Below are 144,179 nucleotides of genomic sequence, written 5' to 3' on the forward strand. Positions count from 1 at the left end.
AACTGAAACTCCGTTAAAATGCTAAAAGGAATTAAAAAGGGGATAAGTTCATAAGGGCAAAGATGATGGAAGAAAAGGACAACATTTTGGAAGCTAGAAGAGAGATAGATGGATGATAACCGAATTAATGAAACCTAAGCCTACAGCAGAGAAAGCCCTTAGTCAGTGGACTCTGCAGGGTCCCAGAAAGGCCAGGAATTGGAAGCACTGGACACTTATGAAATGAGGGATGTATGTGAGGTAAGAACAGGATGATTTCGGAGTGTCTGCTCCTCACCTAGCTCAGCCTAACAAAAGGTCAACTTCGGAAGGCTGGAGCCAAGAAGACAGGGCCTATATAGGCATAAAGTTTCTACATCTCACTAGAATTAAGTTAGTAAAGATCTGAAGTAGATTATGATAAGTTAAAATGTATATTGTAAGCTCTAAATCAACCACTAAGAAAATAAATTTAAAATATAAAAGAGAAATAAAGTGTTACATTAGAAAAATTCACTTAATACAAAATATGACAGTGAAGGAGAACCAGAGACCAAAAAGGACACGACAGAGACAAAAAGCGAAATGACAGAGGTAATACCAATAATAACATGAGATGTAAATGGATTAAATAATCCATTAAAATGCAGAAAGTGTCAGACTGGGTAAAAAAGAATGATCCAACTATGTGCTGTCTATAGGAGATGCACTTTAGGTTCAAAGATACAAATGGGTTGAAAGCAAAAGATGGAAAAGATATACTATGCAAACAACAACCAAAACACAGCTGGAGTGGCTATATCAGACAAAACAGACTTTAAAACAAAATGTTACTAGAGATAAAGAAGGACATTTTAGAAAGAGAAACTGGCCAATCCATCAGGAAGATCAAACAGATAAAAACATATAGGTGCACCTCATAACAGAGCACCAAATATATGAAACAAAAACTGACAGAAAAAAAGGTAGAAAGATATAATTCAACAATAATAATCGGAGACTATTAAAATCATATAACAATGTATATTCTTTGATCACAATGGAATTAAGTTAGAAATTAATAACAGGAGGTAATCTGGAAAATTCAGCAAATATGTGGAAATTAAATAATACTTTTTTTTTTTTTTTTGTCTGCACCACACAGCTTTCAGGATCTTAGTTCCCCAACCAGGGACCAAACAGTGAAAGTGCCAAGTCCTGACCACTGGACCACCAGGGAATTCCCAAATAATACATTCTTAACCAGTGGGTCAAAGAGGAATTCACAATGGAAATTAGAAACTTTTTTGAAATAAAAGAAAACAATAACACAATTTATGTGATGCAGCTAAGGCAGTGCCCAGAGGGGAATTTACATCAGTAAAAATATATACAAAAGAAAAAGAGAAAGATCTGAAACCAATAATCTAATCTTCTATTTTAGAAACGGGGAAAAGGAGAACAAACTAAACCCAAAACAAGTAGAAGGAAGGAAATAATAAGGACTAAAGTGGAATTAATGAAGTAAAGAATAAAAAAATAAGGGAAAATAGATGAAACCAAAAGTTGACTCTTTGAAAAAAAACGACAAAATTGGCAAACATTTAACTAGACTGACCAGGAAAAAAAGACAGAATAATGAAATTACTAAAATGAGGGTTGAATGAGGGGAATGATTACTACTAATTTTACAGAAATAAAAATAATTATAAGGGAATATTTTGAACACCTGTATGCCAAGAATTAGATAAATGACAACTTCCTATAAAAAAATGACAACTTCCTATAAAGACATACAGATCAATAAGAAGTAAAAAGATTGTTAGTAATAAAAATTTTTCTTTATATCTCCAACAAAGGAAAAACTAGGATCACTGGTTTATTCTACCAGAGAGTTAAAGAATTAACATCAATCCTTCATAAGTTCTTCCAAAAAATAGAAGAGGAGGGAACCCTTATCAATTATTTTCTGATATCAGTATTACTCTAATACCAACATCAGACAACAAACTACAAGAAAACTGAAGTCCAATATTGCTTATAAATATAGATGTCAAAATCTTCAACAAAATACTAGCAAACTGAATCCAGAAACATTAAAAAGAGGATTAGACCCTACGACCAAGTGGGACTTATCCCAGGAATGCCAGATTAATTTAACATCAAAAATCAATTAAAATGGATTTTTTTTGCAGATACATGTGTCTTGCTTTTTTACTTTTTAATTTAGTATTCCAATCTCTGCCTTTTAAATGTGTATTTTGATAATTTACATTTAATGTATTTATCAAAATGGTTGGATTTAAATCTACCATTCTACTATTTGTTTCTGTTTGTCCTATCTTTTATTTACTTTCTCCTCTTTTCCTACCTTGTTTTGTATTAATTGAACATGTTTATTATTCAATTTTATCTCTTTTCTTGGCTTGTTATCTATGTCTTTTTTGTTGTACTATTCTAGTAGTTGCTGTAGGTTTATAGTATACATCTTTAACTTATAGCAGTCTGTCTTCATGATTTCACACATAGTATAAGGACATTACAACAGTATATTTTCATTTTTCCTCTCATGACCTTTGTGCTATGGTTGTCATATAATTTACATTCACATATGTTACAACCCCCATAATACATTTTTTTTACTTTTGCTTCAAAAAGGTGACTATCTTCTAAAGAGATTTTTAATATAAGAAAAAAACTTTTATATTTACCCACATATTTACCGTTTACCAAACTCTTAATTTCTTTGTCTAGATCCAGATTTTTAACTGGTATTATTTCCCTTCTTCTTGAATAGCTTTCTTTAATATTTATTGTAGCACACATTTGTTGATGATGACAGCTTCCCTGCTTTTATGTGTCTGCAGATACATTTATTTCACCTTTGCTTGTGAAACATATTTTTTAACATCTTTATTGGAGTATAATTGCTTTACAATGGTGTGTTAGTGTCTGCTTTATAACAAATTGAATCAGTTATACATATACATATGTTCGCATAGCTCTTCCCTCTTGCGTCTCCCTCCCTCCCACCCTCCCTATCCCCCCCCTGCAGGCAGTCACAAAGCACCGAGCTGATCTCTCTGTGCTATGCAGCTGCTTCCCACTAGCTATCTACCTTACGTTTGGTAGTGTATATATGTCCATGCCTCTCTCTCACTTTATCACAGCTTACCCTTCCCCCTCCCCATATCCTCAAGTCCATTCTCTAGTAGGTCTGTGTCTTTATTTCTGTCTTACCCCTAGGTTCTTCATGACATTTTTTCCCTTAAATTCCATATATATGTGTTAGCATACAGTATTTGTCTCTCTCTTTCTGACTTACTTCACTCTGTATGACAGACTCTAGGTCTATCCACCTCATTACAAATAGCTCAATTTCATTTCTTTTTATGGCTGAGTAATATTCCATTGTATATATGCGCCACATCTTCTTTATCCATTCATCCGATGATGGACACTTAGTTGTTACCATCTTCGGGCTATTGTAAATAGAGCTACAATGAACATTTTGGTACATGACTCTTTTTGAATTATGGTTTTCTCAAGGTATATGATGAGTAGTAGGATTGCTAGGTCATATGGTAGTTCTATTTGTAGTTTTTTAAGGAACCTCTATACTGTTCTCCATAGTGGCTGTACCAATTCACATTGCCACCAGCAGTGTAAGAGTGTTCCCTTTTCTCCACACCCTCTCTAGCATTTATTGTTTCTAGGTTTTTTGATGATGGCCATTCTGACTGGTGTGAGATGATATCTCATTGTAGTTTTGATTTGCATTTCTCTAATGATTAATGATGTTGAGCATTCTTTCATGTGTTTGTTGGCAGTCTGCATATCTTCTTTAGAGAAATGTCTATTTAGATCTTCTGCCCATTTTTGGATTGGGGTGTTTGTTTTTTTGTTATTGAGCTGCATGAGCTGCTTGTAAATTTTGGAGATTGATTCTTTGTCAGTTGTTTCATTTGCAAATATTTTCTCCCATTCTGAGGGTTGTCTTTTGGTCTTCTTTATGGTTTCCTTTGCTGTGCAAAAGCTTTGAAGTTTCATTAGGTCCCATTTGTTTATTTTTGTTTTTATTTCCCTTTCTCTAGGGGGTGGGTCAAAAAGGATCTTCCTGTGATTTATGTCATAGAGTGTTCTGCCTATGTTTTCCTCTAAGAGTTTGATAGTTTCTGGCCTTACATTTAGGTCTTTAATCCATTTTGAGCTTATTTTTGTGTGTGCTGTTAGGGAGTGATCTAATCTGATACTTTTACATGTACCTGTCCAGTTTTCCCAGCACCACTTATTGAAGAGGCTGTCCTTTCTGCACTGTACATTCCTGCCTCCTTTATCAAAGATAAGGTGACCATATGTGCGTGGGTTTACCTCTGGTCTTTCTATCCTGTTCCATTGATCTATCTTTCTGTTTTTGTGCCAGTACCATACTGGCTTGATTACTGTAGCTTTGTAGTATAGTCTGAAGTCAGGGAGCCTGATTCCTCCAGCTCTGTTTTTCGTTCTCAAGATTGCTTTGGCTATTCGGGGTCTTTTGTGTTTCCATACAGATTGTGAAATTTTTTGCTCTAGTTCTGTGAAAAATGCCAGTGGTAGTTTGATAGGGATTGCGTTGAATCTATAGATTACTTTGGGTAGTAGAGTCATTTTCACAATGTTGATTCTTCCAATCCAAGGACATGGTATATCTCTCCATCTATTTGTAACATCTTTAATTTCTTTCATCAGTGTCTTAAAATTTTCTGCATACAGGTCTTTTGTCTCCTTAGGTAGGCTTATTCCTAGATACTTTATTCTTTTTGTTGCAATTGTAAATGGGAGTGTTTTCTTGATTTCACTTTCAGATTTTTCATCATCAGTGTATAGGAATGCCAGAGATTTCTGTGCATTAATTTTGTATCCTGCTACTTTACCAAATTCATTGATTAGCTCTAGTAGTTTTCTGGTAGCATCTTTAGGATTCTCTATGTATAGTATCATGACATCTGCAAACAGTGACAGCTTTACTTCTTCTTTTCCGATTTGGATTCCGTTTATTTCCTTTTCTTCTCTGATTGCTGTGGCTAAAACTGCCAAAACTATGTTGAATACGAGTGGTGAGAGTGGGCAACCTTGTCTTGTTCCTGATCTTAGTGGAAATGCTTTCAGTTTTTCACCATTGAGGACAATGTTGGCTGTGGGTTTGTCATATACGGCCTTTATTATGTTGAGGAAAGTTCCCTCTATGCCTACTTTCTGCAGGGTTTTTATCATAAATGGGTGAAGAATTGTGTCGAAAGCTTTCTCTACATCTGTTGAAATGACCATATGGTTTTTCTCCTTCAATTTGTTAATATGGTGTATCACATTGATTGATTTGCGTATATTGAAGAATCCTTGCATTCCTGGAATAAACCCCACTTGATCATGGTGTATGATCCTTTTCATGTGCTGTTGGATTCTGTTTGCTAGTATTTTGTTGAGGATTTTTTGTTTGTTTGTTTGCAGTATGCGGGCCTCTCACTGTTGTGGCCTCTCCCGTTGCAGAGCCCAGGCTCCAGATGCGCAGGCTCAGCGGCCATGGCTCACGGGTGCAACCACTCCACGGCATGTGGGGTCTTCCCAGACCGGGGCACGAACCCGTGTCCCCTGCATCGGCAGGTGGACTCTCAACCACTGCGCCACCAGGGAAGCCTTTGTTGAGGATTTTTGCATCTATGTTCATCAGTGATACTGGCCTGTAGTTTTCTTTCTTTGTGACATCCTTGTCTCGTTTTGGTATCAGGGTGATGGTGGCCTCGTAGAATGAGTTTGGGAGTGTTCCTCCCTCTGCTATATTTTGGAAGAGTTTGAGAAGGATAGGTGTTAGCTCTTTTCTAAATGTTTGATAGAATTCGCCTGTGAAGTCATCTGGTCCTGGGTTTTTGTTTGTTGGAAGATTTTTAATCACAGTTTCAATTTCAGTGCCTGTGATTGGTCTGTTCATATTTTCTATTTCTTCCTGATTCAGTCTTGGCAGATTGTGCATTTCTAAGAATTTGTCCATTTCTTCCTGGTTGTCCATTTTATTGGCATAGAGTTGCTTGTAGTAATCTCTCATGATCTTTTGTATTTCTGCAGTGTCAGTTGTTACTTCTCCTTTTTCATTTCTAATTCTATTGTATTGAGTCTTCTCCCTTTTTTTCTTGATGAGTCTGGCTAATGGTTTATCAATTTTGTTTATCTTCTCAGAGAACCAGCTTTTAGTTTTATTGATCTTTGCTATCATTTCCTTCATTTCTTTTTCGTTTATTTCTGATCTGATCTTTATGATTTCTATCCTTCTGCTAACTTTGGGTTTTTTTTGTTCTTCATTCTCTAATTGCTTTAGGTGCAAGGTTAGGTTGTTTATTCGAGATGTTTTCTGTTTCTTAAGTAGGATTGTATTGCTATAAACTTCCCTCTTAGAACTGCTTTTGCTGCATCCCATAGCTTTTGGGTCATCATGTCTCCATTGTCATTTGTTTGTAGGTATTTTTTGATTTCCTCTTTGATTTCTTCAGTGATCACTTCATTATTAAGTAGTGTATTGTTTAGCCTCCATGTGTTTGTATTTTTTACAGATCTTTTCCTGTAATTGATATCTAGTGTCATAGTGTTGTGGTCAGAAAAGACACTTGATACAATTTCAATTTTCTTAAATTTACCAAGGCTTGATTTGTGACCCGAGATATGATCTATCCTGGAGAATGTTCCATGAGCACTTCAGATAAATGTGTATTGTGTTGTTTTTGGATGGAATGTCCTATAAATATCAATTAAGTCCATCTTTTTTAATGTATCAATTGAAGCTTGTGTTTCCTTATTTATTTTCATTTTGGATGATTTGTCCATTGTTGAAAGTGGGGTGTTAAAGTCCCCTACTATGAATGTGTTACTGTTGATTTCCCCTTTTATGGCTGTTAGCATTTGCCTTATGTATTGAGGTGCTCCTATGTTGGGTGCATAAATATTTACAATTGTTATATCTTCTTGGATCAATCCCTTGATCATTATGTAGTGTCCTTCTTTGTCTCTTCTAATAGTCTTTATTTTAAAGTCTATTTTGTCTGATATGAGCATTGCTACTCCAGCTTTCTTTTGGTTTCCATTTGCATGGAATATCTTTTTCCATCCCCTTACTTTCAGTCTGTATGTGTCTCTAGGTCTGATGCGGGTCTCTTGTAGACAACATATATAAGGGTCTTGTTTTTGTATCCATTCAGCCAATCTGTGTCTTGTGGTGGGAGAATTTAATCCATTTACATTTAAGGTAATTATCTGTATGTATGTTCCTATTCCCATTTTCTTAATTGTTTTGGGTTTGTTATTGTAGGTCTTTTCCTTCTCTTGTGTTTCTTGCCTATAGAAAATCCTTTAGCATTTGTTGTAAAGCTGGTTTGGTGGTGCTGAACTCTCTCAGCTTTTGCTTGCTGTAAAGGTTTTAATTTCTCTATCAAATCTGAATGAGATCCTTGCTGGGTAGAGTAATCTTGGTTGTAGGTTTTTCTCTTTCATCACTTTAAATATGTCCTGCCAGTCCCTTCTGGCTTGCAGAGTTTCTGCTGAAAGATCAGCTGTTAACCTTATGGGGATTCCCTTGTGTGTTATTTTTTGTTTTTCCCTTGCTGCTTTTAATATGCTTTCGTTGTATTTAATTTTTGACAGTTTGATTAATATGTGTCTTGGCGTGTTTCTCCTTGGATTTATCCTGTATGGGACTCTCTGTGCTTCCTGGACTTGATTAACTATTTCCTTTCCCATATTAGGGAAGTTTTCAACTATAATCTCTTCCAATATTTTCTCAGTCCCGTTCTGTTTCTCTTCTTCTTCTGGAACCCCTATAATTCGAATGTTGGTGCATTTAATGTTGTCCCAGAGGTCTCTGAGACTGTCCTCAGTTCCTTTCATTCTTTTTTCTTTATTCTGCTCTGCAGTAGTTATTTCCACTATTTTATCTTCCAGGTCACTTATCCGTTCTTCTGCCTCAGTTATTCTGCTATTGATCCCATCTAGAGTATTTTTAATTTCATTTATTGTGTTTTTCCTCATTGCTTGTTTCATCTTTAGTTCTTCTAGGTCCTTGTTAAATGTTTCTTGCATTTTCTCTATTCTATTTCCAAGATTTTGGATCATCTTTACTATCATTATTCTGAATTGTTTTTCAGGTAGACTGCCTATTTCCTCTTCATTTGTTAGGTCTGGTGGGTTTTTATCTTGCTCCTTCATCTGCTGTGTGTTTTTCTGTCTTCTCATTTTGCTTATCTTACTTTGTTTGGGGTCTCCCTTTTGCAGGCTGCAGGTTTGTAGTTCTCGTTGTTTTTGATGTCTGTCTCCAGTGGCTAAGGTTGGTTCAGTGGGTTGTGTAGGCTTCCTGGTGGAGGGGACTAGTGCCTGTGTTCTGGTGGATGAGGCTGATCTTGTCTTTCTGGTGGGCAGGTCCACGTCTGGTGGTGTGTTTTGTGGTGTCTGTGGACTTATTATGATTTTAGGCAGCCTCTCTGCTAACGGGTGGGGTTGTGTTCCTGTATTACTAGTTGTTTGGCATAGGGTGTCCAGCACTGTAGCTTGCTGGTCGTTGAGTGAAGCTGGGTGCTGGTGTTGAGATAGAGATCTCTGGGAGATTTTCGCCATTTGATATTATGTGGAGCTGGGAGGTCTCTTGTGGACCAGTGTCCTGAAGTTGGCTCTCCCACCTCAGAGGCACAGCACTGACTCCTGGCTGGAGCACCAAGAGCCTTTCATCCACATGGCTCAGAATAAAAGGGAGAAAAAGTAGAAAGAAAGAAAGAAAGAAAGAAAAGAAAGAAAGAAAGAAAGAGAGAAAGAAAGAAAGAAAGAAAGAAAGAAAGAAAGAAAGAAAGAGGATAAAATAAAATAAAGTTATTAAAATAAAAATAATTATTAAGAAAAAAAATTTTTTAAAAAGAAAAAAAAACACGAAAACGGATGGATAGAATCCTAGGACAAATGGTGAAAGCAAAGCTCTACAGACAAAATCTCACACAGAAGCATACACATACACACTCACAAAAAGAGGAAAAGGGGGAAAAATAATAAATCTTGCTCTCAAAGTCCACCTCCTCAATTTGGGATGATTTGTTGTCTATTCATGTATTCCACAGATGCAGGGTACATCAAGTTGATTGTGGAGCTTTAATCCACTGCTTCTGAGGCTGCTGGGAGAGCTTTCCCTTTCTCTTCTTTGTTCTCTCAGCTCCCAGGGGTTCAGCTTGGGATTTGGCCCCGCCTCTGCGTGTAGGTCGCTGGAGGGCCTCTGTTCTTTGCTCAGACAGGACAGGGTTAAAGGAGCAGCTGCTTCGGGGGCTCTGGCTCACTCAGGCCAGGGGGAGGGAGGGGTGCGGATGTGGGGCGAGCCTGCGGCGGCAGAGACCAGTGTGACATTGCACCAGCCTGAGGCGTGCCGTGCATTCTCCCGGGGAAGTTGTCCCTGGATCCCGGGACCCTGGCAGTGGCGGGCTGCACAGGCTCCCCGGAAGGGAGGTGTGGAGAGTGACCTGTGCTCGCACACAGGCTTCTTGGTGGCGGCAGCAGCAGCCTTAGCGTCTCATGCCCGTCTCTGGGGTCCGCGCTGTTAGCCGCGGCTCGCGCGTCTCTGGAGCTCCTTTAAGCAGCGCGCTTAATCCCCTCTCCTCGCGCACCAGGAAACAAAGAGGGAAGAAAAAATCTCTTGCCTCTTTGGCAGGTCCAGACTTTTCCCCGGACTCCCTCCTGGCTAGCCGTGGCGCACTAACCCCCTGCAGGCTGTGTTCACGCCGCCAACCCCAGTCCTCTCCCTGCGCTCCGACCGAAGCCCGAGCCTCAACTCCCAGCCCCACCCGCCCCGGCGGGTGAGCAGACAAGCCTCTCGGGCTGGTGAGTGCAGGTCGGCACCGATCCTCTGTGCGGGAATCTCTCCGTTTTGCCTTCCGCACCCCTGTTGCTGCGCTCTCCTCCGCGGCTCCAAAGCTTTCCCCCTCCGCCACCCGCAGTCTCCGCCCGCGAAGGGGCTTCTAGTGTGTGGTAACCTTTCCTCCTTCACGGCTCCCTCCCACTGGTGCAGGTGCCGTCCCTATTCTTTTGTCTCTGTTTTTTCTTTTTTTTTTTCTTTTGCCCTACCCAGGTACGTGGGGAGTTTCTTGCCTTTTGGGAGGTCTGAGGTCTTCTGCCAGCGTTCAGTAGGTGTTCTGTAGGGGTTGTTCCACGTGTAGATGTATTTCTGGTGTATCTGTGGGGAGGAAGGTAATCTCCGCGTCTTGCTCTTCCGCCATCTTCCCCTAGATCCCAACTTTTCCATGATTTAATAAAAGTCTCAAGAGAGTGTCTGAATTAAATGATAAAATTCAGGGTGTAAGGTGGCCACTCTAAGACAGAAAAAAGGTGGAGCCGGATCAAGGATACACCATGGTGGTTAATTAATTTCACTCTGTGTGTGTGTGTGTGTTTACTTGTAGCTTTTCTGTGTAGCTGGGTTTTACCAGCTGATAGAATATGTGCTCTTGTGATTTTTGGAACATGCTTGGATGGCTTCCTCTCTTGGATCACCCTGCTCGGCCGGGGTGGGGGCCTTGGGAATACTTATGCGCAACTGTAATACACTCTTCATATTGCTCACTTGGTGTGTTTACATTTAGGAAGGTCTAATTCTAAACGTGACATATGGCAGCTCTCTTGCACGACTAACTCACATAACTAATTCTTTGTGCATCTCCAGTATCATTCCCTCTCCAGGTAAAGTTTAGAGAAGGGGAGTGGAATTTAGGTAATAATGCTCTGATACCTTCTTTTTTTTTTTTTTTTTTTTTTTTCTCAGTAGTTGTGGCTCGCGGGCTCTAGAGCACAGGCTCAGTAGTTGTAGCACACAGGCTCAACTGCCCCGCAGCACGTGGGATCTTCCTGGACCAGGGCTCGAACCCATGTCCCCTGCATTGGCAGGCAGACCTCCCAACCACTGCGCCACCAGGGAAGCCCCCTTGTTATATTTTTTAAATGACAACACTAGCGCATTAGGCTACCACCGTGTATCTGCTCTTGTCACTGTATTGAGTACAGCTGAGAGAGCTGGATAAGGCCTTGCATCCATCCAGTCGCGTCACCCCATCTTAAGGACGAAATGGCAGCCTGGACAGGTAAGGTGACTCCATTAGGGTCTCCCTGTGAAGGGGGCCGGTGGTGGTGTCAGTAGATCTCTCGACCCCGCCATGGTGGCCTCCAGCACGCTGCCTTGACGTCTCCTTTTAGGCCAGAGTCCACTTCCTTTCCCACAGGTTTGATCTCCTCTATGAGTTAATCTATGAGCTGGCATCTCTGCGTCTGGACATGGGGCTTCCCAGGCATCATCTCTTTTCGATTCAAGGAAGAGGGAGGTGCTCTGACGTGAGAGCTCCAGGAAAGAGCGTGGTGGGGTTTGCAGATGGAGGCTGTGCCTGGCCGGTGGCACGGCTGACACCCTTGTTGGAAGGTTTATGAAAGTCTGGGTGAGGCCTCGGGCACGAGCAGCCGTGCTCTATCACGTTGCTGGGGTCATTGGTGGAGGGGGGGTTCTTTCCGGCGCCCCCTGCCCGGACTCCTTCTGGCCCCATCCCTCATCCCCCTCCCCCGACCTCAGACCCATGACGGCCCTGGCTTTGGGAAGACAGCCGTGCTCAGCAAAGAATCGAGAAGGCCTGGGGTGGCCAAGCTCCCCCCGGGGCCCCTGACAGCAGCCTGACAGGCTTGCAGAGTGCAGCTCTCTGCACGGCTGGTGCAGATAAGGACCTGAGATTAACAGGATCTCAGCTATGCTCCAGCTGGTGAAACCCGAGCCCTAAGAGTTCTGTTCATTATTAGCTTTACCTCCTCCCAACCCTAAAAAATAAAAGGTGGAGATAACATTTAAGACCTGCAAAAAAGGGAAGTTGGGGGAATTCTCTTGGAATTGATGTTCTATTTTGAGTTTTTATGGATGGAGAATCTTCTGTACAGTATATATTCTTTGATACTTGTTGAGACTTTGTTGGTTCCTAAGAAGAGTTTAGCTTTTGTAAATGTGCCATGAGTACTTGAAAAAAATGTGTATTTTCTACAAGTATATTTCAGTATCTATCACAGTGCCCAGAACATAGCAGGACTTAGCCAATACCCAGGTTGAATTAGCCTTTTTTACACACAACACGGTGCCCATATGGCAACTTCAGACTATCTCTAACATTTTTATCTTGTGACATGCAAATTTGCTGGGACGTGTGTGACCCAGAAACGTCTGACCCTGTAACATCAGAACTACGCGGGTGGGCTGTGGGGGATCTGCCGGCAGCCCTCCAGAGGACAGGCTGCCTTGGGATCAGCTGGGGGGTTTTTTAAAGATGCGGCTTCTGGGTCCCACCCCAGGCCTGTGAATCGGAATTTCTGAGGACGGCGCTGGAATCCGACCTTTTAAGGATGCCTCCTACTCTCGATTCTGCTGCACACTGACAGTTGAGAGCTGCTCACCAGAAAACGTCATCTAAGTGACTTTTCAGGTTTTCTTCTTTGAAAGAACAAGATCTGTATCATTTTAGGTAAAAGCAGTCTGACTTTCTGGGCCTCCCCACTGGTCCCCAAGGTTTGCTGTACACGTGGAAATGTTGCTCTCTGGAAGAAGAAAATCAGTGTGCGTTGTCCCTATGGTACATCAGTAGCTGCTATTATCTACCTTTTCCGATTAGATCCTCACCACAATCCTGTGGGATGCTGTAGTGGGGTGAATGGTGGCCCCCAAAAAGATATGTCTGTCTCCTAACCCCTGGTACATGTCAATGCGACCATCTTTGAAAAAGAGTCTTTGCAAGATGTGATCAAGTTACAGCTCTCGGGATGAGTTTACCTGGATTACCCAGTAGGATCTAAATTGAATGAACGGCTTCCTTACAAGAGGCAAAGAGGAGAAGGCACAGGCAGAGAGCAGAAGGCCGCGTGAAGACAGAGGCAGAGGCTGGAGTGATGTTGCCACAAGCCAAGGAACACCTGGAGCCCCCAGAAGCTGGAAGAGGCAAGGGAGGATCCTCCCCTAAAGCCTTCAGAGGGAGCATGGCCCTGCCCACACCTCATAGTTCCAGAGGACTGCTGGCCTCTGGAACTATGAGGTTGTATTAAGCCACCAAGTTTGGGGTAATTTCTTAGAGCAGTCATAGGAAACTAATAGCGATTGGTACTGTTGTTCCCATTTATAGTTATAGAGCTGGGTCTACTCTAGTGGAGTACATTTTATAACTGCTGGGTCCTGGGACAACGGTAACCTTGAATTGACTCTTCCTTTGAGGAGATTTATGATTTAAACACATTTCTTTCTGCCTTGTTGGGCCCAGAGATAATTGCTGCTCATTTACTGCAGTGAAAAGGCTGGGGAAGTTACAAAATCCCCAAAGTCCTGTGTAGGAATCACCCTGGCTGGGAAAGTGTGGTACTTAGTGATGTGCACGGCACAGCTGGCAACAGCACCCCCAGACATGGATGTGGCTGTGATCCCATTCTCCCGGAGCAGGGAGCTTGCCTGATGTCAGCCTGAGCCCTAAGCAGGGCAATCTCCTGGGCTTTCACTTGTCTCTGGTACTGTGTCCATCATTTCAACTCCCTGTACAAATTAGCCATGGCCCCCTCAGCTCACGTGAGAGATGCACCGTGAATGATAATGAAGTTAGTGCTAACTGTGGCCCTTTTCAGTAACAACCTTCTAAAAATATATTGAACTTATAAAGTATTCATGGATCTAAAAAGCACTTGAGTATAGCTTTAAGGTGAAAGCATTGCCTTTAGAATCAGACAGACCTAGATTGGAATCCTAACTCAGCCATGCAGCCACTCTGATGGGCCTGTAAGCAAGTTACTTAACCAGCCTGAGGACCAATGTCCTCACTTCCAAAACTGGGTCTCACCTCTTAGGGATGCTGTGAGGATTAAAAGAGAGATGGTACAGGGCTTAGCCTGGTGATTGGCCAAGAAGTGCTGAGTGAGCACTGTCACTCTTATTCAACGTCTGAACGTTTCAGTGAGCTTGACCCCAGCCCAGGTCCTAAGGCTTTCTCTTTTTCTTAAAATGTACGTGGACAAAAGGTTGTACAGTTCATTTGAGCCTCTCTTATGAGCTATTTATTAAATGTTTCTTTGGGGATGTAAGGTGGCTTTTTATCCATAATGATAAAGTGTTGTCCTACGCCTTCTCTCTTTGTGGTCTAAAATGATCATTGAATTTGAATACTCCCCTTCTGCTATTTTATTTTTCTAGGGTGGGAAATGTCAATTGGGGTGGATTTGAAATACTACTGACTAGGGATATTAAACATGTGAGTGTTTAATGACAGTGGGTTTTTTAAATATAAAAAGACAAAGCCAAGCAGATGGGATCATTAAATTATTGATAATGTTTTGCTGCAATGATTTATAAATAATACATGTTTAAAGGGTTGTTTCCTTTACATTTCTTTAGGGACAACTAAAGAGTCTTCTTGTTTGGAGTTTAAAGAGAACAGACAGGTGGAAAAAGGTCAGTGAAATGTTCATTCGTGCAGTTTCTATGCCCCAAGCCCCTCAAACTTCCAATAAAAACATAACAAATTTTATGCAACCATATCAAATAGTCTCCTTTATTTTTAGAGTAGAATGAAGCAATGGCTTTAATTTAGTATCTAGGGAGGAAAAGCTTAAAATATATTAATACAAAGTTTCATATTAAACAGTATCACTTTTTTTTCCTCAGAAAACCTCCAAATTGAAGTTCGCTTCTATGAATAAAAACCAAAAAGGAGCCCAACAATTAGTCTCTGAAGGCTATCAATTTCCAGACACATTAGCTCTTTAGAATATGTTATTTTAAAAAGGGAAAATGTGGAGTGACTAGGGACAGATCCTGGGAAACGATGAAGCCAGCTATGGCTACTGTCTGCCCAGCTGCCCTCCACGGGTCTGGGGCCCGCGGGTATCATATGGTGCATGGTGTTTGATGCACAAAGGTGGGCAGGGGGGAGCAGAGGATCCATAGTTTTTATCAGATGTTTATGGTCTTGAAGAAAGTTAAGATCCATGGCTTCTTCCTTTTTCCTTTTGGAACTGGCTGAGAGGAATAAGGGGGTGAGAGGGTGCAGGTTATGCGAGGAAGGAAGAACGCCCGGCCAGCTCGTCCCGTGTCAATTAACCTCTCACCTCCCGGCAGCCTTTCCACCTCCATAAACCGTGATCAGCACTCAAAACTGGTTCAACAAGGCTAAACAAGACAGGAATAAAGACACAGACCTACTAGAGAACGGACTTGAGGACATGGGGAGGGGGAAGGGTAAGCTGTGACAAAGTGAGAGAGAGGCATGGACATGTATACACTACCAAACGTAAGGTAGATAGCTAGTGGGAAGCAGCCGCATGGCACAGGGATATTGGCTCGGTGCTTTGTGACCGCCTGGAGGGGTGGGATAGGGAGGGTGGGAGGGAGCGAGACGCAAGAGGGAAGAGATATGGGAACATATGTATGTGTATAACTGATTCACTTTGTTATAAAGCAAAAACTAACACACCATTGTAAAGCAATTATACTCCAATAAAGATGTAAAAAACAAAACTGCTTATAGAACGTGAATGTGAAATGGTATCCAGCAACCGCAGGGAGAGAAAAATTGTCTTTAAATCTTTTGTTACTTGAATTAAAAAAAATTCTTTTCTTTGGAAGTGTGCTTATTTTTTTTTCCTGTATATTTGGTTTTAACCTCTTTCTCTGCAATTTTCAAAAGCGGTTTGAAGCAGGCTATAAACCCATAATTCAGTGACAAAACTCAAGCATTTTTCTGATGATGAGGGGATAGTTTAAATGTTTTCTTTGAATGGGAGAATGTATTTTCTTTACAAGCTGTTAAAATATATTCTTTCTGAATATATTTTTTAAATATTTTAAGATATATATTTAAAGTATATTCAGGCCTAAAAGTGACTTAGTTGTATTACCTATTTGTACTGGTAAGAGAGGGAGTGAAAATTCCATGAAAAATTGGGTAGGGAGAGATTAAACGATTTATGTTACCAAATTTAATCACATTTCTCTGATGAGGACAGGGCTGAGGGAGCTTCAGTAACTTGCTCGGCATCCGCCAAGTGAGCATCAGGGCCAGGGTCCAAATCCGGGTCTGACTCCAAAGTCCACATTCTTTCCTCTGCCTCCTTCCCCTCTGGTGAGGTTCCTCTGTGACACTCCTCCCCTCTGGTGAGGTTCCTCTGTGACACTCCTCCCCTCTGGTGAGGTTCCTCTGTGACACCCCTTGTTGTCCTTGGCAACAAGGACAGATGCCTGCAGGTTCCTGGAGGAAAGGGGGACCATCCCAGAGAATCCTTCCTCTACAGGGGTTCTTTATGCTGACAGGTGATGGCCACAGAGAAGGATGGTTGGATAAAACAAAAGACCTGAGACCACAGTTTTCCTGAAAGACTGTATCCATTAGAAAGTGTGAAGAACAAACCAATCAAAGTCTGGGCAATAGAAAGTGTTGGAGCTTTGAAAACAGCCAGCCTGATTTGGGTTTTACCCTAAAAACTAGGGAGGCACTGCCCCATTTGGGGATGTAAGGTGGCTTTTTATCCATAATGATAAAGTGTTGTCCTGACGCCTTCTCTCTGCAAACTCCACGGGACACTTCAGCAAAGGACAAAAAGCCCATCTGCTAAGAGGAGAATTTGAGTAACATCTTAAAGTGACATATCTGAGGCACCCAGCCCAATGCCCAGTCTAAGTTTGGTGCTAAATAAATGATCGTTCCTTTTTCGTTCCCACAAGAGATATGAGGCCAATAGAATTTTGAGGGAAACCGTTAGTCTGAAGTCTGCACAATTGCCAAGTGTACAGTTTCTGTGATGATGTCATGGAATGTTTTGATAGGAGGTCCCTGAGAGACCATCTTAGGCTCTGCCTCCTTTCCCCCAGCTTTATTGAAGTATAGTTGATGAATAAAAAGTGTGTATGTTTAAGGCGTACAATGTGATGATTTAACATATGTTACATTGCGAAATGCTCACCACAATCAGCCCAACACATCGTCACTCAGTTACCGCGTGTGTGTGTGTGTGGTGGAGAGGTGGTAAGAACACTTGAGGTCTATTTTCGTAGCAAATGTCAAGAATACGATAACTGTAGTCACCACCGTACTGTACATTAGATCACCAGAACTTGTTCATCTGGTGACTGTAAGTTTGTACCCTTCAACCGACATCTTCCCGTTACCCGCACCCCAGCTCCTAGCAACTACCATCCTGCGCTCTGCTTCTATGAGTTTGACCTTTTTAGATTCCACACAAAAGTGAGATCATACAGTATTTGTCTTTCTCTGGCTTATTTCACTCAGCATAATGTCTTCCAGGTTCATCCATGTTGTCGCAGATGGCAAGATTTCCTTCTTTCTCACGGCTGAATAATATTCCATCACATATATGTATATGTATATTACAACTTCTTTATTCATTCATCCATCGATGGACACCAGGTTGTTTCCATATCATGTGAATAATGCTGCAATGAACGTAGGAATTCAGATATCTCTCTGAGAAATTGATTTCATTTCCTTTGGATATATTCCCAGAAGCGAGATTGTTAGATCATATGGTCGTTCTATTTTTTAATTTTTTGAGGAACATTTATACTGTTCTCCATAGTGGCTGCGGCAATTTACATTCCAAACAATGCAAAGGGTTCCCTTTTTTCGCGTCCTCACCAACACTTATTACCTCTTGTCTTCTTATAATACCACCTTAATAGGTGTGAGGTGATAGCTCATTGTGGTTTGATCTGCATTTCCCTGATGATTAGCGGTGCTGAGCCCCTTTGCATATACCCATTGGCCGTCTGTGTCTTTGGAAAAATGTCTGTGCAGGTCCTATTTTTCAACTGGGATGTATTTATTTGCTCTTGAGTTTTATGAGTTTCTTACATATTTTGGATATAAACCCCTTTCCAGATACATGGTTTGCAAATATTTCCCCCCATTCTGTAGGTTGCCTTTTCATTTTGTTGCTAACTCCCCTTTAACCAACAACAAAATCTGACCAGAAGGTCTAACTCATCAGAATGTTACTGACACTAAACTTATAGAGGAAAGAAGCAAATGATAAGAAAACCAGTTGGTGACAAGGATGTATAAATAAACATAGAACCGTCTAAACAGCATCCTGTGTTCAGTATTTGTTCTTCTCATTCTCAGACAGCTAATCTCTAGTCCTGGAGGGTGATTCCTAAACGCAGAAGGACGAGGCATTAGCAGTCAGACAGAACCAAATTAATCCTGTTCTCTGTGAGGCGCACTTTACCAGGACTCCTATTCTACAATGTTTTCTGGTAACAAGGTTAAGCCCTGATGAGCTAGAGATCTCAGTGAATCAGAATACACTGGTCGGGACCTGGCAGGTGCTTTACCTACAGCTGGAACTCAGGAGACGTGTGTTTGTTCCCCTCAGGACCGGGGCTGGGAAAAGATGCACTACAAAGATACACTAAGCACATCACAGTTTTCTGTCCCCTCCCGGTGCTGTCTGCCCAACACCCCCATCCTGCTTCTCTCGTTCCTGCACGAGAAGAGATGTAGGGTGTCAGGAAATGGGCTGACTCATCTGACATCAGATTGAGTCCTTTTTATCTGCCCTTTTGGTTGACCTTAGTCTCTGATATTGGGAACGACCATGTTATGTTTATGAAGGTTTTCATTTCACAGAAGACACTTGGACTGCAGGCGACTCTGGTGATTTAAAGGTCCGGTGTGAGTGGCTGCCTGATAGCTCTTTGTTTTCCACAATCCTTTGACTAGAAAAAGAAATCAGAGTGTGTTTTAAACATGCTGCCCCGCGAGGGACAGGGATTCCTTCACTTTGGGCTGTGTCTCTGGTGGTATGTATTCACACTTTGCTTCAGAGGTAGGTTTTATTTCTGCTTGTTCTCATATTCCCTTTTTAGCTACATGTATTTCCTAGTTTTATTTTCCTCCTTTTCTAGTTGTGCTTGACTGAGCAGAGATGAGATATGCTATGGATAAATATGTAGAGTGTCTGCACAGGAATTACTCCTCTTATAACTGCTAATTAATCTATTCATTTTTAGTTGGCTGGCTTAACATGTAAAATGAGATTTCGGGGGGATGGGATGGGGAGGACAAGGAAACATTGTAAACCATGTTTTGTTTTATTTTCCCAGTGAAAAATAGGCAAAAATAACAATGGTACAGTTTTCTCTCCATCTCCACTATGGATGTATTCAACTTCTTTATCTGTATTTAATATTTTTTCAAAACTGTGGTTTATTAGCTGATACTATTCCTCAGTCTGTGAACCCTTCCATTTTGTAGGTAATCATCTTCATTTTGGGAAATGTGTCCTAAGAGTAAGATCATTCATTTTCAAAGTTAAGGCTTAGAAACGGACAGCTGCTGCTCTGTCCATGTCCACAAAGCCACATTTCCACGTGCTGTCGGCTTTGCAGGGACTTGCTTGTCAAGACTCAAGGAGGGTTTATCTGAAATGTCTCAAAGGAAAAGAAAAACCTCAAAGGAGGAAAATGGGTAACAGGAGGATTTTTTAATTATCTGTTTTATGTAGAAATATTTCTATCTTTATTAATTAGGATGGCAGACAATGATGTTTTACATCTAAAATTGCCCTTTCCTGCTGAAATCTCAGTGTTTCCAAATGCATCTGTCAAACAACACTTTTTATTTAGTAATATAACAGCTATCTTTTCCTTTGTTTTTGCCTAATGAGTTGTTCAGCCCCTTAAATTTTTTTTCTTTCAGGGTATAAATCCCTTTGGGAAATTTATAGAATAGTATTTCAGGTATCAAATTTGAATTCTATAAGGAAAACTATAGAGGGGGCCTTAATGAGATGAATTATGTCAAATGAAAGCAAGTAACCTACATTTAGTGCATTCTTGGGAAAATACAAAGAGACATGCGTTACATTATTGTCTAAATTTAATGACTGAAAGTGCTATTTTTTAAGAGCTTTGGGGATTCTATAAAAAATATTTTAAGTAAATTTTCCTTAAAAACTTTGCACTCTCACACATCTCCAAGAATTGAAATTCAAAGTTGATTTTAAAAAGGAGGAGGGCTTAAGACCTTAATGAAATTACTAGTTATTTAAGTTTGATTGAAGAAGGTTCCCCAGCTACACACCCTGCTGGTTGTAGAAACAGAGACCAGTCAGATCAGTATTTTGACAAGAAAGGGCAGGACTTCTCTTTAATTACTGGATCAGTAAGACGGTGAGTTCTGTTCAGTGACATAACTGAACATCTCAAGCCTGTGTCTATCTATCCCTTTACACTGTGCTGCCATAGACTTTAAAAGTGCTCTTACCAACATCATTTTGTTTGCTAGTGCACTAGTCCTGAGATGCCAGTATTACTCTTTTCATCTCGGTGGTGAAGGGGAGTAGCATGGCCAGGAGGGGCAGGTGCAGTGGTGCTGGGGGAAGCTGGTGTCCTGCATCCGCCTTCCCGGATGGAAGCCCCTGGAACCTCCCCACCAGCCAGCATCCTTTCTGCTTCTCTAACCCCTCTCTCTGTATGGTGCCGCAGGATGTGCAGGCTGTGCGTCCGAGGAGAGGCTCTTTCACAAACTGTTTGCTCATTATAACCAGTTCATCAGGCCCGTGGAAAACGTTTCTGACCCAGTCACTGTGCATTTTGAAGTGGCCATCACACAGCTGGCCGACGTGGTAAGTGCAGGGTGGGCACCACGAGGCCTCGGAGGCCCCAACTCTGAAGGGCCCAAGCAATTCCCACTCACTGCACTGGGTAAATAAAGGGATTTTTGAACACAAACAGACAAAAATCTACAGAGTGCTGCCCTTCAAAGCCAGCCCATTGGGAGGGATCCACTCTTCCCAGGGTTGCTGTCATTATTCTCCTTAAGGCGATGTTTTTCTGGAAATGCTCTCAGAACCAGTTTATGAAACAAAGAAGCGAAGGGGCATTTGAAGGGGGAATACAAAGGGAGCTAACTTCATTGTGCACCTATTACACACCACTGTCCACACTTAGTGGCTGTCATCTGCATTTTACAGCTGGGGAGAGGAAATCTCAGATAAGAAACTTTCCCAACGTCATACAGTTACAGATGGTGGCACTGGGGTTCAATCAGCACTGTTCAACCCCAAAGCTCATGCTCTTTTGACTCTGTATAAGAAGAATTGCTTTAAGTCTCCTTTGTTATAGAAGAAAGAGAAAATTCACCTTGTTTCACATAGGGTTCCATCCAGCCCTGAAAATCTGCTAGGAATTTGGAGATCTTAGTTTAATTTATTGCTACCCTGTTTAAGGGGCAAAGAGGACTAGAGTTCTTTCTTTTGAATAATCTTCACACCCTAGTTGCTGAGAGAGGAGGTGTGGGACCTGATACCCTAACAGAAGACAGGGTTCTGGGCTTCAAGGCATGGCAGGGCGCAGGCTGGCCTGAGGCACTGGACTCGGACCAAATTCCAGGAATAGGCAGGCTCAGGACGTAAGGGGTAAGGGACGTCCCGAGCATCTCTGAGACAATGGTGCACAGACCGAGGGAGCAGCCCAGACCCTGGACGGCGGCAGGGAGTGCCTCCTTCCTCTCAGCTTTGCCTGGAGAAACAGTGGTGGCTCCAGGTGCACCTGGGGGAAGACCTCAGTTATGGATATGAAGTCCGGGCTCACCATGTTTCTCCGGTTCGTGCTTCCCAGTGGACTGGGCTGACCCTGACCTGATCCTCTAGCTTCTGGCCCAAGCTGGAAGTGTGGATATGCTGATAAATACTGGTTTAAAAAAAAGTAAGCCAGATGTTTTATCTCACTTAGATGGGCCCACTAATTCCTTTAATAAACATTTATTTAGTACCTATTCTAATCCCGCCTCCCCTCTCCCCTCAAATAGCTTAGCACTGGTTACTGGTCTCCTACCAGGCTGGAAGCCACACTTGGTATGAATCGGGCTATTATGAATGGAGAACTGGACTGAGTGACCCCTAAAGTTTGTGATACAGCATCACTTCAAATCCATGATCTATACACCCTTTCAGGACATTGTTCTGAAGATGGTGGGTGGAGGATTGCTAAATACAGATTTTGGTATTTGCATTTGGCTGCTATCAGAGATTGAAAAACACACACATGCTCTCTCAGCTTATATAAAACAAGTTTATTTCTTTCTTATGTTATAGAAATCTAAAGGTTAACAGCCCAGGTTAATACCAGGTGGCTTCGTGGTAGTGGTTGCATCACGGTGTTTGGTTGCCCAGGTTGTGCACTGCACAACTCCTGAGGATGTTAATCACATGAGCTATGATGCTAAAAGCATAAACTGTGACAGAGACCAAGGTTCCTTCTATCTTTCTATGTCACCATCCTTAGCATGTGATTTGTTCCCTCAGTGTTGCCTTGTGGTCCAGGATAACTGCTGATTTTCACTCATCATATTCACATTCTTGGCAAGAAGCAGGAGCAAGAGAGAAAGGGGCACATACCAGACATCTGTGACTTCCTTAAGGAGTTTTATTAGAAGTCCTACTGACAGCTTCTGCTTCCTAGCTCATTGACCACCCCTAGCTGCAAGAGAGTCTTGAGAAATGTAGTTTTTTAACTGAAATTTTATTTATTGAAATAATCATAGATTCACTTGCAGTAAGAAATAATAGAGCCCTTGTATACTTTCTTTGACCAATGGCAACAACTACTGTATCTTTCATTTCTAAAATTTTGTCGTTTCAGGAAAGCTATACATAAATGGAATCACACAGTATGTAACCTTGTGGACTGGCTTTTCCACTCAGCATAATTCTTTAGACATTCATCCAAGTTGTTGCTTGTATCAATAGTTCATTTCTTCTTTTTTCTTCCAGTTTTATTGAGATATATTTGACATACAACACTGTATAAGTAAGGTGTGCAGAATAGTGGTTTGACTTACATACATCATGCAGTGGTTGCCACAATAAGTTTGGTGAGTCATTTCTTCTTACTGTGAGTAGTATTCCATGGTATTGATGGAGCACACTTTGATTGACCTTTCATTGGTTGAAGAACATTTGGGCTGATTCCAGTTTGGGTCTTTTACAAATAAAGCTGCTATGAACATTTGTGTACAGGTTTTTGGGTGAACATTAATCGTTATTTCTCTGGGATAAATGCCCAGGGGTGCAATTCCTGGGTCTTGTGGTAGTTGTGTGTTAGTTTTAAAAGGAACTGCCAAAATGCTTTCCAGAATGGCTGTACCCTTTTACATTCCCACCAGCAATATGTGAGGGATCCAGTTTATCTACAGCTTTGCCAGTATTTGGTATTGTCACTGTTTTTTATTTGAGTTATATTAGGTATGAAACGATATCTCATTGTGGTTTTAATTTGCATTTCCCTAATGATTAATGATATAAAACTTCTTTTCATGTGCTTATCTGCAATCTGCATATCCTCTAAGGTGAAATGTTTGCTCATGTCCTTAAGCCCATTTTCCAGTTGGATTGTTTGTTTTTACTATTTAGTGTTGAGAGTTCTGGCTATATTCTAGATGCAAGTGCTTTGCCAGTTTTGTGGTTTGCAAATATTTTAGCCCAGTTTGTAGCTTATCTTTTCTTCCTCTTCACATGGGCTTTCACATGAAGTTTTTAATTTTGATGCGGTCCAATTTATCAATTTTTCCTTTTATATGTCATGCTTTTGGCATCAAGCCTAGTAATTCTTTGCCTTATCCCAGATCCTATAGGTTTTCTCCTATGTTTTTCTAAAAGTTTTATTTATGTCTTATGTTTAAGACTATGATCCATTTTGAGTTAATTTTTATATAAGATATGAGACCTAGATTTTTTTTTTTAGATCTGTGGGTGTCCAATTGCTCCAGCACTATTTGTTGAAAAGGCAATCCTTTCCCCACTGAATTGGTTTTGCACCTTTGTGAAAAATCAGTTGAACATATTTGTGTGGGTCTATTTCTAGGTCTTCTCTTCTGTTTCATTGATCAGTGTGACTATCCCTCCACCAACACTGCACTCTCTTGATGACTGTAGCTGTAGAGTAAGACTTAATATTGGCTAGATTGATTCCTGCCACTTTGTTCTTCTTTGTCAAGATTGTCTTAGCTATTCTGTGGCCTATGTCTAGAATAAGCTGCCTATGTCCACAAAAAGCATTGCCCTGGTTTTGATAGGAACTGCATTAAACCTGCAGATCAGTTTGCGGAGAAGTGACATCTTTACTATGTTGAGTCTTCCAGTCCATGAATGTGGGATGTTTCTCCATTTATTTAGCTCTTCTTCCTTCAGGATTTTGTAATTTTCAGTACACAGATCCCATACATGTATTGTTACATGTATACGTAAGTATTTTGTTTTATCTGGGAGTGACTGAAAATAGTATTATGCTTTTTTTTTAAACCCCACATTTGTTTATTTATTTATTTTTGGCTGTGTTGGGTCTTCGTTTCTGTGCGAGGGTTTTCTCTAGTTGTGGCAAGCGGGGGCCACTCTTCATCGTGGTGCACAGGCCTCTCACTATCGCGGCCTCTCTTGTCGCGGAGCACAGGCTCCAGACGCGCAGGCTCAGTAGTTGTGGCTCACGGGCCTAGCTGCTCCGCGGCATGTGGGATCTTCTCAGACCAGGGCTCGAACCCGTATCCCCTGCATTAGCAGGCAGATTCTCAACCACTGCGCCACCAGGGAAGCCCTATTATGCTTTTAATTTTGGTTTCTCCATGCTCATTGTTAGTATATAGAATTTTAAGACTTTTGTATATTGATCTTGTATCCTAAGATCTTGCTGAACTCACTTAGTTTCAGCATTTTTATAGATTCCATGGGATTTTCTTTGTAGGCAACTTTATATTCTGCAAATAGAGATAGTTTTATTTCTTCCTTTCCAGTCTATGCCTTTCCCCCCTTTTTTTTTTGCTTCATTTCAGTGGCTAGAACTTCCAGTACTATGCTGAATAAGAGTGGTGACAACAGACATCCTTGTCCTGTTCCCAGTCTTAAGGAAAAAGCATTCAGTCTTTCACCATTTGGTATAAAGTTAGGTGTAGCTGTTTTGTAGATGCTCTTATCAAGTTGAGGAAATTTCCCTTTATTCCTAGTTTCACAGAGTTTTTAATCATGAATTGATGTTGAGTTTTGTCAAAAACTTTTACTCGGGCTTCCCTGGTGGCGCAGTGGTTGAGAGTCCACCTGCCGATGCAGGGGACACAGGTTCGTGCCCTGGTCCGGGAGGATCCCATATGCCGCGGAGCGGCTGGGCCCGTGAGACATGGCCGCTGGGCCTGCGCGTCCGGAGCGTGTGCTCCACAAGGGGAGAGGCCACAACCGTGAGAGGCCCGCGTACCGCCAAATAAAAAAAATAAAAAAAATAAAAACTTTTTCTCCATCAATTGATATGATCACATGGTTTTTCTTCTTTAGTTTGTTGATATGGTAAATTACATTGATTAAGTTTTGAATGTTGAACCAGCCTTGTATCCTACTTAGTCATGGTGTATAACTTTTTATACATTGTTGGATTCAGTTTGCTAATATTTTGTTAATGATTTTTGCATCTAAGTTCATGAAAGATATTGATCTTTCATTTTCTTTTTTTGTAATGTCTTTGTTTGGGTTTGTGTCAGGATAATATTAGCTTCACATAAAGGATTTGGAGTTGTTTCCTCCTCTTCTATTTTCTGGAAGAGATTGTGGAAAGTTGGTATTGATTTTTCTTTACATATTTGGTAGAATTCTTCAGGGAAACCTACTGGGCCTGGAGATTTCTTTTCCAGGAGCTTTTTAATTATAAACTCAATTCTTAAATGGCTATAGGGTATTCAGACTATTTATATCACTTTTCAGATTCTTTTCCCTTATTGTTTATTACAAAATATTAAGTATATTTCCCTGTGCTATACAGTAGGTCCTTGTTAGTTAGTTTGTGGTTTTTGAGGAATGGGCCCATTTCTTTTAAATTGACAAATTTATGATAAAATTAAAGTTGCTCATGGTATTATCTAACTTTTTAATGGCTATAGGATCTGTAATGATAGCTCCTGTTTCATTCCTGATATTGGTGGTTTGTGTCTTCTCTCTTTTTATTTTTGTCAGTCTTGCTAAAGGTTTATCAATTTTGTTGTTTTTCCCCCAAAGAATCAGCTCTTTGTTTCATTGATATTCTTTATTGTTTTTCTTTTCAACTTTATTGATTTCTGTTTTATCTTTATTTTTCCTTCCTTGTACTTGCTTTGGGTTTATTTTGTGCTTGTTTTTCTAATTTCTTGAGGTAGAAACTTGTGTTATTGACTTGAGAGTTTTTCTCATTTCTAATGTAAGCATTTAGCTATAAATTTTCTTCTTAGCACTTTTATTAGCTATGTCCCTCATATTTGATATATTGTATTTTTGTTCCCATTCAGCTCTATGCGTTTTAAAGAATTTCCTTTGAGACATTCTCTTTGACCCATGGATTATTTAGAAGTTCAGTTTCCATGGGTTTAGAGATTTTCCTGTTGTCTTTTGGTTATTGATTTCTAGTTTGATTCCATTATGGTCAGAAACACACTATGATTCCAATTCTTTTAAATTTGTTGAAGTTTGTTTTATAGCCTATGATAAGGATATGCTCTGCGTTGGTTAATATTATATGCATGCTTGAAAAAATGTGTATTCTGGTGTGTTTGAGTGGAGTATCTATATATGTCAATTAAATTCTGCTGGTTGATTATGTTGTTCAGATTTTCCCTATTTTTGCTGATTCTGTTGAGTTTACTGAGCTCTATTGGTCGCTGAGAGAGGGATATTGAAGTCTCTGACTGTAATTGGGGATTTGTCTGTTTTTTCTTTCAGCTCTATCAGTTTTTGTTCCATATAATTTGAGACTCTGCTGTTTGGTGCATATATGGTCAGGATCATTGTGTCTTCCTGGTGGATTGATCCTTCTTTCATTATGTAATGTCCCTCTTTGTCTTTAGTAATTTTTTTCCTCTGCATCTGCTTTGTCCAGTATTAATATAGCAATTCTTATTGGTGTATTAGAGTCTACTTGTCCTCATGTGGGGCACCAGCAGTCCCTATGGGCCATATTCATTGTTGTCACTGAGCCATGGTGAGGTCTGGGAGTGACTGTGATGCAGTACAGCCCAGATGCACAATTACCAACTCCCTTCTAGAAGACTGTAGGCCGTCTGCTCCTGTTTGGGCCTCAGGCTTGGCCTTAGAGCACCAGAGAGCTCTACATGGAAGGGTGTTTGCTGCTGCATAGAATGAACTTGGCCACAAAGTCTAATGAGTGGATGATCTTCAGAGTAAGTGTATTTCCACTGTCGCCCTCATGGGGCCAGGACAAAGGCCCTGCCCAGTGTTTTCGATGGCCTGGCATATCTGACATGACAAGCATGAAGGCTTTCAAAATGTAGCCCACCTGGCCTTTCTGATCTCAGTCTCTGAGTCTGTTGCTGCTGCTCCATGATCTAGTCCATTTGAAATTGTAACTCCAATCCTTTAATTGAACCAGGTATCAACTACTTTATTTTCCCAAGAAGGGGATGCAGGGTGATGGTCCCAGGAACGTGGGGTTGTACTGTGGGTCTCTGGTCTCCTTCAGCTGGGCTGTCCGATAGCAGTTTCCATGACCATAGGTGCAGTCTGGCATTGGATGGAGAATGCGACTTTCCAGACCCGGTCCTGACCCATAAACTTGGCTGACACCTCTGAGGGTGTCCATCCACCATGAAGTAGGTCCACACCACATGGAGGTTCACCAGGCTGTGGAAGTATAGATGGGGAGGCAGGAATACTGTCGGGATGATATTGCCAAATGATTTTAATTCTCAGAATACAACGTTCTAGTTCATAGTGTGCACTAGTTCTCTAAACAGTGTATTAGTGGACAGAGAGGAAGCAGTTGTTGGAAGATGCTTATGACTGTTACCTCCAAGACATTTCTGGACTGCTAGAGCTAGTCCATTCCTGACTGACAGCCAGTGGATTTATTGACATGGCCCCTGCTTGAATCTGCTGGTCACAAGGTATGAGCAGAAGACACTGTCCTTAGACTTGGGTAATTGTAAAGTCATGGATAAGTAATAGTCCATTTCTTTGCTTGCCCTGACCAATAGAAAACCATGAATGTAACTCCATTTGTTGACCTTTAAAACCCTGGGGCTTATCATGACTTGACACAAATCCCTTTGAAGGACTGGTGAGGTCTCCAGGTAGCGTTTTCTGGGGGGCATGGAGAACTGCAGAGCAGCAAACCAGAGTGGGCTGTTGTCCAGCCCTGGCCACAGCTTCCTCAGCCAGTGTGAGGTGTTTACTCTCGAAGGTGCTCATGTGTCTGGGGAAACAAGGTTGGTAAGTTTTGGGAACCCACTGCCGGCCACTGTGTGACCATCAATAGCCTCCAAGTGTTGCGCTCTGAGACTGCTGAAGGTTCTGGATGTGTCTTCAGTAGCTGCTCCACTGAGAGGGGGTAGCTGATTAGGAACACATTATATTTGGCATGTCATCCTGGAACGCTTCTATTCAAGAGACCCAGGACTCTTTGCAAGTCATTTAGGTACCTGCTTAAACCACCTCCTCAGACAAACCTTCCTGGATCATCCTGTCTAAAAGAGACGTGTGTGCGTGTGTGTGCAGACACACACACCACTCAATCCCTCTTTATTTTTTTGCATGGGACTTATCACTATCTTACATTATACCATGTTTGTATTATTGATTTTCTGTCTCCCCAGCTAATAGCTTAGGCACATGTAGGTAGGGATATTTTCCATCCTGATTACTTCTGTAGCCCCAGCATTTATAGAGCGCACAGTAGGTACTCAATAAATACTTGTTAATGAATGATTGAAGCAATCGGCAGTGGTGTGCGTGGGAGCAGTGCTCTGGGGAGTGGCAGGTTCCAGCTGGAGAACTCCATGGTGAGCTGAGGCTGACACCTTGAGGGGCAGTGGGGCTCAGGACTCAGGACCTAGAGGGTGCTGGGGCACAGCTGAGGAAGAAGATAGCAAAAGCAATGATACCCATCGCCATCTGCAGGACTTCCCTTCCCTCCCTCCCACTCTCTCTTCTCTCCCTTCTTTCCTTTTATGGGATCAGAAATGTTTATGGGCTGCAGTGGTCAGAAAGGCTTCACAGAAGTGAGACTTCAATCAGATTTGAAAGACAGTCATAAAGCCACATTTCAAAATCAACAGGGTTGGGACCAGTGTGGAAATATTGTATTTTGGGGCTTTTATAAATTGCCTTTTCAGTCTGCTTTTTTTCCCTCCGTTAGCATGAATAACTCAGATTGGCTATTTTTAGTTGTAATTTTTGCTCTAAGATTCACTTCTATTAGCAAGTACATTTGAGGCTAAAAAATATTGTTTCTTCTTCCCAGGATGAAGTAAACCAGATCATGGAAACCAATCTGTGGCTACGTCACGTACGTGTCTATGTCACACGTTCTTCTCTTGGAATAGTGTCACGCTTGTGTGTCAGTTTAACAATGTCAAATGGATAAAATCCACTAGCACTCCCTCTTTGCATCTCCAGCTTATGATAGAGCATAAAATATTAACTAGCTCCAAAGCCCAAAGTTCAATCTGGTAACGGCTGGCTGGGTGCAAGCTTCATGCTGCAGAACTTAGTGACAGAGTTCTCTCTGACTCTGCTTCGGTGGTTTCTGCTCTCAAGTCTCCTATTTTTGTCTGAATCTCGAGCTCCAGAGCCAGATTCTTGACCACTCTTTGATCCTGCTCTGGGTTAGATTCCCACCGTCTGGTTTTATCAGTCATACCATCTTGTTCTTCCTTCCTGTCTCAATCTTTTATGCAGATTTTGTAACAAACCCATCATCATACACTTGAATTATCTTTTTAATACTAGAAATGGATTGCTACTGGAGATGGAACATAGTCCATGGAATATGGAAGCTGAGCCTGTAAACTTGGCTAGCTAATTAATAATCAATAGATACTTATCTAATACCTATATTTACCCCAAATCAGCTCAGCTACCTTGTTCCCCATGGATTTAATCTTCCAACTTTTGGTAGGAAACCAACTCTTTAAATAAGAAATTTTTCAAAAAGTTGTTGAACCAACATAGAATTAACATTGAAAGAAAGTCAAGAATTTTTAAAAACTGACTTCTATTCCCTTTAGATGTGGAATGATTATAAATTGCGCTGGGACCCAGTGGAATACGATGGCATTGAGACTCTTCGCGTTCCTGCGGAGAAGATCTGGAAGCCTGACATTGTTCTCTACAACAAGTATGGGCATCTGACAGCCAGTGTCTTTCCAAAGTTGCCTTTGGTACAGGCTGACCCAAAGCACAGAGGGTGTTACTAATGGTGTCTGGTTTACTTTGCAGTGCTGTCGGCAACTTCCAAGTCAAAGGCAAGACAAAAGCTCTTCTTAAATATGATGGCATGATAACCTGGACTCCACCAGCAATTTTTAAGAGCTCCTGTCCTATGGATATCACTTTTTTCCCTTTCGATCATCAAAATTGTTCCCTGAAATTTGGTTCCTGGACCTATGACAAAGCTGAAATTGATCTTCTAATCATTGGCTCTAAAGTGGACATGGATGAATTTTGGGAAAACAGTGAATGGGAAATTGTCGATGCTTCTGGCTACAAGCATGACATAAAATACAACTGCTGTGAAGAGATATACACAGACATAACCTATTCTTTTTACATTAGAAGATTGCCGATGTTTTACACCATTAATCTGATCATCCCCTGTCTCTTTGTTTCATTTCTAACTGTGTTGGTTTTCTACCTTCCTTCTGACTGTGGTGAAAAAGTGACGCTTTGCATTTCAGTTCTGCTTTCCCTGACAGTGTTTTTGCTGGTGATCACAGAAACCATCCCATCTACGTCTCTCGTGATCCCCTTGGTGGGCAAGTACCTGCTGTTCACCATGATCTTCATCACCTTGTCCATCGTGGTGACGGTGTTTGTGTTGAACACCCACTATCGCACCCCGACCACACATACCATGCCCACGTGGGTGAAGGCAGTCTTCCTCCGGCTCTTACCCCAGATCCTGATGATGAGGAGGCCTCTGGACAAGAGGAAGGGGACAAGACATGACAAAAACCCTGAAGGCTTCTCTGGTAGGCCAGCCAAAGTCAAGTTCGATCGTCGCAGAGAGCCCAAACTTCTTAAAGAATGCTGCCACTGCCGTAAGTCCAGTGAGATGGCCACAAGCAAGAGATGGTTAAGTCATCAGTCTCTACAATGGACGACTGAAAATTTGGACCCCTCACCTGAAGTCGAAGATGTAATTGATAGTGTTCAATTCATAGCAGAAAACATGAAGAACCAAAATGAAACAAAGGAGGTAAATGTATGGGTCTTCTAGCCTGTTCACCCGCAGCAGGCCTGGGGGCCCTGCATAGACATGTCAGAGCTTCAATGTGAGTTCTGTTTGCAAGACGGTCAGGGAGTGGTGCCCTAAAAGCCAGCCCTGTGATGATGCAGTTATGGGTGAACCGCCCTGCAGAGGGGGTGGGGTAAGGTGTAGCCTCAGAGCAAATCTCTGCCTCCAGAAATGTCAACTCAAGTAAAATCTGGTTAAAATCAACACTCAGGGCAACCTTTTAAACCTATTAAACTGAGAGCCCCTGCGTAAGGAAGGGTGGGAGAGGGAAAAGCCGGCTGAGGGGCAGGAGGAAAGCCTGCAGGGCTGGTCACAGTCTGGGAGCCTGGGAGGAAGGTGGCGTGAGCTTCCGGCAGCTCCAATCCCACTTACTCCTCTTGACGGGGATCCACGTGCTGATTGAATGAACCTCAGGGTTATTTTTAGCATCAACACAGTCTGCTTCTGCGGCCCAGAGTCTAACTATAGCAGCTCGGACCTCCTCATCCTCCAGAGAGAGACAGCTCAAGAACTTTATGCCAATTTTCCATACCATCAGGATGACTAGCTGGGGGCCTCTGACAACTCCTGCCGCCAGGGGTCTGGGTCTGACCTGATGGCAGTAGCCATCATCCTTATCTCCTAATGAAAGGACATTGCAGGCCTGAAGTCCACCCATTGGTGCTGAGGCGGACATGGGCTGCATGTCACACAGGTCGGGGAGGGGGTACATCAGGGCCAGGTGAGCCTAGGACTCCCCTCTGTGGTGACACCTTCGTCAAACTAGGGGACAGTTGCTGCTGACTTGATCACCACCAGGTAGGGCTCTTGGAGGTCGGGAACAGGAAGGACATGAGAGATGTAACGAGCTCTCCCTGACCAGCGTGATCCTGAGTTCTAGAGGGTCACCTATTCCTGATGGGGGGGGGGCATCACATCGCATATCCTACACCCCCCGCCTCAAACCCATTTCCCAGACTTGCCAAGGAGTCAGACTGTCCCGTGGTGTCCATGACAAGAGTGGATGAGAAATGTCACCTGTCCTATTAATAAACGAAGGACGTTGCACCCGTCAAGCCATCAACCACTGCAGTCACCCCCAACTGTGCACCCTGAGGGGATTCAGGGTGGAGGAAAGAAGGATGCTGGCCCTAGAGAGCTAAGTTGCATATCAATGGAATGATTTCCGTGAACCCAGACTCTTGCCTCTTCCCATACATAGAAAAGCGCTAAATTCCTTAACTTGAGATGTCTGGTTTTCTTTAATTAACAGTAATCTTTTTTAAAACGTTTTTAAAATTGAAGTATAGTTGATTTACAATGTTGTACTAATTTCTGCTGCCTAGCAAAGTGACTCAGTTATACACATATATACATTTTTTGGGTGTTCTTTTCCATTATGGTTTACCTCAAGAGATTGGATGGGGGGAACCAGGATATGTAGGAGGTTTTGCAACAAAATCCAGGTGGTCAGAACATCAGAGGATTACTGTTGCAGTCAAATGCAACAAAATGCTCTACAACTAATCTTTTGATGTTCCGGCTACCTGGTCTTTGTTGCAAAACCTCCTCTATGCCCTGACTTTTTCTTCCCTTACCTCTTCAGGGCAGTCCCTCAGAGCGATCTGAGAGGCTGCCTCCCGGGCTTGAATTCCTCAGAAAATCCACTGAATAAAACATAATTCTCAACTGTTAGGTTATGCATTTTTTTCCAGTCAACGCAGAAGTGGAGCTCTCCGAGCAGCTCTTTCTGGGGTGCTGCCTGCAGTCAGGAGAGGTCCTGTGTGCCCACATAAGCCTGCTCACTCTGCAGCCCGCTGTCCCAGGACTGCTGGAGCGCACGTACCCACCCTCTGCAGACAAATGGACGTTCTCTGTGTGCTACAGAGGAGACACGGGTTAACCAGGATCACGGGGATATTTCCTTTAAAATTGCCAGGAAATCTTCGGTGAAAAGGAAGCAGCTTATTTATGAGACAAAGCTTATCTCCCATGGTTTTGATTTTTTTTTACAGCTGCTTGACTTTTGTCTTTCAGGTAGAGGACGACTGGAAATACGTGGCCATGGTAGTGGACAGGGTGTTCCTGTGGGTGTTTATAATCATCTGCGTGTTTGGAACTGCAGGGCTGTTTCTCCAGCCACTCCTGGGGAACACAGGACATTCGTAAGATGGATTTTCCCTTTATCTTCAGAAACTTACAAGACACTGTGTTTGTTCCATGTTCCCCCCACCACAAGGAAAGGGATAGAAAGCTTCGCACCAAGTCCCCATCTAGATGGAAAAAGAGGACTTTATTGCCAACCAGGAGCCTGGATGCCCTCCCTTGGGGCACAGAGGAGTACTTTATGATCCCAGTGTCTGGGATCTGACACTGGAGCCCAGAGCTGGCAGCACCTGCAGGCTTCTCTTGTCTGTACACGTTTGGCTTCCAGGGACGTGACCGACCCACAGAACAGCAAACCGTGGAATCAAAGTCAAGCCATGCTAAGAGGTTCTTTTGCTTCTCCAGTTTATGGGCTTCTCAGTATAATGACACCTGCCAGACGTGAAACTCTGGACCTTAGACGTGCTGACCTCTGCAGCACCTGTGAACTCGTGTATGCTTGCTTTCTCCTGCACATCTCTGTGATGTAGAGCACACACTGCAGCATTATTTGATACATTATTTAGTAAAAAAGTAACAGCAGGTAGTCAGTCTAACCAACAGGCTGTATTTACTCCCCTTCTAAAAAATCTTATTGAAGTAGAGTTGATTTACAATGTTGTGTTAATTTCTGCTGTACAGACAAGTGACTCAGTTATGCATATATATGCATTCTTCTTCATATTCTTTCCATTTTGGTTTATCACAGGATACTGAATATAGTTCCCTGTGCCACACAGTAGGACCTTGTTGTTTATCCATCCTATATATACTAGTTTGCCTCTGCTAACCCCAAACTCCCAGTCTTTCCCTCCCCCACCCCCCATATTTAATTATCATTCATCTGGCAAGAGACTTGAGTGGTGACATTGCCACAGTCACAGAAATAGGTTCTGTCCATGCACTTGGAGCTTTGTAGGAAAAGTCATAAACACAGAGATCTCCAGGACCAGGTATCATGTGGGAAATGTAACCAGAGCAACGAAAATAAAGCATGACGTGGTCTGGCCGGACAGACCTGAAGCAACTTTTGCCGTGGGTCCAAAAGGTGTCTCTTCTCATCAGCAGTTTCCATTTGCTCTTTGTAACTGAGACTGAAAATAAAAGTGTTCCTGCTGTAGGAAATAGTGATCTTGTACCTTTTAGAGCAATTCATTTTCTGAGAGGGAGAACCTTGGTTATTCTGTTTTATTCAACCCTCGTTTATTATCTTCTTATTTTTTGTATACACTTATTGTATAACAGTTTTAAAGATGCATTTTAAAGTAGAAAAAAATCTACCCTAACACAGGAACTAATTTCACTTTGCCTTTTCCCTTCTAGTCCTTGTCTAAATGCACACATAATTTGACACCTCAGTTTTACCTTTCGGTTCTGTATTTTGCTCTTTTCTCAATATCATGTCAGCAGCATTTCTCCGAGATGTTACGCAGTCTTGAAGTATAATTTTTGTGGTTGCATAACCTCCATTGTGTTGATACCCTACAACTTCTATTACTGATACTAACCAGGGTTCTTGACCTTCCCTTAATCAATAGAAATTGATAAGAGGCCAGACAAGAAACTCAGGCAAGGCTTTATTGGGGCTCCCGAGGCGGCAGGAGCAAAAGGAACGAAAACAAGTAACAGCTTCCCTTGCTCACTCACCGAGGGGGGCGAGCTAGTTCCTTATATGGGGCGAGGGTAGGGGTGTGTCCAGGGGTTGGGCAGGAAGGGGGGCGTAGGTGGTCTGCCCACCCCTTAGGTGGTGTTGAGAGCAGGGGGCGTGCACAGTACCCTGCTTTTGCTCCTGACACCCTGCTTTTGCTCCCAACTCATCGGAAGTGGCAGTTGGGTTTTTTTGGGTCTTTTTGTATCTTGTTGTCCATAATTTGCCCCAACTGCACATATACGCAGTTATTTTTACTCCCTTATAGTTTCTTTGTATTTTTTTGCTCAAGGAGACGTTTGTCCAGGTGAAAGCCCTGCAACAAAGGGTCCCAGGTCCCAGATCCCAACCTGTCTCATTACCATGTGCTAATTCTTCCTTATCTACCTCATCCTGGAGCTTAAGGCCGGTTGTAGTACCCCAGGCACAAGTTACTCTGTTTTAAAGTATTTTTACTCTCTTCATGTCATGTGATTGTAGCACCTCTATTTTATCTGTCTTTACAGAGGGTTGCTTGTTTCTTGATACTTTTTTTTCTATTAAGCCAGATCACTATTTCAAGTCATTGTTTAAAAGTTTTCATGGTGGTAAATACACATAACAAAATGTACCATCGTAACCCTTTTTAAGTGTACGCTTCAGTGGTATTAAGTATATTCGCATTGTTCACAGTCATCAGCACCACCCATCCCCAGAACTCTTTTCATCTTGCAAAACTGAAACTCTGAACCCATTAAGCAATAACTTTTTAATTTTTTTGAGGAACTGTCACACTGTTTCCCACCGCAGCTGCACCATTTTTCTTCTCACTAACAGTGAGCAGGGGCTTCATCTTCTCTACACCCTCATCAACACGTTAGTTTTTTGATGGTAGCCATCCTAATGGGTGTAAGATAATATCTTGTGGTTTTGATTTGCTTTTCCCTAACGATGAGTGACGGTGAGCATCTTTTCATGTACTTATTGGCCACTTGTATATCTTCTTTGGAGAAATGTGTATTCAAGTCCTTTGCCCTTTTTAAGACTCGGTTATTTGTTTTCTTGTTGTTGAATTGTAGATGTTCTATATATACTGGATATTAACCCCTTATCAGATATAAAAATAAGACTTTTAAGAACTGCAGAACAGGAAGATGAGAGGAAAGTGCTCCCAGCCTGGGGCAGGAAGCCAGGATCCTGACTTCTTAGCATATTCTTTTGTGCATGAACGGACATCAGCCTTCCCAGCCCAGCTTTCCAGAAGTTGCTTGGTGATCTTCAGGGGCAGTGACAAACTAACAACATATATTTTAAAGAAATAAGCATTTGAATAAAAGGGGCATCACAGCATGGAGATGTCTTTGTGTATCAGGTCTGTAGAATCAATGACTTTGAGAGATGGAACGGAACTCATAGATTATGTGGCGCAACTCTTTTTTTAATCTCAAGAGGTAGAGTGGCTTGCCCATGACCACGTAGCTAACAAATTCAACTCTGAAGCCCACGTCTCCTGACTCTTAAACCATTTCTCTGCCCCTGGATGATTTAGTCTCTCTCATGAGATGGGAATCGAAAACGACAGAAAATCAACTGATTTGGCCCATCTCCTCCCTTCCCATCCGCATGTCCTCCCAAAGGCCAGGGAAAGCAACTTTCACTGTCAGTAATCAGAAGGAAAAAGTTTCTAAATGTAAACAGGTTAGAGAGATGAAGCAGCAAATGCTCTCTTAGTTTAGGAAGGTCAGGACTCTTAGTGCCAAAGTTTATTTTAGCCGGTGTAGGGGATACAAATAACTTTTGTGGGCTATATGTGAGCTTTCAGAACGAGATCAGTCATTGCTGAGTTGAACTGCAGACATTCTTGGGAATGTAAGTCCCAGGTCAGGTGGAAGCGTTTTTCTCCCTCACTGCCCCATCTGTTCCTGCTTCCCTTGCCTGAGGTAGCAGAGCGGGGGCAGAGGAGAAAAGCCGGACGTTAGCAGCTGCTGAAGCATAAAGAGACTGACCAACGAGGGGCCCATCATGCAGGGTCTGCTCGCTGCAGAGGCTGATTTACCCCCCACTGGGCCCCGGGCCCTTGCCATCATGCTGAATGTGGGCTTGGGTGATTGATCTTCTGATTTTTCAAGATACACTGAAAATCCAGCTTTTTATGTAGAATCTCCAAGTTTTAAAATGTGGCAACTAAATTAAGAAGCGAAAATAAAGTCTTGGTGTCAGCTAAACAAAAACTCCTGCCTGCAGGGCCGTGAGGTGGCAGCCTTTGGCTAAACAAACCAGGGCTTGATCCCTTCCGTCCGGCAAGGTCAGGCAGGAGGGGCAGAGTCAGGGGCAGGGAAGTGCTGGGGTCGGGGGGGAGGAGGTGGACCCCGGGACCACGGAGCTCCATCTGAGGGCCTAGAGAGGTCTACATGGGCTGTCCCGCTGGCCCCAACCTGCCCCGAGGCCTAGGGTGTGCCTCTTGGGTGTGGTGAGGGCACAGTGAGATAAGAACAGGGGCATCTCCCCTTGCCCATCCCCACTTTTGACTTGGGAACTCTCATCTGAACTCTTTAGCAGCAGCATCAGTTTTCAGCCAGAGCTGCTATTGTACCCCTTACACACGCACACACACACACACACACACAGACAATTTCCAGCTGGTGTTTGGAAACGTCTAAAAGGGTATTTTGGGTTTTCACAATGACTGGGGCGCTACTGTCACTTAGGGTCTGGGGCTAGGGATGTAAGCCTCCTGCAGTGTGAGGGGCAGGTCAGCGTAGAATTGTCCCAAACAAGAGACCCATAACTCCCAAAGGAAAGTCTGACCCTCTCAGGGTGGTCAGTTTGGAGCACAGGCCCGTGAAGACCCACACTCTGTGGGCCTGTTGAGGGCAGCCACGCACCACACCCAGCACACACCACACCTAGCACACACCACACTCACCACGCACTCCACACCCTCTACACACACCATACACCACACACATTACACACACACCAAGCCCACCACCCACGCCACACGTATCACACCCACCACACACCTCACACATTGCACCCTCACTGGGTCCTTGGTGCAGAAGCACCCATCCTCTGGAGAAACAGGAAGGCTCCTTCCCCACTGTATTTTCCCCTGAGGATAGAGTTTTGCAGGTGGAGGGGACTCCATCTGTAAACATGGATGTTGATAGTGCTTTCCACACAGGGCTGTTTGGAAGATTGCCTGAGTCAACCTTCACAACGTGTACTCTTCCTTTCGACCTCCCTGTGGATACTGCGCTCTTCTGGCCTGGCGGAGATCCCCCCTGAGTGTTCAGGGGCACGTCTGATCCTGCAGCAGGCCAGGCTGCTATGCCCTACCGCCGCTATTCTGCCTGCCCGGAGGGGTGTGGCAACACACACCACTGGAAATACTGCTGCTCTCGGCTAGTTTGCCTAAAACTAAGATTGTCTATGAACCAAAGAAATAACGTTACTTTTATTTTCACTACTATTTTATTGACATACTGAACAGAAAGTCTTAATACAAAGAAGGAGTATATGTCAGGTTAAACATAAATGGTAGTCACCATGGCTATTAAGTAAACAAATTCACATTAATACATAAGAGTTGGTGCTTCCAAGAAAGAATTATGACACAACCAAAAAAATCCAACCCAGCCTAAAGATATTACTCTTTGGAAACTGCAGTGTTCTAATGTAGCTAGTTAGAGACCATTTTTAAAAGGACCAAGGTCACAGGTAAGAGTCTCTGTAACTTTGCTGTGTGTTATGGCCACAGGCTACACTTCTAAAATTACCAGTGGATTAAGGTGGACAGATCACCTTAATCCAGGGATTAGTCTTAACACTAATGGTGAGATAGCCCCATAGCATGTCCCTTTGTACGGTAAATAGAAACTACACATCACCATCTACGATGTATTCTGCCAACAATATTGAACTAGATTATAGTTGTAACTTCCAATTTACAGGAAATACAGGACACAGGGGGACAAGCTAAATGACACCAGAAGCAAGTAACAAGACAACCTGAAAATGAGACATTCTTGGAGAAAACTGATCTCCTCCTTTCAACAAGTTAGTGACAAGAAAGAAATTAAAATAGATTTAAGAGGCATAGCACTATGGATTGAATCCTACTTTAGACAAGCTATCTCTTAATTTAGGCTATTCTTGAGATAGTTGGGGAAACTTGAATATGGAGTTATTGATTCTTCTAAGTGTGATCATAGTATTTTAGAATTCTTTTAATGTAAGAAAATGGTTCTTTAAGGGGCATACTGAAAATTACACGTGCACACACACAGAGCTGGAAATATTGGGTGGAACTGAGCAAGAATACAAATTTGTCCTCATTTTAGACAAATAACCCAATCCAAACTTTGTGATACTGGTTTAATCAACGAACAAATATGATTTAAGCCTTGACCACGTACTCAACTCTCTTAGATGCTGTTGGGGATGTAATGGTGGCTATGCTACAGTACAGCTGAGGAAATAAAATTCACAGAACAAACAATAGAGAACAATTATGTTCTAAACTACATATATATCAGAGACTGAAAACACCACAGGCTCTCAGAGACGGGGGCTCTGAAGGGGCTGCGTGTTCCGTGAGGACTTCATGAGGAGGGGGTGTGAGCAGGGAGCTGAAGGGTGAGAACAATTGAGGGCAGCTCTCTGTGTGCCCTCAGCTGTGTGTGCCCACATGTGTGTGTTCCACACCTGTGTGTGTGCCCGCATGTGCGTCCTGTGTGCTCACACGTGGGATGCAAAGTTGTATGCATCTTCCAACATCCACTGGTTGGAGTTAGCTGGAACATTTTGCCCACAGATTTGTCTTGCTAAACACTTGAATGTAAAATTGCTTTGCTTTAAAGTTAGGTTTTGCAGTTACTCCTTGGGGTGATCCTGCTATATAAACGTTTATCCTTCCCCACACTTGAGACCGTTATCCCTCCCAGTCTAGCTGGGACGAGACTTAAGCTTTGTGCACACATAGAAATGCTTGACCTTTGCTGTATTTGTGTCTGGTCAGAAAGAGGCTTGACGTGGAAAGTGTTTCACGTGGCATTTTTCATAATTTAACAATGAATTCAACTCGAAATACATCTTTCCAAGATTAGTACTGCCATTTACCCAGCAAACTAATGAGCTAAACAAAGTTAAGTAATGAGTTAAGTCAACAGTGTTCTCAATAAAAGGAAGAACACTGATTTGCCCTTTGAGTCCATAATCCCGTCAGGGATTTAAGGCAGGGAATCCTTGATTTTCATCACAGTGTAGTCCAGCAAATCCTGTCCTAAAGCAGCAATAAAGCAGATTATGTTTTCCCAAAGGAACAAAGTTACAGTTACAAGTTGTGTGGTTTAAAATTGTGAAAGTTCCAGTATTTAATCTCTAAAGTATAGAATTTGGGGGCAGGAGAGGTCTTCAAAAGCATAACCTCTGGAGTCATAACCTCTTGCTATTGACAAGGAAACTAAAGCCCAGAGAGGACCAGTGACTCACCGAAGACCCCACAGTTCACACAGCTAGGTAATGGCTGGTCTAGAACCCAAGAGTCTTAGTGCCCTGGCTTCTGCTTTGCCATGTTGCCTCCCTTTAAAAATTCAGCAAAATATGCAGAAAAGTAATGACTATGTGGACCATACGAGGAGCCCCATTGTTCCATAATGTGAGCACATAAAAATACAATTCTATAGAACAAAATTTGGTATCTATTGAAAACAAATGCATTGACCACATTAAATATGATTTAAACACCTATAATGTATGAATATGATTTCCTTTCTTTTCTTTTTTTTTTGAATTTAGAATTTCTTTTGAGGGTGATTTGAATGGGATAAATTTTAAAAACAGTCCAGGCTATTTGAAAAAATTCTATCATTTCTGTTCACTATGGTTCTGTGCTTTGTTCTAAGAATAGAGCAGATCTGGGTACTTTGTAGGAAAGGAAGCTGCACAAGACAGGAGGGTAATTAAAGGAAGCATTTCCAGGAGGAGGAGTCAAGGGCACAGGGAAGGAGAGACAGGTATGAAGGAGAAGGGCTGGTTGGTGCGAACAGGATGGCGATCTGCCTGGAAGCAGGAAGGGCAGTTTGGAGACTTCAGCAAAGGTCCAGGAGACTGAAACAGCCAGGCGTGAAGAGCCCCACGAGAGTGGATGTGGTCCTCCTGCCATGTCTGACAACATACGTGGATCATTACTTTCAAGACACGCCTCGCTTTTTTTTGGCCAATAAATTTGCAATTCTATTCCCAGCAGAATCATCTTTCTAGTCCCCACCCATGTCCAGCACCTACCAGGCTGCAAAGTCAAGATCATTCAGTCCTTAAAATAGACCTCACTCTTCTCATGGTGTGATCCCACTCTGGGTGATTTTTCAGTGTCCATTTGCCATCGACAATTGAACATGTCTATAGGGGTTGGGATTTAGAAAAAAGGTTTAGTATAAGTGACTGGCTGATGTGTTTCCTTCTTCTTCTTCTTCTTCTTATTTTGTCCTCCAAATCCTACTGATATTTCAGAAGAAATGTGAAACGAAAATGAATCCGTAGGAGTACTGGAAAGTTGGCTGAGGTATCTTCATAGACTGGATCGGTGGGGATGGCTGAAATATGTAGGACAGATGAGATCAGATTTATGGAAAAACCTAACAGAGCAGTGGAATTTGTGGTCCCATGCAGGAGAGTTGGGACCACCAAAGAAATTATTTTTTTCTAGCAAACCCCACTATAACCCTAAGATTCTATATGGGGAGATGAGTGAAGGGCGGAGGACAAGCTGCTGTGGTTCTCCACCCTCACAGTGGCTTCTGCAGTCTGTCCCCACTGATGTGGTCATTCTGACACATGGAGAACTAAGTGGGCACCAGATCAGAGAATTAGGGCAGTGCCCGAGATCACTTACAGCTACCATGAAGGAAGGGGTGTCCCAAATGTAGAAGATGAACTACATGCACACCCTAGAGAAATGCTTGCTTAGACACTAGACAGTAAAGGAAAGTGACTGAAGCTAGGTTTCCTGTAATTAGAAATGTTTTTCACTGTCAGGAGAGTAAACAATATCAAAACTCACCAAACATTTGAATAAAATGACCACAAAAAGCATCAAAAATCAGCAGAAGAATTAACCACTACAGAAAAATTGTTATTGCAGATAGTAGAAGAAGTCTTTTTTTTTTAAGACTTTTTTTTTTTTGGCTGTGTTGGGTCTTCATTGCTGCATGCAGGCTTTCTCTAGTTGCGGTGATAGGGGCTACTCTTCGTTGCAGTGTGCGGTCTCCTCATTGCGCTGGCTTCTCTTGTTGCAGAGCATGGGCTTTAGGTGCACGGCTTCAGTAGTTGCAGCACTCGGGCTCAGTAGTTGTGGCTCATGGGCTCAGTAGTTGTGGCGCATGGGCTTAGTTGCTCTGCGGCATGTGGGATCTTCCTGGACCAGGGCTTGAACCTGTGTCAGCTGCATTGGCAGGTGGACTCTTAGCCACTGTGCCACCAGGGAAGTCCTTAGAAGAAGACTTTAAAGTAACTGCTCCCCTAATATATATTCCAGAGGGTATGACATCCAAAAAGAAGAATTAGAGTTGTTGGAAATCAAATACATGATTTATCCACAGACAAACCAATCCCCCACCTGGGTAGGTGGGCTGAATAGAAGACTAAACAATAACTGAAAAGCAAATTAGTCCGCTGTAACATCAAACTGACAATGGAAAGCGTTAAATACGAAGTATGAGAGAAAAGTTAATAAATATGGAAGACATCTAGGAATATTAAAACCCTTCTGTTAGGAATTTCAAAAAGAAAGGGGAGGGACTTCCCTGGTGGCGCAGTGGTTGAGAGTCTGCCTGACGATGCAGGGGACGCAGGTTCGTGCCCCGGTCCGGGAAGATCCCACATGCCGCTGAGCGGCTGGGCCCGAGAACCATGGCCGCTGAGCCTGCGCGCCCGGAGCCTGTGCTCCGCAACGGGAGAGGCCACAACAGTGAGAGGCCCGTGTACCGCAAAAAAAAAAAAAAAAGAAAAAAAAAGAAAGGGGAGGAAGAATGGAAGACAGGAAATAATGAAAGAGGACAAGAAAATTTGCATGAGTTGAAGAAAGACAGTCACCTCGTGCCAAGACAAGGAGAGAGAAAGTCTTACACTTAGACACATACAGCATACAGGTGACATTTCTAAAGTCCAAAGATGAAGAGAGAAGCTTAAGCTTAAGAAGTTTAAGGAAAAAACAGGAATCTGTAGCAATGAGAATAAGAATCATCCCTCACCATAGTTCTCTTCTATAATGGGGGCGATTGTAGAATAATGTCTTCAAAGTTCTGAGGGAAAATGATTTTGAACTCAGAATTCCAGGCCCAGCCAACCTATTCTGTGAGGGCAGAATGAACTACAATTGCAGAAATGCAGCGATTCAGAAAGTTTACCACACTCAAAACTTTCTAAAAGAATGGCTTAGAGATGGATTCCTCTGAAATAATGAAATGCATCAGCAAAAGAGAAAAACAGGATTAAAAATATTGGAAAATTTAGGAATAAAAAAAACTGGTAGGGCTTCCCTGGCGACGCAGTGGCTGAGAGTCCGCCTGCCAATGCAGGGGACACGGCTTCGTGCCCCGGTCTGGGAAGATCCCACATGCCGCGGAGCGGCTGGGCCCGTGAGCCATGGCCGCTGAGCCTGCGCGTCCGGAGCCTGTGCCCCGCAACGGGAGAGGACACAACAGTGAGAGGCCCACGTACCGCAAAAAAAAAAAAAAAAACCCGGTAAACCAAGAAATGAATAGAACGATTAATTGTTTAGAATATGGTTGTGGACAAAATGTATTGTCAAGACATTATTCAGAAGAAAGAGACACATAATATAAAAATTAATAATCTGGAGCTAAATTCTGGATGATTTAGAGAAAATATAAAAGGTGATAAAGAAAGAGGGGAAGTGAAGGTGATTTAGCATCCTGTTTTGTTTAGAGGATAGGGGACAGGTGTTAATTCTCAACACTGGTAAAAGAAGTTTGTATGTGTTTATTAATAAATTAGTAGAAAAGGGTGCATACCTTTCAAATCATTAGAGAAGAAGAAACAGACAAATTCAGTCAAGGCTGAAAAGGAGCAGAAAGAACAAGAAAACATTACACAGAAAACACAAACAAAATGGCATAAATAAGGCTAAACATATTGGTGGAAACAATTTATGTGAAAAGGTTAAATACTTAAATTGGGTTTTTAAAAGTCCCAGCTGCAAAGAGTTTATACGAAACATGTCTCGCACAAAATAATCCAGAGAAGGCTTGGATTTAGAACAGGGAAAGGAGAACAATTATTTCAAGCTAAAATCCAGGATTTGGCATCATCGAGAGAGAAGACTGTCAGCCTCTCCCCATGAGTCTCAGAGAGGGAGTCGGACTGGGTGGGGGAATGAGGTGCTCCCAGAGGGCAGGGAGACACATGCAGACAGAATGGGAAGAGTCTTGGTGATGGTTTCTTTGGATCTGACACCAAAAGCAAAGGCAGTAAAAGCACAATAAACAAGTGGGGCTACATCAAACTAAGAAACGACTGCACAGCAAAGGAACACATCAGCATGAAAAGGTAACCTATAGAATGGGAGAAAATATCTGCAAACCATATATTCGCTAAGAGGTTTCTCTTCAAAATATGCAAGGAACTCAGACAACTCAGTAGCAAAAAACCAAGTAACTCAATTAAAAATGGGCAAAGGATCTGAATAGATATGTTTCCAAGGAAGACAATCAGGTGGCCAGCAGGTAGATGAAAAGGTGCCCAACACCAGGGGATGCAAATCAAAACCACAATGAGGTAGCACCTCACGCTTATTAGGATGGTTGTCATAGAAAAGACAAGTGATAACAAGTGCTGATGAAGGTGTGGAGGAAGGGACCCCTTGTGCACGGCTGGTGGGAATGGAAATTGGTGCAGCTACTATGGAAATCAGTATGGAGAGTCCTCAAGAAATGAAAACTAGAACTACCATACGATCCAGCAATGCCACTTCTGGAAACGAAATAATTCTCTTGACGAGATATCTGTATCCCTATGTTCACTGCAGCATTATTTATAATACCCAAGACATGGAAACAACTTAAGCGTCTGTCGATAGATAAATGGATAAAGAAAATGTGATATATATGCAATGGAATATAATTCAGCCATAATGAATTCAGCTGAATATAATTCAACCATTTGTTGACAGGACAGCAAATGTCCTGTCATTTGCGACAACACAGATGAACCCAGAGGACATGATGCTTAGTGAAGTAAGCCAGATACAGAAAGACAAATACTGCATGATCTCACTTATAAGTGGAATCTAAAAAAAAAGAAAAGAAAAAGAAGTTGAACTCATAGAAACAGAGAGTAGAGAAGTGGTTGCCAGGAGCTATAGGGGGCGGGGAAATAGGGAGAGGTTGGTAAAAGGGTATACATTTTGGGGTATAACACGAATAAGGTCAGAGGATCTCATGTAAAACGTGACTACAGTTGATAACACTGCTTTGTACAATTGAAATTTGCTAAGAGAGTGAACTTAAATGTTCTCGGAAAAAGAAGAAGAATACGAATAAGGAGAAGGAGAAGGAGGAAAAGAAAAGAAACAGAATGGAAAGCCTGGAGAGTGCAGCTGAAATGGATTAGATTAGATGAAGGGACATAAAAAACCATTATCAGAGCATGTTCAGAATTTCAGTTTTCTAGGAAAACACCTGGGTCTGCCCACACGTCCTCCTGGAACTCTTTGTGGGCCACTGCCACAGTCCTAGTGTGTCTTGGCCACTGAAAGAGTCCTAGTGTATCTTGGCTGGTGACCTCAGGGCTGGACACACGATTCCTCCCTGAATGTCTGCAGAAGACAAGGCAGGGGTCTGAGGGGGGTCTGCCTGATCTAAACCCAACTCACTGTCACGGCAACCAAGGTTCAACCTCCCTGAGGATGACACAAGACGCCGTCTACACTCGGGGCCTCCTGGTAAGCACGTGCGCCTGGATGCTGTATACACATGGGGGCTGGATGTCAGTTCTAGGGTATAATTCTGTCTTTATGTGTGCGGTTTAGATTGCTCTGGAGACGTCTTCCTAATGGTAACTGTGTAGCCACATCTTCAAAGCAGGGGTGAAAATCAGCACTGAGCTGGTGACAGACACGATCAGAAAGAGCCAGAGGAAGATCCGGTCGAGAACTTGAGCTGTGAACTTCCAGTCTTGCACCACCTGCAAAAGAGAAAAAGACGCCTCCCATTCAGGATGCGGGGCAGCTGCTCTGAATTCATTTCAAGGGACTTCAGGAAGAGTCCTATTCAGATTTACAACCCTGCAGTTTTCCAAACGCACCTGACACATCCCCTGCAATATAGGCTTCCTGGGACCTCACTGACCGTGCCCAAGAAAACAGCCCATAATTCAAGTTCATGGGAAAACACTTTCATCACCGTTGAGGATGTAAAATTGAAAGAACAGAATCATTGATGCGTTTGTAAACGTTACTGATTGAAATGGGAAAAGCCTGATTTTTACCCAAATAAAAAGCCAGCATCTCTTACTGTGATGCTTCCTGATATGACATAGGAAATAAATCACAAATTTATAAATTAAGAATTTTTGTGGTCACTTGACTCAGGACCTCTTTTCCTTCACTCCCCAGGTGGGTGGGTCTACAATGGACACTCCTGGAGGAGATGACAGGAACTGGTGAGGGAGAGAGGAGACCAAGTCCCTCTGGAGGAAGGGAGGCTGGGGAGACTGGGCAGTGGCCATGAGGGAAAGTTCAGAGCAGGACAAGCTGCAGGGTCGGCGGGGGTCGGGGGGAGCCTCAGAGACGGGGCCAGCAATCTTTCAAGGGAAAATAAGTGTCCCATTTCCAGTACGTGGGGATTTGGTAAAGATGGAACCAAGCAGGACGCCTGCCGTTCTAGAAGGAACATAGAAGCTGATGCAGAACTTGAATGTATTTTGTGCACATAGAGGTTTAGAAATAAAACCTTGGGGAAAACCATGAAGAAGACAGATGAAAATGTTAAAAGTTTCAAACTTAAGTGGGGGATTATTAACAATGTGAATCATCTTAAATGTTTTGTATTTTCCAAATTCCCTATATTGATGATGTGTTACTTTTATCATTTTTAAAAAAGCTATTTAAATTTTTGTATTAGAATTTCTAAAAGGCACCAGGAACTATATTCAACATACTGTGATAAACCATAATGGAAAAGAATATGAAAAAGAATGTATATGTATGTATAACTGAGTCACTTTGCTGTACAGCAGAAATTAACACAACATTGTGAATCAACTATACTTCAATCAAAATAAAATTAAAAAAAGAATTTCTAAAAGATATAAAGAAAGAAACAAACAAAAAACCCTTAAGCATAGCTGTAATGTTTTTTTCTATAGCAGCATTTTTTCTAGTGCTGTTTAAAAATTTTTTCAGTGGATGAAAAAAATGACAAATTGTTAAGAGAGGAGAGATACTAGGCAGTGTCTACATGAAAGGTAGAGGATATTTCTAAAAAACCCTATTCTTTCATAAGTTTGTTTATGAGATCAGGATCTTGGCACTAATTTTTACTGATTTTAGAGTAAAATAATTGAACCCTATAAACTGGTGTAAGTATTAACTCATTTTAAGCAACAGACCTGTTTTTGTGCTGAGTATTTAAATGTCAAATAATATTTTCCTTCCACGGGGGAAGGACCATGTAGAGGAGGGAGGGAAGACGGAGAGAAGAAAGATGAGGATTAACATTTATTTTTTTGTTTGTTTGCTTGTTTTTTTTTTTTTGGCGGTACGCGGGCCTCTCACTGTTGTGGCCCCTCCCCTTGTGGAGCACAGGCTCTGGATGCGCAGGCTCAGCGGCCATGGCTCACGGGCCCAGCCGCTCCACGGCATGCGGGATCTTCCCGGCCCAGGGCACGAACCCGCGTCTCCTGCATTGGCAGGCGGACTCTCAACCACTGTGCCACCAGGGAAGCCCGAAGATCCACATTTATTGACTGCTTACATAATCATGAGACCACATGCGCTGGGCACACAGTGCATGTTTTATACTTGATGTCACTAATTCCTCACAATAACCCTTCAAGGGAGGTTTCAGAAAACTGAAGTTCAGGTTAAGTAGCTTTTCTCAAGTCATAATGAACATGGGTAGCATCTGCATGCAGGACCGTTTTGAGTCTGAAATCCACACCCTCGTCACATTTTAAAAAATAAATCTGTTTAAATCTGTGAACTAAATACTTGTTGTTACACCATGTTTTTGTATAAATTTAGAAATTGATTCTTTCTGTTTTCTTTTTTCCAAATATGCTGAATAGAGATATCCATCATCCCACTAAAAGTGAGAGATAAATGACCAGAGACCAGGACAACCAACTTAAAATGTGGAATTGAATTATTTTAGATAGAATTAAGTCTACTTATAAGAAATAGTGCTTAATCTATAGTTGCTCCTCTTTTGCTCATTCTGTTTTTGTGAACTTCTCCCTGAAAATCCACACTGAAGTCTCTATTTTGTGTCAGGGCTTGTTTTAAGTTTTACGTGTGTCAAGCAGAGAGCTAATAAGGTCACATGTTAAACAAGGACGCATTTGCTGTAAACAGACGTTAAAATCTCAGTCCTGGCTTGCGGCGGTCCCCTCACCTGACTGATGAAATGCTCTTTCTTCACGTGGCTGGAAATGTATCTGATGGAATCCACAGCCTTTTCCAGGAAAGCGACCAGAGCTTTTTCTCCATCGCTAATCTGCTTTGGTTTCCTTTTTTCAAGGACTTTACCTCCCACTGCTGGTTTACTCTCCTCTTTATCCGGGAAAGAGTAGCCATCCACGTGGTCCTTCATGCAAAGTAATTTAGGAAGTTTTTGCAGAAATAGCCGCTTAACCCAGGGGGCCATGGGGTGGTAAGTGGAGGGAGATCTGTGGTGGACGTTGATGACAAACACGGTGACGATGATGGACAGGGTGACAAAGACCATGATGAACAGGAGGTACTCGCCAATGAGCGGGATGACCTTGGAGGAGGACGGGATGATTTCTTCAATCACCAGGAGAAACACTGTCAGGGAAACCAAGACGGACGTGGATAAGGAGAGCTTCTCCCCCTCGTCAGAAGGCAAGTAGAAGACAAGCACTGTCAGAAAGGACAGCCCCAGGCAGGGGATGATGAGGAAGAGGGTGTAGAACAGGGGCAGGCGGCGCAGCACGAAGGAGTAGGTGATGAACGGGTACTGGTACGCGCCGTCTCTCCGGCTCCCTGCTGTGCCCTTGGCGTTGAGGATCTCCCACTCTCCGTTGTCGAAGAAGTCTTTTCTGTCCACGTTCTCGTCTATCAGGACGAGGTCAACCATGGTCCCGTCGTAAGTCCAGGATCCGAACTTCATGGAGCAGTTCTGCCTGTCGAATGGGAAGAAGGTGACGTCCATGGTGCAGGAGCTTTTGTAACTGGCGGGAGGCATCCACACCACGGTCCCGTTGGATTTCACGATGGCCTTGGTCATGAGCGAGCCTTCGAACCGTCCGTCAGCGCTGTCGAAAAACGGTTCACCTGATGGTTAGTTGAACACATATTAACTTTTTTTTTGTTTTTCCCACCGTCGTACTATTTGTACTTTATGACTTTCCTACCACAGGGTCAAACAATATTTCCAAAAGGAATAATTTTCTCGTTAAAGTTGTACCTTTCTCTTAATTATTTTGGCACAATCAGGTTTTTCTATTTCTTTTTTTTTTCTTTTTAATTAGTTAATTTATTTATTTTTGCTGTGTTGGGTCTTCGTTTCTGTGTGAGGGCTTTCTCTAGTTGTGGCAAGCGGCGGCCACTCTTCATCGCGGTGTGCGGGCCTCTCACTATCGCAGTCTCTCTTGTCGCGGAGCGCAGGCTCCAGACGCGCAGGCTCAGCAGTTGTGGCTCACGGGCCCAGTTGCTCCGCGGCATGTGGGATCCTCCCAGACCAGGGCTCGAACCCGTATCCCCTGCATTAGCAGGCAGATTCTCAACCACTGTGCCACCAGGGAAGCCCAGGCTTTTCTATTTCTACTCCTAATCCGACCAGTGCACTTTTCTACTGTGATACTTACTTTTCAAAGAGAACTATGTCAGGAAGCCAGAGAGATTCTGACGGAACTTTAATTGAATGAATTCCACCGTATTCATCTGGATTCCAGCGTAATTTGTGGTCTGTCCATTCCTGTGTGAAATTAATATACTGTTCTGAAAATTCAAGGTATTAGAGTTTGGAATCTTCTAGTTTATGTTAATTTACTAATCCAGTGTTTTATTTTAAAAGGGAAATTCATCCACTTTAGACCTTATGACCCTCTCCGTGACTCAGGGCAGGTCAAGATACAGTTTGAGCCAGCCTGGTCTTTGATGGTGCCCAGACTCTCACACTTGTCCAGTCTGGGATTTCCAAAATTGCCATATCTACCTCACAATCTAGAGGCTCAGCAGCAAACACCACTGATTCATGACCTATTTTCTCCTACGGAACAAAAGAAAAGCAAAGATAGCTCTAACTCAGTTTATTCTAGGAGAGTTGGTCCAGTGATATTGTAATCTCATGATAATTGTATTGAGAGAAATGATTTTGAATATCAATCAAGAGTCTTGGACAAAGATGCATGCAACATGCTAATATGAAACTTCCAGTATCTGCTGACTACTCTTGAGGACATTATAACTTTTATCCAATGATAAAATATTTCCCAAGAATCTCCTTTTAAGCTCTAATCTGAATTTATTTTGCAAGTACCAAATCCAGTTTTAAATTATATTCCTAATGTTGTTAGCCTCCAGATGCTTGCGTATTTTTCCTTGTAATAGAATGTGATCATTTAGCATGTTTTACAGGGGTTGGTGGATCCAGATTAACAAAACTGACCGTTAATTGATTGAATTATGAAGGATGATGTATGGATGACCCAGTTACAGCAGAAGTGGACTTAAAAAGATTTAGGATCTAGAATCTTATGAAATCTGACCTGAAAATTAATTATTCCACCCTCTGTCATGTGGACAGTTGAGGAATGATATAGGAGAATATTAAATGACATTTCAGGAGGTTGGGAGGGTATGCCCAGTGTGAGGCTTCCTGGAGCCCAGTGGTGCCAACTGTCATTAAAAAATCAGGAGTCAGCAGATAGATGGTTCACTAGATGGTAAAATATTGAAATATGCATGATGCCTGGAAAAGGACGGAACTCTACACACCAGATGAGACATCGTCTCTCTTAGGCAATATTTGTGAGGCTTAATCCTTGAAAAACAAATTTTAAAAGATATGGGTCTTTAAAAGTTTACGCTCTAAAGGATTAAAAAAAAATTGCATGACTACTTATGGAAAACCATGCATATGAAGACTGACAGTTTAAGAACCCAAACTAATAAAGCATTTATCATGCTTACTTGGTACTCACAAGCTTCTCTCTTCCTTCCTCTTCCTCTGCCCATTTTGAAAAGCAAATATAATTTCCTTCCTATGAATTATTTGTCTCCTGCTAAGGAGATTTCTACTACTGGCAGCAAGCCTGAATCCCAGAAATGCTGAAGGGAACTCAGAGCAACATTTATGGTTTGTTTTCACTTTTACATTTTAAAATTTTCCTTACAATAAAAGTCACTCTACAGTTCCACAGGCAAACAGTTGGATAATCACTAATGCCATAAAGATACCAGAATAGCTCTGCTGCCCCCAAATTTTCCTCGGGCTGCCCCTTTGTAATCAACCACTCCCATATCCCCAGTCCCGGGCAACCACTGCTCTATTTTCTGATCCTATAATTTTGCCTTTTCTAGAATGTCATATAATGGAATCATACAATAGGTAGCCATTCCATCCTGACTTCTTTTACTTATCAGAATACATTTTGGATTCTTCTAGGTTGTATTAGTAGTTTGTTCATTTTTATATTAGTGAGAAGTATTCCACTGTATGAATATACCACAATTCTTTTTATCCATTCACCAGGCAAAATATCTGGATTCTTTTCAGTTTTTAATGATTATAAATAAAGCCACTATAAACATTTTGTAATTTTTTGGGTGAAAACCATTCTTTTTTTTCTCTTGGGTAAATACCTAGGAGTGGGATGGCTGGGTCATAGAGTAAGTGTACGTTTAACTTAATATGATACACGCCGGAGAGACTGAATCATTTTGCATTCCCACTAGCAATGCATGAGCATTCCAGCTGTTTGGCATCATCTCTAGTACTGGGTTTTGTCACATTTAAATGTTTAACTATATTATAATAGTTGTAAAGTAGTATCTCATTATGGTTTTTACTATGCATTTTCCTAATGACTAAATGATGTTGAGCATTTCTTCATGTGCTTACTTGCCATCCATACATTTTATTTGGTGAAGTGGTCGCTAAATCTTTTGCACATTTTTTAAATGGGTTGTCTGTTTTCTTATTGCTGAGTTTTTAGTTCTTTATATATATGGAAAGTATATTTCTATATATAAAAATAGATTCCAAGCAGGGAGCGAGCTGCAGGCCCACAGGCAATGAGCCCCGGGGACAGACGTGCACTCGGGCAGACTGGCTGGAGCTGGGCTCTTACACTCTGGCTCCGTCTTTAAAAATCAGTGTTAAGCGAGCACAGTTAGGAGTCCAAACCCACAATTCCTCCGCTTGGAGCCTAAAGATCTGGAACTCAAATTGCCTGCTTCTGGAATTCAGTCTTCTCTCTTCTGCAGGCACTGCCCGTGTTTACCTAAGCTCGGCTGTACAGCCAAGGAGGAAGCGGGGAGCTACCATTCTGGGGGCACATCCCAGCAAACGCACACCGGCCACACAGACTGTGCTCAGGGAAGTGGGCCAAGCCCCAGAGGGAGAGACTGTTCAGTCAGAAAGATTTGTCTCGCTCACCGGACAGCAAGATCAACAGCTGTGGCCAGAGACAGCACAGAGACAGTGCTTTAGGACGCTCACAGTTTGGGGGGAATTAATTCATTCCACATATATGCGAGGCTTATACCAGCACTGAGCAGGGCCGCCTTGCCCTCCTGGCCTGGGGCTGTCTCAGACAAGGACGAGTAAACTAACTGGCAAACCATCACCACACCCTGTGGTTATTGCCATGAAGGGCGCGGTTTGGGTGTGAAGATGCAGGACAGTGAGTGGACAGGGAAGGAGGTTCGGATTTGACGACATCGCAGCTGAAGCAGAGGGTAGGAAGGGGCAGTGGGTGCTGTGGAGGGCAGGTCTGCTGTGGACGCTGTTGCAGGATGAACAGCAGACGTGAGTGGATGGATGAATGAGGGACACGTCTCAATCCTCGAGGAGGATATAAAGACAGCTCCCGTGGATTCAGGGTGTGCTCTTGACCAGTAAAGGAAAAGGGGCAGGTGGGACTCGTGGTCATTGCCGCTTACTTGGGGGTACCTGAGAGAGAGAGAGAAAGAGGGAGGCAGCACTGAATTAGAGTTCCACCCCTGCACTGTTCTTTTTTTTTTTTTTTTTTTTTTTTTTTTTTTTTTTTTGTGGTACGCGGGCCTCTCACTGTTGTGGCCTCTCCCATTGCGGAGCACAGGCTCCGGACGCGCAGGCTCAGCGGCCACGGCTCATGGGCCCAGCCGCTCCGCGGCATGTGGGATCTTCCCGGACCGGGGCACGAACCCGTGTCCCCAGCATCGGCAGGCGGACTCCCAACCACTGAGCCACCAGGGAAGCCACCTGCACTGTTCTTTACTAGCTGTGCTCCTCTGCGGGGTTAAGGGAGACATTCCTCACCATCTTGGGGTCCTTCTGATGCTAGACCTGGGAAGTCGGAGACGCTCTCCCCCTGGATGTGCCCATCAGAGCGGCTCACAGGATTCCCAGCAGGTTGTGGTCCACCATGATGCTGGCTGAGCCCCACAACCCAGGGCCACTGCTCGTCTTAGGGTCAGCTGGGTCAAGGTGAGGATTCAGAGCCCAAATCCCCGGTCCTGCTCTCTAAGGAGCTGTGAGGCTTTCTGGTCACTTCCGTGCTCTCTCTGAAACCGTGGAGGCATTTGAAGATTGATCTCCTGTCTCCGCCTTCTTAAAGCAGTAGATTAGAAACAATATCCAGTGTTCATGGAGCATGTCCTGGCCAAGATTCCCAAAGCCCTGTACAAACATCAGCTCCACTTTGCAGCAGTCCCGGGCTTGAGAGCTTGTTATTATAGGAAATAGGGGAGCGCAGGGTAGGTCAGGGCCAAATACCAAAGTTAATCTCTGACTGAGAAAAAAAAATGGAAACATACTCCCAGTCTAGCTCTCTTAATTCTGAAAAGTGCAACTTCAAATCCATATCACATATATTCCCTTAAAACTGTCTTTTCTTACATATATTACCTGAAATATCTCCCATAAGTGTCGAGATATTACCAAATTTCATTTAAACCTAAATCATAAGACTTTTTAAAACTATGTCATGACTTCTTTATAATAAATAAATTCTTCTAATTATTCTTAATAATTAGAAAAAATATTATTATAATAATTAGTAATTCTTAATCCCAAGACCAAAAGATAGTAAGGAACAAATATTCCTTGCTGGTGATTGGCAACCTCTGGGACACCCTTGGGATCTTCAGTTATCTCAAAGTCAGGTGTGAAATTCCTAAAACTGAATTAATGTTGATTCACTTTAAAGACAGCAACATGACATCTTATATGTCTCATATTCCCATAATATCTATGAGTTGTCGAGGCCAAGAAATGGGCTTTGTCATTAAGGATGAGAAAGCCTCCAAAGGTGGCACCAGGAAATGACATGTATTGAGTCCCCACTACTTGCCAGACCATGTAGGAGTCACATTCATGCACACAATCCCGTTTAACCTCCCAGCGACACTGTGAGCTAGGCATTGTCTCTATTTGCTAGATGAAGAGACTGAGGGTCAGAGAGGGGAAGTGACCTGCTCAAGTTTATACAGCGAGACTTTGGATTCCTGACTCACTCTGCTTGAATCCACGTGAATCAGAAGACCACACGGGTCTCCTCTGCTAAGGTCAGAGTGAGGCTGTAGAAAAGGAAGGAAAATAAGATGGTGAGGGAGGTCTGAGGTAAATTCCTAGATGTACAAGTGCCATTACAGGTTGTGGAAGGCTTTGGGAATGTGGCCCAGACCTTACGGCAAGGCCGTCCTTTCCTTGGGTTTGTTATGAAATAAACCAGCTTCTTGGTTTTCTCCTGCAAGCCAGCTGCAGGGATTTATCCAATGAGGCCTTCATCATGTTTCTGAACTTTTTGTTGATCTAAAACAGGAATCAGCTGTTGGAGAAACAACACCAGTCTAAGGCTTTGGCCTGGGCAGAGATTAAGGAAGCTTTGTTTCCCCTGGGGCCATCATGGGGCTAGGATAGCAGCCGGCTCTCAGCGACAGTGAATCTTACTGGTTCATTGGAGTATGCCTCCAGCGGTGCAAGCCCAGTGCCCTCCACCATCCCTGGCACGTAGTAGGTGCTCAGGAAGTGCTAGTTGAGTGAATATACTTGACATCTGTCGTCAGAGTGATTATTCACACGATAACATCTAGGCAAAGGGCCAACCCTCCTGTCATTAAAGAAGGGATATTTTCATCTTTCATTCCTTTTTGGGTACCTACGGTGCAGTTTTCCTAACCTTGACAACGACGAAGCAGAATCTGAGCGGCTAGGGAAGTGAGTATTTCTCACGGAGTTTTAGTGAGTTAATAACCTATTTATGATTTATATGGTCTTGAATACTCTCTGGAAGTACAAAGGAGGAAGACAAATGAGTTTGCAAAATAAAATCAGTAACATAAAAATAGCTCCACGTAGAGGACTTTTTCAGGATGTCACTAAATTTGTGCTTGTAAAGGTCTGTGGTTGAGAGGATAGAAGAGAAATGTCTAGATATATCAGATGAGAATGAAGGAAATAGAAGACACAGCAGAGGAATTGGGTAAACAAACAAACAAACAACAAAAAAAAACCAAGCATCTCAGTTGCATATGCTATCAGGAGACATGCTTTTGGTCCAAGTAGGTAGAATTTTATTCTCTCTGTGGAAATGAACTAGGGAGCATTTTTCAGTGTCTGAGAGGGCAATCACAAAAGAGGAAGGTTTGGTCATTTTTGTCTTTATTTTGACTGAGGTAGACAGGGATGATTGGAAAGAGTTTCCTATAGGTTTGCTCTGGTGTGAGAGCTTTGGGAAGTCGTGTTATTGAGAAGCCTATTCAGGTGGGTCACAACTTCTCCACTTTTATGGCTTGTAGAACTTCTACTGATCCTGCAAGAGCCAGTTTAAATGTCTCCTCCCCTTGGAAGCCTTCCCTGATTTACTCCCTGTTTCATTGTCATTATTGTAATGACCCAGTTCCTTATGTATATACTTTCCTTATGGTGTTTATATTATAGTAGTTATTTTTTACACAACTAACACCAGATCCTCTCCTTGAAGCAGGGCTGTTTTGTGCTCTGTACATCCAGGATCTAGCAGAGTACCTGGCCCTTAGCAGCCTCTCAGTAAACCCTGTGGAATGAATGGAAGGTGGAGCAAACCCTAGCCTCATTCTGTCCCACATGTCTTTCTAGACCAACTCCATGAGACATCCCAGAGGTTGAGGAATCGAAGCCTTAGAAGGCCAGGATTAGGAACCGGACTCTACAGGGACAGACCTGAGAGGAGCGCCAGACGTCTCCCGTCAGCTCCCTCCGGTCTGAAGAAGAATATGGTTTCTTTATACAAGCCAGGCTGCACCTGATAGTGTGTAACCCGAGGCAAGTCACTCCAGTCCTCCAATCCTCAGTCTTCTCATCTGCAAGGTGCGAATAATAACAGGCCTGTCTCAGGAGGTGGCTGTGAGAATTGAATGCATTCATTCCTGTGACACAAGCGGCAGAGCGACTGGGCACTTAGCAGGTGCTCAATAAATCTCAGTATTGTTGTTGGCTACTCTGAAACTGACATCTGTGTAAAACACTAAAACGGTAGTTTGTTGGTTTTTTTTTTTTTTTTTTTTTTTTTTTGCGGTATGCAGGCCTCTCACTGCTGTGGCCTCTCCCGTTGCGGAGCACAGGCTCCGGATGCGCAGGCCCAGCGGCCATGGCTCACGGGCCCAGCCGCTCCGTGGCATGTGGGATCTTCCCAGACTCGGGCACGACCCCGTGTCACCTGCATCGGCAGGCGGATTCTCAACCACTGCGCCACCAGGGAAGCCCAGTAGTATTTTTTTAAACATCAATTTTATCTTCTTTTTATCATCCCTTCTGTCCTTTCTTTTACCTTTTTTAGTTTTAAAAAGCTTTAAAAGTAACATAAAAGTAACATTACGGTGGAGCTCCAAAGCCTCCTCTTCCATGCAGCCTTCCCTGCCTGCCACCCAGGCCATAGATTCTCCTTTCTTTTTTGTTGCCATATTGTTTGCGCCACAACATAGCCCTTATTGATTAATACCTATTGTGACGTTCCCGCTCCAAATCCAACCTGTGTGAGTGCAATAGTTTCCTAATATTCTCGGTGGCTTCTCGCATTTTGGATCCTCCTCTAATTTAGAAACAGGCCTTGATGTTTTGTGCGAAGCTGGATGTGCAGACAAGGCCCTAACTGGGGAAAGCTGGTTCCAGCCAGGTGAGGCAGACTCTTCAGTCTCTGGTAACGGGGGTAATGATACCTGCTCTGCTAATTCAGAGAGGTTGAGAAATGTAAATGGATAAGAGCCATGACAACCCATTGCAAATTAATGCAATGAAACCATGTTACTCTCGTTACTTCTATGACATGGGAACCAAAGTCCCCAGCTGGCTTTTCTAAGTGTCAGCTAGCAAGCCCCCACCTCCCCCTGGAGATTTCTCTTGCTCTGTTTTGGGTGTTGGGGGTTTTCAGGTGTTGGTTCTGTCTTGCCCTGGAGGCTCCCACCAGGCCACCGTGATTCTGGGGCATAGGTTTGCGAGAGGTCATTTCCAAAGTACAGCTAGAAACCAAGGAGCAGTGGTTTCTTCCCTTCGTGTCTGACATTGTTCTCTTTGGCTGAAATGACTCCCTATTTCCAAAATCTCAAGAAAAGTGAGAAATCCTTACTATCTCAGAGGCCAAGGGTCCTGGACCACTGTTTTAAGTGTAAGAGCTTAGCCTCAAGGGGCAGCTGGAGGAGGTGTGTGTGAATCAGGTGTGTGTGAGAGACTGTTCGTTTGTTTTATTTTTGCCAAATTCCCAAGCCTATTTACACTTTAACAGGAAAGTTTTTCTTCTCTTCCCTGAAAGCTCAAATACAGGACTTCTTACTGATTTTTATGAACTCAAAATACCTCCAAATTCCACTTTAGAAAGTGCAAAAGTAGGATAAGTTCTGAGGAATGAGATAGGTATATCGAAAAATACATTTATTTAAATTGTATTTTTATAGCTACATTCCTAGCTTATTATTTTCTCCTGGACATTTTTATTTGCAAGTAAAAAACTATGCAGATCCATTTCATAACATGCTAACATACCTACCAAGAAAAGACTCAGAGAACTAGAAACTAGTAAAATTTATAATGACTATCCAACTCTGATCAAAGTGTTTGGGTAGGAGAAATTTGATGGCACCAGATGAAGTCTAGGGAATGTCCTTACAGTCTCTTTTATCCATTGTTCCTTATAAACAAACCATTAGCAGAAAGACCTGAACAAGTCTACTAAATCTGAATAGATAACTAATTCATTTCAACATAAACAAGTGAAAACTATTATGTTTGTACATTAAAATTAAGTGAGATAATTAACATATCCCCACTGGGAAGATTTTAAATCTCTGGGAGATGAGGCAACATCCCGTAAAAAACCCAATAATTGCTAACAAAAATAAAAAATAAGCAATTAAATCAACCTTCTCACCTCCTATCAAGGAAGTGCCAATATTTTCTCCTCTACACGACATATGCAAACTTGAATGGTAATTATTTCCTGGCAACTCCAGAAAGAGCAGGAAACAGGCTATGGCCAAGCTAGGAGCTGGAAACAATTCACATGCTTTTCTAGTCATATTAGGAAGACGGAGGTTCATCATTTTGACTTGGGCTTCACCTTGTTCTGAAGTTGGTGGTGAGTGGCCTCTGTCATTCCCTGTTTTCTCTTTCTAGGGAACAACATTAGGGGAAGGGTCATCCCAGGGAGGACCAGGGGGGAAGAGGGAGAATTTAACATCCCTGATTTTCTTATCCAGTTGTGGTAGCTTAAATGAGGGTAAGTTGCACCCTGACACCTTTCCCCCCTTTCTGCAAGTAGCCCAGGGACCAGTGCCCTGGACTCAGTGTCAGAGTCACCCTCCTACCTGCCCACTCCAGAAGCAAGAAGACAGAGCAAGGTGTGCCTACGAGCTTCCAGACTGACCTCTGACTCGTGCAGAAGAGAATACAAAAGAATAAACCCTTCCCCAAACACTCCCAAATATCTCTCTGAAGAACTCAATATGCTCTTTAAAATAATTATTTTTCAACGGGAGCCTTTCTCAGTAGAAAAGAATGGGAACAATTGGGGGGGAGCTACAGTCCTTGGACTGACAGTTACCTGTTTGAGCCACACGTTTGTTGTCATCAGTTGATTCTTTTCATCCTAAGAGAATGAAAATTAAATTCAAATTAAGTGAAACTACAGCAAAGGAAACCATAAACAAGACCAAAAGACAACCCTCAGAATGGGAGAAAATATTTGCAAATGAAGCAACTGACAAAGGATTAGTCTCCAAAATTTATAAGCAGCTCATGCAGCTCAATAACAAAAAAACAAACAACTCAATCCAAAAATGGGCAGAAGACCTAAATAGACATTTCTCCAAAGAAGATATGCAGACTGCCAACAAACACATGAAAGAATGCTCAACATCACTAATCATTAGAGAAATGCAAATCAGAACTACAATGAGATATCATCTCACACCAGTCAGAATGGCCATCATCAAAAAATCTAGAAACAATAAATGCTGGAGAAGGTGTGGAGAAAAGGGAACCCTCTTGCACTGCTGGTGGGAATGTGAATTGGTACAGCCACTATGGAGAACAGTATGGAGGTTCCTTAAAAAACTACATATAGAACTACCATATGACCCAGCAATCCCACTACTGGGCATATACTCTGAGAAAACCAAAATTCAAAAAGAGTCATGTACCAAAATGTTCATTGCAGCTCTATTTACAATAGCCAGGAGATGGAAACAACCTAAGTGCCCATCATCGGATGAATGGATAAAGAAGATGTGGCACATATATACAATGTAATATTACTCAGCCATAAAAAGAAACGAAATTGAGCTATTTGTAATGAGGTGGATAGACCTAGAGTCTGTCATACAGAGTGAAGTAAGTCAGAAAGAGAAAGACAAATACCGTATGCTAACACATATATATGGAATTTAAGAAAAAAAAAATGTCATGAAGAACCTAGGAGTAAGACAGGAATAAAGACACAGACCTACTAGAGAATGGACTTGAGGATATGGGGAGGGGGAAGGGTAAGCTGTGACAAAGTGAGAGAGTGGCGTGGACATATATACACTACCAAACGTAAGGTAGATAGCTAGTGGGAAGCAGCCGCATAGCACAGGGAGATCAGCTCGGTGCTTTGTGACTGCCTGGAGGGATGGGATAGGGAGGGAGGGAGACGCAAGAGGGAAGAGATATGGGGATATATGTATGTATATGTATAACTGATTCACTTTGTTCTAAAGCAGAAACTAAAACAATTAAGTGAAACTGTGTGTTGGATTTTTCTTTTTGTCCGAGACTTCCTGAGTCTTACCTTTGAGGGGTCCAAAGCGAAAAGGATTCTCAACTGAAGAGCAGTTAAATGGCATTGAGACCCTAAAGCATTATGCATATTTTACTTAAAATGAAAAATAATAATTAGAGCAAGTAGTAGTTCACTGTGGTGATATTTATATAAAATTGCATAACCAAAGGCATGGTAAGGGTGTGAAGTAGAATGAAGTATTAGCTAAATGGCAGATGGGCTTTGCATGATTTTCTAGAAGGAATCCTGGGCGATGAGTCAGCTGGGGGGGGATGCGTGTGTGCACTTGTAGTGGGGTGGAGATTTGGGCAATGGCGGAGGATTATTCTGTGACTTTGGGGACCACGGCAGAATGATTCTGCAGAATCGGGGTTGCTGAAGTTCATGGATATCCCCAGGGACATCATGGCAGAAATGTGAGCCCGACAGGAAAATCAGTAGAGAATGTTAAGGTGTGGTGTGTCAGGGAAAGGTGTGGGGTCCTGAGGGGATCCGGGAGGGGATGGGGTCACCCAGGCGCCCACCCTGGTGCTGTCACCATCTGCTGTCCCTCCCCGCAAGCAGCCCTGCCAGCCCTGGCTCAGCCCCACCTCTGCAGCCCAGCCCCTCACCCTGATGCTCACCCTGGGGCCTCCAGCAGAACTGCCAAGGGTGATGCCCTCCTAGCAGGCACATCCCACCCCCCAGAGGAAAACGTCCCTCCTCCACGCCACCCACACCCCACCAACAGTGTTGCAATGAAAATGACGTTCTCATTCTTTCCGTGGGTCATTTCACTGGCTTCTTGGGGCAGGTTTTATTTTTAAAACTGAAATGGCAGACATGTGGAAAGAAAACAAAATCAAATTTTAGCCTCGAGAATGGGTGAAGGAATGCATGTTCTCTGCAGCTGAGGGCCGAAGATTACTCACCACATCTACCAGCTGAGATATTTTCAACCCAAAATATACTTTTATGGTGTCATTAGATTGTAATACAGGGCGAACCCATTTCTGGTAACCTTGGAATAAATGTCTGAGCAGCGCATCTTCTTCTTCGGCTATGGGCCTGAATCCTGCAGCAGCTGTAAGACATGAGGGGACCCGAATTAACCGGGGAGGCGGGACGGCTGGGCCCACATTCTCCAGCGGGACGTCGTGTATTTCTAAACAGCCTGATTCAACAGAGGCAGGGTTGAGGCTACAAGGGTTCTCGCTAAACACTCTCCTTACCCACCCCAGCTCCCTCCCCAAACGCACCGCTCAAGGTAGACTCTCGTTCTACTTCCTTAACATTGTATCTGTATGAGGTGATGGATGGTCACTAAACTTATCGTGGTGAAATCCTTTCATGACGCATGTAAGTCAGATCATTATGCTGTGCCTCCTAAATTTCCACAGGGCTGTATGTCAATTACATCCCAATAAAACTGGAAGAAAAAAATAATTAAAAGTAGAGTCTATACTTTGCCTTCTTACAGGGCTTTCTCATCAAGAGGTCAACACCTCCTGATGGAGGTGGTCTCTGCCTGCTTGCACTGTCCATCACTGCACCTGGTCTGGCCCCTTCACATCCCTGATCACAATTTGTCATGCATTTGTCCCTGACTGTCCTCCCCTTGGGTGCCACGATGGCCTGCACAGTATCTGTGCTATTTGGTGATGTTCAGCCAGCACCTAGCACGGTGTCCGGGCACAGCAGTAGCTCATTTGATGTATACTTAATGAATGAACCAATGAAGGGAGAGCCAGGCCATTTTCCATACGTTCAGCAGACGTTCACAGAACACCTACCACATGCCCCGCCGGTTCCCTCCCTTCCTCCTGGGGAAGTCCTCCTTTACGAAGAGCTTCCCTGGCCAAGAACCAGGTTCTAACAACAACTCTTTTCCTCCCCAAGTGTACAAAAGCTAAGAAACACCCTAATTTCAAGCTTTGAAGAAATGGTTTAGGAACGTGGTCTAGAGGTAAGTTTTGTTTCTTTTCAGTGCTATGCTATCCAATTTCAAACCAGGAAGCTCTTTGTTGTTTTAAATATGGCCCCTTTTTTCCTCTGTCCAGCACCCTCTGAAATCCTACAATGACTACTCATTCTGCACCATGCGCTTTCCCACAGAAAACCTCTTCTTCCCACTGAGAGACGCACGTGGCTGGCAAGGTCACATGCAAGACACACCCCCACGTTTACCCAGTGAAAACCCAGAGAGTCTTAGTGGGAAGAAAAGCAAAATCGCACACATGCTCCACGTGTGCATGAGACCTTCACTTTACTGGGGAGCCATGATTCAAAATGTAATTCAGAATGCTCCTCCTGGGGTGGGCAGGGCGCAGACACAAGGCGCTGCGTGCCGTGGCTGCCTCCACCCTTTCTCTTCCACTCTAGAAAGCTGGTGAAGATGAAGATGCTGAGGAGTGGTAGAGATGTAACCTTACGTCTGTGCTTATTTACTCAAAAGCCTAACGGTTCTCAGACTTCGATACTTCAACTACTCTTAGCCAGCAGAGAGGCATCAGGAAGCAGGTCAGCGGGTGGCAGCCAGGACAGCCCTCTGTACAGGCCCCAAAACCTTCCTGGAAATGTGGGCAGTGGGAGGATAGGGAATTGAAATTCCCCGAAGCCTTTGAGGGAATGGGCTGAACTTCCTGAATTCCCTACCCACACCTGGGCTTAGCTTCCTAAGCAGCACGGCAGCTCTGATGGCTTCCAGCTCCTCAAGGGGTACCACCCTGATCTCAGACTCCATCATCTCCCTCTTGGCTTCGTGCGCTGCCTCCTAATTGCTTCACTCTTGCCCCTTTTATAGTCCATTTTCCAGCAGCTAGACCATTGCTTAAAAGCAGAAGAGGATTATGTCAGTTTCCTGCTCAAACCACCCCCATGGTTTCCCCTCAAACTTAGAAAAACACCCCCAGTTCTTACCGTGGCCTCCCAGGCCCTAGAGGGTGCCCACCCTCTCCCACTCTGGCCTTGCTCCTCGTCCCCAGGCCTCAGCCCGTCTGCACTTTTCAGAACTTGCCCAGGAAGCTCCTGCCCTAGGGAGCCCTGCCTTGCTGACGTCTCCTCCTGCAGAGGTCACTGAGGTTACACCATCTAAGGATCCTTCCGCACACTGCGTATGTACTTCATGCACTGTACCTTTAAATGTGGGTGCCTTATCCCGCATCGGAGCTCTTGATGGTGCTGTGTGTGCTTCTGTTTATCATCCGGCTCCCCTACAGCACGCCAGCGCTCAGGACAGTGCCGGCACAGTGGCTGCCGAGCTGATAGCAGCGCAGTTAGTTGGCATGTGTTTGCCGAGTAGCCTTGGAGAGTTTGGGCCGGAGCCGGACCCCCAGGAGAAGGAGAAGCAGGGGGGCCGCGGCTGTCCCCCACGCCCGCCGTCCCTGTCCCTGCGTAGGCAGCCCCTCCCCTAAGGAGGAAAACGCTGTGTGCTGGGCTCTGTGCTGGGCCTGCAAGTACCTGCCTACCAGCTACTCGACCTTCTTCCCTGTACAGATGCTAAACGACGCCAGCTTAAACCCTCCCCTCGTGGCTCCCCTACAGCCAGGACGCTGTGACCTTCCTAAATCCCTGTGTCCCAGCTCAGCCCATGAGAACAAGTCACTGAGGACAACATCTCATAATGGTGGAGGTACACCAGGAAGGCTGAGGACAACTGCACGATGTCTAAACACACACACACACCACACACACCACATACACCACATACAACACACACACCACACACACCACATACAACACAACACACACTACACACCACACACACACACACACCATACACATAACACACACACACCACACACACCACACATACCACACACACCACACACCACACACTACACACCACACACACCACACACAACACACCACACACTACACACCACACACACACACCCATACACATAACACACACACACCACATACAACACACCACATACAACACACACACCACATACAACACACACACCACACACAACACATCACACACTACACACCACACACACACCACACACTACACACCACACACACATAACACACACACACACCACACACCACATACAACACACCACATACAACACACTACACACACACCACACACACACCATACACATAACACACACCACATACAACACACACCACACACACCACATACAACACACCACACACACACCACACACTACACACCACACACACACTACACACCACACACACACACACCATACACATAATACACACACACACCCCACATACAACACACACCACACACACCACATACAACACACCACACACACACCACACACACACCACACACTACACACCACACACACACACCATACACATAATACACACACACACACACCACATACAACACACACCACACACACAACACACACTACACACCACACACACACACACACACCATACACATCACACACACTCACACACACTCACACACACACACACACACCATGGGCTTATTATCTGGGACAGCCCTGCATTATCATCATTTTGGACATGTGAGAAGGATCCTGAGACTGCACCTTGGACCTTCCTTCCTGGCAGGATAACTTTACTGTCAGTTTGGAGGCAGTGGGAGTTGCATGTTGGGAAGGATCTCCTAAGACTATGACCTGACCTCCCCAGCCCCTGCCACCCCCTCACCAGCGTCCAGAGGGAAGCAAGCAGATCTGCTCTCAGAGACCCGTGTGTTTGTTTTGACCCTGTTGCCCATGTCAGAGGGTGAGCTGCCATCTGAGTCAAGGAGGAAAAGGCCTAGCTCTGTACTGGCTCTTACGGACTGAATGTGTGTCCCTTCAAATCCATATGTTGAAGCCCTAACCCCCAGTGTGACTGCATTTGGAGACAGGGCCTCAAAAGAGGCAATTAAGGTTCAATCAGGTCATCAGGGTGGGGCCCTAGTCCAATAGGATTGCGGTCCTCAGAAGAGGAGGAAGAGAAACCAGAGATCTCTCCCCAAGCAAGCTCAGAGGAAAGGCCATGTGAGGACACAGCCAGAAGGCAGCAGTTTACAAGCCAGGAGGGGAGCCCTCACCAGAAACCGAGTTTGCTGGCACCTTGATCATGGACTTTTGCCTCCAGAACTGTGAGAAAATAAATTTCTGTTAAGTCACCCAGTCTGTGGTATTTTGTTATGGTGGCCTGAGCTGGCTAGTACAAATCTGCATTGCCTAAAACAGACCTTACCAAAAAAGAAAAGAAAAAGGCCAAAGGTTGAATGTTTTCTGCCTAATATCTTCCCCAAAATAGAAGCTGAAGTCACTGATGTTATTGGAGCAGATGTAGAGACAGGCCCAGAACTGCTTCTGGTTTGTTCTTCTTGTAAAATAGAATGTTATGAGGAAGGGCAAGGGCTTCCATGTTGATTCTTTGAGGCTAAGGCCTCAGTAAACATTAGACGACTTTAAGTGAATGAGTGAATGAATGAATAAATGCACAAAAGGCTATAACGGCACTTTCTGTGCACGGGAGACCGGCTCACGGCTCCAGAGGATGTGGAACCACAGATGTTCTCAGAATTTCCAGGACAAGTGGTCTCTTAAGAAATAAATGGATTCCTTCTAAAATATGACACAAATGAACATATCTACAAAACAGAAACAGACTCACAGACATAGAGAACAGACTTGTGGTTGCCAAGGTGGGTGGGTAGGGGAGGGGTGGAGTGGGAGTTTGGGGTTAGCAGATGCAAACTATGATATATAGGATGGATAAAGAACAAGGTCCTACTGTAGAGCACAGGGAACTATATTCAATATCCTGGGATAAACCATAGTGGAAAAGAACATGAAAAAGAATATATACATATATAACTGAATCACTTTGCTGTGCAGCAGAAATTAACAAAACATTGTAAACCAACTATACTTCAGTAAAATTTTAAAAATACATTAAGAAAAGAAAAAAGTGGATTTCTGAAAAGTTGTGTGTAAACCAAATTTTTGCTAATGGACTTCTATTTCAGCTTAATTAGACAAGACCACTATTCTAAGATACATCTCAATGATTCATTGACAAGTCAGGAAACTGCTCTTGGAAGATGAGTGAGTCTCCCAGCCCCCTCTGTCATGGGGGTTTGCAGTCCCCAAAGTCAGCTTCCTAGGGGAGGGACGGGAGGACATTTGTACTCGTAAATAATTTCAGCATTAATTAAAGAGGAAGAAAAGAGAAATGATAAAGACATGAAGACGACAGAGCCAGAAGGGACTTTTATGGTGATGTGAGCCCCTCATTTTATGGGTGCAGACCCAGGGGACCTGCGAGGGGTCACCCAGCGAATGGGGGTGCGGGCTGGTCTTCTGAATCCCAAGCTTCCATCTTTCCACCGTCCCATGAAGTTCACTGAGGATTGAGGAGGAAAAACACTGTTCCCTCCACCATGGTCTTACTGCCACATAAAAACTGTTCCAACAATTCACTTCTGTGAACACATATTGGTTGTTACTGCTCTTTCTGCTGCTGTGTTGTTAGCACTGTATTCTCCAAACTGTTGCTTCAAGTTGTCTATCACGGGGAAGAACGGTGCTCTAAAACCAGGTCCCGGGTAGTATTTGTTTGGTCAAGGGGAGACACTCAACCCTGCTGAAGGTGTTCTGTAATCACCCACCCGCCTCCCCGGAATCTCCCTCTGCTGCAGGTGGCACCTGGCAGGCTGCTTTGCTGCGGGGTTGGTTGGGGGTACTCTTGAACAGGCACTGCTCTGGGGTCACTCTCTGGGGAGGGGGACGTCCAGTGCTTTACAGTCACAGAGCAGAGCCACCCTGCTTCAGACCAGACAAGGGTCTCCCCGCATTTCCCTGCAGCCCCTCCGCAAAACACACACACACAACACACACTAGGTCTAACGCACATCTTCAGAGGATGTGTGCTGCCTGTTAGAGATGCTTTTCACCATCTCTTTTGGTAAAAAATGAATTTTTGTTTCTTCCTGAAACATCTTTCTCCCCCTTTCTTCTCTTCTCCCTACTTAATTTTTAAATCTTTTTTTGCTTCTGTGCTGTGCTGCTTGGAAGATCTTAGATCTCCAAAGAGGGATTGAACCAGTGCCCTCAGCAGTGAGAGCACAGAGTCCTAACCACTGGACCACCAGGGCAGTCCCATCCCTACTTAATCTTTGTCTCATTTTTCTTTGTCAAAATCTTTCCCTTGGGACCAGACAAGCGGCCCCGCAGGCAGAGGGCAAGAACAGGGAGAGACAGACAGCAAATGTGTACAGACGGACAGACAGACAGAGATGCAGTGCCCTGCCTGATTCTAGTGATTTCCTCCACGTGGAACTGGCTGGGGCAGAGCTGCAGGAGGGTGCGCTGCTCTTGGCTCAGGACCCCGAGTCTCCTGCCAAACTCATCACTCGTTAGAACGAGGGTCCAATGAATATTTATTCAACGTTGAGAGGCCCTGGACTCAGACCCAGAGACGAGAGGTCTGGTCCTGATTCCAGGCTGTGTGATCTCAAGTAAGACCTTTAACCTCTCCCAGTGAAAATAGGGAGCAGTGATGGGGAAGGTCCAGCCACTCACACGCCCAGTGCTTCTAGGTTCTTTACGTCCATGAGACAGCCACAAACGTGACCTCTTAATGCCATATCTGCTCTTCCAAAGATACACGGAGAGCTCAAGATTGAGATGCGCCCTTGATTCGAGAACAGCCCTTCACACCTGGCTGCAGCAGAGAAGGCGTCCAGGTAACGGTGACCAAAGCTACCCCGGGGCTAGACACTCCCTGGGAGGAGCTTAGCGCTCTCTCGACCCCAGTGAGTGGAATCACGACAGATTTGGATGGGGCGCCCAGAAACAGCTGGAGACAAATTTTTTCTTTGGAACCCACGACTTGAGTTTCTGGTCTCTTTATTCTTCGTGCTCCTGTGTCCTTACCTTTCTTCAGGTGCTCAGACCCTCTGCTCTCTCCTCACCCCCATATCAACAACTGCTTTCAGCAAAATTTTGACAAACTCTCTTATACCAAAGTATAAATAATTGATAAAACTTAATAGATGATAAAAATACAATAAACTAGTGAATATAACAAAAAAGAAGCAGACTCACAGATATAGAAAACAAACTAGTGGTCACCAGTGGGGACAGGGGAGGGGTATCATGGGGTAGGGGATTAAGATGAATAAACTATTAGGTATAAAATAAGCTACAAGGATATATTGTACAACACGGGGAATATAGCCAACACTTTAGTAGCTATAAATGGATTATAACCTTTAAAAATTGTGAATCACTATATTGTACATCTATAAGTTACATAACATTATGAAACAACACTACTTCAATTAAAAAAACTTAATGGATGAAACTTCCCATGATTATTTACGACTTTGTGGAAAACAATACCATTGTTTATCCTCAGCTAGGAGAGTAAAGAAGTAATTGAAGAATTTCAAACCTCAGCAAGTATGGTTGGGAGAGGCGTATTTTTTGTTTGACACTTTTTGGTATATTTGGGGTTTGCCTTTCATTATCATCACCTCGTCCAAAAAAAATCATACCACAAATAGCCTCTTCTGCCGACACGCAGAGCTAGCCCTCAGGGTGGACTCAAATAATAAATATTTCATGGCTTCCTGCTAGCATGAGATCTCTTAAAACGACCTTGTTTTATTTCTCCTTGCATCCCACATACTGGAACGATTACTACAATATGGTAGATCTTCAATAAATATTTTTTGCATGAATAACACACATCCTCAGGTGGTAAGAGTGATGGGAAGATGAAGAAGACACAGTTCCTATTTCTGGGAGCAGACACAAAGCGTGGCCATGACAATGATCCTGCCACCAAAACCAGAAATGCAGAGATGAGGGCTTGTCCCTTGTAATTTGGAAAAGGTAGTCTTGGGTAACAAAAAGAAACTATTTTCTTTACAATGAGTAGTCAAGTTAAAGAACTTAAGGAAAGGTGGTGCAGATCTAAAACTAGCGATCGGCTCCAGTGGATCTAGAACCACTGACAAATTCCAGAGTTACTGCCGGTTGCTACATGGATTTGTCATAGATCAGTGATGGATGTATACAGCTCAGTCTACATTCCCAAACTCTTGCATCCCACACGGGGAAGACGTGTGACCAGGCCCTCCGCCGATTCCAACTTTCTGTGTAACTTACAACGCACAGAGGAGGGGTCAGAGATGAGCCAGAGGGTTCGCGCTAACTGCCCCTGCTAACCAGGGGGTGGTTTCTCTGTGGGCAGAATGGTAGGAATCAATTCTTTCATAGGAAATAGGATGCTCTCGTAATTAAGGCAGAAAAACACCAGACATTAATTGTACAGAAACTGATTATTATTTTCATGATTAATTGATGTTAAAACACACAGAAGTTGATCATTATTTTTATGATTGGCAAGTTGCACTTAAGATTTTGCAGAGACCAAATTTAATGATATTTGAAAGTGGGTTTGCCACTCTCTGCACTTAGAAGTGACTGTGTGTTTCTGAGCCCCAGGTACGTAGCAAAGGCTACATTTTTGAAGATATAATGACATTCAGGTGTGTATGCCTCACAGCCTTATGACTTTTAATTCCAGGATTTATTTCAGGACTTGCGCAAATCTATCTCAGTGCCTCTGGTTCTCTATCTGAGAATTACAATAATCAGATGTGGCAAAAATACTAGTGACAAATAAATACAAATTGCTAAAGAAATAACACTGTTTTCTCACCATCTGGCTCCTGGCTCTATATGGTTTCTGGTGTCATGGAAGAGCGTTCTGTTCTTAAGTTACAGGAAAAGTGAAATGATTCCAAAACCCAGAAAACTGGCAGGTAACAATGACCATTTTTCCCTAAACTTTTCAGTTATTTTCTCCCTCTTTCCTTTTCACTCTCTCTCTCTCCTTTTATTTGCCCCCATTCTTTATTAAGAATCCCTCTATTTTCTGGTGGATAATAGTCACAGAAGACTCACACAGGTTCATAGACGTTTGATATATATTTCATTTAATTCTGTTGTACATACATACTAAATACACCTACATACACAAATTTATGAAAATATTTCTATGTCTACATGATATTTTGGATAATTATCTGCACACAGATATAGTGACTGTTAATAGATAGGATATTAAAATGTTGATATAGTCAATTCCTATGCTAAATATTTTAACAATTCTCTGAGTACCATTCAGTGCATTTGGTAAGATTTTCCCTGCTTTTATATCTTTGTACCAAGCTGATAACGATTCAAAAGGAATAACGCAATAAATGACAAAAGCATAAACATTATGGAATTCATAGATATGATTTCTTTAGCAATATACAGATTTCAAAGACTTACTCATCAGAGCCACATTTTAGAGGTTATCCTAAAGATACCCACACATTACATTTTGTAATTCTAACATTATCAGCACTAACAATGACCAAGTTTTCATTTATTTTAGCCTGAGCTTACCTGAGCTGGTGACACGGAGGGCGCTGAGCAGCAGGATAAAGTCTGCCAGCATCATGATGTCAGCTTGAGAACGATAATTCCTTCCTTTGTAACAACAGGGTATTTCCATCAGAAAGGACAAGAAAATGCAGTGCTTCAAAGTTCAGAGCAGAACCCGGGGAAAGTGGACACCTGGAGAGGGTAAAATGGGGTCGAACCAGCTCCCATCAGCGCGACGTCTCTGAAAGCACACCTCGTTGATTTCTAGTCGGCTGTCAGATCGGTTAAGTCTGAGAAATATCTCTGGGTCCTAACTCCTGACTTATTAATTCACTCTCTCGCAAAGAGATGCAGGGCAATGGAGAGAAGATGAACCCAGACAACTTCTGAATGTTCTGAGCTAGTTTTCTCATGGTTGGAGAGCTGTGTGAAAGGGAAAAACCACATATGAGAACATGCAACATGGAAGCTGGTGAAAGTTTCTCCTAAACAGTGTTCCTCCATCATCCTTCATTTTGGACTTGGAGCTTCAGAATAGTGAACACGAGGGGGTCAAAAGGTACAGACTCCCAGTTATAAAAACAAGCCCTGGGGATATAATGTGCAGCATGGTGACTAGAGTTAACAATACTGTATTGCATATTTGAAAGCTGCTTAAAGAGTAGATCTTAAAAGTTCTCATCACAGAAAAAAATTTTTGTAACCATGTGTGGTGATGGACGTTAACTAGACTTACTGTGGTGGTCATTTCACAATGTATACAAATATCAAATCCTTATGTTGTGCTCCTGAAACCAACATAATGTCATATGTCAATTGCACCTCAGTTTTAGAAAGGAATAATGACTATGTCCTTTAGGGCCCTCATCTAGCAGTTCTCATGTGCTTTAAGGTCAGAGCATCCTCTGTGGTTCCCTGGAGGCGGCAGGTCCAGCGGACCCTCCCCAGGAGAAAGGACAGTCGGAGTGTCATCTTGTTCACCACCCCTGGATTCATCTTGTTCACAGTTGGTCCAGTTCTCACCTAGCTCAGTGCTGTCCACACACAGAGGCCCTCAAGAAATGCAAATTTGGCAAGAGAAAGTTAGGGCTGGAAAGAGAAGCGGGCCAGGTGGGAGCAGAGTCACCTGATGGGGCCCCAGTTCTGGAGTAACACACTCTGGGCACTGACAACCGACCTGAGCTACACTGATTTAATCCAATTTAAAATTTCCCTGTATCTCATTCAAGTCCCCACTGTGTGCATTAGCAACTTCCAAGGTGATGCTCAGCAAGGTACCAGCACAGAATCAAAACAGCCCTGGCCAGGGAGGGGGAGGCAGGACTGCATCCCCTCCTCCGACCCCTTCTCCGCTCCTCCCTCGGAGACCCCCTCACACCATGTGGCTGTCCCCTCCCCAGACCACAGGCTCCTGTGGATGGGCTGTGTCCTCTTACCCTCTCTCCGTGGCATCCCCAGCGCCTATCACTTGTGAATGCTTCAGAACGAAGAGGAAGGAAACAATTAGACATTGATTTCCTATCCATCTGAATTGCGTTCCAGGCCCGCAGTGAATTCACAACTGTCTCAGGAATTAATTAGCCACTAACCCAAGGGTGCAGGAAGTAGCACCTTTCTTTATTTTCAATAAATCAAATACAATGGAGCTTGCCATTCCACTGAGCTGGCAGGAAATTCTGACTCTGTCATTACAGGAATTCCAGTCCCTTGCCTAGGGTAGCAAAAGAATTGGGAAGGCTTTTGTGGCCCCCCCCCAAACACAAGCAGGCCTGTAGCCTCCAGTCCGTCTTGACCAGAGCAGAGGGTCAGTGGCCGGCCACATTCTGCTACCCTTTCCTGGTCAGGAAGTCTGGGGACAGGATTCCCCAGTGGCTGGTCCCCGCTGCTGGAGGGACCAGCCAGTCTCTGGGAATTTCTGGCCTATCTCCCTTTACAGCCCCCTTTCCCCCTGAAAAGACACTCACCTCATCTCCATCCAGCTCTGGAAACCTCAAATAATCTCTTCAGTGAGTTTAGACTCTTGGTGAAAGCGGACATCAAACAAATAGGAAGAGAGGTTGCCTTTAAGGGGCTTCTGCCTTTGGTCTCTACAAACATAAGGAGTCCTAGCTCCTTTCTTGGGAAACGTAGGGCAAAGAAACTCCAGAGAACAAAACAAATTCATATCCCCCAAATCATCCTGTTCTGAGCCAGTGTGTGCTCTTTCCCTCACCTGCTCTATAACCAATGATGAGCATCAGCTAGGTGACTGCCTGGGGTGCCAGAGTGGGTCCACCAACGCAGAATCATCAGAAGGTCTCCATCGCCAACAGGGGGCACGTTTGCATCCCGGGAGCCCGAGCAAAACCGCTGCTCAGCCATCGCTGACCAAACACGCTCCCCGTGGGGAGTGAGCTTGCTCCTTCTGAGGACTCGGGAACACTGCCCAGACCACTTCCAGGACAGACATCATGAGAGCCACAAAACAAAACTGAAGGTGCCGGGAAACAGATGTACTTTCACTTGATGGTTTAAAAAGTTATGATTAGTATTCTTTAAATGGTAAAAGTAGTATAATCTTACCAGTAAATTTTAAGAAGATTTATAATCCATCTTCCTACTCTAACCACCATCAAGGTGTTGGTCTATTTCCCTCCAGTGCACATGCCCCTGTGGGTATGCGTGTGTGCACACACACACACACATGCACACACAATCGCATAGTTGCTATCTAGTTTGTATACAAGTTTAGCCTTCAGCTGAACTGTTACTGACTATAATATAAAATTTGACACCATTAAAAAGGAGAATGTTCTGATATCGACTTTGAGAACAGAACTTTGAGAAAGTATTTCCTGATCTTTATGTAGACAAAAAGAATTGTAGACGCTTCCATAGTACAAATAAGTAAACTCAAGGCTAGTTGAGCAACCACAAACAAGAGTGTTGGTTAATAACTGATGTCAGCCTGGAAGGAGGTCTCCAGCAGTGGTCTCCCCTATGGCAGCATGGCTCTGGCACATTTAAATCTCTCAAGTATTTTCTTAAAGGCATGGAAGATATGCTTATCAGTTTTGCAAATAACACAGAAATAAGAGGATCAGCTTGATTTCCAAGGTCTCTTCCAATACTAAACTGTACCAGCTCGTCATCCACTGTGAGGGACAGAATCAAGAGCCAGAAAAAGCTATAAAGCCTGGGATGTTGGGCCCATACGGACAAGGTAGAACAGCTGAAAGTGACCACATCTCTGTAAATTGGGACAAAATATGTCTGTTACTGAGTTCAAGCTCATACTGCTCACCACATGACAAGCCAGTACATTGAGAGATGAGATGTTGGGTCAAGGACTAGCAACTTTACTCTGAAAGCCAGCAGACAGAGGAGATGGTGGACTAGTGTCCCAAAGAACCATCTTACCTGAACTAGAATTCAGGCTTCTTTTATACTAAAAGGGGTGGGGGCGTGGTTAGTTGTTGTAAACTTCTTGGTGCTGGAATCCTTTGTTCTTGCTGCTGTTCCTGTAAGTCAGGTCACGACGTTCCTGTAAACCTCTAACAAGACAAATGTTATTCTCTGTTCTGCAACTTCTTACTTCTATGTGAATAAAAAGTCTTCAGAGGGTCTCTGACCCTTTGAAGGTCAGAGTCTTGAGAATGGGCCATCATGTATATTTCAGGTTTGTTCTTCTCTGTTACATGTCTTTCTTATTTAAGATTTGATTCTACCAAAAAATCTTACAAAGTTAGAAACACTAAATTATACTGAGGTGTTCAATTAATGAGTTGTCTTTATCACAAAGAATACAATTACACAGCACTGAGTCTGAGAGTCCCTGTAAGAATGGCGTCTGGGACACTGTCTTTGTTTAGGGCAATGTGTTTTAAGACAGTTAAATATGTTCATCCAGGGGGAGCTGGGAGACCCAGGGTCCAGAAAGGAGGTTTTACGAGAAAAATTAAAGGGCAAGGAGCTTAGATCAGAAAAAAATATCTTAGGAAGCTTTCTGCTATGAAACATTTACACTCGATGGCTAACCCCTCTGAACCAACACCATTTTACAGGCGAGAAAACTGAGGCCCAGGGAGGTGGAGTCATTGTCTCGGGTCGCACGGGCAGATCGGGCCAGAATCACGTATGATGCCCCCAGGCAGACTGTACCAGCTCATGGAGAAACGGGAGAGGAGAGGACACGCAACCTGCCTTCTGAAGGCCCATCCGTGCCATTCCTGCCCCGTCATCCACCAAAGAGGTCCCAGCCCTCTTCTGTGGGCCCTCCCTGCACCCTCGGTCACTCCTGCAGCCTGTCTGCCCACGTCTAGCCAGTGCCGCTCCGCTCAAGTTTCCCATGTGCACCCACCAGCAGTGGGGATGTTGTGTGGGAGGGATGGGTGACTGACTCCGGAGTCAGAAGGGCTGAAATCTCAGTGCCTGAACTTGAAAATCTCATGCCCTCCAAAATAACCTCTCCTTTGATAGCTAAAATTTCACTCTAAAGAGAATTCCTAATTTGACTTAAAACTTATAAAGAAGCTAATTTACGTTAACTTTAATAAGTTAACATAAATTAATTCTTTAATTTGGTTTAAAACTTACTAAATCCAAGACCCTGGGAGGGGCAAAGCCTCAACCCTTTTTCTTCCTCTGCACCTGTATGACATACTCCCAGTAGTAACATTCCTCATTATCCGTAGCGATTTGAAAATCATGGTTTTTACGTGTCAGTTTTTTTCCTGAGATCGAAGGATGAGAGCCAAGGGCTCCTGGGAAGCTTTGCGGTCCCCCAGGTGGCGCAGCACAGAGACCAGGACCAGCGGGGAGCCAGCGGCGCGCACGGTGCGGTGCGGGGCTTGGGCGCCCCCTGTTGGACCGTCGATCAGACTGCAAGCTAAGGCCGACAGGCCCCTTTTTAAAGGAAGTACGCTTTAGACGTTGTTCCTTAAAATTTAACTTTAAAAATAAAATAAAAAATTTTAAAGGCTGCCTGAATCCAAAACTAAGCACTCGAAGGCAGTGGGGTGTTGGCGCGACAGCTCCACCCACCCACGCACAGCTCTCAAAAGAAGGGCGCTCCGGACTCAGCCTGGAGAACTCGCTCAGGGGATGAGTTGGTACCCCGAGCGCCCGTGGAGTGAGCCAAGCCCTGGAGCGGGAAGCGCCCACCGTTGGAACCCTGGCGTTTGTCCAGGAAGGGGGGGGGGTGGGTTAAACAGAAAGAAACCATCTCTCAACGTATCTATCACGCCAGCGTTTCCCAAACATACCTGTGCATCCCAGTCATTCCGGGAGCTTTTGAGAAACACGAATTCCGGGATGCTTTCCCTGGCAGTTCTGGTTCAGTGGGTCTGGAATGGGGCCCGCGTGGTTTACAGACCACAGACCACCGGCCGGCATCCTCTTCCAAGTTAAGGCACCGCAAGGACCAGTAGAAAACACTTGATGACAGGGGAACAAACCACATTAAACCACCGCAAACGAGGAGGCGGGGCAGTGAGGGCCCAAAGCCCCGGCAGCCCTAGAAGCACCGTGTCCTCAGGAAGCCGGCTGTGACACGGGGAGGGGGGAGGAACCTCCGGGCTGAGGGTGGGCTTCTCATTGTTCTTCTGCTAAGAAAATGACTTTAGAAGACAGTTGAGGTGATACAAACACTTGACACTTCATGAAGTGGATGGTCTCCTTTTGGAAATCTGGGCAGAAGGCAGGAAGCTTTTATAGGATAAAGAATAAAAAACAAGGAAGAGAAAAAGGGAAAACATCGGGTTGTCGGGGGCCCCAGGGTCAGCCTGGTTTGGGATGAGAAGCCCAGAGTTGGCATGGTGGGTGGGGACAGCTGACTGCATTTACCCTGAAAATCCAGGTCACGTGGGCCTTTACAGGGACACGAAAGTTATATGTGCCATGGCACGCCGGGCAGGAGAGGCCCCATCTTGGACCTAGAAATCTCCTTCAACACTGCCAATTTCATCCTTTACTTGTTCTTTTTTTTGTTTGCTTGTTTCTTTTCTGAGGGTTTACGTCATCCTCTTTGAGTGACACGAACTTCCTTCACTGCTGTCATTTTCCGGGGCCTTTTCCTGGTCAGGGTAACAGCTGAGCCCTTCCTGGCCCGGTTTGCTAGGGCCCTCACCGGTCAGAGACGTTATTTCCTTCTAGGCTCTGCGTCCTCAGCAGTGGGGCTTGTTTCAGGCTGTGGAGCAAGTGGTCAGCCAGCCAGACTCCCCCAGGCATGAGAAACAGGCTGCTGTGGCTTTTGCTTGTTCTACAAAGTCAGCTCTGTAGTTAAAGGAGCTTCATCTTCGCCGCTGCCGGTGGAGGTGCCGCCAGGTGGTCCCTGGACCCAGGTGACTGGTCCCAGGTGCCCAAAGCAAATGCGCTGAGGGGCCTCCGGAGGCTGAAGGGAGAGAATGCCGGGGTCAGAACTGCGGAGGCCAAATCTGTAACCAGGGGCAGAGGGCATCCCTGGGCCAGGAGTAGGGGCTGGGTCTGAATGCTTCAGGAGCAGCTGGGAGGGAGGAAAGTTGGAAGGAAGCAAGAGAAGAGAGTGTTGGATCTCAGCCGTGAGCACACAGCTGGCTGCTCAGCGGGGTCAGCTTTACTGAGGCCCAGACAGAGGGTGTGGGGATGAGTTGTCTAGTTAATTGCCCTGGGCGGGGGCTAATTGCAGGTAACTCGTCAGTTATTATCTACAGAAGTGCTGTGTGTGGGTGCAGAACACTGGCCCTACCGTCAGGAACCCTGAGTTTGCCCCTAATGAATCGTGTGATGGTGGACAAATAACTTTTTGTGGCGTCAGATTCCTCCTCTATTGGGTCAGGATGTTGGATTAGATTAGTTGTTCTGAATGCTCCCTTGGGGAGCTTTTCACAAATACTGCCGCCTGGTATTGTGCCCAGGGATACTGATTTTAACTGGTCTACTGTGAGGCCCAGGAATCCTATATTGTTTAAGCTCTCCAGGTGTTTCTCATCTCTAGCCAGCGTGTTGAACCACAGACCAGAAGAACTCTCCTTTTGGGTTTGAAATTCTATGCGTCTGGGTTATAAGTAGGGTGACCAACCATCCCGATTTGCCCGGGACTGTCCCAGTTTTCAAACTGAAAGTCCCTGGTCCCAGAAACCCCTCGGTCTCGGGCCATGGTCTACATCACTCCCCCTCTGACATCAGTATAAAAAGAAAGAAGAGAGGCATGCTCAGAGCTCTCTGGGGTGTGTTGTGAGTGTGGGTTTTTTGTGTGACGTCACCAAGCCTATCATAAGCAAACATATGACTCGACCACTTACCCGCTACATAATTGCCGTGTGTGCAGTTAAGTACACATTTGGATAAGGCCTACCTCGCGTGGATTTCTAAAGATTATATACCAGCCATCCTAGCTTGTTTCCTGTTCTCCAACCTGATGCTTTGAGAAAGCAGGCTTTTACTTTTTCTTTCTGACTCTAGTAAAACGAAGAAAAATTAAGAGCAGAACAGTTGTTGGTTTTTTTTTTTACATCTTTATTGGAGTATAATTGCTTTACAATGGTGTGTTAGTTTCTGCTTTATAACAAAGTGAATCAGTTATACATATACATATGTTCCCATATCTCCTCCCTCTTGAGTCTCCCTCCCACCCTCCCTATCCCACCCATCCAGGTGGTCACAAAGCACCGAGCTGATCTCCCTGTGCTATGCGGCTGCTTCCCACTAGCTATCTATTTTATGTTTGGTAGTGTATATATGTCCATGTCTCTCTCTCACTTTGTCACAGCTTACCCTTCCCCCTCAGCAGAACAGTTTTAAAAGGCATTCATTCACTCAAATCTATTCAACCTCTGCCTGTTGTTCCCTCTTCTCTACTCTGCGTCCAACCTACCACCCAGTTGTATTTTCTCCACCTTCAAGACATATTCTGAATCTCAAACATAGCCCTTCTGACTGCCCCACATCTATCACCCTTGGGCAGCGGTTCCCAGACTTGAGGGACATCAGAGTCACCCTGCAAGCTTGTTACAACTATAATGCCAGGGCTCGAGTTCCTGATTCAGGAGGTCTGGGGTGGGACCGATTATTTGCGTTTCCAACAAGGTCCCAGGTGTTACCTGTTGCATTTCAGGGTGATGCGTGGAGATCTGGCAGTTGTGACCCTGGACTCCAGAAGGGGGACGTGAGCTGTGGGCTTTAAAAAAAATTGTGGTGAGATACACACAACATAACATTTACTGTCATAACCATTTTTAAGTGTACAGTTTGGTCGTGTTAAGTACATTCACAGTGCTGTGCAATCATCACCACCACCCACCTCCATCTCGAGAACTTTTTTCGTCTTGCAAAACTGGAACACTGTACCCATTAAACTGTAACTTCCCATTCCCCCCATCCCAGCCTTGCCAACCACCCTTCTACTTTCTCTCTCTGAATCTGATTATTCTAGGTACCTCATATAGGCAGAATGATAGAGCTTATATTTGCATTTGTCTTTTTGTGACTAGCTTATTTCACTTAACACAGAGCTCTCGAGGTCCATCCATGTTGTAGCATGTGTCAGAATTTCTTTCCTTTTTAAGGCTGAATAATATTCCATTGACTGTATAGACAATGTTTTCCTTATCTATTCATCCATTGATGGACACTTGGGTTGTTTCTGCCTTTTGTGAAAAATGCTGCTATGAACATAGGTGTGCAAATATTTCTCTGAGTCCCTGCTTTCAGTTCTTTTGAGTATATACCCAGAGGTGGAATTGCTGGATCATATGGTATTTCTATTTTTAATTTTTTGAGAACCCTTTATATTGTTTTTCACAGTGGCTGCACCATTTTACACTCCCATCTGCAGTGCGCAAGCGTTCCAATTTCTTTTTCCACATCCTCACCAACCCTTGTTATTTTCTGTTTTGTTTTGTTTTTTTTTTTTTTTGATAGTAGCCATGCTGGACTGTGGAGCTTAAGCTAAATGATTAAGGAAATTTGAGAAATTGCCATTTAAAAAAATCCTTAATGGGAACTTAATGCAGGAGAAAGTATAAATATACTTTGAAATAGAAACATTCTGACCTATGTTGTGATGAGACTTCTTTCATCTACTCCCTTCGCCTTTACTCTCCCTACTTACTTTTCTTCTTCTATTCTGTTCCCATATCTGTGCATTCCTTAGTATTCAACAGCTTCTATCCAACCCTCCATCTTATAGGATAATCATCTTACCCACAAGGCAGCGTGTCCCTCTCAAAACTACTCAAATCTTTTTTGACCCAAGAGCCAGAACGAACTCAATTAATCAGGTTTTAAACCTGAAATTTGGGTGAGTCCTTGGGAGCTTCTTAAACCACACCCATCTTTTTCCAAAATGACAAAGCAACTGTACTTTGGTTTATAAAAGGATGAATAAGGCATGATAATATGAGAGTCTAAGGTAGTACTTTTTTTCTTTGCAACTTCTGACAACAATTTATAATTTCTTGCAGTTCAGAGGCACAGATCTTAGAATTGCTTCTCCCTTGCATTAAATAAGAAGTTAAGACATAAATATCGGAAAAACAAAGATGGCAACTCGTAGAAAAGAAAACAGAGACTGGCCTTCTTCTTCATGGTTGATTTTTTTTTTTTTACTTTTTTGTGAGTTGTGGATTCTGGAGTGGTCAGAGGACTCAACCGACCACTGAAGGATGAGACTGGAAATGTCGAGTCTTCTGTCCCTAAAGGGCTGGCGGCAAAAACCCCAACAGTGGAGAAATGGTCTCAACAGATGAAGAAGCTGGACCACAGAGACCACCCACCAACACAAGCTTTTTGGGCCCCATGAGTGATATGAGAAACATTCAAATAATTGGAACTTGAGGGTCGTGGAATGAGTTCTCGATTTCCATGTGCCATCTAACTAGACAGAATCATATGTATATATAATGTACATATTAACTGCTAATTAAATACTAATATAGGTGTTAAAAAGTAATATTATCCATGGAATATAGGCAGATATACCCATGATACAACAGTCCTTCCATGCTTTAAAGATTGTCCTCTTAGACTAACCAGCCTCAGAATGACCCTCATGAAGGGAGGAAGGTCACCATGTCCAGGATGTCAGCCAAGTCACCTCGGAGATGAGCAGGGTGACCTGCCACAGACAGGCTGTCCTTAACTGCGAGCACAGTTCCTCTCAGGCAAGGCGAAGCCATGTTGGTTTGGGGATAGTAAAGCAGGTAAATGTCTGGCTTATTCAACCACGTGAAGACTGTTGTTTACAAATTGCCACTGTTCAGACTAGAACATTCAGAATTAATCAACAAGTGTCCCTTGAAAACCAGTTCTGAGATCCATCCATGATAGAAACTGTGAGTGATAACAAAAATGGTGAGACAGGGTCCTGTCCTTGATGGCGTTTCCAGTCTAGAATCACCAGCACTTTCCTGGTTACAATGGATGAGACTCCAGCTCACACCTGCTTAGAATAAAAGCGGGGGGCACTTGCTGGAGTGACCCTGGGGATATTATGGACTCAGATGAGGCTCTGCATATGCAGGAAGCCTGGGGTCAGGACTGGGCAACGTGGAAGCCAGGACCAGGGCTCAAAGTCAGCAGGACGTCCTCTCCCCAGGTGATGCTTTGGTCCTCCCGATGGAGACGGGTTTCTCCGCGTGATGAAAAATATAGCACATGGGACACTCAGCCTCACGTGTGCCTTTCAACAGTCCCTGACCAGAGGGGAGAAGAGGCTTCTCTCCCAACTTTGAAGATGTCAAAAAAGGATTTTGGCCGAGGGTCACTGTGGCCAGGGGTGAGGTATTATGATGCATCCGGCCTGGTCCTTTGCCCCCTCTGTAGCTAAGGAACTAGCAGGGTCCTTTCTAAAAAGGAGAAAGGATTTGGGGTCAGACAGAGTCAAGTCCCCACAGTCACTGTGGCAAGATGAGATGGGGGCACGGAGCAGCAGTGAGAGCTGCCATCGTGGCCGTGGAAGGGGCAGCGGCACAGGTGAGGGCCATCTCCCAGCCCATGCTGCCACACCCACTGTGGCTCTCGGGCTACCCAGGCATTGCAGACATGCAGGGTCATCTCTGAATCCAGGAACTGAATCACAGAAAGCATTTAATTAGGGAGATTTCATGTTCGATTCCTTCTACATTAGAGTGACCACAAAGGAGATGCTATAGCTCTTAGATTTGATTCGGAAAGTTTGGTTAAATGCACTCCTTGATCTCACCAGCTCTGCAATCCTGTGTGAGTCCTCTGTGGCCTGGCTCCAGGCAGAAGAGCTCCTGGACACCAAATATCGTCATAAAATTTGCATTTTGTTACCTTCTTATATCTGACAGTCTCTACCCCTACCCCACCCAACGGCTATCACGGAGTCATGGGGTTCGCTTTACTGCCCCCTTCCCAGGGGCTTAGCAGTAGAAGGTGTTGGAAGTTTGGGGCAGAGACAAGTGGGAGCCTATTCCTGGGTTTTGAGTATAGGCCCTCATACCTGGTCAGTTTAATCCAATGCTTCTCAACTGGGGGCCATCTCGGTTGTCGTACTGGGACCTCCAATGGGTAGAAGCCAGGGATGCTACAAAACACCCTACAGTGTGCAGGAAAACCCCACAACAATGGGGGTCCTGCCCCAACAGTCAATGTGCTGAGGGCAAGTTCTGGTTCTGATCCATCATGCAGTAGGAGTCCAGTTCTCTGGAGGGTTAAGGATAGGTGTCAGATAAAGTGAAAGAACGTTCTAGATGTTCTAGGAAGTGGCAAAGAGTAGGTAGCCACGGGTCTTCCTTCCTCAGCCTGTGGCCTAAGGACATCAGCAGTACTTAAGTGGACAAGGGTATCTTCAAAAACACTCCTGTTCTGACTTGTGGTTGCCAAGGGGGAGGAAGGTAGGGGAGGAATGGATTGGGAGTTTGGGATTAGCAGATGCAAACTATTATATATAGAATGGATAAACAGAGAACTATATTCAATATCCTGTGATAAACCATAATGGAAAAGAATATAAAAAATGTATATATATATATTTATGTATAACTGAATCACTTTGCTGTACAGCATAAATTCACACAACATTGTAAATCAGCTATTCTTCAATAAAATACAATTTTAAAACAACAACTCCTGTTCTAACAAACTCTAGGGACACAGCAGCAGCCTTGCACCAAACAGTTCCCTTCCACTGTCCCAGGCTGAGCTTTCACCAGCCTGGAAGATACTCCCAGTCATCCCACAGCCCTCCCCTGGGTGGAGGGCCCTTGACTTGCCCGGGTCCCAGGCTGGCACGGGCTGGCTCTCAAAGAGAACTTCACTCTTCTCAGGTGGAAAAGCTTGACAGTTTGATTTTTATATTAAGCCTTTGGTGAAAACCCAGGTATCCATATTTTTTTTGTATGTGTATTTCAAACTAACTTGACTCTTAATGTTGCCAATTCCCATGAGAAGAAAATGTGAGATTATAAGCCAGCCCTTATCACTGGAAAATTTCACCATGGCATACAAATCATGAGAACAGGACGAATTCCAACAAGGAGGAACACTGAGAAAAATACCACTTAGATATAATTATATTTCATCAAAGACACAAATTGGAGGGGAGGGGATGAGAGAGGCTTGTTCTAACCGTGAAGCCCCGAGAAGGACCTACCACGAGGAGGACCCACCACCAAGAAAACACACATTTAGGAAGGACCATTAAGCTGCTTTACTGAGGATGTAAGGTTTCATCCACCCCTCCGTCCACTACGCATCATTCATGCATTCATTCATTCTGATTTTCTACTCTGTTCAGGGAAGCCAGTGCTGAAGGCACAAAGGATAAAACAAGCATTAGATGATAACTCCCACCCTCAAGAAATTTAGAGCTGCCTGTGAAGCCGGCTGTGTGCTTTGACGTGAGAACTTCTGTTTTCCTGATGGGAGTTCTGATCTCACTCTGTCGCGTTCCAACTGATGATCCATAAACTGAGCTAGATTTCCCTCACTCACATGGGAAATAAGAGGCTGAGAAATTCCCTTTCAACTGGATCTGTTTTGTGCTCCAGGGGGCGCCATCATACCGAACACACCTAGGTGGGGGGCTCACGGCAGAGTAAGAACACGGCTTTCCCTGCGGCAGGTATTTGGGGATCAGGGAATTTTAGAGAAGTTTGCTGTCTTGGAGGATTCGGGAGGGAAGGTTCCCTGAGATTTTATAAGTGAAAGGGTAACATACATCAAGGAAGGTATACAAATACTAAATACACAACTCAGTGAATCTTTGCACAGCTACACACTCAAGTGACCACAACCCAGGGGAAGATGCAGAGCATCTCCAACCACCGGAGGTTCCCTACTGCCACTTCCCAGACTACACCCCCTCCCACAAGGATTATTCTGATTTTATCATCATACATGGTTTTACCTGTCTTGAACTTCACAAAAAGGGAACTATGCATATGTACTCTTTTTTCTGGGGAGGGGGGAGTCTGCTTCTTTGGTCCATGTTCATGTCTGCCATCGTCCAAATTGATGCGTTTATCGCTAGTCCGATCTCTTTACTGTCCCACAGAATTCCACTGAAGGAACATACTCTGATTTATTCATCCATCCTCTCACTGATGGGCATTTAGGCTGTTTGCAGTTTGAGGTACTATGACTAACAAGGCATGCACGTGGGTTTTGGTGCACACTACTCTTGACACGTACGTAAGAGTAGAGTCTGAGAGTATTTTTAGATTCTAAAAATGTTCCTAGATAAAACACACTAGAGGGCTTCCCTGGTGGCACTGTGGTTGAGAGTCCGCCTGCCAATGCAGGGGACGCGGGTTCGTGCCCCGGTCCAGGAGGATCCCACGTGCCGCGGAGTGGCTGGGCCCGTGAGCCGTGGCCGCTGAGCCTGCGCGTCCGGAGCCTGTGCTCCACAACGGGAGGGGCCACAACAGTGAGAGGCCCGCGTACCGCAAAAACAAAACAAAACACACACACTAGGTTTTCATCTCTGAATATGTATACAGATGTTTATACATCTGTATACATATATATGTACGTGTATACAGCACGTGTGTTTCTTAAAGAGACAGCTATCTGCAGCCCACAGAAAATGGATTTTCGATTGTGAGTGACCCCACTCTGGGCAAGGCACACTGCTTTGCCCTAAAATCATAGGATGGGGAATCCCTGGCAGTCCAGTGGTTAGGACTCAGCGCTTTCACTGCTGGCCTGGCTTCAATCTCTGGTAGGGGAACTAAGATCCCACAAGCCAGCATGGTCCGGCCAAAAACAAATAAATAAGTAACAAATAAAATCACACAATGAGCAACATTGACATTTATGTCGCACAGTGGACAGGTGAGACCATAAGGGGAGTGGTGTCCTTTGTTCCTTAAAGTTAATTGGTTAAAATTAATTGGTTAGAAGCCCGTGTGTATGTGTATACACAGAGCTGGCTCTGGAAAGCATGTGTTTCTTTTGACAATGACAGCTGGGTGCCAGTGGTTAGAGCCTTGAGGTCCTACTGATCTGTTATCCTGGAAAACGTGAAGACACTGTGAAGGTGGGACCTACAGGCCTGGGTGACTGATGGGATGAGGCATGGGAAGAAGGGGGGCAAAGACAACCCGAGGTTCCAATCTGGAGGAGGAGGAGGATGCTTATGCTATTAAGAGAAGCAAGAGGGCTTCCCTGGTGGTGCAGTGGTTGAGAGTCCGCCTGCCGATGCAGGGGACGCGGGTTCGTGCCCCGGTCCAGGAGGATCCCACATGCCGCGGAGCAGCTGGGCCCGTGAGCCATGGCCGCAGAGCCTGCGCGTCCAGAGCCTGTGCTCCGCAACGGGAGAGGCCACAGCAGTGAGAGGCCCGCGTACCGCAAAAAAAAAAACGACCAAAAAAAAAGAGAAGCAAGAAAATCAAGAGGAAGAGGCGCAGCACCAACATTTACTTGCCCTCCTGTGCTGAAGCATAAACAAAATGTATCCTCTTTATTTCTCCATAACCAATCGTGAGACCTCACCTTCTGGAAAGCTCTGGAAAGGACACCTGGACTTCCAGCTTGCCAGGTGGAGTCTTAGTGTCTTTGGATGATTCGCTGTCTGGGGCAAATGCTCAGTTCCCACCCCACCCCCAGCTGCCTTTCCTCTGAGAGGCATGTAGGTACGGGGTGTTGGAACTGGCTGCATTGCCAGGACTCTTGATAATCTCGTGAAGGTTAAACTGATTATAAAGTTTATGACCATATAAACTATAAAAAGAATGAATAGTTTGTTTATTCACTAAAACATAAAAGCAAAAATAGCCAGGAAGCCCCTGAAAAAGAACAATGGGGGAAACAGGAAAATATTATAAAACCGTGTAACTGGATCAGTGTGGTATCAGCACAGAAATAGACACACAGACCAAGGAACAGACTAGAACATCTAGAAAAAGATCCATTTGTCTGTGACAGTTTCTAATGAAGGAGGCCTTTCAAGTCAATGGGGGAGAAATAGAAGTGTCAATAGGTGGTTGAAGGATACCTGGATGGCCATGTGGAAAAAGATGAAATTAGATCCCTTCTTCACATGGTATACTGACATAAGTTCCAAATGAATCAGAGATTTAAATGTGAAAAATTAAGCCCTACAGCTACTTGAAGAAAACATGAGTGAATTCCTCTGTAACTTGAAAAATGAGAAAACTTTCCTAAAGCTTAAAATCCAGAAACAATGAAAGAAAAGATTAGTAAATCTGATTACATAAAAAAAAGTTTGCATGGCAAAAAATACCATAAGCAAATTATAACAAACCAGGAAAAAATACTATAGACAAAGTGTTATTACCCCTGATATAAAAACAGCTTCTAAATTAAAAAAGAAAAAGGCCAAAAAATCTATAGAAACATGGACTAGAGAAATGGAGAAGTCACAGAAAATAAAATCCAAATGGGCCTTACCCATATGAAAAGATTCTCAACATTGCCTACAATAAGAAAAATGCAAATGAAAACTCATTGAGATACTATTTCTCACCTAGCAGGTTGACAAAAGGCAAAATGAAGAAAACATGGGAATGCAAAATTCCCACCAGCAATGTATAATTCCTATGGAGGGAAACTTGGAAATATCTATGAAAATTACATATGCTTTTTTTTTTTTTTGCGGTACGCAGGCCTCTCACTGTTGTGGTCTCTCCCGTTGCGGAGCACAGGCTCCGGATGCGCAGACTCAGCGGCCACGGCTCACAGGCCCAGCCGCTCCGCGACATGTGGGATCCTCCCGGACCGGGGCACGAACCCGTGTCCCCTGCATCGGCAGGCAGACTCTCAACCACTGCGCCACCAGAGAAGCCCTACTTATGCTTTTATTCACTGAACTGGCTTTCCTGCTTTTAGGTATTTGTCCCAAAGACAGTGTAGCATGACTATGAAAAGATGCATTCACTGGGCTATTCATGCAGCACAGATTAACAAAAGTTTGGTAACAAAGCACATGTCTGTCAACAGGGATCTGGTTGAATTACTTACATTTACAAAATGAAGAGGTATTCAAATGAAAAAAAGAAAAAAGAAATGTTTCTATATACTACTACTGCATAGTTATTTCTGGACTATATCAATAAGTGGAGAAACATTAATATATCATTTATATGACAAAGGGGAGGGATGTGAATATACACACACATATTCTTTCTATAAATATATCTAAACTTGTGTTCTTTTAAATGGAAAGATAAACCATAAAGAGAGGGAAAAAAAGGTTACTGATAGGGAGAAAAGAGAATGGGGTTGAAAGAACAGGTATGGAAGCTAGACTTCTCTGACTATACCTCGTCTGGTAGATTTGATTTTGAAACCAAGTAAGTATTTTGTATAATTGTAACACAAAATTAAATTTAAAAAGGAAAAGAGAAATATTCTAAAAATGGAAAGAAATGAATCCGACTGTATAGTGAGTTGGTGGCATAATGCACAGAGGTGAGATATTTCAAGGGACTTTAATTCACAGTAATTTGACTGTACATCTGTAGTCAGATAGATCCTGATGACAAAGTACCTCCCCCAAAAAAATCCACACCCAAAACCTGAATTGAGTAATCATATTTCTTTTTTTAATATATTTATTTATTTATTTTTGGATGCGTTGGGTCTTCATTGCTGCACACGGGCTTTCTCTAGTCAGGTTGAGTGGTAGCTACTCTTCATTGCGGTGCATGGGCTCTAGGTGCGTGGGCTTCAGTAGTTGTGGCCCACAGGCTTAGTTGCTCCATGACATGTGGGATCTTCCCAGACCAGGGATCAAACTCATGTCCCCTGCATTGGCAGGCAGATTCTTAACCACTGTGCCACCAGGGAAGTCCAGTAATCATATTATTGATAATGGTGTTGGTATTATTATTTTGAGATTGTTGTCAATGAATTGTGAGATGAAGCAAACTGTTACCGAACTCAGGTTCAGCTGCTTGCTGTTCAAAAGCCAATACTCAAGAGACAGGAGTTGGTTGGAAAGGAAAGGTTGCTTTATTTAGGAGGCCAGCACCCTAGGAAGAAGTTGAACTCATGTCCAAGAACCAACTCCGAAGACTGTGCTCTACCACGAAAGTTTTTAAAGGGAGAAAGGGAAACTTAATCATAGTAACATTTGAGGAGAGGGTCAGAATCTTTGTTATCTTGCACTGTGTGCAAACTTTCTTCTGATTGATTGGTGGTGAGGTAACAGGGCGGTGCTCCAGGACTCCTGTGCTCAGTCTGAAGTTACCATCCTCCACCTGGGTGGGGACTTTAGTTCCTGCAGAAGAACTCAAAGATATTGTTATAGCCCTTGAGGAGGAACAAGGACCCTGCTTTATCACTGCACGGTTGTTTCCTTTTTTTTTTTTTTAATTGGAGTATAATTGCTTTACAATGTTGTGTTAGTTTCTGCTGTACAACAAAATGAAAGAGCTATATGTATACATATATCCCCTCCCTCTTGGACCTCCCTCCCACCCCCCCCCCATCACACCCATCTAGGTCATTGGATTCCACTAGCTATCTATTTTACACATGGTACTGTATTTATGTCAAACCTAATCTCCCAATTCATCCCACCCTCCCCATCCCCCACTGTGTCCACACATCCATTCTCTACGTCTGTGACTCTATTCCTGCCCTGGAAATAAGTTCATCTGTACCATTTTTCTAGATTCCACATACATGCATTAATATACAATATTTGTTTTTCTCTTTCTGGCTTACTTCACTCTATATGACAGACTTTAGGTCCATCCACATCTCTACAAACGACCCAGCTTGATTCCTTTTTGTGGCTGAGTAGTATTCCATTGTATATATGTACCACATCTTCTTTATCCATTCATCTGTCAATGGGCATTTAGGTTGCTTCCATGACCTGGCTATTGTAAGTAGTGCTGCAGTGAATACTGGGGTACAAGTGTCTTTTTGAATTATGGTTTTCTCAGGGTATATGTCCAGTAGTGGGATTGCTGGGTCAGATGGTAGTTATATTTTTAGTTTTTTAAGGAATCTCCATAGTGGCTGTATCAATTTACATTCCCACCAACAGTGCAAGAGGGTTCCCTTTTCTCCACACCCTCTCCAGCATTTACTGTTTGTAGATTTTTTTGCTAGTGGCCATTCTGACCAGTGTGAGGTGATACCTCATTGTAGTTTTCATTTGCATTTCTCTAATAATTACTGATGTTGAGGATCTTTACATGTGCCTCTTGGCCATCTGTATGTCTTCTTTGGACAAATGTCTATTTAGGTCTTCCACCCGTTTTTTTGATTGGGTTGTTTTTTTTTTTTTTGCTATTGAGCTGCATGAGCTGTTTGTATATTTTGGAGATTAATCCTTTCTCCACTGCTTCGTTTGCAAATATTTTCTCCCATTCTGAGGGCTGTCTTTTTGTCTTGTTTATGGTTTCCTTTGCTGTGCAAAAGCTTTTAAGTTTCATTAGGTTCCATTTGTTTATTTTTGTTTTTATTTCCATTACTCTAGGAGGTGGGTCAAAAGAGATCTTGCTGTGATTTATGTCAAAGAGTGTTCTTCCTATGTTTTCCACTAAGAGTTTTATAGTGTCTGGTCTTACATTTAGGTCTTTAATCCATTTTGAGTTTCTTTTTGTGTATGGTGTTAGAGAGTGTTCTTATTTCATTCTTTTACATGTAACTGTCCAGTTTTCCCAGCACCACTTATCGAAGAGACTGTCTTTTCTCCATTGTATGTTCTTGCCTCCTTTGTATGTTCTTGCCTCCTTTGTCATAGATTAGGTGACCGACCATACGTGTGTGGGTTTATCTCTGGGCTTTCTATTGTGTACCATTGATCTATATTTCTGTTTTTCTGCCAATACCATACTCTCTTGATTACTGTAGCTTTGCAATATAGTCTGAAGTCAGGGAGCCTGATTCCTCCAGCTTCATATGTCTTTCTCAAGATTGCTTTGGCTATTTGGTGTCTTTTGTATTTCCATACAAATTGTAAAATCTTTTGTTTTGATTCTGTGAAAAATGCCATTGGTAATTTGGTAGGGATTGCACTAAATCTGTAGATTGCTTTGGGTAGTATAGTCATTTTCACAATATTGATTCTTCCCATCCAAGAATATGGTATATTTCTCAATCTGTTTGTGTTATCTTTGATTTCTTTCACCAGTGTTTTATAGTTTTCTGAGTATAGGTCTTTTGCCTCCTTCGGTAGGTTTATTCCTAGGTATTTTATTCTTTTTGTTGCAATGGTAAATGTGATTGTTTCCTTAATTTCTCTTTCTGATCTTTCGTTGTTAGTGTATAGGAATGCAAGAGATTTCTGTGCATTAATTTTGTATCCTGCAACTTTACCAAATTCATTGATTAGCTCTAGCAGTTTTCTGGTGGCATCTTTAGGATTTTGTGTGCATAGTATCATGCCATCTGCAAACAGTGACAGTTTTATGTCTTCTTTTCCAAATTGTATTCCTTTTGTTTCTTTTTCTTCTCTGATTGCCGTGGCTAGGACTTCCAAAACTATGTTGAATAAAAGTGGTGAGAGTGGACATCCTTGTCTTGTTCCTGATCTTAGAGAAAATGCTTTCAGTTTTTCACCATGGAGAATGATGTTTGCTGTGTGTTTGTCATATATTATTATTATGTTGAGGTAGGTTCCCTCTATGCCCACTTTCTGGAGACTTTTTATCATAAATCATTGTTGAATTTTGTCAAAAGCTTTTTCTGCATCTATTGAGATGATCGTATGGTTTTTATTCTTCAATTTGTTAATATGGTGTATAACATTGATTGATTTCCATATATCAAAGAATCTTTGCATCCCTGGGATAAATCGCACTTGATCATGGTGTATGATCTTTGTAATGTGTTGTTGGATTCTGTTTGCTAGTGTTTTGTTGAGGATTTTTGCACCTGTCTTGATCAGTGATATAGGTCTGTAAGTTTCTTTTTTTGTGATATCTTTGTCTGGTTTCGGTATCAGGGTGACGGTGGCTTCATAGAATGAGTTTGGGAATGTTCCTCCCTTTGTAATTTTTTGGAAGAGTTTGAGAAGGATGGGTGTTAGCTCTTCTCTAAACGTTTGATAGAATTCACCTGTGAAGTCATCTGGTCCTGGACTTTTGTTTGTTGGAAGATTTTAAATTACAGTTTCAATTTCATTATTTGTGATTGGTCTGTTTATATTTTCTTATTCTTCCTGGTTCAGTCTTGGAAAGTTGTACCTTTCCAAGAAGTTGTCCATTTTATTGGCATAGAGTTGCTCGTAGTGGTCTCTTATACTGCTTTGTATTTCTGTGATGTCAGTTGTAATTTCCCCTTTTCATTTCTCCTTTTTTATTGATTTGCATCCTCTCCCTTTTTTTCTTGATGAGTCTGGCTAAAGGTTTATCAAATTTGTTTATCTTATCAAAGAACCAACTGTTAGTTTTATTAATCTTTGCTATTGTTTTCTTCATTTCTATTTCATTTATTTCTGCTCTGATCTTTATGATTTCTTTCCTTCTACTAACTTTGGGGTTTTGTTGTTGTTGTTCTTCTTCTTCTTCTTTCTCTAGTTGCTTTAGGTATAAAGTTAGATTGTTTATTTGAGATTTTTCTTGTTTCTTGAGGTGAGATTGAATTGCTGTAAACTTCCCTCTTAGAACTCTTTTTGCTGCGTCCTGGTTTGGGCCATCATGTTTTCGTTGTCATTTGTTTCTAGGTATTTTTTTTTCCTCTTTGATTTATTCAGTGATCTATTGGTTATTCAGCAGTGCACTGTTTAGCTTCCATATGTTTATGATTTTTACAGTTTTTTATTCCTGTGATTGACTTCTAATCTCATAGTGTTGTGGTCGGAAAAGATGCTTGATACGATTTCATTTTTCTTAAATTATCCAAGGCTTGATTTGTGACCCAAGATGTGATCTATCCTGTAGAATGTTCTGTGTGCACTTGAGAAGAAAGTGTATTCTGTATTCAATCTTTCAGGTGGATTGTCCTATACATGTGAATTAAATCTATCTGGTCTATTGTGTCATTTACTTCTTTTTTTTTTTTTATGCGGTACGCAGGCCTCTCACTGTTGTGGCCTCTCCCACTGCGGAGCACAGGCTCTGGACGTGCAGGCTTAGTGGCCATGGCTCACGGGCCTAGCTGCTCTGTGGTATGTGGGATTCTCCCGAACCGGGGCATGAACCCACATCCCCTGCATCAGCAGGTGGACTCTCAACCACTGCACCACCAGGGAAGCCCCTATTGTGTCATTTAAAGCTTGTGTTTCCTTACTTATTTTCTTTCTGGATGACATGTTCATTGGTGTAAGTGGGGTGTTAAAGTCCCTCACTATTATTGTGTTACTGTTGATTTCCCCTTTTATGGCTGTTAGCATTTGTCTTATGTATTGAGGTGCTCCTATGTTGGGTGAATATTTATAATTGTTTTATCTCCTTCTTGGATTGATCCCTTGATCATTATGTAGTCTCCTTCCTTATCTCTTGTAACAGTCTTTATTTTAAAGTCTACTTTAACTGATATGAGTATTGCTACTCCAACTTTCTTTTGATTTTCATTTGCATGGAATATCTTTTTCCATTCTCTCCCTTTCAGTCTGTTTGTGTCCCTAGGTCTGAAGTGGGTCTCTTGTAGACAGCATATATATGGATCTTGTTTTTGTATGCATTCAGCCAGTCTGTGTCTTTTGATTGGGGCATTTAATCCATTTACATTCAAGGTAATTATCAATATGTATGTTCCTATTACCATTTTCTTAATTGTTTTGGGTTTGTTTTTGTGGGTCTTTTTCTTCTCTTGTGCTTCCCGGCTAGAGAAGTTCCTTTGTCATTTGTCCTAAAGCTGCTTTGGTGGTGCTGAATTCTCTTAGCTTTTGCTTGTCTGTAAAGCTTTTGATTTCTCTGTCAAATCTGAATGAGATCCTTGCTGGGTAGAGTAATCTTGGTTGTAGGATTTTCCCTTTCATCACTTTAAATATGTCCTGTCACTCCCTCCTGGCCTGCAGAGTTTCTGCTGAAAAATCAGCTGACAACCTTATGGAGATTCCCTTGTATGTTATTCGTTGCTTTTCCCTTGCTGCTTTTAATATTTTCTCCTTGTATTTAATTTTTGTTAATTTGATTAATATGTGTCTTGGTGTGTTTCTCCTTGTGGTTATCCTGTATGGGCCCTCTGCACTTCCTGGACTTGGGTGGCTATTTCCTTTCCCATGTTAGGGAAGTTTTCAACTATAATCTCTTCAAGTATTTTCTCAGACTCTTTCTCTTTCTCTTCTTCTTCTGGGACCCCTATAATTTGAACATTGGTGCATATAATGTTGTCCCAGGGGTCTCTGAGACTGTCCTCAATTCTTTTCATTATTTTTTCTTTATTCTGCTCCTTGGAAGTTAATTCCACCATTCTATCTTCCAGCTCACTTACTTGTTCTTCTGCTTCTGTTATTCTGCTATTGATTCCTTCTAGTGTATTTTTCATTTCAGTTATTGTGTTGTTCATCACTGTTTGTTTTTTCTTTAGTTATTCTAGGTCCTTGTTAAACATTTCTTGTATTTTCTTATTCCATGCCTCCGTTCAGTTTCCGAGATTTTGGATCACCTATATTATTCTGAATTCTTTTTCGGTAGATTGCCTATTTCCTCTTCATTTATTTGGTCCTATAGGTTTTTACCTTGCTCCTTCATCTGTAACATATTTTTTTGTCGTTTCATTTTTTTTGCTGGGTGGGGCTGTGTTCCTGTCTTGCTGGTTGTTTGGCCTGAGGTGTCCAGCACTGGAGTTTGCAGGTGGTTGGGTAGAGCCAGGTATTGGTGCCAAGATGAGGACCTCTGGGAGACCTCACTCTGATTAATATTCCCTGGGGTTTGAGGTTCTGTTAGTCCAGTGGTTTGGACTTGGTGTTCCCACCACAGGAGATCAGACCTGACCCCTGGCCTGGGAGCCAAGATTCTGCAAGCTGCACAGTGAGACCAAAAAAAAAAAAAAAAAAAAAAAAAAAGAGCAGAACAATAGCAAAGAATAAAAAATAAAATAAAACTAGATAAGTAAAAATTATATTAGAAAAAATAAAAATATAAATGAAACAACAAGACAAAACAGAACCACAACAGCAAATAAATAAATAAGGGCCAGGAAAGGCCTTGGCTGTGAAGGGAGGGTGGGGCTTAGGCAGGGCGGGCCTTAGGCAGGGGATGGGGCCTAGGCTCCAGACCCACTCGGCTGGAAAACGTCCTAGTAGGATGGTGGGTAGGGGCTTAGGCTCAGCGAGGCTGGAGGGGGCTTTGGAGGGCAGAGGTTTAGGCCTGGGACCCCAGCAGGCTCACCAGGGCCTGAGCGGGCTGGGGAAACACTGGCCCCATTCCCCTCCTATCTCCCGATTCCCCGAAGGTCTCTCCTGGTCCCCACAGATCCCCTCACTGTGCGTGGGCCTCTCCAAGTGTGGGAACCCCCCCTCCCCCAGCCACCCCTCAGGGGTGCCAGTCCCATCCTGCCTCCAGTTCTTCTCCCCCCACCACGTCCTACCTGGTCACATGGGGGTTCCTTTGTCCCCTTAGGTGTCCAAGGTCCCCCACCGGTGCCTGGTAGGTGCCCTATTTGTGAGGAGACACGATCTCCGTGTCCTCCTACTCTGCCATCTTCTGCACAGTGGTTTCCTGACTGCTCCTCCTTTGTTTCTGCATCCCCTCCCCTCCCTGATTAGCAATTGTTTGAATCTGCCCTTTGGAACTCAGGAAAGGTCAAGGAAGCTGAATGAAGCCTCTTTCCTACAAACAAGAAACGTAGGAACATGGAAAGGATTTGCACCCGGGAGGGCCCCACAGGGTCCTACTTGGTTTCAAAACCAGTAATTATAGTGGTGTCATTGAGAATCAGGATTTGGGCATGGGAAAAAGAAGACACAGATGTAAGATTGACAAGATTAAGAAAAAAAAAACATCGTCCTGATTTTAGTTCAGATGTATAAATACAAATTCAGGATGCATTTTGTCTTTTAAAAATGTGTTTCTTAATTCTATCCACTGAAAAGACCTAGGAACAATGATCATTCCACAAAGAGTGAGCACTCCTATTACCAGATTTTTGCATCTAAATACCATTTCCTGCTAAATGGAACCAGGAGGAGAGTTCATTTATGTGGTCTTTCCTGATCAAATTGTAACTCATCGTAAGCAAATAGTTGATGGGGGAAAGCTCTTTAAAGAAGTAGTCTATCAAATAAATGAAGAAGAAAGGATAGGATGTCATAATTTGGCAACACATAATTAATGGTTCTATGCAATGATCACCAACAATTGCTGACATCCCTGAACGAGTGTGCCTCTTTGCCCAAAAAGCCCACCTCAATCTGCCCAAGCCATAGCTTTAACCTCCAACTTATAGGAAATGCAGAAGACAGAGGAATGTGTCAATCCACCCCTTAGGGGGATGATCAGAAAAACCAGAAACTTCATGTTTCTTCAACAAAGAAACCATAAGGGGAAAAAAGGTGATGAAAGGGAACCAATAGATTTTTTTTAAATAAGAGACATATCAATTAATTGCAATGTGTGGGTCTTAATTGCATCACAATTCATACAAACTGTAAAACAATCAAGGATCACGGGCGGAAGGGGGGGGGAATACTTTTCCTCTACCCTTCTAGGTTCTTCTGGCTGGTCTTAGAATTAGATTGACATGAGACATTAGCAGGAGAAAATAAACTTAATTACATAAGTATGGGGGGGTCCATAAGAATGGGGCTCCAGGACAAGATAGGCAATTGAGGTTTATGTGCCATCTGAGAGAAGGAGAAGCGGGTAGGGGCTTGGGACTTCAAAGGGAAGGAAGGCAGTTTATAGGAGGAAGAGCAAACGTTTGGCAAACAAATGTTTGTGGGCCACACAGAGACAATGGGACACAGAGAGGACTTTGATTTCCCCCAGGCTACCACGCCTCATCCTTATTATACTTTAGTTTTCTATGGTGATACTTCTTCCTGAACAGACCCTTTATCAAAATTCCTCAGTTAAGGGGAGTAGATAAAAGCTCTTCCTGAGCCTTTTGTTTCTTAAAAACAATTAGCCCAAAAATAATTCTCAAACCCAAGAGACACATTTTGAGGTGGCTAATTATTCTCCCTTACAGGACAATCAGGAAAATTTGAATACTGGTTGGATATTTAATGATTTTTTTTTTAGGATGGTAATAGGTAGGTTATAGATGAGCACAATTGATCATGAGTTTATAACTGTTGAAGCTGGGTGATGAGTATGGGAAGACTTACTATCCTCTTCTGTCTACTTTTGCATGTGCTTAGAATTTTCCATAATAAATGATTGTTTTTGAAAGACTGCTCAGGATCTCTAAAGCTATTATCCACCTCCACTTTGCATTCCTCCCACAGCAAGCCAAACCCTCCAGAAGGGAGATGAGTGGTCAGAAACCACACATGAGGGATTGTAATGGAGAAAAGCAGCCGACAGATTTCCAAAATATTATCTCCATTTCAGAGGATTTATTTTTGATGGAAGATGATAAGTTCCATTTTACATATGTTGAATTGGAGACTCCCAGTTCCAGGAGGAGTTGAAAATGCAAGACTCCAGTCTGGAAGACGTATCAGGGCTGACACCAACAGTAGAAAAAGAGTGGGCAGAAAAGCAAAAAAGCAGGGACTTGAGATAGAACCTCTTCCTTCCCTCCTTCACCCACTCATTCATTCAAAAATGCATGTGAAAAGTACTTATAAGGTATCAGAACCTGGGGATGAAAAGATGAAAGGTGGGGTTCAGTGAGGAAGAAAGGCACTTAAACAAAGACATAAAAGCATTCAATTTTGTCATCAAGGTACCCAAGAGGTACAGTGGGTGCGCAGAAGACCTTTTAAGTTTGCCTGAAGAGATCAGAGAAATGCTCTGATTTAGGAGACCAGAGAAAAAAGGGAAGCTGAGACGAACAGCCACATCTCAGTTCTGGCTAATAAAACTACTGGGGGGCTTCTGTGAAAATGTTTTTCTCCCTACTAAAGGGCAAGTCCTTTGCTTCCCACTTCCTTCCTTGCTGCTTCCTGCTTTTGAATGCAGGGTGAGGCCATGATACTTGGCTCAACTGCAGCCACCTTGTGACTAGTAACCAACAAGCATGAGGACAAAACGTCAATATACTGAGCATGTCTGAAAGGGCCTGGGTCCTTGATGATGTTGCTGAACTGCTAAACCAGCCCCAAACAGCTCACCTCTGTTAAGTAAGCAATAAATTGAAGACACTGTTGATGATACTCCATTACTTGCAGTGAGATGAACTCCCAACTGATGTAGTGTGTTTTTCCTACCAAACCATGAATTACTTGGAGAAGCAGCATGGCGTAGTGGTTCCAAAGAACCTGCGCGGATGTTTCTGAGACTAGTAATGACACTAATGAAAGACTGGTGTAGGCAGAAGCCAGACTCGAAAGGAGTGAGTGGGTGGTAGACGTTAGCTTCTAGGAGACTGCCCACCCACTGCAGAAGAGTATAAAGAGGGGTGAAGGTCAAAGCCAAGTATGGGTGGAGTCAGAAGGTAGTGTTGAATGAGTGTCCTGGCCTCTGGGTGCTTCCCCTTTGGCACCATCTTCCCGCCACCCAGGTGACATCTCACAGTACAGCAGGACTGCCCCTGTTCCAGCAGTCACAAGCACTCTTCTCGTCAGGAAAAGGAAGTAGTAATGGCATCTGGAGAGAGTAGTAGGATCAAGGGGAGAAGTTCTTTTAGGGTAGGAAGAGTTGAGCATATTTGTGGACTAAAGGCAAGAAGAAACCGAAGACAGAAGAGAAGGGCAAGATTGATGGAGCGATATGGGAGCGCTAGGAAGGGCCACGAGATCCAAGCAGACAGGAGGAGGTAATTCTTGTGGGGGAAAAAAGGCCCAGTGAAGAGAACATATAGAGACATGTGGAGAGGAAGGAAGAATAGAGGATTTTCCCTGCTGACTCAGAAAGTGGTGTTGTAGTTTTGGAGAGACCGAACAGAGTCCAGTCTCTGCTGGCCCCAGAGACGGCACCTCCCCGTGGGGTCCGCAAGGTCAAGGGAGTGTCGTCAACCCTCTGTTTTAGAAGTCAGTGTTGTCAGTGTGACCAGAATTGATTAGACTGAGAACAATTTTCTTACACTAACCTAGTTAGTCACTCTCTGGACTTGGGACCCAGCTCTGTTCCCAGAGCTTGGCAAGCCCCTCAATCTTCCTAAGCTTCAGTTTCCCTATTTTATTTATTTATTTATTTATTTGTGGTACGTGGGCCTCTCACTGTTGTGGCCTCTCCCATTGCAGAGCACAGGCTCCGGACGTGCAGGCTCAGCAGCAGTGGCTCACGGGCCAAGCCGCTCCGCGGCATGTGGGATATTCCGGGACCGGGGCATGAACCCGTGTCCCCTGCATCGGCAGGCGGACTCTCAACCACTGCACCACCAGGGAAGCCCTCCCTATTTTTTTAAAATAAATTTCTTTATTTTATCTTATTTATTTATTTTTGGCTATGTTGGGTCTTCATTACTGCGCCTGGTCTTTCTCTAGTTGCGGCAAGTGGGGGCTACTCTTTGTTACAGTGTGCGGGCTTCTCACTGCGGTGGCTTCTCTTGTTGTGGAGCATGGGCTCTAGGCCCGCGGGCTTCAGTAGTTGTGGCACGTGGGCTCAGTAGTTGTGGCTCGCGGGCTTCAGTAGTTGTGGCACGTGGACTCAGTAGTTGTGGCACGTGGGCTCAGTAGTTGTGGCTCACGGGCTCTAGAGCGCAGGCTCAGTAGTTGTGCCTGGGCTTCGTTGCTCCGCGGCATATGGGATCTTCCCGGACCAGGGCTCAAACGCGTGTTCCCTGCATTAGCAGGCAGATTCTTAACCCTTGCACCACCAGGGAAGCCCCAGTTTCCCTAATTTCAAAATGATTTGGAAAGTTATCTTGAAGGGCTGCAGTTACAAGGGAACCTGTAGTTCACGTAACACCTGAAGCACGGTGCTCACTAAAATGTTAACTATTGCAATTTCCTTGCTCAGCAAAATGATTGAACGGCTCTTGTACAGCAGGCACTGTGCTGGGTGAGGACAGGCATCAGCACAGAACCCACAGGGCGTTCTTGTCTTCGTGCAGCTCTTATTAGTGCTGTCAACGGAATCAGAAACAGCAAGGGGCAAGTTCCCACCTGAGAAAGTCCAGGGTCTGTCCTGGGGCTGCTGACTGTGGAGGCTGAGTAAACACGTCTATTGTATAAACCACAAGGATGCATTCAGTTTGTATCAAGACTCGCAGGCATCAAGTGACAGCTCAAAACAAAATCAGAACTTACTCAGCAAATGTGGAATCAGGTAAATAGTGTCCTCCCAAACTCACGTCTGCCCAGAGCCTCAGCATGTGACCTTCTTTGGAAATGGAGTCTTGCACATGTAAATAGTTAGTTGAAATGAAGTCACACCAGGGGACTTCCCTGGTGGCACAGTGGTTTAGACTCTGCGTTCCCAATGCAGGGGGACGGGGTTCGATCCCTGGTCCAGGAACTAGATCCCACATGCATGCCACAACTAAGGAGCCCTCCTGCCATAACTAAGACCCAATGCAACCAAATAAATAAATATTAAAAAAAAAAAAAAGAAATGAAGTCACACCAGATGAGCATGGGCCCTAAATCCCACAGGTGTCTTTTTTTTTCCCTGGCCGCGCCAGGCAGCAGGCAGGATTCTAGCTCCCCAACCAGGGATCGAACCCGGGCGCCCTGCTTTGGGAGTGTGGAGTCTTAGCCATGGGACCGCCAGGGAAGTCCCATCTTATGTGTGTCTTTATGAGAAGAGGAGAGATCACACAGAGAGTCAGAGGAGAAACAGGTGGTGGAGATGCCATATGAGGGGGATGCAGAGAGCATGTGTGCGGCCACCAGCCAAGGACCCCTGGAACCACCAGACACGGGGAGAGGCCAGGAAGGGTCCTCCCCAAGAGGCTTCAGAGGAACACCTGGGCTCCCGACTTCTGGCTGCCAGTCCTGTGAGAGGATACATCGCTGCTGGGTTAAGCCCCCTGGTGGTAGTCGCTGTCACGGCAACCACAGGGTGCTGCTGCGCGGGCCAGGCGGACCTGCCCGGCGCTCAGCCTGCGGTCGTGCTCCTCAGCCTGCTGTGTGGTTCTACCCACCAGGGCCCCAAACGGCTCCTGCTGGCTGGTGACGGCACCTTCCTCTTGCACGGAGCTGGGGCCCCACCCCACGTGGGGACTTCAGACTGACTCATCCCTCCCGCTCACTCTTTCCTTCTTCAATACAAATGATGTGCTCTCACTAAACCTCCACCACGGCACCTTCCCAGGGCAGACTGGCTCCAGAGTTTCTCACATGGGAACTTCGACAGATCACGTTTAGATTCCGCTTTATTTCGCTCAGAATCCTGGTGGGTCCTGCCCGTGTCCTCTTGTACTGGTCACGTGGTGTGTGAGCATAGATGGATGCCCTTCAGGAGAGAAGGGGCCCCAGAGAAGGTGTCTGGGGGCCTGGGAGGCATCAGGACAAGACGATTCGTCTGTCTCCACTAGACACACGTGGTCAGGAGACTCAGCCAAAATCCTGTAGGAAAACGATAACCCCAGAGTGTCTATTCTTCCCCTTCTGATTCCTTTCCTCCCCTCCTGTGTCCTTTGGATTTAAAAATAGATCGTGTCCCCAAAATATTGAGGCCAACTAACAATGATCTCATCAGAATTACTCTGAGCCTCTAGAAGGTTTTGATTTCTTCTTGTTCATGAGCGTACGAATGGCCCGTTTATAAGAATAACAACTTGGCCTCCTATTTCTGAAACACTAGCACGTGATCAACACGAGCACGGTATAGCACGCTTGCATATAGCAGGACCGACAAGAAACGGCTGAGGGAAGCACGAGCAAACTCTTTCCCGGCTGCCTCGGCCCCTGATCACAGCTCACACTTGCTGTCAGCTCTTTCCTTTCAAGAGGTACATGCCTCCCTGTCCTCCTGGGGTTACGGTTATCCCTGTGTGTGTTGATCTTTCTTCTTCAGGTTGCCAGCCACAGGGTCAAAGACTACAGAGGATAAGTATCTGTGGTCCCAGGACAGCACTTTTCCCGCGGCAAACACTCGGTAAATGCCTTAGGTTGAATAAGAGTTACTTCCATTGTCCTTACTTTTTGGTATTTTGCTCTTAACACCATTACATTAAAAACCTTTTGTTAACTGCTGACACAAGGGGTGTCCTCCAAACAAACTTGGTTTTCTTTCCCCTTGTCCTTTTACATTTTTTTATTTGAAGATCATTCTTTTATTTATTTATTTTTTTCCAGAGTGGCTGTACCATTTTTAAAAAATATTTATTTATCTACTTATTTATTTATTTGGTTGTGCTGGGTCTTAGTTGAGGCAGTCAGGCTCCTTAGTTGTGGCTCGAGGGCTCCTTAGTTGTGGCATGCATGTGGGATCTAGTTCCCTGACCAGGGATTGAACTCTGGCCCCCTGCATTGGGAGCATGGAGTCTTAACCCCTGCGCCACCAGGGGAGTCCGTGTCCTTTTAAACATACTCACTGAAGGCAACCGTTCTTGACCTCGGAGGGAACTCAGGCAGACCCTGACTTCTCTGCTCAGTCTTGGATGAAAGGCAGCCCTGTGGTCACGATAGGTTCTCAGAAGTGAGAACGGTCATCCTAACGAACGGATTAACTGCTTTAGCCTTCCTGCAAAGTTAAGTTCCCCTCCTCTCCTCCCATCTCCATGCCAGCGACAGTGGGCAGCCTGCTCTCAGGGGACGCTGTGTGCCATCAGGAAAGAGGAGGACAGCTGCAGGAGGGGGACAGCCCTCTGTCCTCACGTGGTCAGTGATGGCTTGGTTGGGTGCAGAGGAGGCCAGAGGCTGGTGGGAGGGGACAGAGCTGCTGACTGTTGTGACCCGACTGGCCTCAAGAAGGAAGCCCCATGTCTTGCAGCTTGTAATTAGGGCTGAATCACAGTGCCAGTGCCAGCCTGTTTGGCCCCAAAAGCAGAGCAGATGTCGGCAGAGAAGAGCAGCGGAAGAGACCCCTTCCCTTCGCTCCTGCCTGCAGGGGTGCACCAAGCACCGTCATGGTCATGGCGCCCTCCATCCAAGGGCAGGGGTGGGGTGAGGCGAGGGAGGCACTCACTGCAGGCCCAAGCCCTAAGGGGGGCCCCAGAAACTCAGCTGTTGAGATAAATAATCTTTTAATGCAGTATTTTAAAAAATCAAAATTAATGGAAAAATCCATGACGAACAAAATGTTACTAATTTTCCTTTTGCCTCAGGCTCTGGTGTGGTAGTTAACAGACTTTAACTGACCCTGTCTTTTTAAAATTTTGATGTTTTGCGCAGCATGGACTTCTGGCATTAATTTCGAGCTTTAGCATTAAAGTGCACGCAGCCATCCACGTGAATACAGGTTAACAAACGCCATCTCGAGTGCAGTTAGCAGCAATGTTCTGATATCAACCTCCTGGTTTGGATGTTGTACAATAGGGTATACAAGATGTCAGTGTTGGGGGAATACCGTTGTTGGCTCCCTGTGACTCTATAATTATTTAAAAATTAAAATGTTGATAACAATGACTTGTATAAATTAGTGAATTTTTTTGGCACTCACTTCCGTTTGGGGCCCACAGCGAGTGTCTCACTTGTCTCCTGGCTCTGCTTGTCCTGCTTTTTTTTTTTTTAATTGAAGTCTAGTTGATGTACAATGTTGTGTTAATTTCTGCTGTACAGCAAAGTGACTCAGTTATACATATGTATACATTTTTTCATATTCTTTTCCATTATGGTTTATCAGAGGATATTGAATATAGTTCCCTGAGCTCTGCAGTAGGACCTTTTTGTTTATCCATCCTATATGTAATAGTTTGCATCTGCTAATCCCAAACTCCCAATCCATCCCTCCCCCTTCCCCCTCCCCCTTGGCAACCACAGGTGTGTTCTCTATGTCTGTGAGTCTGTCTCTGTTTTGTAGATAAGTTCATTTGTGCCGTATTTTAGATTCCACATGTAAGTGATATCATATGGTATTTGTCTTTCTCTTTCTGACTTCACTTAGTATGATAATCTCTATTTGCTTGTCTTGCTTTCAAAACAGTGGTAACAGCAACTAGGCAGTTCTGCTCACCCCGGAGACTCACAGAGGCCTTGGCGTTCCCCCGGGGCTGGACCTGGGGACTAAGGCCCACAGACGCCCCTGCCCCTGCCGCCCCTGCCCCTGCCGCCCCCGGCAACTCTGTCCTCTGTCTCCACACTCCTGCCTGACGGCACCTCTGTCTTTCAACAAACACCCTGAGTGCAGTGTTCAATCCCATCCCACTCTCGATCTTAGTAGTAAGTCAGGGGCTCTGGGCTTAAGCGCCCAGCCGATTCCAGTGGGCCTGCCCCAGGAAGGTGCCTCCGCCCTCTGCCAGTTCCTGACTTCATGTGAGTGTTAGAATCTTCTAGATCAGCATCACCTGGGAACTTGTCAGAAAGGCCAGTTCTCAGGACCTGCCCCGGACCCAAGACATCCTGGAGCTGGCCCAGCAGTCCATGTTTGAAAAACCCTGCAGGTGACTCTGGTTCATGCTAGGGTTTGAGAACCACTGATCTTAAAAAAAAAAACAGGATACTTGGACCCACCAGAGATTCCGATTTCACTGGTTCTGAGTTTCAGTCTGAGAACGGTGAGGAGATTCCTCGGCAAACTCCGTGAGTACCAGCGGGGGGAGAGCTGCTGTCTTCGGGTCTAGGTTTGATCAGCTGCATCTCGGTTCTGGTTCCCCAGAGGTTTTTCTCTGGAGGTTTCAGAGAAACCAAAGACCTTCTTCTAATGATAGTCTAAAGAGTTAAGAGGGACTAAGACGCTGCCATGACCTGCCATCCAGGGCACCCACGGCTCCCGGGGGCTCCTTTGACTTGCATGGATTTTAGTCTGCATGTCCTTTCTCTTTCTCCTCTCAACTCCCACAGGGTGACTAAAACCTCACAAACATAAAGGAGCGATTGTTCTCAACTGGTCTGGAAGAGGTGCAATTCACGTGGATATAATTCACACCTTCTGGGATATCGTTATTCCTGATAAAATGCTTCAGTAATTTTCTCATTAAATTTAGAATGAGTAAGTCGTGTTTGAGAGACAAGTCACCCACTCGGCTGTCAGTCACACGTCTAGAGATATTTAACCGAACACTCTGACCTTTCTGACTCTGGCCTAAGTCCATTATCTTAACATTTTCTCATCCAATAATATAATCCTACCAAATGGGAACCGTGGCTGCAGGACAACCTCCCTCGTATAATACAATCAGAATAAAGCTCTTACATGTGCTTCTTCCTTACAGTCTGAAAAGCTTTTTAATACAGACTATATACACACTACAGAGCCGCTAAACACAATTTTAGGCAATGCAAACAATATGGAAGTATAAATAATAGTAAGGGTTAGTCCTTCATGGAATTCCCCTTCCCAGAGGTGACAAGCTCTAGTGTGTGTGTGTCCTCCAGGCATTTCCTATTCATTCATTCATTCCATATTTATTGGTCACCTAGACTGTCTCAAGCTGAGGCCAGGGGTTACAACTGTGAAAGGGATAAACCTGTTCTTTAACTCATGGATCTTATGCAAATATAAATATAAACTCTCATATTAATAAAAAAGCTGATTCCCGTCCAGGCTTCCTTTTCCTGCTGTGGATTCACGGAGCAAAAGTGAAGCCCTCCTTTGCCTGCTCCCATCAGAGGAAGGAAGGCCGGGGAGTGCTTTCCACCCCAGTGCCCCACCAACCATTGCCAGACCTGCTAGGGAACAAGGATGGACGGTCCTGGAGAAGGCTCCCAGGATGGAGGAGATCAAGGCAGCCTGGCTGGGGGGGCCTTGGGGGCGCAGCAAGCAGAGGAGGGAGGTCCCTCAGGCCCAGGGAGGGAGGAGGCTTGGGGGCCGCTGGAGGCCGCAGTGACCAGCCCTCTTATGCCCAGGGCTCCATGGGGGGCGGAATACTAGGTGTGTCCACTGGGGGCCTGGGGCAAGCCCCTCCCCCCCGCCCCAGCTGGGGATCAAAGCCCCTGCCTTTGAAATGCATACTAGACTTTGGGCACTGGATGCCCAGCTGGGACCAGGAAGTTCAAGGACAAAGCTGCTTCCTGAAATCCTCTGGACTGATAAACACCCCAGGACTCGCATGCCCCCGAGGCAATGAAAACAGACACTGCTCAGCCCATTGCTCTGGGCAGTGGAGACTGGAGCTGGAGGTGATCTGATCGGGGGACACGAAACATTTCCCGCACCCAAGTGGTGTGAAGCAAAGTTATGCCCATCACCTACGCGCGCGCGCGCGCACACACACACACACACACACACACACACACACACACAGGCGCACTCGTAAAATTCCTTAGTTTCATTTATTACCTCCCCATTCTGCATTAGCGTTAGTTTTACAGTACAGAGAAGAAAACTGGACCAGAAGCCTCTTTCTTGCCCATGATAGAGCTTGTCCCTGACTTGGGTGGAACTCTGCAGCCCGCAGTAAGTATGCTGAGACGGTTTCCTTGACAATGAGCAGACCTCATGCCCTTTACAAAGCCTCAACTCCTGGGCAGTATTAGGGCTGCATGGGGCAGCTTGGTGTGGTCCACGGCCTCCTGAAGATGTAAATTTCCACAGAGCACTCCGGGGTCCTTTTGGGGGTCGCAGGTCACTCAGGGAGTCTGGGAGGACGTGGGATTGAGGCATCCCTTCCTCAATTTAAGTAGCTCTGCTTTGGGCTTCCCTGGTGGCGCAGTGGTTGAGAGTCCGCCTGCCGATGCAGGGGACACGGGTTCGTGCCCCGGTCCGGGAGGATCCCACATGCCGCGGAGCAGCTGGGCCCGTGAGCCATGGCCACTGAGCCTGCGCGTCCAGAGCCTGTGGTCCGCAGCGGGAGAGGCCACAGCGGTGAGAGACCCGCGTACCGCAAAAAAAAAAAAAAAAAAAAAAGTAGCTCTGCTTTAAAAACAAACCAAAAAAACATACAGAGACAAACCGATGGTATTGAGGTATAACTTACACACCATAAATTGCACCCATTTAAGTGTGAAGTTCAATGAGCTGTGACAAGTAGAAACATCACCCCACACCCCACACACAGAGCCACTTACATTACCCCCAAAATAGACTGGTGTCCCTCCAGCCGCTTTGCAGTGAGCCCTTGGCCCCTGCCCCAGGCAAACACTGATTTGCCTTCACCGTGGATTGCCTTCACCTTTTCTAAATTTCTGTGTCAGTAAATCACACCGCATGCACCCTTGTGTCTGGCTTCTTTCATCCTGCAAAATTATCCTGAGATTCATCCACGGTCTGTGTGTCAGTGCTGCGTTCTTTCCTTTTTGTAGCTGAGGGTATTCCATGGTAGGCATGTCCCCCAGCTTGCTTATTTGCTCATCTGTTGGTGGTCACCTGGGGTGTTTCCAGTTTTTGTCAATTATGAATAAAGCAAAGCAGCTCTACTCTGATATATTTTGTGTATTGGGATTTGTGTGTTGTTTCCGTTGGAAAAGCATTTGGAAGGAAGGAGGAAAGGAGGGAGGGAGGGAAGGAGGAGGGAGGGAAGAGAGAGATAAAGGGAGGAGAGAGAGATTGGAGGGAGGGAAGGAAGGAAGGGAGATGGAAGGAAGAGAGAGGTAAAAGGGAGGGAAGGAGGGAAAGAAGGAACCCACAGGTGAAACAGAAAAAGCTTAGTCTTTGAATCGAGAGACAGAGCTGGGCTTGAAGGCTGGCTTTACTTCTAGCTTCGTCAGCCTGAGAAAATGACTACATCCTTTAATGTGTCAGTTCTCTTATTTGTAAAATGAGGACGCTACCCCGCAGGCGTATTGAGGGAATCAGATCCAATGAGCTCATGTATGGGAAGCACATAGCTGGTGCTCAAACGTGGTACTTCCTTCCCAGCTCCCTGCCAGGAGAGAGGCGCCGGCCGGAAGAGCTCTCCGGTCCTGGTCAGTTCCGCAGACCACATGTCCATGAGTAATTCCCAGTGTCCCTCTGAGGGCTGTCTCTGCCTGTAGATGATTTAGCCCAGGTGCCTATTGTCTGGGTCAAACCATAGTTCACGGACTTTTGGTCATTTCTAATCATGCTCTAAATAACTCTTTTTGAATTGATTAGCTATTCACAGCCCTCAAGTGTCCTGAGTCATCCTTAGCTTTGTAGGGGATGTTAGATAAAATGAAGAGAGTTTGAGTGTGCTGCTTAGTTAGTAACGAAAAGTTCCTACCAGCTAACTGCTAGGAAGTTTCTAGAGAAAACAGTCTCATCAGATGCTGGGGCAAGTTGATGAGCTTCGCAGGAGAGCAGATTGCTCGGCTCCGGGAGAGGCAGAAGCTTTGTCTAAGCTCGGGCTGCCGATTCTAAAGAGCTGTGCTGTCAACTGTCCTTGAGAGACAAAGAGATGCCGAAACACGCAGCCACTTGACAGGTAACCACCTGGGAGAACAGAGAGATTAGAATGGCCACGTCAAGTCTGACGAGGACACAGACCCAGGCTGAGTGTGAAGATGGGGCTCGTGGTGCTGCCTCTGGTTCCTGCAAATCCCTTTGAGGGGATGGTTTCTTCATCTGTAATGAAGGGGTTGGGCCTGGGTGGCTTCCAGCTCTGACATCCTATAATCTTGTGATACTGATAAATCCATGGACATGAGGTGCTGGGAACTTGGCAACTCCATCAGGCTTCTGACGCTCACCGAGCCCCGGATGAGGTAACTCTCACGAAAGTACCAGCTGAGAGGATTTGTGAGGCAAAAAGACGAGATGAAGCTGGGGCTGGGGCTGGAGGGTAGGGAGTGGGGGGAACAGTTCAGTTTTTGACCTGCTGTGTCCCAGGTAAAGGTAAGAACTACCATCTACCTTCTTGAAGGCATATGGAACGCAAGCCTGGAGCCCCGACGGAGACGTCACAGTCTGAGGGGAGGGTCGGGGGTCATGGGCAAATCAGTTTCAAAAGATATTTATTGAGCCCCTAGCGGTGCAAATGCTTTTCCATGTAATCAGCAAACATTTATTTAGCATCTATTATTATGTGTCGAACGCCACACTCTGCACCGTGGAAGAATCCAAAAGAAAGGAGACACAGGCTCCCATCAAATTCAGCAGAACACGGAGCTGTGGGCCAGTGGAAGGAGCTGTGGATTCAAGGTTCTGGCTCATCTCTGAGACCCCAGTATTTCATCCATAAAATGCAGAGTTTCACAGGAAGATCAACATTCTAAAGTATATAAAATGCTTCATAGATGAATGGAGTCTGTGCTATGCAAAGTTGGGTCACATCTTCAGTGACATCATCAGGCCAGCAAAGCACAGTGAGCCTGCCCCGCCCCCTGTGCCCACTCCTGTGCCAGATGGTGAAAGGTCACCAAGAAAGTAGCCAGGTGGCTGGAACGTAAAAGAAGGAAAATTTTGACTTAGAACCAGAGTGAATTTTGATTTAGAGCCAGAGTGAATTTTATTCCGAAACCAGGAGTTAGGGCTTTCTGACCTTTCCCAAACCTTTCTGACCTTTTCTATCCTTAACCTCCTGCTTCATATTCCAAGTGCTAACTTCCCCATTCCACCAGGCATTGTGCCCTTTCCACAGTTTCCTTGCCAGGACACGGTGAGAAAAGGGAAGGAACAGGAACAAGCAGCTGTCTGCACAGGGCTTGGGACCTCTGGGCTGGAATACACAACACAAACACAGGATGTGACTTCTGAGCTACTGCAGAGGTCGGGGTACTGGGGGAGGCGAGCCCTCCTCATGGCCTGGGCCAGCAGCAGGGCCAGATCAGGGGCTAGGAAGTGACCAGCAACTTCCCAGGGAGAGAGCACAGCAGTGGGGGGCTGAGGCTCTGAGCCACCCCGGGAAGGGAGGCTGCCCCCATTTGCCAGACTGTATGGGAGGGAAGCCTACCCTCGCTGGCAGCTCAGTTATAAAGGTGACCGTGGGCTAGAAGGCTTGCAGGAGGGAAGCAGGGGTCTGGCAGCGCATGCTCTTCTGCCGGGAGTCCTGTGTGTGCAAATGTCCTAACGAGAGTCTCTGAGTCCATCTCGACCGGCACCTTAAGGACAGCCAGACCTTCGTCTCCTTGCGAGACGAACTGATCTTGACGTGGAAGGTCACAAGCCACACAAGACACCGGTTCTGTTGCCTTTGGGCCCCTCCCAGAACCCTGACTCTAGTGTAACCTTTGAACGGTTCTCATGGGGCGGGGCATGCCAGGTAACGCCAGGTGTGTCTCCTACGCTCCACATCCCTCCACTGGTAGAGGTTTGGGTTTGGGGAATTTTTTTTTTTTTAACAGAGATGTATCTAAATTAAGAGCTGCACTGTTCACAATAGCCAAGACATGGAAGCAACCTAAGTGTCCTTTGACAGAGGAATGGATAAGGAAGCTGTGGTACATGTATACAATGGAATATTACTCAGCCATAAAAAAGAATGAAATAGGGCTTCCCCGGTGGCGCAGTGGTTGAGAGTCCGCCTGCCAATGCAGGGGATGCGGGTTCGTGCCCCGGTCCGGGAAGATCCCACATGCCGCGGAGCGGCTGGGCCCGTGAGCCATGGCCACTGAGCCTGCGCGTCCGGAGCCTGTGCTCCGCAGTAGGAGAGGCCACAGCAGTGAGAGGCCCGCGTACCGCAAAAAAAAAAAAAAAAAAAAAAGAAAGAATATCATTTGCAGCAACTTGGAGGGACCTGGAGATGATCATACTAAGTGAAGTCAGTCAGAGAAAGACAAATGTCATATGATATCACTTATATGTGGAATCTAAAATATGATACAAATGAACTTAGTTATAAAACAGAAACAGACCCACAGACATAGAAATCAAACCTATAGTTACCAAAGGGGAACGGAGGTGAGGGATAAATTAGGAGATTGGTATTAGCAGATACAAACTACTATATATAAAATAAGCAAGGTCCTACTGTATAGCACAGGGAACTATATTCAATATCCTGTAATAAACCATAATGGAAAAGACTCTGATAAAGAATATATATATATATACATGTAACCGAATCACTTTGCTGTACACCTAAAACTAACACAACATTGTAAATCAACTATACTTCAATTTAAAAAATAAAATAAAATAAATTAAGGGCTGCCAATGGAGGCTTCTCCTTCCCCAGCTCTTATGGCAATTGCTCTTGAAAAAGACTCAGAGTGGATTTACTTATTGAGTACCTAAGCATGTGAAACACCACGCCAAGCATCATGAGAAGGCTACAGAAATGATGATTTTGGTGATGCCTGTAATCCGGTAAAGGAGACAAACATATACATAAATCACCAGCATCAGGAAGACAACAGTCATACAAGACCACGGAAGATAAAAAGGGACTTTTTACTCCTGGGAGGATGGAGCACGTCGGCACGGACTTGGCAGTCAGAGGGCCGTAGCTGTGGGAGAGACTTTCCATCAGGACCCAAGCTGGGAGGAGGGGAACAGGAGGAAACTGACTACTTGGGTGTGGTTCGAGTTGGCCTCGGATGGAGGGTGTGGTAGGAGGGGAGAGAGAGAGAGTAGCTTCGGGTAACAGGATGAGGTTTGGACTCAGTTCTCTGTGAAAGCGGGAGCAGCGAATGTTTTTTCAAATGGGAGCAAGGCTGTCTGGATGGAGTCGGCACAGAGCGGGGAGGCCCACCGGGAGCCATTGCGAGAGTCCAGGAGGGAGAGGGGGACTTGAGCCGTGGGGAGGGGATCCTCGGGGTCCTAGTTACCCCGCATCCTTCTCAGCGGAGCCTCAGGGAGCCAAGCGTGTCCAGGTGGAGATACAGTGGCTCTGTCCATACCAAGGGGAACACTGGCCACTGTGCATCCAAGGACACACGTGGGTGGTCCTGTGTTACATGTTTCTCTGGATGTGTGCTACAACCTGGGGTCTGCAGTCACAACCCTTTCTTCTAGATGCTTTAGTGAAGGGGGAGAGAAAGACCAGAGAATAAGCCAGACCCATGTTTGGGGGTGGCAGGGAGCCAGCAACACTCTACAAGCCCAGTTGAATGGGGATGCAGGCTGAGCGTTTTAGATTTGACGAAGGTTTATTATGTGTTGTGCTTGCAATGTGCTGTGCCTGCACCCCCAGATCTGCCCTGTTACGTGCCCAGGGGGCTCCCTTGTTCTCTGCTCTAGAATTGGGCTTGACCTGCTTCGAAGGAGTCGGACTTCAAACGCCTGCTCACACGTTGTACCAAGTGTCATCACTCACTGTCTTCTGGGAGCAATGAATTCTTGTCAGTGTGCTAGCCGCCTCCTGCCAGGACCCCGACAAAGGCGCTATCCATCCTCTGTACCTACTCTTAATCCTCACAGACCTGGGAGGCAGTCTTTCCATTTTGTAGATAAGGAAAGTGAGGCGCAGGAAAGGCTACCGGACCAGACCTGGCCTGGGGGCCGCCAGCAGCAGCGCTGTCTGGACACACAGAAGGTGGGGTGGCTCTGGCTCCACCCGCCCCCTCCCCCCGGGCGACTGGGGAGACTCCTCCTTGGGAGGCGTGAAATGGGAAGGTCCTGGTGACCTTGGCCACGGCAGGGAGGACAGCTTCCTTGGACCTACAGCCAAGCTTACCTGAGTGAAAAATAAACTTCTACGCATCCGCCGAGAGACGGGTTAGCTCAGGACCCGTCCTGAGCAACACGCTTCTCTAAGTCACTTAACCAGTGAATGGCAGGACCAGGATACAAGCAGGATACGAACAGGATGCAGGAACTAATTAGGAGGAAGAAAAAACCCCACAAGGGGCTCCGTCAATTGAAACCAGAGCCCGGGGCATTTTCACTTGCTCACTTTTTCCACAGCTGTTCTGCTGTTACTAACATCACTACCCATAACATTAGGAACTTACATTTCTCGAGTGCTTCACGCTTGCCAAGAAATGTGTTGAAGGCTTTACCTTATCTCCTCTGGTCCTCTGCTGAGATGTGCACTGTTATTATCCATGTTTCTCATTTCGGGGAGCTGAGCTCAGAGAGGTTAAGTAATTTTCCAAGTTCACACGGGTGGTACGCGTCAGCACTGGGGTTTTAACTCAGAGTGTGTGACATTACTTTCTACTGCCTCCCAAGACCAAGGTCAATGCCAACAAGGAAAGGAGGTGTGAAAATGCAAACACACACAGACACACATCGAACCACTTAGGATGGAAGGGAGCAGATGCAAAGAACCCTGAATGTTGAAAACATTCCCCCAGGGTCCGGCCACAGTATCTGAGCACGTGCTCTCACCAGCCAAGATGAAGACGTTTTCCATCAGTGGTTTTGAGCTGCTCTGAAGAACCCCATTGCTGCTCCTACACTTGACACAGTTTCTGTTTTGCAAGGCCAATGGGTCAGGTTTGAGGAACTAGCTTGTTTTAGCTTGCTCACTACGGTAGCCACCTAAGCCCAGGCAACCACAGGGTCTTAGTTCTGGTGGGACAATCACGCCCCAGCAACTGCAAGTGCCACCGTGCGAACCACTCTTCTGGGGGCCATTAAATTTAGCTATGAGTGGGCCTGACCTGGGTAGCATCCTGTATCCAGGGACCCATCACACACATGTGACAGTAATCACATCACCCAACGCACCTCATCCTCTTACTCAGCAATATCATTTTCCCCCTACGATCCTGTTTATTTCTTTATCTGTCTTCCATTTGGCCCATGTAATTACTCTATGCTAGCAAGGAATTCATGTTAGCAGAGCAAGGTTGTATCCTTTTTTAAATGAAATTATATGAGATGAAGTTCCCTAGGGACTTCCCTGGTGGTTCAGTGGTAAAGAATGCACCGTACAATGCAGGGGGCTCGGGTTAGATCCCTGGTCAGGGAACTGGGATCTCACATGCTGCGGGGCAGCTTAGCCCCCAGGCACTTCAAATAGAGAGATCAAGTACCGTAAACTACAGAGCCCACGCACCCTGGAACCCCCGAGCCACAACTGCAGAGCCCATGCACCCTGGAGCCTGTGCACCACAACTAGAAAGAAGCCCACGCGCCACAACAAAGATCTCGTGTGCCACAACTAAGACCCGAGGCAGCCAAAAATAAAAATAAAATAGATAAATAAATAATAAATAAATCTTTAAAAAAAAAAAGATTAAGTTCCCTAAATAGAGTGCAGCCTAATTTAGGCATTCCCCTGTCCCCGTGTCTGGGTTGGTGGCCCCATCCAAGATACAAACAACATTCATATATCTAGGTACACTGACTTCTAGGCTTTTCTTTGGGGTAGGGGAGGGAGGCTCTGGATCTGGTACTATTTCTTTTCCTACTAACGGGTTTTGTTTTGTTTTTTCTCCTGAGAGAAAGGGGATTCTGAATATGGAAGGAAACTTCCTTTTCCAACATTATGGTAGAGTAGGTATCCTCTAAAAACATACTAAATAAACAACTAAAAATATTGAATGCAATAATTTTTAAAATTTGCTTTTAAATATATAAATGTACCTTCTTTAAAAAAGTTTTTGCCTATTTTTCTTTCAGTTTTATTGAGATATAATTGACATACAACACTGTTTAAAGTGTACAGCATAATGACTTGATTTACATGTGTTGTACATTAATTACCAAATGAGTTTAGCTAACATCCATTTCCTCATATATTTACCAGAAAAAAGAGCAAAAACTGTTGTTTTTTTTCTTGTGATGAGGACTCAGGATTTACTCTCTTAACAAGCTCCAAATATAACATATAACAGTGTTAATTATATTAACCGTGTTGTACATGACATTCCTGGTACTTATTTATCTTACAACTGGGAGTCTGTGTCTTCTGACGCCCTTCCCCCGGTTCTACTCCCTCTCTCCCACCTCCTGTCTCTGGTGACCGCAGATCATCTCTTTTTCTGAGTTTTGCTTTGTTTTTGTTTTCATTTGAGATCCTACATATAGGTGAGATCATATAGTATTTGTATTTCTGTCTGACTTATTTCAGCGAGCATCGTGCCTTCAAGGTCCATCCATGTTATCACAAATGGCAGGATTTCCTTTTTTTTAAGGCTGAATAGTATTCCACTGTTTAAATACCACATTTTCTTTACCCATTCATCTGTCAAGAGACACTTTGATTGTTTCCATGTCTTGACTATTATAAATAATCCTGCAAGTGACTGCATTTTCAAGAAAGCAGGGGAAATTCTCAGGAGTCAAAATGAAGAGATCCCAGGAAACCACAGAGGTAAGCAGGTTCCGGCAGCTTCTATACAAAGACCCCAGGAAGGAGCTTTCCAGTCTCAGTTTCCAAGAGCCGTGGGTTTGAGTATCTTCATGGAGTAAGGGTCCGTGCAGGTTAGGAAGTTGGAGATAAGACCCCTTACATATATACGCCACCCTCAGCAAAAGGGTGGCCTGAACAACTCTGCACCAGCAAAGCCACAACAGAGAAACTCATCTGCTTTGACCTTGACTCTAGATGTGGGAAAAAAGTACCCTGAAAGTGTATAAACATGGCTTTCCCTCACATGGGTTTGAGGAATGAATTTGAATCACCTGGGCTGTCCAGAAATCTCAGGGCTGAGAACTTTAACTTTCAGTGGCCTTGGGTTGAGGGCACCTGGCGGAATTAAAGGTAAAACCTTTCTGGTGGTCGGCACACTCAGCCAGAGCTTCGTATCATTCCACAAATACAGCTCGGCAAGTAAGACGTGAGCTCATAGACCCAGTTACAAAACATAGGAGGAAACAAGCCTCTGAGGAAGAATCAGAAGGACCAGCAACGAAAGGTCAGATGCTCAGGGCATCAGATACTGGCATATCCCCTAGAGAATCTAAAGCGGGCACTTCACTTGGGTGTAAAGAAATAAAAGAGGGGTCAAAAACAGACGCAAGAAATACGATACTGCCAAACAGACCAGACAGATTTGAAAGAGGAAACATAGTACTTTTAAAAATAAAGTCATGATAATAATGGAAATTAAAACTCAGTGGACAGGTTAAAAGGTAGCTCAGACATAGCTGGAAGGATTGGAAGATTCTTCTACGAAAGATTGTATAATCTTTTCCTGGGCCTGGAAATGTCAGTCTTCTGTCTTTTTTAAAAAAATGTGTTTGTTATTGAAGTACAGTTGAATTACAATGTGTGTAAATTACTGCTGTACAGCAAAGTGACTCAGTTATATATGTATATACAGTCCTCCGTCTTTGTGTAGGTCCAGGCCATAAGCATCCAACCTGATCTGTCTCCTCCTGGGGCAGGAGTCCTAGAGTGGCCTGTTGTCACGTGGGACAGCGGGATGCTCAGTCCTTCCGTCAGAGTCAGAAAGAACAACTCCTAACCTGGAATCCCCACTGACCACTCAGTGCTTGTAGGTCACAGCTACATGAGGAAGAAAGGCTCGGACTTTTTAATGAAAGTTGCCTTTTGTAAAGCTACTGAGAATGAAGGTTTTCAGAAGCCATCCGCACAATTTTCTGCTTATGCAGGAGATGATATTTTCTCCCTAACTGTGCAAAGTCAGTTGTATCTTTGGGGATTTACCTTATTAATAAACAAACAGCTGAAACTTGATGTGTGCAACTGTTTAATGCTGAAATCTGCTAAAGGATATGAGCGTGTGTGTGTGTATAAAATTTTTAAATAAGACTTTACTGTGCTTTATTAAGATACTTAATTTTGTTGTAAACATGAGACAGAAAGAATTATGAACAGAAAAATACCCAAAGATCTTCCCCAGAATGCAGGTCAGAGAGACAAAGAAATGAAAAGTATCTAAGAGAAAGAAAGAAACATGATAAAGGACAGAATGAGAAGGTTTAAACCTCAGTGAATTGGAATTCCATAAAAAGAAAAAGAATGATCAAACATTAAGAGGCAAGAAATTTTCCCGAGTTGATGAAGGATGGTGATTCTTGTTTAAGATGCAAATCAGAGGGATTCCATGCAACAGGAAAATGTTGAAGACTTAGGTTTGATGGTAATCCCCCAAATTGTATGTTAAAACATTTCAGCAAATATATGTGAGTTCATCGCTGGTGATGTTTTCTTGCTTTGCTATGATGCAGACATGAGGATGGGTTCTCTGGAGGTCAGACCAAGGAAGAAGTTTGTTAAGGAGGTGACAGCACAGAGAGGTGATTCTGAGGATGTCAGGACCCCAGGAAAGATGTAATAAAAATAAAACTGAGCCGAAGGTACATTCTTCTGAGGATGACAGATGAGGTAAGGGATGGCGTGAGAGGGAGGGAGTCCAGGACTATAATTTAGTAAGAGTTTTCTGGAACTCCAGTGCTAGTGGGATTAAGTAGTTACGGCCTCGTGGCAAGTTCATGGGAAAGAGCCAGAAGGAAAAGTAACTTGCATTTGACATGAAGCACATACTCTGTGGGTACTCATCAGAGTAAATTATACGCAGTGGGGAAGTTTAAAGGCGCTTCCTTTTTCTCCCTTAATGAATATGTACCGTTGAATCCCATTGAACTACCCTCCTGGTTTCAGTAAACAATCGACAACTTCTGATGCCTATAATCTAGTGTTTAGCTGTCTCTACTTATGAGTAAATGGAGGGGGAATCCACATTACAATAATCCCTAGAATTGCACAGTATTTCCCACCAACACTTGGTTCCCTGCTCGTCAGCACAGTGCAGGATCCCAGCCAGGCTGGCGGGCGATGCTATGGGAGAGCCGCGGTGGGGAGGAGACTTGACCTTGGGGGAACCGGGAGTTGTGTGAGCCGCCTGGCTGCCCGGCGGGAACGGAAGCGCCCAGCTGCCTCGGAAGGTGTGGGGTACTGGGCGGAGACCCTCAGGTGGGCATCTCTCCTCTCTCTGCTGCCCTGAGAACACAGGACCGTGGCTGCTCCCAGCATCTATGACGGGCTGAGTCCCCAGCTCGGCAGGGGACGCTGGGGACCCGTGGCTGCTGAAGGGGGCACTCAGGCTGGAAGCAGTGCCGGGGGCAGCCTAGCCTTGGCTTCCTCCTTTCCTCCGGGGCCCCCCTCTGGCCGTTCACGCAGTAACAGCACAGACGGCGGTAATGCGAGGGGCTCTATCGGCACCATGAAAAGAGCCAGAAGGTTCCAAGAGGCCTTTCTAACGTGGAGGGTGGGGACAGGGGGCACTGCCATGTATTCCGCTTGTCCTCACAGCAAACCTGGGAGACAGGTAGAGCAGGTGTGATTATCCACATTTTAGCAAAAGGGACTGGAGAGATGAAGTCAGTTACTGAAGGTCAGCGGCAAAGCAGGGACAAGGTTGCAGGTGTCCTGACTCTTAGTCAAGGAGAAATTCCATCGAGTCTTAGAATTAGAAGCATCTTAATCAGCTCAGGTGATTTAATGCAGCTTTGAAGGCAGGGATCTGGCATTAACCGCTACCCCCTTAACTATGCTTTGATAAGGCAGTATTCACAAATGACTACCTAATCCAGGCTTTGATAGAAAAGAATCACTTTAATGTCCTTATCTTGACTAGTTTGGTCCTAAAGCTCTAACCAGGCAGTTTCTGAAAGCATTTCCCATTCTGTGTGCACAGACTTGGAAAGTGGGTAGTGGTCCTCAAAATGTCACCCATTCTGCCGATGCAAGAGTATCTGACAGTAACAAGTGTGGCCAGTATCATCACAGATGTAGGAGCATCATATGTTACAAGCCTGAAAATCCCCAGTTGTTATAGTCCCAAGTCTCAACCTAAGCAGATGCGAGCTTGGAAAGGTAAGAGTAGGATGGAAAGATACAGAAAGAAGGAACAAGTACTACAAACTCTTTTCCCAGCACTTGGTTCTTACCTCTCCATGTCCATATACACTACTGGCTTCTGCTTCTGCTAGAAGTTTGGAAAAGAGGCAAAAAGGCCAGCCACCTTCCCTGGGACTGGGAGAGGGGTCTAGGACAGTGTTCCGGTGTCACCTTCCCACCCTAGCCAGGTACAAAGGAAAGGCGCCTTCCAACTTCTGTTGACCCAAGCATCCTCTCCTTTTTGCAACACAACCTCTCCCTACCCCGTCTGAAACTCCTACTAGCAGAGTTACTAAAATATGCTAGGGTCACAAGGGGTGAGGGGATGTGCAGAGAAAAGGAATCATGAGAATAAACTTGGTAGGGGCAGAGTCTCCTCATAAGCAGGAGTTAGTTGTTGTAATTTGCTAATTATCTCCTTAGAAGGTGGAAATTAATCAAACAAGATTTTAATGAATTTCTGCTACAGACTCAGTGCTGTGGTGGGCACTGAGGGACCACAGAAACCCTTGGAAGGGCCTGCAATCCAGTTAGGGGTCTGACTGTGTTACAGGTTCCTTCAGTGGATAACCCCAAACCACATACAACAAAGCAATAGGCTGTGCAATAGGAACCACAGGAAATATGGAATTAAAGAGAAAGAGATCAAAGGGGGCTTCCCAGGATCCTGGGACATCTTCATGGAACTGTTTCCAAGACACTAAAGTGTCACACCTTCCACTAGACTGGAGGGCGGGAACCAGTAGGGCAATGAACATGCCACTGGGAGTAGGTGCGATGTTATAAATTTGTCCAGAATCAACCTTGCCTACCTCCACCTGATTTAGTTAGGACTGGAAGGTGGCAGTCTGGAGAAATTCGCCTGGGTGAATCCTGAACAGGTAAGTACCCTAAACTTTTTGCCTTAAACACACACAACTTCAGTTCTTTGGAGGTCCAGTGATGGTGACCTTTCCTTGTCTGCTTGCCTATCTGTTTTGTATAGAAGACGGATCCACTCTCTACCTGAGTCACGGGCCTATTGGTGAATTAGGACTCAAAGGTGAAGGGCTAAACCTCTAGGCAGGGTTTCTCCACCTCGGCACTGATGTTGGGGCCAGGTCATCTCTGCTGTGGGATCTGTCCCTCGCACTGCAGGATGTCTAGCAGTATCCCTGGCCTCTGCCCAGGTGCTCGTAGCACCTGCCCTCCCCCATCCCCCAGTAGAACAATGAAATGTGTCTCCAGCCTTGCCAGCCATCCCCCTCAGCTCTAGGGAAGAGGATGCCATGTGGCTGTCCCCTTCTCATCATTCTCACTTCTGAATCCCTGGGCGAAGCCACTTTGCCACAGCTGATGGTTTTTCTTGAAACCTGAAGGGAATTTAGAGTTGGTCTGAGTCCAGGCTCTCCTTTAGAGACTAAGGCCCGGAAGGGAGCTCAGTTCATAGAGTGGTAGACCTCGATAACAACCCTGGTCCACGAGCCCGACACCTTCATTGCACGGCTACTCAGATCCCTGGCAGGTCACCCAGCCAGCCAGCCCTCCCAGAGCCGCCGTTTACCACGTGGTAAGAGGTAGAGCTAGGAGCCCACCTCCCATCGAGGGTCCCCAAGAGACCCTTGTCGGGGATGGGTTATCAGATTGTGGATTTAGTGTTGGAAATATTTCCTCGAGGCCCAGAAAATTAAACTCAGATCATTTATTCATTCGTCCAGCAAATATTCTCAAAGCACTTTTGTTGAATATTGAGAATACAAAGTCTGCTTGTCTTGGAGCTCACAGATGAAGTTATAAGGGACACATGGGGATCGTTATAAAATTAGGACTCGCCCAAAATGACAGAGCACCTCGTGGGGCTGAGCTGCACAGGGGGCCACACCCAACTCCACGGGGAGACAAGGTCCACTTCCAGGAAGAGCAGACCCCAGAACTAAGTCGGAGGGGATGAGCTAACGGTTAGGAGGTGAGGCTGCACAAGAGTGTTTCAGGCAAAGGGGAAGCGTGGAGCAGCCCATGGGCTGGAAACAGTGCAGTGAGTGTGGAGAGCACCAGCGTTCTGGCCTTGGTGGAACGTGAGAGTTGAGGGGAGGAGAGGTGGGAAGCAGACTGAACGGCGGCCTTCACCGCTGTCCTGAAGAAATTGAATTTACTTCTGTGGGCGACATGGAGGACAGAGTCTAGGAGAACCAGTTCAAGGCAGGAGGACCAAGCTGGGATGGTGCCGCAGTGTGGGGAGGGCAGATGAAACAGCCAGCCACCGAGGAAGAGGGGAGGCTCACGAATAGGCCTGAAGCTGTCGGGGGCGGGGGGAAGAACCACACTCCGTGTCTAGGAGCGCCTTCCAACGAGACTGCAAACACAGGAGAAGCAGGGTGGGGGATGGGAGCCCCTGAGTGCCCGTGGCACTCCAGATGCCGCCGTCCAAATGTGGGGTGGGGGGCACATCCGGGTTAGAGAACCGGGTTGGTAAAAGTGCATTGGGAGCAGGTGGAGGCTGGATGCAACCGTGGGATTGGGTGACATCACCAGGAGAGTGTGGGTCTGAGGAAGGGGTGCAGGGGGGTGGCATTTTTAGGCACCAGCAAATCTAACGGAAGCATTGCTCTCCAGAAACCACCTTCTTGGTCAGTCCGGCCATTCCACTGACAGTCATCCACCCCTGGCTGGACCAGACATGCTAGTTTCCTTTGTGAAATAGGAGCAGTGAGTAGACTTGCCCAGGCAGCTTATAAACTTTGTTTCTCAGTTGCCCAGACCATTTACAGACTTTTATTTCCCACCGCCAGACTCTCCAAGAGGCACCAGAAGGCTGGCGGGCACGCTGGCCAGGGTCCCAGGGTCCTTCTAATGAACTGTGAACCTAACATTTGTGGAAAGCATTGTGCAACTTCCAAGGTTTGTGGTCAAACGGGTTCATCCCCAGCTTAACTGTCAGTGCAGACCCTTAAGAACTAGATTATAGCTTCCAGAAGTTGTTGACTGTTTACTGAAAACCAAAGGAGAGTTCCCTTTTGCGATGTATTTGCGGTTCTGAATATTTGCAGTGGGGGAAGGAGGTTTTCTTTGAATCGCCCTCTCTGCATGTAATTTTCTCTGATGAATACCTACAGTGTCTGTGTTTCACGTGAAACATGACTTGGTGTTTCTCCCTGGCTGTTTCCCATGAACTTGGCCCTCTTGGTATGATGGAGACAAGAGTACTGGCTGGAACCCTTCACACATTCTTCTCAGCTCCTCAGCCATTTCACTCCTTTTAGCACTAACCACATCTTTCAGTCATTCAGCTATTTAACCCTGATGATGGTTTAAATGATGAGCTTTTCTTAAAACATTTGTGCTTTGTTTCATGTTCCTATATTCTTTTTTTTTTTGGATGTCTTTTTAAATTTTATTTTATTGAAGTATAGATGATTTACAATGTTAATTTCTGCTGTAGAAAAAAGTGATTCAGTTATACAGATATACATTCTTTTTCATATTCTTTTCCATTATGGTTTATCACAGGATATTGAATATAGTTCTCTGTGCTATACAGTAGGACCTTGTTGTTCATCCATTCTCTACATAATACTTTGTATCTGCTAATCCCAAACTCCCCGTCCATCCCTCTCCCACCCCCCTCTCTCCTGGCAACCACAGTCTCTTCTCTATGTCTGTGAGTCTGTTTCTGTTTTGTAGATAAGTTCATTTGTTTCATATTTTAGATTCCACATGTAAGTAATACCATATGGTATTTGTCTTTCTGACTTACTGCACTTAGTATGATAATCTCTAGGTCCATCCATGTTGCTGCAAATGGCATTGTTTCATTCTTTTTTTTATGGTTGAGTAGTATTCCATTGTATATATGTACCACATCTTCTTTATCCATTCATCTGTCCATAGACATCTAGGTGACTTCCATGTCCAGGCTTTTGTGAATATAGCTGCTATGAACATAGGGATGACTGTATCTTCTTGAATAGTTTTGTCCAGATATATGCCCAGGAGTGGGATTCCTGGATCATATGGTAGTTCTATTTTTAGTTTTTTGAGGAACCTCCATACTGTTCTCCATAGTGGTTGTATCAATTTACATTCCCACCAACAGTGTAAGAGGATTCCCTTTTCTCCACACCCTTTCCCACATTTATTATTTGTAGACTTTTTCATGATGGCCATTCTGACCCGTGTGAGGTGGTACCTCATTGTGGGTTTGATTTGCATTTCTCTAATCATTAGCGATGTTGAGCATCTTTTCATGTGCCTCTTGTCCATCTGTCATACTCCTATTTTCAAAGTGCTTTTACATAGAATAATTTTTGCTTCTTTCCTAAGCTTTATATTTTCTCTTTTTTACTGATGAAAAACTAAAGTGCAGACCTGGAGGCGGGACTTAGATCCTCGAAGGTGCCTTCAGGTGGGTCTGGGTGTGGGCGTGGCCCCAGGTCCTGTCCCTTGGCCCTGTCCGGCCTCAGGTGGTACTTACTCACTGGAGGAGGATTTAGTCACTAGAGTATGAGAACAAAGAGATTTTTGTTCTGCTTAAGAGTAAAACACTCTGCCGCCTCTCCTGACGGGCAGTTATGCCTGTGTTATGGGGGGTATACAAGCTGGTGTGTCTCAAAGGTCAGCTTAGTAGGGTTCTGGAAACCCAGGTCTATGTATAGTGAAATCCTCACCAATTTCTTGCAGCAAAATATAACCGTGTGAGAAAGTCAGAGTGCTAAGCCCTACAATTCATAGTAGTATGGGGAAGGGTCTAGGCAAGGAGACAGGTTTTAATTTTATTCTCCACTAATTAGCCCGGTAGCATCCCATAAGTTACTTCTGCTCTCTGAACCTCAATTTTCCAATCTAAAAAGGGTTGGAAGAGATCAGTGCTTCTCACACTGGGAAATACAGACATATTCTTGGGAGCTCTGAGTTCTCTGTGAGAATTTCTTTTTTTCCCAACTTAAAAAAAAAATTCAAACCTACAGAAAAGTCACAAGAATAAGATAAGAACACACCTTTCACTTCAACTCACTATTTATTAGCCTTTCATCTGCTATTAATTTTTCATGTTGATGAAAACTCATGTAAGTTTTTACCTGGATCCTTCCACTGCCCCCTTCTAACCAAGGGCTGCCCAACCCCGAGCCTCGGTGTCTGTCCGTGTTTATCTTCCCTTTGGCGTCAGGCAGGACTGCTCTCATTTCCAGGGGGTACCCAGAAAAGAACTGAAGAGGTCTTAACCATATCCACATTGAGTAAAGGCCAAATGATACCATGGAGCCCCCTATACATGAAGGTTGTCCAGTAATTTTAAAAGAAAGGAGTGGGAAGAATAGATACATGCATATGTATAAGTGGATCACTTTGCTGTACACCTGAAACCAACACAACATTGTTAATCAACTATACTCCAATATAAAATAAAAATTTAAAAAAAGAAAAAGAAAGAGGAATAAGACATAGTCCCCCCCCCCGCCAAAAAAAAGGAGTGGACCTGTCAAACACAAGAAAACCCTCTCCAGAGTCATTAGCATATTCACATCACCAGTAGCAATTTAGTTGAGCAAAACAACATCGTCTGGCAAATGAATGTTATTAAGTTAAATTGTATTGGTTTGGAATATTTTTATGGAATTGGTAAACCTGTTTTATTATAGTTCTTCCAGAGCTACAAGCATAAGGAATTTATATCAATAATAACGTTGGTGCAGACTTGAGTAGCACTACTGTAAAAATAAAACTGGGAACATGCAAGAGTATGTTCCTGGGGCACATACACATTAATCCTGTTTGTAAACAATGAGCTGGAAGGTTCACGTTCAGGAGCTGTGCCTCCAAGAGTACCTTGGGGAGAGGAGAGGGGAGAAGAATAAGGCAATTGAAATAAGTAGGTTCCTTTACCCCATTTCAGTATAGTGGAATACTGTGTAAAATTTGATTTGGAAAAAAGGAGTTTGGATACCACAGCTCTACATTATTTCTAAGAGTCCTTTCAGCTTTAGCAACCAAAACCCATTTATTTTCCCTGACAATGGAAATTATTGGTAGCTTTGGACACTTTCCCATGCCCACAACCAAAATGGATGTGTATATGTATATACACAGGAGAAAGAGAGAGAGAGAGATTTATTCTGAGGAAACAGCCCACATGCTTATGAAGGTACATGTCCAAAATCTACAGGGTAGACCAGCAGGCTAGAAACCCAAGGAGCGCTCACGGTGCAGCTGAAGTCTGATGACTGTTTGCTGGCAGAATTCCTTCCTGCTCGGGGGAAGTCAGTCTTTGTTCTATAATGGCCATCAACTGTTTGGGTGAGGCCCAACCAAATTACAGGGGAAAATCTACTTTGTTCAAAGTTCACAGTATTAAATTGTTTTCTTTTTAATTTTATTGAAGTATAGTTGATTTGAAATGTTGTGTTAATTTCTCCTATACAGCAAAGTGACTCAGATATATATATATATAGTTTTCATGTTCTTTTCCATTATGGTTTGTCACAGGATGCTGAATATAGTTCCCTGTGCTCTACAGTAGGACCTTGTTGTTTATCCACCTTACATATAATAATTTGGCTCTGCTAACCCCAAACTCCCAATCCTTCCTTCCCCCACCATTCCCTTGGCAATTACAAGTCTGTTCTCTATATCTGTAAATATGCTTTTGTTTCGTAGATATGTTGATTTGCATCATATTTTATATGTGATATCATATAGTATTTATCTTTCTCTTTCTGACTTACTTCTTTTAGTATGATAATCTCTAGGTCCATCCATGTTGCTGCAAATGGCATTATTTCATTCTTTTTATGGCTGAGTAGTATTCCATCGTATGTATGTGCCACATCTTCTTTATCCATTCATCTGTCCATGGACATTTAGGTTGCTTCCATGTCTTGGCTGTTGTAAATAGTGCTGCTGTGAACATAGGGGTGGCTGTGTCTTTTCAAATTATAGTTTTCTCTGGGGATATGCCCAGGAATGGGATTGGTGGATCGTATGGCAACTCTATTTTTAGTTTTTTGAGGAACCTCTACACTTCTCTCCATAGTAGCTGCACCAATTTACATTCCCACCAACAGTGCACGAGGGTTCCCTTTTCTCCACACCCTCTCCAGCATTTGTTATTTGGAGACTTTTCAGTGATAGCCATTGTGACTGTTGTGAGGTGGTACCACATTGTATCAATAGTTTTGATTTGCATTTCTCTAACAGTATTAAATGTTAGTCATCCAAAACACACCTTCACAGAAACATCTAGAATAATGTTTGACCAAATACTTGGGTACCATGGCCTAGGGAAATTGACATACAGAATCACAACACATATCAGCTGGATTCACCTAGAAATAAACTATAATGGAGAAAAGAGTTTGTTCTCAACAACGTCAAGATTCTTCTGAGCTCTTAGATACAGGCCAGGTAGAAAGTACAGTTGATCCTTGGACAACATCGGTTTGAACTGTTGTGGGTCCACTTACACTTAGATTTTTTCACTAGATGCTTCCTACAGCACTGCACGATCTACAGTTGGATGCAGAACCTCGGATACGGAGGACCGACTGTAAAATTATTGTGGTTTTTGACTGGGTGTGGGGGAGTTCCTAACCTTGCATTGTTCAAGGATCAACTGTATAAAAGGCAAGAACAGCAATGCCCATTTAGGAATGCCTCCCAGACGACAGGACCAATACCTGTTTTGTTTATTACAGCATCCTAGGGTCTAATCCAGTGCCTGCTGTGCACAACTTATGTTCTATCTGTATCTATTAACTGATGGAATTAGAAGATATACAAGACCTTTTTGTAATGGGAACCACAGCTGGGAGAAATAAGCTTTACTGAAGTAATATTCTATAAGTCAGGAAGGTGGGACCTGGTTTTATTCATTCTTAGAAGCTGAATTTTTAAAAATACCTTTTCTTTACTCTGTTAAAATAAGCATAACATAAAATTTACCATCTTAGCCATTTTAAAGTGTACGGTTTAGTGGTATAAAATACATTCACCTTGTTATGCAACCATTACCACCATCCATCCCAGAACTCTTTTCATCTTGTAAATCTGAAGCTTGTACCTATTAAAAAATAACTCCCCATCTCCCCTCCACACAGCCCCTGGCAACCATAATTATACTTTCTGTCTTTATGATTTTGGCTAGTCTAAAACCCTTCTATAAGTGGAATAGTATAGTATTTGTCTTTTTTTGTGACTGACATTTCACTTAGTATAATGTCCTCAAGTTTCGTACATGCTGTGGCATTTATCAGAATTTCCTTCCTTTTTAAGGCTGAAAAATGTTCTGTTGCATAAATATACCACATTTTAGTAATCCACCCATCAGTTGATGGACACTGGTTGCTCCCATATTTTAGCAACTGTGAATAATGCTGCTATGAACATGGGTGCACAAATATCTCTTCAAGACCCTGCTTTCAATTCTTTTTGGTATGTACCCAGAAGTGGAATTTCTGGGTCATATGGTAATTCTGTTTTTAATTTTTTGAGGGACCTCCACACTGTTTTCCATAATGGCTGCACCATTTTACACTCCCACCAACAGTGTACAAGGGTTCCAGTTCTCCACTCCCTCACCAATATTTGTTGTTTTCTATATTTTAATAGTAGTCATCCTAATGAGTGTGAGGTGGTATTTCATTGTAGTTTTGATTTGCATTCTCCTAATGATTAGTGACTTTGAGCATCTTTTCATGTGTTTATTGGCCATTGGTATATCTTCTTTGAAGAAATATCTATTTAAGTCCTTTGCCCATTTTTGAATCGGGTTTTTTCTTGTTGTTGCTGTTGAGTTTTAGTAGTTCTCTCTATATTCTGGATATTAATCCCTTATCAAATATATGATTTGCAAGTATTTTCTCCCATTCTGTGGGTTGTCTTTTTTACTCTGTGGATAGTGTCTTTTGATGCACAAAATTGTTTTGTTTTCATGAATCCCATTGATCTATTGTTTCATTTGTTATCCACACTTTTGATGTCATATGCAAGAAATCATTACCAGTGTTGCCAAACTTTTGTCTATGTTTTATTCCAGTAGTTTGTTTTAGAACTTACATTTAGGTCCTTGATCCATTTTGAATTAATTTTTGTATATGGTCTTAAGTAAGGGTCCAATTTCATTCTTTTGCACGTGGATATCCAATTTTCCCGGCACCATTTGTTGAAAAGACTGCCCTTCCCCCACTGAATGATCTTGGTCCCCCTGTCAAACATCATTTGACTGTAGATGCAAGAGTTTATTTCTGTGCTGTATTCTATTCCACTGGTCTATATGTCTGTCTTTATGCCAATATCACACTGTTTTGATTACTGTAGCTTCATAGTAAGTTTTTTTTTAATTAAAATAAAGTTGATTTTGTAGTAAGGTTTGAAATCAGGAAATGTGAGTCCTTCAGTTTTGTCCTTTTTCAGGATTATTTTGGCTATTCAAGGTTCCTTGAGAGTCCATATCAATTTTAGGATGGGTTTTTCTATTTTTGAAAAAAAAAGTCATTAGGATTTCAATAGGGATTGCAGTGAATCTGTAGCTTACTTTGGGTAATATTGACATTTTAACAATTTAAACTCTTTCAGTTCATGAGCATGAGATGTGTTTCCAGTTATTTACGTTTTTAAAAAATTTCTTTCAGCAATATTTTGTAGTTTTCATTGTACAAGTTTTTCACCTTTCTAGTTAATTTGTAAGTATTTTATTCTTTTTAATGCTACTGTAAATGTAATTATTTTTGTAATTTACTTTGCAGATTGTTCATTGTTTGTATATAGAAATGCAACCAATTTTTGTGTGTTGACTTTGTATTCTGCTACTTTGCTGAATTCATTTATTAGCACTAACAGCTTTTTTTGTGTGTGGAGTCTTTAGAATTTTCTATGTATAAGATTATATCATCTGCAAACAGATAATTTTGCTTCTTCCTTTCCAGCTTGAATGCCTTTTATTTATTTTCATTTCTTGCCTAATTGCTCTGGCTATAACTTTCAGTACTATGTTGAATAGAAGTGGTGAAATCAGGCATCCTTGCTTTGCTCCTGATCTTAGAGGAAAACTTTCAGTCTTTCACCATTGAGCATTATGTTTGCTGTGGGTTTTTCATATATGACTTTTATTATGTGGAGGTAGTTTTTTCTATTCCTATTTTCTTAAATGTTTTTATCATGAAAGGGTGTTAAGTTTTGTCAAATGATTTTTCTGCATCAGTTGAATGATCATGTAGGGTTTTCCCCTCGTTTTGTTGATGTAGTGTATTACATTGATTGATTTTCATATGTTGAACGATCCTTAAATTCAAGGAATAAATCCCACTCAGTCATGATGGGATTATAATACTCCTAATATGCTGCTGAAATTTGTTTGCTAGTATTTTATTGAGAATTTTTGCATCAATATTCATTAGGGATATTGGTCTGTAGTTTTATTTTCTTCTATTGTCTTTGTCTGGCTTTGGTATGAGGGTTATGCTGGCCTCATAAGAATGAGTTAGGAAGTATTCCTTCCTCTGTAATTTTTTGGAAAAATTTGAGAAGGATTGGTATTAGTTGTTTATTTTAATGTTTTGGTAGAATTCACAAGTGAAGCCATCAGGTCCAGGGCTTTTTTTGGTTGGGAGATTTTTTTTTTTAGTACTGATTCAATCTCATTACTAAATATAAGTCTACTCAGATTGTCTATTTCTTAGTCTCAGATTTAGTCTTGGTAGGTTTTCTGTTTCTAGAAATTTGTTCATTTCATCTAAGTTATCAAATGTGTTGGCAAACAATTGTTTATGGTACTCTCTTATAGTCCTTTTTATTTCTGTGGGATCAGTAGGAATGTCCCCACTTCCATTTCTTATTTTAGTCCTTTGAGTCTTCTCTCGTTTTCTCTTAGTCCATCTAGCTAAAGGTCTGTCAATTTTGTTGATCTTTTCAAAGAACCAACTTTTGGTTTCACTGATTTTTCTCTATTGTTTTTCTTATTCATAAAAACATCTTTATTGGAGTATAATTGCTTTACAATGTTGTGTTAGTTTCTGCTGTATAACAAAATGAATCAGTTATATGTGTACATATATCCCCATATCCCCCCCACCTTGTGTATCCCTCCCACCCTCGCTATTCCACCCCTCTAGGTGGTCACAAAGCACTGAGTTGATCTCCCTGTGCTATGTGGTTGCTTCCCACTAGCTATCTATTTTACAGTTGGTAGTGTATATATGTCCACGCCACTCTCTCACTTTGTCCCAGCTTACCCTTCCCCCTCCCTGTGTCCTCAAGTCCATTCTCTACATCTGCATCTTTACTCCTGTCCTGCCCCTGGGTTCATCAGAACCATTTTTTTTATTTTTAGATTCCATATATATGTGAGCATACGGTATTTGTTTTTCTCTTTCTGACTTCACTCTGTATGACAGACTCTAGTTCCATCCACCTCACTACAAATAACTCAGTTTCGTTTCTTTTTATGGCCGAGTAATATTCCATTGCATATATGTGCCCCATTTTCTTTATCCATTCATCTGTCAATGGACACTTAGGTTGCTTCCATGTCCTGACTATTGTAAATAGAGCTGCAATGAATATTGTGGTACATGACTCTTTTTGAATTACGGTTTTCTCAGGGTATATGCCCAGTAGTGGGATTGCTGGGTCATATGGTAGTTCTGTTTTTAGTTTTTTAAGGAACCTCCATACTGTTCTCCATAGTGGCTGTATCAATTTACATTCCCCCCAACAGTGCAAGAGGGTTCTCTTTTCTCCACACCCTTTCCATCATTTATTGTTTGTAGATTTTTTGATGATGGCCATTCTGACCAGTGTGAAGTGATACCTCATTGTAGTTTTGATTTGCATTTCTCTAATGATTAGTCATGTTGAGCATCTTTTCATGTGTTTGTTGGCAATCTGTATATCTTCTTTGGAGAAATGTCTATTTAGGTCTTCTGCCCATTTTTGGGTTGGGGTGTTTGTTTTTTTTGATATTGAGCTTCATGAAGTGCTTGTGTATTTTGGAGATCAATCCTTTGTCAGTTGCTTCGTTTGCAAATATTTTCTCCCATTCTGAGGGTTGTCTTTTCGTCTTGTTTATGGTTTCCTTTGCTGTGCAAAAGCTTTTAAGTTTCATTAGATTCCATTTGTTTATTTTTGTTTTTATTTCCCTTTCTCTAGGAGGTGGGTCAAAAAGGATCTTGCTGTGACTTATGTCAGAGTGTTCTGCCTATGTTTTTCTCTAAGAGTTTTATAGTGTCTGGCCTTACATTTAGGTCTTTAATCCATTTTTAGTTTATTTTTGTATATGGTGTTAGGAAGTGTTCTAATTTCAAAAATATGGAACGCTTCACGAATTTGCGTGTCATCCTCGTGCAGGGGCCATGCTAATCTTCTATGTATTGTTCCAATTTTAGTATATATGCTGCCAAATTGAGCCCCTCTGATGTTTTTCTACACTCTATTTATCTACCTATACTCTAATGTTTGTTATTTTCTTCCTTCTGCTAGCTTTGGGTTTAGTTTGTTCTTCTTTTTCTCATTCCTTAAGTTGTAGAGTTAGGTTGTTGATTTGAGTTCTTTCTTGTTATAGCTATAAATTTCCACCTTCGCATAACGTTTGCTGGATCATGTAAGTTTTGACATGCTATATTTTCATTTTTACACATCTCTAAGTAGTTTCTAATTTTCCTTGTGATTTCTTCTTTGATCTATTGGTTGTTTAAAAGTGTGTTGTTTAGTTTCCACAGTATTGTGAAGTTTTCAGCTTTCTTTATGTGTTCTTTTTTTTTTTTTTTTTAATTTCTAACTTCATCCTGTTGTGGTCAGAGACGATATCTGTCATAACTTTGTATGATATCATTTTTTGTCTACTGAGACTTAATTTGTGTCCTAACATATGGTCTACCTGGAAAATGTTCCATGTGCACTTGAGAAAAATGTGTATGCTGTTGTCATTGGGTGGAATGTTCTGTATATTCTTGTTAGATCTAGTTGGTTTATTGGGAGTGAGGCATTGAAGTCTCTATTATTGTAGAACTCTCTATTTCTCCCTTCAAGTTCTGCCCAGTTTTGCTTCATGTATTTTGATAGTCTGTCATTGGGTGTGCAAATGTTTATAATTGTTATATCTTCTTGCTCTACTGAGCCTTTTATTAATATATAATGTCCTTCTTTGTCTTTTGTAACCTTATATGATTTAATGTCTACTTTGTCTGATATTAGTATAGCCAGTCCTGCTCTCTTTTGGTTACTATTTGCATGGAATATGTTTTTCCATCCTTCCCATTTCAACCTATTTGTGTTTTGGGGTTTCAGATGAGTCTCTTGTAGACAGCATATAGCTGGGTCCTGTGTTTTTATCCATTCTACCGATCTCTGTCTTTGTTGATAATAAGGGGCTTACTTCTGTCATTGTGCTGTTTGTTTTCTATATGCCCTGTAGCCACTTTTTCCCTCATTTCCTGCATTACTGTCTTCTTTTGTGTTCTGTTGATTTTTGTAGTTTAAATGAAATGCTTTAAATTAAATTTAATGTTTTTAATTTAATTTAAGTTAAATGTTTTAAATTAAATTAAATGTTTAAATTCCTTCTTAATTTCCTTTTGTGTATACTCTGTAAATTATTTTATTTGTGGTTATCATGGAGATTACATTTAACATCCTAAAGTTATAACATTATAATTTGAATTTATTACAGCTTAATTTCAATAACATACAAAAACTGTTCTTTTACAGCTCTGTCCCCACCCCTTACGGTTATTGTTATCACAAAATTACATCTGTATACATTGTATGCCAAAAAACATAAACTAATAATTCTTTTAAATGTACTGGCCTCCTAAATTATGCAGAAAACAAGATTTGGAGTTACAAACCAAAGTTAGAGTAATACTAGCTATTACACTAATAATTGTTGTTTTCTTTAAATGTATTAGTCTCTTAAATCATGTAGAAAACGAAAAGTACAGTTACAAACCATTGTTACAATGATACTAGCTTCAACAATTGTCCATGTAGTTGCCTTTAATGAGGTCTTTATTTCTCCATATGGCTTCAGTTTACTGTCTAGTGTTCTTTCATTTCACTCCACAGGACTCCCTTGAGCATTTCTTGTAGGGAAGGTCTAGTGGTCATGAACTCCTTCAGCATTTTTAAATCTGGGAATGCCTTGATTTCTCCTTCACTCTAAAGGACAGTTTTGCCAGATATAAGATTCTTGGTTGACAGTTGTTTTCTTTGAGCACTTTGAATAAATCTGCCCACGGTCTCCTGGCCTCCAAATTTTTTGATGAGAAATCTGCAGATAATCTTATTGAGGATCCCCTTGTATGTGACTATTCACTTACCTTGCTGCTTTCCAGATGTTCCCTTTGTCTTTTGAAAGTTTGATTATAATGAGACTGTGTGGGTCTCTTTGACTTCATCTTACTTGGAATTCATTGAGCTTTTCGGATGTTTATATTCATGTCTTTTATCAAATTTGGGAAATTTTAAGCCATTATTTCTTCAGATATTCTCTCTGCCCCTTTCTCTTTCTCTTCTTTTACTGGGATTCCCACAATGTGTATGTTGGTCCCCTTGATGGTGTCATGTAACATGTTTCTTTAATCTTCTTTCTTTCTGTTCTTCAGCCTTGATAATTTCCATTGTCTTATCTTCAAGTTCACTGATTCTTCCTTCTGCCTGCTCAGATCTGCCTTTGAACCTCTCTAGTGAATTTTTCACTTCAGTTATTGTACTTTTCAGCTCCAGAATTGCTTTTTGGTTTCTTTTTGTGTTTCCTATATCTCTTTATTGATGTTTTCATTTCGTTCACACATTATTTTCTTGACTTTCTCCACATCTTCCTTTAGTTCTTTGAGCGTCTTTAAGACAGTCGTTTTAAAGTCTTTGTCTAGTATATCTGCCATTAGGTCTTTTTCAAGGACAGTTTCTGTTGATTTTTTTCCCCTTTGTTTGAATGGGCCTTGTGATTTTGTATTAAACACTGGACATTTTAATCTAATGATGTGGTAACTCTGGAAACTGTCAGATTCTCCCCCTCCCCCAGGGTTTGATGTTTTCTGTTGTTATTTTTTGACTATTATAAGCTGTCTCTGTGCCAAGGATCAGCCTGAGTTGTAAACTTAATGTCTTCTCAGGTCTTTTCTGAGCCTTTCCCTGAGCATGCACAGTCACTTTTAAATTTTCTTTGTATATTCAGCTGTTTTTGAATGTCCTAGTCTTTAAGTTCAGGCTCCCAAAAGAGGAAAAGCAAAAAATGATGGGAGGGGGAAAGAATGGGATGGCCCTTTAAATCTTCTGGCATTCACTTCAACCTGAAGGGGGAGGAACATGAACCAATGAGGGGAGGTGCAACAGCAATGGCTTCACCCTCTTTGTCTGCACCTCTGTGGTCAGCAGTCAGAGCACAGGTCCCCAGTACTTGGGGGACAGGGTCCTTTTACCCACTCTAGCTCCCACAAGTTGTGTGCAAGCTGCACAGCCTCTTGCCATGTGTCTGGGAGTGGGGATGGGTAACTGCTAATGAGTCAGGAGCTGAAGTTGGCTGCAATTGACTGCAATTTGCCTCCAAGCCTTCTGCCAGAAGCTGCAAGCCTTCAACAGACTCTAGAGTTCCAAAATAGTTACATCAGGTTGACTCTGCCATTGTAGTTGTTGTCTGGGTGGAGAGACAGATTCCTGGTGCTTCCTCCTCCACCATCTTCCCAGAATCCTCCCTTCAGAAGCTGCATTCTGACGGGGGAAGTCAAAGCTTCAGCAGAACCTGGCCAGATTCTTTGAAACTGCCTTAAAGTAACAAAAGTATTGCTGAAAGTGAACTTCCATGCACTCTGCTATGGAATGCACTGTGTGGATTTCCCTGCACACACTCAGGTATTCTCATATACGAGATAAAAAGAGTATGCCGCAAGGCTTTGCTGTGACCTTCCAGGCCTCCTCACTGAGCGAATGATGAGAGCCTTAGTCATTAAGCAAAGAGCCCTGGTTCCAATTTGACCTGATTCTCAGCTTCCCACACTGTCCATCTGCTACTAATGTGGCTCCTTATTGCCTGTCCTGGGAAGGGCTTCTCCCTCTGTGCAGAACCATAGCTCTGCTCCTCCCCGGAGGAGGGACAACTACAACCTTCTTTTGGATGATGGGCTAACTTTCTGAGTGAAATGCAATGAAAAGCTGAAAGTAGTGCCCTCCCCTCATGCCCCCTATGTACTTACCTTTGACCTGGTCGGAGTCCAACACGCTATAGTCTCGTTCTATGGTTAAATGTCTTTATTCTGCTCCCCAATGACACTGTACATAGTCTGTGTCCTCCAGCATCATCTCCTAATAAATCACAAGCCCATGTCCCAATAATTCTCCACATAGCACCAATCTCACAGCGCCTATGTAAACAGCTGCTCAACACAGTTAAAAAAGAGTTTTTCAGTCAGAAAAGAAAAACATGCTCACTAGAAGAAATGTGAGAAATACATAAAAGGAGAAAAAGGGTATCACTATTAATTTCACCACTGTGAACAGTTGAAATACTGTATTAAGTTTAAAGATTCAGAAAAATATGGAGTAATTAAGTCACTCCCTAAAATATCACATGTTAATATTTTGTCATAAAAGGTTTGCAGGGACCTTTAATTTTATAAAAGAAATGGAAGATGGCAAATAAAGTTGAGGTGGCTTTTTTCCTTCCCGGGTCATGTTCCCAGCCCTCCCCAGAGGTAACTACTCTCATGGGGGCAGGGGAGGGGTGGGGAGGGAGGAAAGAAGGAGAAAGGTAAGTACAGGAGTCCTACACAGACAGCCAACGAGGGAGCCAAGCTCGGGCAGCCTCTTGGCAGCACGCCCACCCAAGGCTGCTCCAAAAGAAGCCCAGGTCCCTTGACGCCGGGCTCAGGGTGTCCATCCTGAAGGCCAGGCCTTGAGTCAAAGCGTGGAGCTCCATTTCCCATTCAGCAGTGCTTACAGTTGTTTCCCAGAGCTTGGGATACAAGCCATTTGGGGAACAAAAGGGAGATTTGGGTCAGGGCTCAGACCACCAGGGAGCTCCCAAGCTGGCTCTGCTCCTGGTTCAAGGGTAGCTCGCATCCAGGACCCATGCCAGGTCTCTGTGGGGTCGTTTCCATGGGCCTCAATAGACCCACATCAGAATTCCAGAGCAGAGACGCGATCCCCCAAACAGAAAGTGACCTTCTGAACAGAATGTGTCCACTTCTGTGTGAGCGTTCCCATGTCTTCCCCCATCCCCTGCTGCATGGAATCTCCTCCGTGACTCCATCACCTTGCTCCCTGATGGGGGGCGCACCTGGGAGCCTGGTCTCTCCTGTAGGCATCAGAGGGGAGGGGCGTTGCCTAGAAACCTGGTGGCGCCTGCTCCTCCTTAGAGGAAACAGACTGTGAGGGACCATGGGGCCACCGCATTCTTTTTCTGGGCCGTCTTGTCCGGCTCCAATTTGTGACGCTTCCACTTATGAAATCGGCAGAGCAGCCCCCGCACTCGGCCTCCGTGGAGCACCATGGTGAGTGGCTCAGCACTGCCTTTGCCAAATGCCTGGTGTTTTGAAAAAAATCAAGTTCCTTGTAGCTGGCAGCTGGTATGTTATTATCCCCTGGGGAGGGTGTCAAGAGGCCACATTTCTTAGTATGGAATTATCCTCTAATTAAAATTTAAACCAGTTTAGTGAGAAAGACACCTGAAGCCTCAGACTCTCCAAAGCTTAAGAACCCATATTTTACTCCAGACCATGTGATTTGCCCAGGATCATGAGATGAATAAAAGTCACAATGTCTATGGGGTTGCCAATGAATTCCTTTACAATTTGGTCTTTTCAAGTGAAAAACTGAAATGTAAAATATATTACTATTAAAATGTATCTTTTTCATGGATGAGGCACTAAAGATTGCTTATATGATAAACAGTATTTTTATAATAATTTTAGATAGCACTGTACTGTTTTCAAATTAAATACACGTAATCCATTTACTTGTTTTGATTTTCGGCCTCTGCTGCCTGCTTATAATAGAAGGGAACTCCCTGGCAGCCCCTAGTTTAATCTCCAGTGTCCTGTCCTTTGTGGACCTGCTTCTGGAGCTGCTCTTCTTTTCCAAAAGAGAAGAGAGCTTTCTTTCACAGCCCTGAAGCATAGTTTCCAGGGGTAGTAGATTGAACCACGTGAAATTGCCATTTTTGTAAGTCAGAAACAGTGGGTTACTGGTAACTTCATATGGTCCAACCTAATATTTTGGTCTAAACGAAATCTGTGAGCAAAAATGCATGCCATTCACTAAAAGTTCACCTTGTTTGAATCCTCCTTTGATGGATTTCAAGAAAGTGAAAACTGTTCCAAATGCTTTAAAACTATTAGCTCTTTTAGTCCCCCCCGCCCCCGCTTAAACTCATGAAATGTAGCCCTCTTATTAGCCACCTTTCACAAATGAGGAAACCAAGGCCCAGCAGATTCAATAAATTGCCTTCTCTCACCAGTTAGGATGCGACCAAGCCAGCTTTGGCCCTGGGCAGTCTGGGTCTAAAGCCTGTGCCTTTTGCTCTTCTAGAATGTCTTCTCACTGAAGGAAACCGGAGTGGAGAGCTAATGGGAGTGGGCAGAGGCAAGGAAAAATAATTGGCATGAATGTCCAGAGGGGTTTGGATATTTTCAGCTAAAAGAAAAGGTAAATTCTCAATAGGAAATATAAGAGCTCCTAGTTAGCACTCTAGAGACTGGGCAGGCAGGGCTCATTTATAGAACAGCAATGTCATCAAGGGCCAAATTGCCTCTATCTTTATGTTCAGTCATCCTCCACACACTGGCTTATTTGTTAGGCAGATTCTCCTCATGGGCCCCAAATGGCTGCAGTGGTTCTGGGCTTCATATATCAACAACAGTATCCAGGCAGAAGGAGGGAATCAACCCTGTCTTATGTCCCATTTTAAGACTGAGGAAACCTTCCCAGAGTCCTCAGAAGATTTCTCACATCTCATGGTCTCACAACCACGCTTAAACCAATGATTTAGCAAAGGGAATGAGACAGCCATATTGGGTTAGACAAAACTAAGGTGCCCCCTTGGCCCTGAACTGCTCTGAAGGTCAAGGCCACTCAGAGGAGGGGGAAACAAAACTGGGTTCTGTTAGATGGAGGGAGGTGGGGGGTGGCTGCCACAGGTGTGTTCAGAGTTGGGCGGTAGAAAATGGGGCCAAAAGTTTGGAATCGGCTAGAGGTGGAGCCAGAATGAGGACTAGTGTGAGTAAATGAGGAAAGCTTAGGCAATTCAAAGAGTCTTGAGTATTCATGGCCAATTTTATTGGATTGGTAGGTATGTGATAAGTGCTGTGAAGAGGAATAGAGTAGCACAGTAATTCTCCAATGTTTGGTATGTATATATTCATTAATAAAATAATAAACCCATTATATTATAAGACAAGGACATTTCTTAAGCTGTACTTTAAACTATATTTTCCAAAACAAAAGAAAATTTAGTTGTTTTACATTTTTTACAAATCTCTTTAATGTCTAAGTTAATAAAAGACAGCTCTCATATCTGTTTCTGCATTCAATCTGTTGTGTTGTGTTGGTTGAAGTATATGAAGAAAATCTAGCTTCACACAGATAAACAAGAAAGGGAGGAGTATTTTAATAGTTTTTTCAGATAATTATGGATATTCTTCTTTGACACTACACCAAAACTCGACAAGTGATAGCACTTAAAGTTTACTTATAATGTGGAATCAGAAACCATACTAATGAAACTTTTATACCATCTTTTTTTAATAATTTTTGAATTTTATTTAATTTATTTTTTATACAGCAGGTTCTTATTAGTTATCCATTTTATACATATTAGTGTCTACATGTCAATCCCAATCTCCCAATTCATCACACCATACCATCTTAATGGTTACATTAAAATCCATCAGTCTATTTGACACTTTGAATGGATATTTTACTCATGAATATTTTTATAAATTCACACATTTTTTTCATTTGGAAAATATTGGTTTACTGAGTTATGCAGATCTTCTCAATGTTGACATACTTCAAACAATACAAAATAATCCATTAATGTCATCACATAACATATAAAGAAAGTATCGGGGAGCTGTCAAACATATGGTGGTGAATTCAAGTTTTACAGTATTCTAATTTTCCCCTAAACATTCAGTCTTATCATTGGCAAGAAAAAAAGTGTCAATGTTTTCCTTGAAATAAAGGGCCCACTCTTTATTTCCAACACAATGTCAGCCAAATACCCAAGTCTGAATAATCACGATTTGTCCTCCTGCTGTTCTTTCAAGTAAAAATGGTGTTCCGTGACAAAAGTAGCTTGCTCAGATCACAAATGAAGCTGTTGACAGGAGCTTTTCTTTGAGACAAACGCCATACTTCAGTTTGCAACACAAGTGTTCCGCATTTTGTTGGGGAGAAATATGAAAACGATGTGTATTCAAGGAGTTGAGGTCTGATGAGATTAACAACTTTTACAGGTTTATCAAGGACTTTCCTAAGTGAAACTGTTTTGTTTTGTTTTTTAACTACGTGGTGAAGAATACAAAGACAGTACAATTTAATGCCACTGCCTCGATTCGTGCTAAGGTGCCAGTAGTTTTACTCACCTTGGCTTTTGTGTCATCTGTGCAAATGTGAACAGACTTGTTCCAGGATAAACCATGAGCCTCACAAAAGGTATTCAGTGTTTCGTGTTTCTTGCCAAGCAACAAGTTTGTTGTCAGAAAAGTTCTTCAGCTCTTTGTGTTTGTTGCCACGTGTTCCCATGAAAGATCTTCAATGTTTATTAGCTGGGGCTGATAATGGATTAAAACATGCAAAACAGCAAACCCAGCCACATCTATAGATTTGTCCCATTGATAAAGCAAAATTACAATTTCTGCATGTGAGAATTCATTTATCACATCGGTAGCCCAAACTTTAATGTAACTAGTTACTGTGTCATTGGAATGTGGCACCACCATGATTCCTCTATGGACTTCATCCTGCAGGCATTCAGCATTGTCAACTGTAAACCTTTTGTAAGCCTTTCAGCTATGGTGTGCACTTCTTCAGCCAACATAGTAAGATAACTTACCCTGTAGGTTGTTTTGGAGGTTTTCTCATTTCTAATGTGATAATCTGTAACAAATAACTTTTCACTTTTAAAGAGCTCATCACACCTACATTTAAAATGTTCAATTCCTTTTTCTGTAAATGCTGAGTGACTGGTCTCCAAGTGATACTACAACTTAATTGGCATCATAATACTCTTTCCTTTAATTAATAAACTTTATTTTTTTAATAAACTTTATTTTTTAGAGCGATTTTAGGTCCACAGCAAACTTGAGCAGAAATTATAGAGAGTTCCTATATACACCACATCCACACACACTCAACCTCCTCCACTATCTACATCTTGAACTAGAGTGGTATGTGCGTTACAACCAATGAACCTGTGTAGACGCATCATTATCATCCAAGGTCCATAACTTACATTAGGGTTTACTCTTGGTGCTGTACGTTGTATGGATCTGGATAAATGTAAATGACATGCATCCACCATTGTAGTAACATACAGAATAGTTTCTCTGTCCTAAAAATCTTCTGTGCTCTGCTAATTAATTCCTCTGCTCCCCTTCACTCCTGGCAACCACTGATCTTTTTACTTTCTACATAGTTTTGTCTTTTCCAGAATGTCATATAGTTGGAATCATACAGTTTGTAGACTTTTCAGATTGGCTTCTTTCTTAGTAATATGCATTTAAGTTTCCTGCATGTCTTTTCATGACTTGACAGCTCATTTCTTTTTAGCCCTAAATAATACTCCGTTGTCTGGGTGTACTACAGTTTGTTTATCCAGTCCCCTACTGAAGGACATGTTGGTTGCTTCCAAGTTTTGGCACTTATGAATAAAGCTGCTATAAACATCCATGTGAAGGTTTTCATGTGGACATAAGTTTTCAATCCATTAGGATAAATACCAAGGGGTGCCACTGTTGGATTACGTGATAAGAGTATGTTTGGTTTTATAAGAAACTGCCAAACTGTCCTCCAAAGAGGCTGTACCGTGTTGCATTTCCACCAGCAGTGAACAGGAGTTCCTGTTGTTCAACGTCTTTGCCAGCATTTAGTGTCTTTTGGATTTTGGCCATTATAACAGTTTTATAGTTGTAACTCACTGTTGTTTTAATTTGTAATTCCCTAATGACATATGATGTTGAATATCTTTTTATGTGCTTACTTGCCACCTGTATATCTTCTTTAGTGGAGGTGTCTGTTCAGGTCTTTTGCCCATTTTTAAATCGGGTTGTTTGTTTTCTTATTGTTGAGTGTTAAGAGTTCTTTTTATATTTTGGAGAGCAGTCCTTTATCAGATGTGTCATTTGCATATATTTTCTTTTAGTTTGTGGCTTGTCTTATTCTCTTAACGGTGTCTTTCACAGAGCAGAAGTTTTTAACTTTAATGAAGTCCAGCTTATCAATTACTTCTTTCATAAATTATGTCTTTGGTGTTGTCTCTAAAAAGTCATCACCATACCCAAGGTCATTGGGTTTTCTCCTATGGTATGTCTACGAGTTTTACAGTTTTGTATGATACATTTAGGACTATGCTCCATTATGAGTTAATTTTTGTGAAGGGTGTGAGGTCTGTATCTAGATTCTTTTTTTTTTTTTTTTTTGCATGTGGGTGTCCATTTGTTCCAGCACCATTTGTTGAAGAGACTATATTTGCTTCATTGTAATGCCTTGCTTCTTCATCAGACCAGTTGACCATATTTATGTGAGTCTACTTCTGGGCTGCTGTTCTATGCTATTGATTTATTTGCTTATTCTTTCACCAATAATCACACTGTCTTGAGTATTGAAGCTTTATAGTAAAACTTAAAATAATGTAATGTCAGTCTGACTTTGTTGTTCTTCTTCAATATTGAGTTGGCTCTTCTGGGGCTTTTGTCTCTCTATATAAACTTTAGAATCAGTTTGTCAATATCCACAAAATAACTTGCTGGAACTTTGATTGGGGTTGCACTGAATCTGTAGATCAAATTGAAAGAACTGATATCTTGACAACATTGAGTTTTCCTATCCATGAACACAGAATATCTCTCTGTTTATTTCTAGTTCATTTTTGATATCTTTCATCAGAGTTTTGTAGTTTTCCTCAAATAGATCTTGAATATATTTTATTAGATTTATACCTAAAATTTTGTTTTTGGGGTGCTAATGTAAATGGTAATGTGCTTTAATTTCAAATTGCACTTGTTCGTTGTTGGTATGTAGGAAAGCACTTGGTTTTTGTACAGTTACCCTGTATCCTGCAACCTTACTATAATCACTTATTAGTTCCAGGAGTTTTTTGTTGATTCTTCCACATTGTTTACATAGACGATCATGTCATCTGTGAACAAAGACACTTTAATTTCTTCCTTCTCAATCTGCATACCTTTTATTTTCCATTTCTTGTCTTATTGCTTAGCTAGGATTTCCAGTATGATGTTTAAAAAGCAGTGATAAGAGGGGATGTCTTTGCCTTATTCCTGATCTTAGTGGGAAAGCTTTGAATCTCTCACCATCAAGTATGATGCTAGCTGTTGGTTCTTTGTAGATATTTTTTATCAAGCCAAGGCAGTTCCCCTCTATTCCTAGTTTACTGAGAGTTTTTTTTTTTTATCATGGATGGGAATGGATTTTGTTAAATGCCTTTTGCATTTATTGATATGATCATGTGATTTTTCTTTTATAGCCATGTGATGGTTTTGGTATTAGGGTAATTCTGGCCTCATAGAATACGTTAGGAAATATTTCCTCTGCTTCTGTCCTCTGAAAGAGATTGTAAGCAATTAGTATAATTTATTCCTTAAATGTGTGGTAGAATTCACCAGTGAACCCATCTGGACCTGGTGCTTTCTGTTTTGGAAGATCATTAATTATTGATTTGATTTCCTTAATAGACATGGGCCCATCAGGTGGCCTATTTCTTCTGCGTGAGTTTTGGCAGATTGTGTCTTTCAAGGAGTTGGTCCATTTCATCTAGGTTATCAAATTTGTAGGCACAGAGTTATTCATAATATTCCTTTATTATTCTTTTTAATGTCCATGAAATCTTTAGTAATGTCTCCTCTTTTCTTTCAGTTATTAATTATTTGTGTCCTCACATTTTTTCTTAGTTAGCCTGGCAAGAAGTTTATCAACTTTATTGATCCTTCCAAAGAACCAGCTTTAGGTTTTATTGATTTTTCTCTCTTGATTTCCTGTTTTGAATTTCATTAATTTCTGTTCTAATTTTTATTATTTCTTTTCTTCTGCTTACCTTGGATTTAATTTGCTCTTCTTTTTCTAGTTTCCTAAAAGAGAAGCTTAAATGACTGGTTTTAGAAATCTCTTCTTTTCTAACATATGTGTTCAATGCTATAATGTTCCCTTTAAGCACTGCTTTCACGGTATATTAAATTTTTAATGTTTTATTTTTTATTTACTTCAAAATTTAAAATTTTCTCTTGAGATTTCTTCTTTGACCCATGTGTTATGTAGAAGTGTGTTGTTTAGTCTCCAAGAGTTTGGGGATTTTTCCATCTATCTTCCTGCTACTGATTTCTAGCTTAATTCCACTGTGGTCTGAGAGTACACATTGTATGATTTCTGTTCTTTTAAATTTGTTAAGGTGTGTTTTATGGCCCAGAATGTGGTTTATCTTGCTGAATGTTTCATGTGAACTTGAGAAAAATGTGTAACTTGCTGTTGTTGGGTGAAGCAGTCTATAGATGTCAGTTATATCCAGTTGATTGATGATGCTGAGTTCAACTGTATCCTTAGTGATTTTTCTCCCTGCTGGAGTCCATTTATGACAAAGGAGTGTTATATTATGCATATAAGCATACATAACTGAATACATTTTGGTACCGTTATTTTGAACAAACTGTCATCTGTTAGATCAATTAAGAAAAAAGTTTTAATTGTGCTTTCACTTATTCCTTCTCCAATGCTCTTCTTTATCTAGATCTGAGTTTTTGATCTATATCAATTTCCTTCTACATTAAGAACTTCTTTTAACATTTCTTTCAAGGCAGGTCTACTGGAAACAAATTTCCCCAATTTTTATCTGAGAAAGTCTTTATTTCTCTCTAACTTTTAAAGGATAATTTCACAGGGTACAGTATTATTGGTTGGTGGGTTTTCTTTTCTCTCAACACTTTAATATTTTACTCCACTCTCTTCTTGTTTGCATGGTTCCTGAGGTGAAGCCAGATGTAATTCTTATTTTTGTTCCTCTATAGGTAAGCTTTTTTATCTTCTACCTTCTTTCAAGATTTTTTTCTTTATCTTTGATTTTCTGCAGTTTGAATATGATATGCGTATGTGTAGTTTGGGGGAATTTATTCTGCTTGGTGTTCTCTAAGCTTCCTGGATTTGTGTTTTTGTGTCTGACATTAATTTGAAGTAATTCTCAGTCATTATTACTTCAAATATTGGTTCTGTTCCTTTCTCTCTTTCTTCTCCTTCTGGCATTCCCACGATACATACATATGTTATGCCTTTTGTAGTTGTCTCACAGTTCTTGGATATTCTGTTTATCTTCAGTCTTTTTTCTCTTTGTTGTTCATTTTTGGAAGTTTCTATTGTAATATCCTCAAGTGTAGAGATTCTTTCCTAGCCGAGTCTAGTCTACTAAGGAGCCTATCAATGGCATCCTGCACATCTATTACAGTGGTTTTGATCTTGGGCATTTTTTTTTTTTTAGAATTTTCATCTCTCTTTTTACATTATCTACCATGTCTTGCATGTTGTCTGCTTTTTCCATTAAAGTTCCTAGCATTTTAATCACAGTTTAAAAAATTCTTGGTAATTCCAACATTCCTCCCATATCTGACTCTGGTTCTGGTCCCTTCAAACTGTGTTTTTTGCCTTTTAGTACACATTGTAATTTTTTGTTGAAAAGTGGGACATGATGTACTGAATAAAAGGTGTCGCGGTGAACAGGGCTTTAGTAAAGGAACGGTAAGTGTGGCAGCGGGGTAGCATTCTATAGCCCTATGATTAGGTCTCAGTCTTTTGAGCCTCTGTGAACAACTCCGGTGCTTCTCAGTTCCTCTCCTCGTCTTTGGTGGGAGAGGATGGATAGAGGGGGCTGGTGTTGGAAGTTTTTCTTCCCCATGTGGAAAACTAG

The 144,179-nt window shown here is 43.3% G+C and overlaps 2 protein-coding genes and 1 non-coding gene across 4 annotated transcripts; 1 reads left to right on the top strand and 2 right to left on the bottom strand.

The window, feature by feature from the left end:
* Positions 1–18,767: 18,767 nt before the first annotated feature.
* CHRNA6 (cholinergic receptor nicotinic alpha 6 subunit) lies at positions 18,768–33,427 on the top strand. 2 transcript variants are annotated; one of them, XM_060136368.1, is made up of 6 exons: positions 18,768–18,846; positions 20,507–20,646; positions 29,285–29,329; positions 30,051–30,160; positions 30,262–31,240; positions 33,296–33,427. In XM_060136368.1, exons 1-6 carry the CDS (start codon positions 18,768–18,770, stop codon positions 33,425–33,427), a joined length of 1,485 nt encoding a protein of 494 aa, XP_059992351.1. The 2 variants fall into 2 exon arrangements, with proteins under 2 accessions (XP_059992351.1, XP_059992352.1); XM_060136369.1 differs by lacking the exon at positions 29,285–29,329.
* Positions 33,428–46,100: 12,673 nt separating this feature from the next.
* Positions 46,101–71,183, bottom strand: CHRNB3 (cholinergic receptor nicotinic beta 3 subunit). Its single transcript, XM_060136353.1, has 6 exons — positions 71,132–71,183; positions 61,643–61,794; positions 59,514–59,558; positions 50,100–50,209; positions 48,665–49,547; positions 46,101–46,235 (listed from the first exon to the last, which is right to left on the bottom strand). The coding sequence occupies exons 1-6, from the start codon at positions 71,181–71,183 to the stop codon at positions 46,101–46,103; spliced, it is 1,377 nt and encodes a 458-aa protein (XP_059992336.1).
* Positions 71,184–130,363: 59,180 nt separating this feature from the next.
* Positions 130,364–130,470, bottom strand: LOC132512826 (U6 spliceosomal RNA). Its single transcript, XR_009538348.1, has one exon. It is a non-coding gene; the product is annotated as a U6 spliceosomal RNA (small nuclear RNA).
* Between the last annotated feature and the right edge of the window lie 13,709 nt (positions 130,471–144,179).

Source organism: Lagenorhynchus albirostris, chromosome 21 (assembly GCF_949774975.1).
Source record: "Lagenorhynchus albirostris chromosome 21, mLagAlb1.1, whole genome shotgun sequence".
NCBI lineage: Eukaryota > Metazoa > Chordata > Mammalia > Artiodactyla > Delphinidae > Lagenorhynchus > Lagenorhynchus albirostris.

Bases quoted from the DNA above. Each gene is read 5' to 3' on its own strand.
- CHRNA6 (XM_060136368.1), top strand. From the start codon at position 18,768: ATGCTGCCCCGCGAGGGACAGGGATTCCTTCACTTTGGGCTGTGTCTC. The intron at 18,847-20,506 runs GTAGGTTTTATT...ATGGTGCCGCAG, and splicing joins ATTCACACTTTGCTTCAGAG to GATGTGCAGGCTGTGCGTCC. The intron at 30,161-30,261 runs GTATGGGCATCT...TTTACTTTGCAG, and splicing joins GACATTGTTCTCTACAACAA to TGCTGTCGGCAACTTCCAAG.
- CHRNB3 (XM_060136353.1), bottom strand. From the start codon at position 71,183: ATGCTGGCAGACTTTATCCTGCTGCTCAGCGCCCTCCGTGTCACCAGC. The intron at 61,795-71,131 runs GTAAGCTCAGGC...CATGTCTTACAG, and splicing joins CCTCCGTGTCACCAGCTCAG to CTGCTGCAGGATTCAGGCCC. The intron at 46,236-48,664 runs GTGAGGGGACCG...TCTCTTTTGCAG, and splicing joins AAGAGCATTTCATCAGTCAG to GTGGTGCAAGACTGGAAGTT.